Source organism: Marmota monax, unplaced genomic scaffold (assembly GCF_021218885.2).
Source record: "Marmota monax isolate L192 unplaced genomic scaffold, Marmota_monax_Labrador192_F-V1.1 WCK01_AAM20220418_F8-fsc00024, whole genome shotgun sequence".
Taxonomy (NCBI): Eukaryota; Metazoa; Chordata; class Mammalia; order Rodentia; family Sciuridae; genus Marmota; species Marmota monax.
In genome coordinates this window covers 33,130,073-33,248,202 of record NW_026695224.1, presented here as the reverse complement: position 1 = coordinate 33,248,202, position 118,130 = coordinate 33,130,073, and the positions used below count along the sequence as shown (strand labels likewise).

Below are 118,130 nucleotides of genomic sequence, written 5' to 3'. Positions count from 1 at the left end.
ACCTGGTCCTCTGTGGTCTCTCTTTCCATTCCCTTTTTCGTTTCTCATTTCCTTTGCTTTTCTTCCTCCTCTCAGATCAACACACTCATCTGACACTGGGAGGCATCTGTTGGGCTCGTCCCCGGAGCCAGAGTGGGCAGCAGTGAGCAGTCCTCCCCAGAGCTGCAGCCCTTGTTTGCAAACCCAAGGGGGAGGAGAATATGTCAGCAGGCACCCCTTGTCTCTCCCAAGACCCAGCCCCCGATACATGTGCCATTATTAGCAGCCCCACATTTTGGGGTCCCCTTCCTTTGAGACAGGGTCTCACTAAGTTGCCCAGGCTGGCTTTGAACTTGTGATCCTCCTGCCTCAGCCTCCTGAGTAGGTGGGATTACAAGTGTGTGCCACTGTGCCCAGCTCCCATTTTTCCAATAAAGAAACTGGGCACAGAGAATGCAAATCACTTTCCCAAAGTCACAGAGCTCCAAAGTGGAGACACTAGGATTTGAACCCCTGCGTTTGCCCACTCAGCTGCCAGTGCCTGTGGCCTGTAAGCCCGGTGTACAGGGGGTGAAATAAACTGCACCATTGCTCCAGGCTCCCACAACACGGGGCAGGGAAGTTACAAAGGATCAGATTTTTCATGGGAGACATTTGGGTGGGGGGCGGGGGTTAACAATGAAGTGTCCACTACTCTGCTCTGCCACCTCCACCTCCTGACAGACGCTTTTGAGGGAAAACTTGCTGACTCCTTGCTGGCCCAGGATGACCTGGGGACACCAGAGACACCGAGGGCAGAGTTGCCCGCAGGGAACGCTGTTCTCCAAGCCTGTCACCCCCTGGCCGAGCTGCCCCAGCTGCAGAATCTTCCAGACCTCCCTGCCTCCTTTCTGACTGAGGTCTTCTTGTCCTCCCTGCTGAGCCCCCAGGGCCTAGCCATGCCCACCACTGAGCACTGCCTGCCGGGCGCCAGGTGCCTGGGAAGTGCAGGAGTGTGGCTCTTCACTGGTCCGGCTGAGACCCCAGCTCAGGCAGTCGGGCGCCAGGCCCCAGGGTCTGGCCGGATGTCCCGTGTTGAGACCCACTGCCAATGGGAGGACAGTAGGTGGTGGTGCAGGAGGTGACGGGGTCTGTGGCTCTGAAACAGCATCGGTGTCCCTATGAAGAGAACCAGTGAGCTTCGGGACCCTCCCACCATGGGCGGCACAGAGAGCCTCAGCAGACACTGGCTCTGCCGGTGCCTAGACCTGGACTTCCAGCCTCCGACTGTGGGAAGCACGTTCCTGTGGTGTGGGTGCTTTATTTACAGCAGCCTGAGACTGTGACCTTGGGGGTGGGGGTGTGGGTCTGCTGCAGTACAGGGGACACATTGGATTTTCTGGGCTATTTCACTGTGTTAGTATAAAGTAGAAATGAATTTCTCGGATGTGACGTTATAGTTAGTATTGTTGTGTAACAAATTGTCCCAAAATGTAGGACTTTAAACAACTATTCTTTTTTGCCTGGGATTGAGTAGGTCAGGAATGTGCAACAGGTGCTCTACGTAGGGGCCCCTTGCGTGGGCCAGTCAGGCAACGGCCAGGGCTGTGGACACCTGAAGGCTCCCCTGTGTGGATGCCCAGGCTGGTTCCCCGACAGGGCTGGCATTTGATGGGGGACGGTGGCTGCAGGGCCCCCAGGCGGCCTTTCCTGCCTGGCAGGGTCCGGTGGGGTGACTGTGGTGAAGTGACTGGCTCCCCGGCAGGAGGTACCTGGTCTCCTGTGAACGAGGGTCTGGGTCTGTCCTACTCCACTGCCCGGACACAGAGCTCGCCCAGGATCAGGGGAGGGAGCACAGACCATATTTCTGTGCCCATGGAAATCAGAGGATCTGCCGACCTGTTTCACAACTTACAACACTCAATAAAACCACCTGTCCTCCTTAGGGAGCTCGGCGAGGGAGGGAGCTTGGCGAGGTCACCCAGCAGAACAAGGCGCCATCTTTGCATCTAGACAAGCAAGCTTGAATCCTGACTTCCGTTGCCCCTGCTGTGTGTGTTTGCTGAAATCACCTGACCTCTCTGAGCTACAGTTGTTTCCCAGGCTGACCACCCCAGGGGCTGACTGACTGAGTCCTTTCTTTGCTTGTTGGTGCCATGGTCAGGGACCAGTCAGGCTTGGTTCACATCCCGGCAAACTCCACTCCCAAGCTGTTGGCTTTGAGCAGACCACTTACCCTCTCTCTGTTCAGCACCCCATCTGCAGAATGCTGGTGGTAGCAGGGGCATTTCTCTTCTCTCCCTTAAAGCATTCAACGGGTAACAAACAGAGAAGAACTGGGACGCGGTCGACTCGGGGCGAGTCCTAGTCGATATCATTTTTAAATGGGCCAGCGGAGTAAGAGGAGGGAGGTTTCGCTTGATGAACTTTCCCATCATTTTGCAATCTCAGAGTGGACTTTCCGGAATTAAATGGCACATCCTGGGCAAATGCTCTCATCCCGGGACGTCCCTGGTGAGAAGGGACACGGTGCATCAGAGTGTCCTCCAGGCAGGAACGGGCCACAGATGTCCTTGGAAATCCCAGCAGGATCCCGTTCGCCACCCAGGCAAGCAGTGGGTCACAGAGAGGCTGAGACAAAGGGACGCTCCTTGGTCACAACGACATCAATGTGGAGCAGGTCACATGTGGTCCTGGGAGGGACCTCCCACCAGGGCCCAGCCCCAGCCACTCGCCCTCAGAGCCCTGCAGGCTGGTGGCAGGACCAGGCACATATGCAGAGCGGTGGCGGGGACAGCCGTCCTGGGCGCTGGCGTTCAGTGTGAGGACCGGGCCTCGCTGCTGCTCCCCGTGAGGTCCCCGTGAGGTCCCCGTGAGGTCCACGGCTCTGGGCCCCACACCAAGTTCTTATCCACCAGTCATTTATTTTTTTTTTAACATCTTTATTTTACTGACTTGTTCCTATGCGGAGCTGAGGCGCGAACCCAGGGCCTCGCTAGGCAAGTTATTTTTACTGGAGGCTCTTGAACTGGATGTCGAGAGCCAAGGCCAGGAGTTCCAGTGCTCATCTGTCCCTGCTGCACCCTTCCAAGGGTGGCAGAGGGTCACCAGGCCTCAAGTGGGCATCAACGACCGCTCATCATCCGAGTCAGAGAGAGAGACGTGGGGGTGCCGTTTGCAGTGGGTATGGCCTAGAAGAAGTCTCTGGGAAGACAGAAAAGACTGACGATTCCGCAGTGACAGGTGCCAATCATGTGGGCCCCTGGCTCTCATCACCTGCTGGAGGGCGCACCTGGCCTCCACAGCTCACAGTGGACAGGACTCTCTGGGGCAGTGCGGGCCCTGCCCGTGGGGGCGTCTGGAGCAAGGCTCTGACCAACCTGAAGTTGCAGGTGACAGGAGGTGCCAAGCCAGCTCCTGCAGGTCCTGGATCCTTGGGAACACGGCAGTCAGCACGAAGCCGAGCTGCCCTGGACAGGGGTCGGGGGCCCTGAAGCCCTGCTGTCTATCCTCCCTCTCCTGGTGGGGTCCCTTCCGTCTTTCTCAGCAGCCAGGCCTTGCCCCCTCCCTGTGGACATGGCCGTCCCACCAGCATGGGGTCCGCATGCCCTTGTCCGGGGGACAGCCCAGCCCAGCTCTGGTCTCCCAGAGAGAGGCTCCACCTGGGCCAGAGCAGGGGTCCATCCTGGAGCCATGAGGGAAGGGGCCCTGCTGTTGGGCAGCATGGACACAGTGGCAGGGCACCGCAGCCAGGGACACCCTCAGGAGGCTGAGTAGATAGGGAGGACCCACGGCAGAGTGTGTGCAGTGTGGACACAGCCCGAGAGCCCGAGGTCCATGGGCCACAGCTCAGGGTGGGTGACCTACGTCTAGGACGGAAGCAGCCAGTCCACATCCCTGTGCGTCCCTGCAGATCCCCACCACCTGCACCCACGCATGCACCCCTGACGTCCAGAACCCATGCTGCTTTTCCACTGGATGCTACCCCTAGGTGGCCAGGACCCACTCAGCCCGGAGGAGCCCCGGAGTCTGCAGCGAGGCCCACACTGAACACACTGGGGGCAGCAGTGTGTCTGAGAAGTGCCAGGAAATCTGCAGGCAGGTGGGTCGTTGTAGCGGGAAGAGGAGGAGGCAGGTGCACTGTGGGGGCCAGCCAGCTGCCACGCAGGAGGATTGCCGGTTGAAGACCAGCCTCAGCAGCTTAGTGAGGCCCTGAGCAACTCAGCGAGACCCTGTCTGTAAACAGACATAAAAAGGGCTGGGGTGTGGCTGGGTGGTGAAGCCCCTGGATTCAGTCCCCACACCCAACAAAACCCCGAAGGGTGGAGAAGATCCCCAGGAGCCCAGGAGAGGGATTGGCTTCAGGCAAGACTCCTCGGAGGATCTCCAACAGCCCCGGTCCTCCTCCCTCTCCTGTGTCCCCTCCCCGCGCCTGGCTCTGCCTGGCCACATTTCCTCCCAATGCTCCTCAAGGCTGAGGACGTGGCTGCTGCGGCTGCCATGCCAGCCCTTCCAGTCTGTGACCAGCGGGCTGGCACCTGCCACTCGCTGCAGATTGAGGGACAAAATCCCGGGGCAGGGCATCGATTGGCTGGCCCAGGTCACATGTGCACTCTGGCAGGAGCCGTCATGCCCCCACTTCTGCCCTCGCATTCTGACCTCCTGGCGCGTCCCTGCCCCTGGGGCTGCAGCGCCAGCCCCTCAGCTCTCCCTCAAGTGCTGCCCCCTCTTGCCCCAGGGGTCCCCAGCGGGGCACAGACCGCGGGAGCTGCTCCCCATGGCTTATCTTCTTCCTCACTCAGTGACAGTACCTAGTCGCTCAGCTATAGAAAGACCACACCCCAGCCCGCGGGGCGGCTTCTCCTCTCTGTGGAGCTAAGTGTGAGGCGAAGAGAGTGAGCGGCACAGCTGTGTATGACCTCCAGGAGAAGTCTCCCTAGAGAGCGGGGCATTCCCTCCTCATGGAATTTGGGTATTTGCAGCCCAGCAGCCATTTTGAACCACGAGGTGCCCTTGAGAACAGTGGACCCTGACTCCCTGACACCACAGGTTCTGTGCCTGTCCCTCTGCCCAGGTACACCACACTTTCTTCACGTAAGGGAGAATAAAAGTCTGACCCTATTTGGATGCAGAGGAAGGGCAGGATCTTTGTTGCTTGCTCTGGCTAATCCTGATACATCTTGAGTCTGAAAGCAAAAATAGTTCTAATGTTGAGCAGAGGATTTCTTGGTATTGTTTGAGTTTTCTGTCCTTTGAATCCTCCAGATGGCAGCTTGGAGGGAAACGGGCACAGAACAATCCTGTGAGACTCCTTGCTCATGCCACCCTGCGGGCAGGGGCGCAGGACGGGACAGCCCCGACACCTGGTGAGACACACCTGGATCACGATGCCCAGCACAGGAGTCGGCCAGGGCATCGACCGCCCGGGAGTGCAAATGCCTCAGTAAAACAGCCCCCGAGCCGACTGCTGCCTCCCCAGGGCAAGCCGGCTCCGTGGGGCCAGGCTGGGCAAGGCTGGACTTGCGGCCTCACGCCCAGGGCGTGGTGTTTCTGGAAGCCTCCAGCCCTTCCAGGCAGCGGGGGAAGCCAGCCTGTGACGCAGCCGTCCTGTGGCGCCATCCTCTGCCCCAGGCTGTGCTGGGTCCTCCCGGAGCCCTGCGCCCGGAGCAGAGAACAGAAACTCTTCCCTCGGGTCCCCCAAGGAGGCGGCCCCCGCGCAGTTCCAGGTCCCCTCAGGCCCTCCTGGCTTAAGATGGTGGACAAGTGCCTGGTCTTCTCACTACCTCGGTCTCCCCACCTGTGAACGGGACGGTCGTGAGACACACCCCAAGGCTGCTGCTCTGGGGGAGGGGACTGTGGAGAGCCCGGTCGTCAGCGTCCCTGCACCTCTGTCCTCCAAGGGGTCAGCGCCCTGGAATCCACTGCAGGCATCGCCTCCCGGACCACCCCACCCAGAAAAGGCCAAAGACAGATCTAGGGTCAGCGGCCTAAAGTGGGGGGCTCCTCCCTGCTGCGACCAGCCTGTGGGGGCTGGGGCTTCAGCAGCGCACCCCTGCTCTGGAGGCGGAAGTCTGGGCTCAGTGTTGGCCTCCAGCCTCTGCAGCTGCCCGGTCCTTGTTCCTGGGGCTGCGTCCTCCCGTCTCCGTGGCCACGCGGCTGTGTCTTCTGACCTGACAAGGCCCCCAGTCCCTGGGGCCTGCCTCAGTGCAGCAGGACCTCCCTTCACCTACCTCGTCACCTGCGTGAAGACCCCACTGATGACTAAGGCCGTCTGAGGTTCCGGGGGACATGAACTGGGGACAGGGGACCCTCCAGTCCAGTAGCAGGAGTGGACATGTGGAGCGCTCAGGCCCATCGTAACTACCCGTGACAGGATTTGAAGTTTGGCTTACCGACATCAATGACAACGGTGTCATTCCCGGGTGAGGGACTCAGCCTCCCCCTCCCTGGTGTGGACCTCGCGGGAGCCCACGCTGGCTGCACGGCAGGAGCAGGGACAGATGGAAGCCCGCCCGGGAAGACGAGGAGCGCCTGGTCTCTGCACCTGGAGGATGCGTCCCACGGCAGCAGACTCCAGCACTGGGCAGGGGGCCAGCTGCTGTGAGCCCCATTCCCCAGGGGCAGGGATGGAGCCAGGCCAGGGACACTCCCTGATTGGGGACATGAGAAGGGCAGGTGCACTCAGGTGGGCACCAAGGGGCCAGGCCTGGCCCAGGCCTCCCCGGCTTCCTCCTGTGACCGGCTCTGGAATGCAAGATGGTTCGGTCAGCTCCCCCAGCTGGGTCTTGGTACTTCCTTAGAGATGGCCCCAGGTGCTCTGACCTCCTGTCTCCTTCCCAACTCAACCACACGACCTGGCCCAGGGCAGGGGCGGACCGTGCCTGTTGGGGCCCAGAAGGCACTGGCAGCTCATGCCCCCCTCCTGGGACCAGCCCCACACAGAGAGGGGCCGAGCTCTGGAGCAGGAAGCCAGCAGCCAGCGCCAGGCTGCTGTCCCCAGTGCGCCACCCAGAAGGAGTCCTCTTGGCCAGCAGAGGCCGTGCCTGGCCACGCCTGCCCATCCTGCAGATGTGTCCATAGAACGGAGGACAATGCTTCTCCGAACTCTGGGTGGGGACAGGCCTGTCACGGGGCACCAGCAAGCACAGGGAAGAGCTGCCGGCCCTGGCTCTCCCTGCGCAGCCGGGCGCACAGTGGGTGGTCACTGAATGTCCGCTGCCTGGAGCAGTATATCTCCAACCCAGGAAGCCACACGACGTGGCTCAGACCAGCCCTCGTCCTGCACGGGGGCTTCCTGCTCCAGTTACACAGGCGACTCTGGCCCTCGATGGAGACAGCCCGGGCCCCGCGTGACCTCAGGGGCCACAGCTGCGCAAGGACCGCAGTGTGCCCTCCCTCCTGCTACTCCAGCCCTGGGTTGGATGACAGGCCCGCTGCTCAGGGTCTCGCTGAGGACGTCTCTTGGGCGTGGCCCGTCGTCCCAGTGACAGCTCAGTGAACCCCAGCTCCGCACCCTCGCCCCTCATCTCCGTGCACCCCATAAGGTGGGAGGGGGTGACGGAGCATCAGTGCTGAGCTCTCGCTCTCGGACCTGAGATGGTGACGCTGCCCACAGCCGCCCAGCCAGCATGGAGGGCTGCACCCACAGCCCCACCGACACACGGGAGCCACCTTGGCCCTGCAGACCCTTGGCCCTGTTCACTGTCCCTTGCATGAGGGTGCCCTGAAGGCCTAGCAGCAGGACGGCCAGAGCAGGAGGGGACGCAGCTTGGCCATCTGCATCTCTGCAGCCATGTGTTGTCAGGCGGCAGAGCCAACAGATCGTGTCAGGTCGCAACAGACCAGAGGAGGAATGTCCTCTCTGACGTTCCTCCCACTGTCCTCTGAGAACTCGGGACGCCGTGCCTGGGCCGTGGGCTGACCACATCCTCTCCCAAACGCCCGCTGACCCCAGCTCCTCAGCTGTGTGTGCCTTTCCAGAGATGGCGAGGGTGGGTCGGTCACACAGCTGAGCCCCACCAGCAGCACAGGTGTCCTCGTAGGAGAGAAGGTGGAGACCACGGGGAGACCCAGGAGGAGACGGCCACCTACCGCCCAGGAGCGAGGCCTCAGGGACCAACCCTACCCACGCCTCCGTCTCGGACTGTGAGGAAGTGACTTCCCTTGTCTAATCACCAAGTCGGGGGTGCTCAGTAACGGCAGCCCCCGCACACAGGGAGCTCCTGTGCAGCTCTGGCCATTCCGTGGGCTGGAGGCGGCTTCCTGCCTGGGCGGCTCCACACCTGGAGCTGGAGGTCTTCCCGGGCCGCAACCCACGGCCGCTTGTCGTCCTCTCCCAGGGGCGCCGGGCAGGCTTGGTGCCAGCACAGGAGCACCGGGGGGCTGCTCTACCCCTGGCACCGGAGAAGGCTGAGGCCTGAGGGTCACCCGGCCCCAGGGGACACAGCTGTGAGGCAGAGGCAGGGACTCAGGATGGCCTTGTGACAAGCCTTGTCTTGTGCGTTTCCAGGTGTCTGCACTTTGACACCTCTGCCACTCCTCCAGGGCGTACTGAGACCTGCAGGGTCCAGCAGAGCCACAGCCATCGGCCAAGCCGAGCCCGGCCATCGACACGGGCATCCTGGCTCTTCCTCCAGCATTGAGGTCAGCCGGATCCTCCTGGCTGCCAGGGACCTGGGGCCAGCTAAATAACGGCACCCAGACCAGCCCGCCTCCTGCTCCTGGACCCCAGGAGTCGGGGTCACTCAGGAGCTGTGACCCAGAACCACAGTGGGCTCGAGACAGCAGCACCGTCTTCTCTCAGGGTCCTGGAGGGGGAGCCTGGGGTCAAGTCCCCAAAGGGAAGGTCCCCTCCCAACCTTCTCCTTGGCTCCTGGTGGTGGCCAGCATCCTGGTGTTCCCTGCCTTGTGACTACGTCCATCCCTGCCAACATCACATGGCCTCCTGTGTCTTATAAACACATCATTGGATCGGGGCCATCCCAACTGAACATGGCCTCTTCTTAACCGGATCACAGCCTCAGAACCCTGATTCCAAATAAGGTCACATTCTGAGGTGCCAGCTGGACACCAACTGTTGGGAGACACCAGTAACCCCGCCCAAGGGCCTTTGCAGATGCAATTAAGTTAAAAACCTTGACATGTGGTGCATCCTGAAGTGTCCGGTGGGCCTGACAGAATCACAGCATTGCTCAAAGAGGGGCAAGAGGGGCAGAGGAGAAGGGGACGTGGTGACAGGAGCAGGGACTGTCAGGATGCACTTGAAGGATGAAGGATGGGGCTGCCAGCCAAGGGACGCAGATGCCTTTGGAGCTGGAACAGGCAGGACAAGGGTTCTACCTGACCTCGACCTGCTCTCAGCAGGACCCATCTCAGACTTCTGACATGGGACCATGACACAGTCAGCGCATCTATGCTGTTTTAAGCTACCGAGCTGTGGTCATTTGTTACAGCAGCGACAGGAAACTCATACAGCTTGACAGCCAGCTGCGTCTTTGAGAGGGCACCGGGGAGGCTGCAGACCCAGCCACGGGCTCCTGCGCCAAACTCCAAGGGAAACCGCCGTGAATCAACCCGCAGCGCCGCCAGCTGTTTCCAGGCAGAGCCGCGCGGCCAGAAGGCTCCAGACCACACACCACTCGGCACAGCCCTGAGTCATCTGGCTCCAGAGGGGCCTCCTTGGAGTCTCTTTACCAGAAATGCCCTGCATTTGCCCTGATTATTTTTCTAGCCATCAATTAACACATTCCAGATGCAAAAGTTGGCCCCCGGCCAGACTGAGACTCTGCAGGGTCCGGGATGCCTCGAATAAGGGACGCTGGCTTGGTCTTCAGCCCCAGAGGCCGTCACCGCCCCCACCAGGGAAGCCAGAGAGACCTGCACAAGCTCTGGCCGCCCTCACCCCACAAGCACACGCACACCATGCCTCAGCCTCACCACACCTCGTCCTGCTCCCCGCGCCCTCAGGGGCCGTTGGTGCCTCGAGGCCTTGGCACATGCTCTGCCTCGCCACTCGGACTTGAAAGTGTCTGAACGTGGCTGTGGACAGAGGCCTGGCGGGTGCTGCGGGTCCCCCTGAGCAGCCTCCTGCCACGTCCCGCCTTGCTGGGGCAGGGCAGCGACCTTCGCCCCAGGCCTAGGCAGGGCCGCGTGTGCAGATGGGGTGGGAGAGGGGGCCTGCTGGACAGGTAACCGTCCACACGTGGGTCACTCACAGCCACTCAGGGCTGCTCCCCTCCTTTTCCCAGAGGGGCGCCTGCTAAGGGAGAAGCTTGGGGGTCTCCGTGGCTTTGTGGGGAGGGGGAGCCGCCCCAGATCCTGTTACTCGGAAGGAGCCAAGGTTGGCTCCCTGGACTGCCCCGGCAGACCGCCAACACGGGGCTCGGAGCCGTGCAAATGTGTGCCACCCAGGCCTGGGCTGAGGGGTCTCACGTCTAGTGTGGCCGGGCCTCCCCAGGCTCTGGGGACTCTTTCTTCACCTCCTCCAGCTCCCGAGGCCCCAGGCGTCCTTGGCTTGGGTGGCGCCAGTCCCGTCTCTGTCTCCGTGAGCAGTGGCCGCCTGTTCTTCATCACTGCCTGAAGGGCTGGCCCTGGGGGTTCAGGGCCTCACCTCAAGACCCTCTGCCTGATGACATCTGCAAAGGCACCTTTTCCAAACAGATCACACTACAGGCTCTGGGGTCAGGCCTGGTCATGTCCTTTTAGTGGCCACTGTTCAACTCACGCAAGCCAGGTGTCCCCCCCTCTGCCACCATCTCCCATCAAGCCACACACCACAGCTGTTCCGCCACCTAGCCTCCCTCCATGCAGACTAGGGAGCCTCGCCCCTGGGCCTCCAGCCTCGCCCCATGAGCCTCCTCCCTGGGGTCTGGACCAGAGGTGGCAGCTCACCTTCCTCTCCTCTCACTCCATGGGGGCCGGGGAAGGACTCTGCCCCTCACATGAAGCCCTGGGGGCCACCTGCTCCTGGCTGATGAGTTTGAAGTTGGACTTGATGCAGACGTGGAAGCCGAGGAACCGGGAAACGCTTTCTCTTTTGAGGCCAGGTCTCACCGGGGGCTCTGAAGGCTGGACTCTACCTTCTCTTCCTGGCCCCGCTCCAGCCAGGCACCCCGAGATCTCTGGGACCGACAGGGCCCGAGCCTGGAAGGGAAAGGTCCTCTACCCACACACAAAACGGGGAGATGCCCCTCTGTGTTTTAGAAGAGTGAGCCCCTGAGGCTGGCGGCACAGACGCCAACCAGCCTCATCAGCAGGAGGCCTCAGAGGCCCTGCTGATGCCAACATCAGTGCTCCCACAAAATACCCCTCCTGAGTGGGAGCTGCAGAGTTCTAACCCACGTCTACACCCGTGTAACCACCACCTCCCGGGTGTGAGCTGGCGAGTTCTGACCAAGGTCTACACCTGCTGATCAAAACCCTCCATGTCCTTCCTGGCAGCTCCCTGGGCCCATCTCCCCCTACCCCCAACCCCAGGTGGCCGCCCTCGCCCCACAAGCGCACGCACACCATGCCTCAGCCTCACCACACCTCGTCCTGCTCCCTGCGCCCACAGGGGCCGTTGGTGCCTCAAGGCCTTGGCACATGCTCTGCCTCGCCACTCGGCACCTCGCCACCTCGTGTAGACCCAGCAGCCCTTCTATCTTCTCTAGCAGTGTTTGGTTCCCTTTTATCATGCAAATAACTTCACCCTGTTAAACGATGCTGGCCCCGATGCTGCCTGTCTACAAGGTGGAGACAGATCTCACTCCCCCTCATCTCCAGCATCAGCACAAAGCTGACCCCTGAAGGCAAGCACAGTGCACGTGGCCTCAGTGACACTGACATTTATATTAAACGTAAATGCTCTAAACACTGTAACTAGATGTAGAGGCTGTCAGACCACAGGACAAACCAAGGCCTGGACATACGCTGTCTACAAGAAGCAGCTTAAATACAAAGATCTGGACAGGATAAGAACCCAGAGGTGGAGAAACATGTACCGTGCAGCAAGCATGCCCACAGCACAAGCAAGCTGGCATGACGCCTGTACCCGCAGAGCCGACTTCAGGACAAGGACCGCTCCAGAGGTGAGAGGGGCTCACGGTCATGATGACAAGGCCACCCCCCCCCCCAGGAATATGGAAAGTTCCTAAATGCATATGTGCCCGATAACAGAGCTTTAAAACACATAAAGCAAAAGCTGACCAAACTGAAAGAAGAACTAGACAAATCCAGATTATAGTTGGAAAGTTTACGTTCTTCTCTCACTAATGGATGGAACACAGAGACAGGAAAGCAGTAGGGTTACCAAAACTTAAAAAGTGACTAACTGGCTTAACATTATAGAATACTCACCAATCAGCAGGATCTATATTCTTCTCAAATGCATTAAATATTCACTAAGCTGTTCTGAGGAGTCAGCCTGACGTGACCACAGCCATCCAGAGTCATGGCCACCAAGACTGCTCCAGAGCAGCCCTGCTGGGTTGTCCTGCAGTTTCTCAGCAAAGCATAGACAGATAAAGCCACAGAGTCACAGGTGGGGCTTCACCACCAGAGCCTGGCTCTAGGGATGCACCTGGCTCTTCAACATCACCTGAAGATAGACAAGGTCCTTTCCAGCCAGGACGAGCTCACTTCCCCTAACCCAGTGTATCATAAACTGGGTTTTGTGACCCAAACTTCAAGGATCCAAGTGGTCTTGCCACCTAAGACCACACTTCTGTCAGTGAGTCCCCAATAAACTGTCCTCTGTGCAATCCTGGATCTGCCTGCCTCTGGCTACACTGGGACTGGGTCATCACAAAAACCACAGGACATATCTGAGCCACATCTCAACAAATGAAAAATATTTAAATCTTATATGTTCTCTAACCATAGTAGAGATCAAATGAAAATATTAATAAAAGAAAAATATCTCCAAAATGTGCAAACACTTGGAAAATAACACACTCCTAAACAACTCATGGGCAAATGAAGAAATCACAAGGGAAAATCGAAAGTATTTTGACTGAATGAAAACAGAAACATGACCTATCAAAGTCTTTGGGGTGTGGGGCCGGGGCCGGGGCTCAGCGGCAGAGCACGGCCCAGCATGTGTGAGGCACTGAATTCCATCCTTAGCACCACATAAAAATGAAACACATAAAATGAAGACGTGTTGTCCATCCACAACTACAAAAAAAAAAAAAAAAAAAATCTGTGGGTGTAACTAAAGCAGCACTGGAAACTAATACTATCAAACGCTAATATCTGAAAAGAAGAAAAGTCTCAAATCAGTGACCCAAGTTTCTCCCTTGAGAAACAGAAAGAGCCAAGCATGGTGACACACGCCTGAAATCCCAGGCTCAGGAGACTGAGGCAGGAGGATTGCAAGTTCTAAGCCAGCCTCAGCAACTCAGCGAGACCCTGTCTCAAAAACAACACAAACAAAAACGGGCTGGGGATGTGGCACAGGGTTGAGCACCCCGAAGTCCATCCCAAAAGAAAAAAAAAAAAAGCAGAAAATATGTCCAGGCGTGGTGAATCCCTGGGGGCCCAGCTACTCAGGAAGCCGAGGCAGGAGGGTCCCTAGAGGCCAGGATCCCAGGTCAGCCTGGACAACTGAGTGAGATCTCTCTCCCAACAATAACAAAAGAGCGGAAAAGAAAGTTCCAATTGAATCTTGAATAAGAAAAGCAAGGAAATGATAAGGCCGACAGCAAAAATTCACGAAACTGAAATTATCAAAGAGAGAAAGTGAACAAAGCCAAAAGCTGCTGAGTATGGTCGTACCAGACTCCGGTCAAGACAAGAAGTGGCGAGAAAGACGGACATCGGACAGACAGAACCACTACAGACCCTATAAACAGCGAACAGCAACAGGAAACATGCTGAAGGGTTTTATGCCAGTGAATCTCCTCCCAGGAGTGAGTGGACTAATTCATTAAAGACCAACTCACCAAGTCATCGGAGAAGCAGCACCGACCGTCAACAGCCCCATGTCTATGAAAGCAGCGGGTCCGTGAGTCAGGGCCTGTGACATCTGACTCCAGCACCAGACAAGGATGTGACACAACACAGGACCACGCAGACCCCAAGAAAACCTGTCAAAATCCTCAGCAAGATCCCCGCAAGCTGGGGCCAGGGCTAAGCTCAGTGACAGAGCCTCTGCTCCGCCACACAGGCCCTGGCTTCAGTCCCCAGAGCAAACCCAACACAGAAAGGGGCCCCGCCAGCACCCACACCTGGGCTCCCCTCACGGCCATCTAACAAAGTCCCAGGGCCTCTTGGAGGAGCAGTCGGTCCTCCCACTGGGACTTGCCCCCTGCCCTCACAGGGCTCGGGGGGCCAGAGACATCAAAGAAAGAAAGAAAGAGAACCGGCAGCACATGTCCACAGGACACAGGGGCCACCCAAGAGGCCGGCACGGCAGGGGGCGATGTGACCATCACGGTAGTGCACCTCCAGGCACACTGAGTGCCCACGGGGCTCTGGGCTGTCTGCGCCTTTTCTGTGAAATCTCGGATTATTCTAACATTAAAAGTTTGTTAAAATCAATCAACATGATTCACAACACGAACACATTAAAGAAGAAAAACCATACGGTCCTCTCAGTGGAGTCAGCGTCATCCACTCCTGACTAAGAAGCAAGCCCCGACCACTAGAAAGGAGGGTCTCAGCCCATAAAGGGGGTTAATTAGAAAACAAACGACGGTGACTTCCCAATCAGTGGAGAGAACATGCTGCTTCCTGGGAGCCGGAGCAGGGCCAGGCCGCCCCGCCCCGCTCTGCCAGGGTGACAAGGCAAGAAAGGGGCCCCGAGGAGGGGAGTGGACCCTAAACCCTCTGTGCGGAGCACTCGCGGCGGCTGGACACGTGTGAGATGGGACAGGAAGGGAGATGAGAGGGGGAAGGAGGAGGCGGGTGGGCAGGTGGGACTGCTGGGGGGACTTTGAGAGCAGGGCAATCCATGGCCTTAGGGCAGATGGGGTGGCCCCTGTCACAAGTGCACACTGGCCACGTGGTACCCTGAGAAGTGACGGCAGATGGACGGGCCACCACCTGCTTGAGAGCTGAGACAGAACCAAGCCACCCCTGCATCTGCACGGGGCAGCTGGCGGGGACCAGGATGCCCACCTCCCGGGCAGCCACGTGGCCTGGTCGTGAGACGGCTCAGGACAGAGCGACAAGGAGCGGGGCTGCTGCTCCCCCAGTGCTTCCCTCGGGGCCGAGTCCGTCCTGGGGCAGGCAGGCTGGGGTCACTGCAGACGGCTGTAAAGTCCCGCAGGAACCTGATCCTGCTCCATCCTAGGGAGGGGCCAGCGTGTGAGGGGCGGAGAGTGGCAGCTCTCTACGCACAGGGACGCAGAGGGACGTCTCTGGCTTCCCAGAATTCTTAATCGAGGCGAGGCGGGGTGCAGGGACCCGCGGGGGAATCTGCGCTTCACAACTTTTCCCACCAACGAACTTCAGTCACCGCAGGGGAAGGGCACGACCCGTTGTTCCCTGTTCCTGAGGCCGCAGCGCGCTGCTGGCTGAGGCGGTGGCTGCTGCATGGTGGCCAGGAGGCAAGGGAACCTGTGCCCGGGTTGAGTCCTTGCGGTGCCCCTGAGAAGCTTGCTCGCCCTCCGGGCCTCACGCACGTCCCTCCCTGCAATGAGGACAGTGAACACCGCGGTCCTCACGGGGCTGCTGCGGAGATGGAAGGGCGGACAAGTCCGGGAGAGGGCCAGCTTGGGGCGCCCCGCCAGGCTCGTACTTACTGAAGGGCCACAGTGCTCCCCACCTCCCACCCGGGGCGCCCCCACCTCCCACCCGTCAGCGTCCCGAACAGCAGGCGCCGGGAGTGACCTCAGCCCTGCCACAGCCCTGCCTGCCACATGCTCCCTCTCTGCCTCGGTGGGTGTCTCTGTTGGTAACTGATGGCGTGGCCTCTCCAGGGACCCTGCCCTCCGTCCCTCACTTTGCCATGAAGGCCAGACCAAGTTCACCCAGAACACAGGACGGAAGCGTGGGCTCAGAACACAGGACGCCTGGGCTCAGCGACACCGGCCACTGCGCCCACAGTTACTGCTGTTCCTGGGAAACCGTGGGGTCTGGCTAGCCAGGGGGCGAGCCCTGGGCGGCTGGCCTGTCCCTCTCCTTGGAGGCAAAGCCCCGGGCAGGGTGCGGCAACGCCCTCTGGGGGGCTGAGGGCAGTCAGGGAACCCCCTCTTGTCTCCAGGCCTGGCTCAGAGCCCTAGAACCGCCCAGAAAAGGCGCCCTCAGGTCCACTGGCAAAACCTGCCAGATGCCTGGAGGAGAACCCTGTGGCCTCCCCAGTGAGATCAGAGAAAGGAGGGTCCTCGGGTTCATCTGGGAGTCCAGGGCTGCCCCCGAGCCAGCCCTGCAAGGCAGCAGGAGAGCATGTGGGCAGCATGCAGACAGGAGAGAGCTGAGACAGAACCAAGCCACCCCTGCATCTGCACGGGGGCAGCTGGCGGGGACAGGATGCCGACCTCCCGGGCAGCCATGTGGCCTGGTCGAGAGACGGCTCAGGACAGAGCGACAGGAGCGGGGCTGCTTGTCTCCCCACCAAACCGCAGCCACCGAATCCAGCAACATACACAATGCGATCCACCAGGACTGAGTGGGGCTTGTCCTAGGAGTGCAAGGCCAGTGGAATATTCCAAAAATCCGCAGTTTAACTCAACATGTTAACTAACCATGAAAAACCACATGATCACAGCAGCTGACGTAGAAGAAATGTTTGACAAAACTCAACTGCCATTGCTGACAAGGGCTCTTGGAGAACTGAGAAATGGAAGTTAAAGAGCCTTCTTTAACCCGACAAGGACACCCAGCCCCGGTCAGAGCACCCACCCTAAGGCCAAGGGCAGGCAAGACCCTCATCCGCCCAGTTCCAGCATTATCAGGAGGCCTGGCCTGGGAGATACCCAAGAAAAAGAAAACAAAGATATCAGCCTGAATAGGGATAGGGGAACAGGGAGAGAGGGACCCAGAGAGACAGGCAGGGACAGGGAGAGAGGAACAGAGAGGGACAGGCAGGGACAGGGAGAGAGGAACAGGGAGAGAGGGACAGGGAGGGACAGGGAGAGAGGGAGAGAGGAACAGAGAGGGACAGGGAGAGAGGGACAGGGAGGGACAGGGAGAGAGGGACAGGGAGGGACAGGGAGAGAGGAACAGAAAGGGAGAGGGAGGGAGGGACAGGCAGGGACAGGGAGAGAGGGAGAGAGGGACAGAGAGGGACAGGCAGGGACAGGGAGAGAGGAACAGGGAGGGACAGGGAGAGAGGGACAGAGAGGAACAGAGAGGGACAGGGGGACAGGGAGAGATGGAATTCTCCATGTCTGCCACACGACTCTCTGGAATACACTAAAAAACTATTAAACAGCTTATAAAACAATGGGTTTTTAGCAAGGTTCCAGAGTGCAAGTTCAACATATGAAAATCGATGATTTTCTATATACTATCATGAGATCTAAGTATTAAATCATGGTATTTAAAACAAAATTTATAACAGCTCTACAAAAATGAAATTATGAGATATAAATCCAACAAAGTTTGTACATCTGTATGTTTCATCCAAACGCCTTGGAAGAAATCGAGGAAGACCTAAACAAATAGAGGGGCACACCATGTCTATGGACTGGAAGACTTAACTCCATTCTCCCCAAGCTGATGCATGCTCACAGGAAAAGTCACTATTTCAGCATGAATTTCTGTAGATACCAAAAAGTCAGTGCGGAGAGGCAGCGAACATAGCTGAAGGCCCTGCTCGGCGGCCTTGGTCTGGGCTGGAGTGCTCTGCGTTAGCCCAGCTCCTGGTCTTGCTTTCTCCCCGGCTGCCAGCTCTTTAAGACAGGAGTGGTCAAAATCCTACCTTTCATTTTTGGTTGCAACTACAAGCAAAACCTGGCACATTTGGTGCTCAATAAATGTTTGATGAATGAATAAGTAAATACGCTTGAAACTGCCCCAGACCTGCTTCTGGTCCTAGCCGACAGCAGGCTGGGGTGAGCATCTGTGGAAACAGAAGGCCTGTGTGTGGTGGGGGAGGCTGCGGACAGACCGCTGGGGTCCGGGCCCAACCTGCATCACCAGAACCTCTCAGAACAGACCCCTCTTCAGGCTCTCACAGGAACAGTAATTGACTGAGAAATTATTAAGCGTCAATTAGGATTCAGGCTGGAACCGCGCAGGGTTTGGAAAGATGTTTTCAGATTACTTTCCAAGTGTTTGATGAAACCCCAAGACATTTTTCCCAGGCATATTTTCCCCTGAAGTTGGAAACCCAGGAATATTTAAAGGAGAACTTAATCCTTAGGTTTAGGATCTGTCTGTGCTGAACTCATCTGAACGGCACGGCGCTCGGCGCCCACGAAGCCTCCACTCCCCGTGCTTCCAACGTGGAATCGGATCCTTGCATCTCGGTGCTAATTCTCAAACCGGCACTTGAGCTCACGGGGGCGTACACTTGGCAAATCGCTCCTGGGTTATGGGAATCAAGATAAGTCCCGCAGGTTGTAACAGGGCCAAACCCCGGGCCTCAGAGAACCAGAACCCTGGTCTTCGGAACCCTTCATGGAGGCAGAGAGGGAGGTTGAAGCAGCCACCCTGGGCCCGCCACCCTCGGGCACGCAGCAGACAAGGTCACCAGACCTACAAGGAGAGAAACGCCCACCGCAGAAAACTGGGAACACACAGACAGATGGGAAGACAGAGCGCGTGCCCTTGGGGACGGCTGGCAGGCTCACTGCCTGCCTTCTCAGTCCTTCCCTCCTGCACTTTGGCCGTGGCTCCCAAGGTGGCAAGCAGGTGCGGAATCAGAGGTGCGGCTGCCGGAGCATCAGCCAAGGTCCTTCTGGTGAAGCTCAGGGAACCCTGAGAAGGAACGGGCACCTGGCCGTTCTGCAGGCCAGGAGCCGGCCCGAGCCAGCTGCACCCGCACTCCCACACCCCTCCAGAAACAGCCTCCAGTTCTGCTCCTAAAACAGTGATCGCAGAACCAGGGGAGAGGTGGCGTGCCTGGGGGACGAGGTACGGTGACTCTGAATGCCACCACCAGGCACGCATTTCCTCACTCATGCCTGGACTCATCCCACCCCGTCCCAAGATCCTGGTGAGCGTTGGGAAGAACTTAGGTGGACCGACTTTAGCTGTTCAGGGTGGTGCCTGACTGCAAGTGACAAAGGGTGTCGTACAGTTCAGAACTATGAGAGCGTGAGCTTTTGACAATAACTTATTAATGGGGAGACTGTTATCAAAACTGGCAGATGGGCTGGGGATGTGGCTCAAGCGGTAGCGCGCTCGCCTGGCATGCGTGCGGCCCGGGTTCAATCCTCAGCACCACATTACAAACCAAGATGTTGTGTCCGCCGAGAACTAAAATAAATAAATATTAAAAGAAAAAAAAAAACTGGCGGAGTCTAAGCTGGGTGTGGTGGCGTGCACCTGTGATCCTTGTGACTCAGGAGGCTGAGGCAGGAGGATTGCAAGTTCAAGGCCAGCTTCAGCAGCTTAGTGAGTCTCTGTCTCAAAATAAAAACAGAAGAAGAGCTGGAGATGTGGCTCCGTGACTACGGTGTCTCTGGGTTCAGTCCTCAGTATTAAAAAACAACTAAGCCCATCAGAGCCAGCATGTACTTATGTGAGTTCAAGTCCCTGAGAGTGACCTTCAATAAACAGGGCTCGGAGCACATCGACTCTGCACTGACCCTGCAGCACCTGTGGAATTGCCAGGGCTCAGGCTGGCTCCCTCCGTGGCTTGGTGGAGTGGACGCTGGCACCATGGTGTGACAGTGTCTGCTTGCGCTGAGCACATGCCTGTCCCAGTCCTTGCTGGTTCACTCCTGAGCATGCCCCTCAAGGACATGTCCAAGAACGTCCAGAACAGCCCTGGCTGGCAGCCGGACTACCGTCCACATGGAATGAACAGGCAGCAGTGCCCGTTCTTACAGGGGCATGCGGCTTGGCGCCAAGGAGGGAAAGACATGGTGTGAGTACACGTGACCATCGCGGATCTATGTCAGAGGCATGAGGCTGAAGAGGAGATGGGGTGCAGTGCAGGGTGCCATGGACGGAAGTGCAAACTGGACGTCACCTACGGCTGTTTCCCAACCAGGGTGGCTGCCCCCAGAGGATGTTTGGCAATGTCTGGAGACACTTTGAGTAGTCACACTGGATGGCAGGGGTGCTACTGGCATCCAGAGGGTGGCAGCCAGAGACACTGATGCCCGACAACAAGCAGACAGTCCCTGCCACAGAGGGGCCCTGTCCCCAAACGCCAAGAGTGCAGGGCCAGGAAGGCGGTACCCTGGCCTCTGCTCCATCCTCCTCCCGCCAGCCCTCACTTAAGTAGGACAGGACATTTGAGTCAGTGTATCACTTCTACTAAAGTGAAATGAGGGGTTTGGCTTTCGGGTGTCCCAAGGCAAATACCAACCACAGGAACACGCCGACTCATGGTGGCCACTTGGGTCTTTCACAATATTTTCCAAACCACACGTCGCAGTGCAGGCAGCAAAAGCACCCGGCACTCACAGGCTCCCCGGATCCCACCGCCCCGGCCCCCACCTCCTAGAGCTCTCACAGCTGTGAGAAGGGGGCCACACTCAGCCCCACACCCTCACCCCACCAGCCGCAAGCCTGCCTGGGGTGCTGGGGTGCCACAACTGGCCGGCACTCACAGTCCTGTGCTGAGAGGCAGCAGTCACGGCAAGGAGTGGCGGCCACTGCCTGTGCTTGGATCTGGCTTTATTTGGCCCAGCCCAGGGCACACACGGGGTGCAGCAGGGCCCCGGGAGCAGGTCCGCCTGGGCACGGCTCCGTGGGGAGCAGACTCAGGCTGCCCCCAGGGGCGGCAGGGCCTGGGTGTTGGTGGGGTTTGTTTTCTGCTAGGTTCACATGCTCTGGCCGTTAGAGTAACAAGATTAAGACACTGAAACGGGACTCAAAGGCACAGCGAAGGCATGTAAGCACCAACTGGAGTAGGCCAAGGCCCCAAGACAGAAGCAGGGCAGCCCACAGGCTGGCTGGCACCGAGGGGCCCACAGGCGACGGAGACACTTACACATCTCCGAGTGAATTTCCCAAACACACACGTGCTCTTGGTGCACTGAGACCTCCAGAATCCCAGAGTAAACTCTGTTTCAATGTAAATTTCAGGAGAGACATGACCAGTCTACTTTCCAGTGGAGGTCAGAGAGTCCAGGCGATTCCAGGGCCTTGTGATGGCCTGGGATGGCCCAGGGTTGTGGTGTGGTCACTGCTGCGGAGCCATCCTCGGCCTACAGCCTGCCCGGAGCCGAGCCTCCCATGCCTTGCGGGTCAGCACCTTCAGGACACTTGCTGCGCTACGGAAGGGCGTTTTTTCCTCGGTGTAAACCGGCAAGCTGAAGCTGTTTGATCCTTTGCCCCCAGATCCTAGGGTGGACGCTGCCTTTCCTGGTTTATTCCAGTGCACAGTGACTTTCAGTGTCCAAGGAGCCCCTCGTGTGGCTGTCAAGAAGTAACAGAGCACAGGGTGTGCTGCCACCTCCTGACCGTGCAGGGAACTGCAGGGAGTGAGGACACCCGGGAGTGAGCTGGCAGGGCTCCTTGGGGCAGCTCACCCCGGCGTCCTTAAGGGACTGACCCCCATGACCCTTGGGTTTGTTTCTGGTGGAGATTCGCCCAGGTGGTCCCTGACCAGAGGCTGACCCAAAGCTGAATGGCTGGGTGGAAGTATCCAGAGCGGACAGGAGGGGTTGGGAAGCAGGGTTCAAGATCAAAGGGAGCATGAGACCAAACTCCCCAAAGCCATTTGCTCCCAGCAGAGGCCCAGCCCCAGGCCCCCTGGTGCGCTTCCTTGAGGGGGGCCACAGCGCAACTGCTCTGGTGTGCTTCCCAAACCGCCAGAGGGCATCTATGGGCCAGGTGCTGAGGGTTCAAGTGCAGGTCCGCCTCAGACAGCCCCCGCACTCCAGCCCGGGCAGGAATGGTGAGGGCCGCCTGGTGACCTCGTGCAGTCTCAGCAGACAGCAGGAGCAGGGCCCGACAGCAACACAGGTGTCTCCGGGCCAGCCCTGCCACGAGCCTACAGGGAACAGGTCACATCTAGTGTCTCTCACTCCTCCTGCCGGCAGGCCCAGGTGGCAGTGCCACTCCTTGTCATTCACAGGCAGAGGGCTCAGTGACCAGCCCAGGGTCAGAGCCGGCTAGTGGCTGGGTAAGGGGCCTGCTGCTGAATGGCGTCTGCACGGGCCAGGCCTTACTCCACTTGCCTGCTCTGAATGCTGCAAGCGCCCAGTTCATCCCAACTCCTAAGTGTGCTCTGCTGTTCACCGTCCCCACTCACTCCCAAGTGCCAGTGGCCAGCCTCAGCAAGCAGGGCAGGTGGCAAGTCTGAAGGGGTGTGAAAGCCAGGTGCAGTGGCTGCAGTCCAGCTCAGGAGGCTGAGGTGCGAGGAGCTCCTGTCCTAGGTCAGTTTCGGCAGCACAGAGAGACACAGTGATTTCGAAGCACACTTGCCAGTGTTTCCAAACCGCCTAACAACAATCCATGTTCAGCCAATCGGTGCAACGGGTCCCCAATTAGGGCCACGTGGATAGGGGAGGTGACACCAAGTCTGGGAAGCAAAAAAGCAAGCACAGTTGACAAGTAAATTGGCATTGAAATCCCAACCCCCCACACTTGCTAATTAAGATAAGGCGACATTGCTTGCTGGGGTAGGGGATGATAAAAGGACAGATCAGAAAAAGGAGGCATCTGCTTACCCGTTTGTTGTCCAAAAGATGGAGAGCAGCCCAAAAACAATTCCCAGGAAGCAAGGGGGACAAAGCCGGTGCCCTTGATCATTGGTTGATTTTATAGAAAAAACATGACATTTGGCCGGTGAGACGAGGCATCCCCAGACGTGTTACTTAACACCAGCATCATTTTGTGTGTTTTTTAGGTTCACTGTTGCTTGGGAAATTGGGGTACAGGACACTGGGGACAGTTGACAAGGCAGTTGCTGGAACCAGAGAAGTAACAGAAACACCTGGACCTTCCATCTCTGCCACAGTCCGGCTGGGCAAAATAACCAGGAGGTGACAAGCAACTTGAAGGTTGAAGCGGGAGCTGCTTTATTGCAGGGAAACTCAGCGGGAACTCAAGGTAGTGGGCACCCAAGGTAGTAGGAGCCGCTTTATTGCGGGACAGCAGAGGTATGTATACCTAACTGATTACACACAGCTTGACTCAATTAGCATCATCTAGATACAGCAATCAGCCAAATAGGAATCCCCACCATCTAAATGGCTCGGTGGCCTTGCTTCACAAACCACTCCTCCTGGCAAACTGCCAGGCGCCATCTTGACTTGATTTGCGGTCCCCAACATCTCCTCCCTTCTTTTGTTTTATTGAACAACAAGTATGTGGCTTAGGGACCGTGCCTGTTTTAGGTTGTCCAATACTACAAATGGTCCTTACCCGTCATCAGATGGTCTGACCTCAAATCGTCAGCCTCCTGGCTTAGGTTGGTACCATTGTAATTGGATCTTACCCGTCTTTGACTACCAGCCCAACACACTTAGCCATACTTGTGGATAACGACCATAGTGGTTTTTACACAATCACCATAAACAACCTGCCACAAGCAGAAGGAGGAGGATACAAAATGCCACAATACCAAGCCATTGATGACTCCAAGAGAGAAACCCCTGGAAAAACTGTACCACCGATGACACCGTCAGCAAAGATACCCTGGTACTATCAAGAGTTACAATTTGTTGTCTCAATAGATTCATAATGCATAGAAGTGATACATGGTCCAGGTAAGTTCTGTAAGCAGCTTAAAGCAGAGGAATCCATTAATATGTCTATTCCTTCTTGAAGTATTGATGCAGCAGTTTGTACAGTTTGTGTGATAGCTATTGCAGAAGCTGCAGCAGTAGCAGCAGAAACAGCAACAGCAGTAATGATGGTAGCTGTAATTCCAAAGTCTCATTTGGTTTTCAGCAATACTGGAAATTCTTCTATTTTTGTCTAAAGGTAGGAATTCTGGCAATGATGGCTAAAGAAAATTGTGTAGCATTCCAGCAGGCACTAAGAAAACAATTTTCTGAACAATTTAGTACATTATCCTGAACAAAATTATTAAATATAATGAAAAGGAAAGATGAAAGTAAACAAACAGATCTGTTAACCTCCTTTTTTGTTCACTTTTAAAAACAATACCCAATTTAAATTAAACAGTTTAAATCACGTGAATAAAAAATATTTGGATCCATTTTTTCATGAGCACTCCTCATATATGATATATGGACATACGCACATACAGACATACAACACATAACACAAGTGTGCACACATAACATATAACACAAGTGTGCACACATTACACAATAGTAGAGGCCTTGTAGCTTTGCACGGGTGAAATCTCCATTGCAATGTTTAAAAACTCCATAGTTGATCAAAAATTAAAACTGATCAGAAAAACATTAACCTAGGTCCGTATGAGCTCAAAAAATAAAATAGAAAAAAGCATCCTGGCTACCACCTGGGCTTGACTCTTCTTTTGATATCCCATCCTTCTTCTTGTAACTGGCATATGGGTTTGAAGGTATTCCCACAAATAAGCCTCAAGGTTTTTTTACATCTGAAATAGGCCTTAATGGTGCTCATTATTCATTAGCCTCCAGGTGTGGGAGAATCACTGTCGCAGATGTAAGAATAGCCAAGCTGGAGCTCTGGATGTCAGCTGTTACGGATTTGAGAAAATCATCTTCTTTTTGATCTGTAGAAATCACTTTAGTTAGTCTCTCTGGAATCCAAATCGGCTGCTGTTCTCCCTGTGGAAACACACAAACAGACCCCCGACTCCAGACAATCACTGGGTCAGGACCTTTCCATTGTCCAATTAGAATATCCTTCCAAAGTACCTTTGGCTTATGTACATTTTTTGGACACATGTGCCTTTCCACAGCACTAAGCCCTGATGAATCCAAATTTAAAAAGTTTAAAGTAAATAGGGTTATGTTAAGTTTATCTTTGGGGGATATATACCCCTTCCCAATTCCTTCTTTTTGCTTTAATAAGTACACTTTAATAGTTTGATGGGCTCTTTCAACTATGCCTTGTCCCTGTGGATTATACGGGATGCCTGTTATATGAGTAATGCCAAATGATGAGCAAAATTGTTTAAAAGAAGCAGAAGTATAGCCAGGGCCATTATCTGTTTTTAACTGTTTTGGAATGCCCACAGTGGCAAAATTTTGTAAACAATGAGATATAATATCTTTAGTTTTTTTCTCCGGCATGAAGGGAGCCCATCAAATATCCGGAAGAAGTATCAACTGTAACATGCAAATATTTTAATTTTCCAAATTCTGGCAAATGTGTGACGTCCATTTGCCAGATATGATTAGATATCAGTCCTCTAGGATTAATTCCAAGATTAACTTGTGGTAAAAAGGTCACACAATTTTGACATTGTTTTATTATATGTCTAGCTTATTCCTTAGTTATTCTAAAACGCTTTTGTAAAGTATTAGCATTGACATGGAAGGATTTGTGAAAATTTGTAGCTTCTTCTAGTACAGAAAAAACATGTATGTCATGTGTAGTTTTATCTGCTAAATCATTACCCAAACTAAGGGCTCCAGGCAATCCTGTATGTGCTCTGGTATGTCCTATGAAGAATGGATCTTTTCTGTCCCAGATAAGACTTTGTATAGCAGAAAACAAAGAGAAAACAGTAGAGGAAGGGGAAATCCTACCAGCATCTTCAAGGGATACTATAGCATTAACTATATACTGACTATCAGAAAATAAATTAAATACAGAATCTTTAAACATCACAAAAACTTGTAATACTGCATTAAGCTCTACCTTTTGAGCTGATTGTTCGGGTATTAAAAATGTAAAAGCTTGATCAGGGGTAACTACTGCTGCGGTACCATTATTTGACCCATCAGTAAATATTATTGGAGCATTCATGATAGGTGTTTTTCTTGTCATTTTTGGAAAAACTACAGGATGCGAGGACCAAAAAGACAGCAAAGGATTAGATGGTAAATGGTTATCAAATGAACAAATAGATTTGCACATGATTATTGCCCAAGTATTTAACTCATTAGCTAACTCATCAATTTGATCCATAGTATATGGACTAATAATCTTATTGGGAGAAATTCCAAACACTCCCTTTGCTGCTTTTATTCCTTTGAGTATTAATTGTCCTACAGCCTCAGGATACCTAGTAAGAATAGTGTTAGGAGAATAAATGTATCCATAAAAATGGACCTTCTTGCCAAAATACTCCTGTAGGAATATTTTTAGTTGGTAATATAGTAAATAACAGAGGCAAACTTATATCAATTCTATCCAAATGCATATTTTCCATATATGTTTCAATGAGTTTTAATGTCTTTCTTGCTTCAGGCGTTAACATGCAGGGTAAATTTGGATCCGATGGACCTTTTAGGATATCAAATAAAGGTCCCAACTCTCCTATTGGTATGCCTAGATAAGGCCTTATCCAATTTATGTCTCCTAACAACTTTTGAAAGTCGTTAAGTGTTTTAAGTTGATCTACTCGTATTTGAAATTTTGGTGGGCGGATCATGGTCGAGCATAATAGAACTCCTAAATAATTAATTGGAAAATTTAATTGTACTTTATCTATTGCTATCTCTAGATTATAATTTTTTAATAAGTTTGTAAGTGTGGCATAACATTCTAGCAATGTATTTTTATCTTTGTGTGCTAATAATACATCATCCATATAGTGAAATATTTGTAGTTCAGGATTTTGATTTCTAAGTGGCTGGATTGCTTTGTTAACATAAATTTGACACATAGTTGGGCTGTTAGCCATCCCTTGAGGGAGTACTTTCCATTCATATCTCTGATCAGGACCTTCATGATTCAGCACAGGGATAGTAAATGCAAAATGTGGACTATCCTCAGGATGAATTGGAATGGAAAAAAAAATCTTTTAATATCTATAACTAAAACGTACCAGGTTTTTGGCAAAGCAGACAATTGAGGAATCCCCGATTGAGCAGGTCCCATGATAACCATCTCGTTATTAAAAGCTCTTAAATCCTGTGATAGTCTCCATTTGCCAGATTTCTTTTTGATAACAAAAATGGGAGTATTATGGGGAGATACAGAAGGTTGTATATGTCCCTCCGCTAATTGTTGATTGACCAGGTCATGGGCTGCTTGTATCTTTTCTTTAGTCAGGGGCCACTGAGGAACCCATACTGGCCTTTCTGATTTCCAAGTAATTTTTATTGTCTCAGTGCCCCCTCCCGAAAACCCAATCCATGTCTATCTGTTTTTTGATCTATTTGTATTGGTGCCGCTATACCTTGTCCTTGTTCTCCTAATCCTTTTCCTTTCCTAAAACCTTGTCCAGCCATAATAGTGGGCGCATTTGGATTGATATGTGGAATGTTATTAGTTAATGTTAATCCCAATTGACCTAGAACATCTCATCCCCATAAATTTATAGGAAGATGATCCAATACATATGGCTGTATAGTTCCTTCACATCCTTCAGGATCCTTCCATTTTAATACCATCGCACTTCTATGGGGATTAGTCGCCACCCCTAGGCCTCGAAGCGTTTGAGTGGCTTGTTGTAAAGGCCGATCTTTTGGCCATTCTTGACGAGAGATGATGCTAAGATCGGTACCTGTGTCTAGTAGTCAATTGAAATTTTTTCCTTGAATAGTTAAGTTTAACATAGGGCAAGAATCTAAATTTAAAAAAGCATAGCCCAATCTATACCTGTGGAGCCAAATCCTTTGGAACCTCTTTCTACATTATGACTAGCAAATTTGTCATGTGAGCTAGGGAGTATTAATAACTGTGCAATCCTATCTCCTTGGATACCCCTTGGAGAACTAGCTATAATTTTTATCTCACACTCATAATTGGGATCAATTACCCCAGGACTTATCATAAGTCCTTTTAGAGTAGAAGAACTGCGTCCTAATAATAAGCCTATTGTTCCTTGGGGAAGAGGTCCTTTTACCCCTGTGGGAATGATCTGAACTCCCATCTCTGGAGTTAGTACTGCTCTGGTGGAGGCGCAGATGTCCAATCCTGCGCTTCCTCTGTTTTATCTGATAAGGGAGTTAATGGATAATGTGTCCTGGGCACTACCCTGATGGTGTTGCTGGGTTCCTTCAATGCCCCGTATATTTGTGGTTGTGGGCCCCTCGTCCGTTTTTTGGCAACGGAGTACCCTCTACAGTACTCTGAGAACGGCATTCACAAGCCCAATGTTTTCCTCTACGACATCGTGGGCAAACACCTGGTATTTTTCTTTTTTGATCATACCCAGTTTTGTAACTTGTTTTAAACCCTCCTCCTATGGGGCAATTCCTTCTAAAATGTCCTGCTTGACCACAATTATAACATGTTTTTGGCCTGGCACCTAAAGCCTGTTGTACTCCCCGGGTTACTGCAGCTGCCAAGACTTGCCCCTGCATCACTGGTTCACCAATATCTCTACACAGTTTAATGTATGCATTTAAGTCTTTATATTTCCAAGGTCTAATAGCCTCCCTACACCATCTATTGGCTTGTTTGAGGGCTAGTTGCTTTATTAATGGCATCGCTTGTTCTACATCCCCAAAGACTCTGCTTGCTGTTTGTATAAGCCTATCCACAAACTCAGCATAAGGTTCATTAGCTCCTTGTATTACCTTAGATAATTGACCTTGTAAATCTCCTTGTCCTTGTAAAATCTTCCATGCCTTAACTGCGGCTGAAGCGATTTGTAAGTATATGGCAGAATCATATCTAGTTTGTTGCTGCTGATCCTCATAAGGTCCTTCTCCTAGCAACATATCTAGATTTCTCTGTGGATACCCGGCTGCTGCATTTTGCTTGGCAGTCTCCTTACACAATTCCTGATTAGCAACTTTCCATAACAGATATTGTCCTCCATTTAGCACAGCCTTGCACAGGCTAGCCCAATCTGCTGGTGTCAAGTTATAATTTGCAATGGACCCAACCATGCTTACGGTAAAAGGGGCTTGAGGACCATAGGCTGCTACAGCTTCTTTCAATTGCTTTACAGTTTTAAAATCCAAAACCTGGTGATATCGCTGCCCTCCCTCATCCTCAAGTACAGGGCATGCTAATCTTCGAGGTCCTGTCTTAGGATCCCATCTATCAACTATGGGGGTTGGGGGCCACCCAGCATATGTTATCTCCATAGGTGGAGCTGTTGGTTGAATACTTACACCCTCTGGTGATAGAAAGGTGTTAGTAGCAGCCTCCTGTTGTAACTCCTCCCCTGATAGCCCTTCCTCCTTTAAACTTTCTTCCCCTGTCTGACTAGCTCGAGAGACTTTCTCTTTTACTTGATCTAAGATGTCTTCTCCTTCCTCTACCATAGTCTGAACCGAAGGCTTTGGACTAAGCAAACGAGATCGTATCAACGTCCATAATGTTAATGTGCCAACTGACAGAGTTCCTGGGTTTTTCTTTTCTATCTTTTTAAAATATTCACCATGATGGTCCCATTGTGATATTAACAACTCCTCCTTAAAGAACCATGGGCTACATTTTTGTATCGTATCAACGTATGCCCTAATTATTCTTGGTTTTACTGAGGTGCCTCCTTCCTCTAGCAATTTACTTAACACCCTTTCGGTTTGATTTTTACTAACTTCTGATCCCATTTTTCCATAACAAAGATAACGCAATCCACTAAGATAACACAAAACAAAACCGAAACAAAACAGAACAAAAACACACTGTATCAATTTTTCTATTTTCTTGAAATGTGCATCCCTTCTCTCGCCCTATCTGTTCCTCGGGGGCGATCAGCTTTTCTCCTGTCCTATTTATTTCTAGGGACAGGCAGCTTAAAAATGAAAAGAAACAAAACGAAACAAGAACACACTGTTTCTTGAAATGGTCAGCCATTCTCTTGCCCTATCCTCAGGGGCGAGCAGCCTTACCTTGTCACTTACTCCCAAACATCCTGGAGCTCCCCGTACGGGCCACCATATGCCACAGTCCGGCTGGGCAAAATAACGGGGAGGTGACAAGCAATTTGAAGGTTGAAGTGGGAACTGCTTTATTGCGGGGAAACTCAGCGGGAACTGAGCGGGAACTCAAGGTAGCAGGAGCTGCTTTATTGCGGGACAGCAGAGGTATATATACCTAACTGATTACACACAGCTTGACTCAATTAGCACCATCTAGATACAGCAATCAGCCAAATAGGAATCCCCACCATCTAAATGGCTCGGTGGCCTTGCTTCACAAACCACTCCTCCTGGCAAACTGCCAGGCGCCATCTTGACTTGATTTGCGGTCCCCAACACGTCTTGCCTGTCTCTTTCCTGATGGACTAACAGAGGTCAGCTCCCCACCGACTGCCCCGTCCCCACTGGCTCACCTTGGTCGATTCAGAAGCAATTCATGGACTGCACTCAGCTTTCCTAGCATCACCTTGGGCCAGTACCAGAGCTGCTGACAGCGACATCCAGGTATGTCACTGAGGGAGGTGATGATGCCTTCTACGCAGTTCTTGCTTGTGTCACCCACAGCACACCTAACACAACTATGCTGAGAAATGACTGCAGAATGCCCCAGGAGACGCCCAGTGGCCAAACTATCATCACACCAACAGGGCAGAGAATGGCAACCACTTGGCTTAGGCAGCTTGTTGGCTGGTGGGACTTCATTAGGCTCCTCCCTGAGAACGTCACCCCGTGACATACTTGCTACAATCTTAGCATTCACTTTTGACTTACAAGCCACCTAGAGAACTGCCACATGTTAGTGAAGGAAAAATCACCAATTTTGTAGCTGCTAACACTGAAGTTAACAGGCAAACCTCTAAGTGTAAATGAAGGCCCAACGCCAGGTTGGCTGACGGTGCAAGACTTCAGAAAATGTTTGTTTTTGCTGGAATCATCCAACTCTCCAGCTATGGCCAGTTAATGCCAGGACCGAATGCTGGTCATTCCTAATTCTAGGCTGTCCTCTCCCTGGTATAGTCAGCTCCTCTGGGGTTTGCTCTCCTGCCTGCAGCTGGTGATGTGCTGACCTTGCTTGGACAATACAAAACCAAAAGTAACTATATCTACATCCTAAGTGCGACCTTAAGCACTTAAAGGGATGCTGTGCTGAAGATGATGCCCTGAAATGGTACCCAGAGGCAGGGCCCGAGGGTGTTGGGATTAGACGGAGGTGGGGGCCAGGGTGGGACGAGGGTCCTTGTGAGAGGAGACCAGAGCTCACCCTGCCGTAGGAGCACATAGCAAGAACACTGAGCTGCAGAAATTCGACCTTGAACTTCAGGCTCCATGAGAAACAGAGCTGTTGTCAGCTTTTTACACTTTGATGCTTGTTAAAGCAACCCAAATCCAGGCCAGGGACATGCAGTGCTAACACAGACACAGGAAGGTGACAGGAGACTCCTTTGCTGGCTACCAGGTGACGGTCACAAGAGACAGTGACCTTAGGAATAGATGCAGCATCCCAAGCTACAAGTGGACTAAGACACCTGGATGTCCCGATGGACATAATCCATAGCATCTTGAAAGAGACTCTCAATCCTCAAAGGGACTCCCTTTCCCATGCTTCACAACCCATCTTGGGCTTACAAGCAGACACTATCATGATAATTTTCAGATTGTCAGGAAGCCAAGAAAGATATTTCAGGGGAAATTTTCCTATCTGCGGACACAGGATGCATTTGCAGAACTGGGTACAGGTCTGGGTGCCCAACCCACTTCAAGCAGGCCTCTTCTTCCACTGCCTGAAAAGGCACTCCACCAGACCCCCCATGGAACACCCAGCAACAAGGCCACTTCTCTTGACCGACTTAGGACAGAGAGGGCCCTAGGCACAGGAGGAGTCTGTGAGCGGCTCAAGTAGCCCCATCTAGAACTTGACTCAATGCCATGGAGTCAGGCTCTGCTTCATCGTTGGCTAGGTCTTTGTGGGTGTGGATTGCTCCCCGCAATGCTAACTGGCTGCCAAACTCCATGTGTTCCGTAGGAATTGTACATTATTCTAACAAGAAGCTAATTAGATTGTAATTCAGCCAAGCAAATCAGAATGGGGTTATGACTGGGTAAACAGGCCAAGCGGGTGACGTCAGTACTGTAATTTTACAGGGTAAGCTCTTTTCCCTCAAAGAACAGCACCAAGCCATGGGAACACCAGGCAGTAAAGGAAGAGATAGAGAAGGGCTCAGCCACACGAGAACCACTTCTCTGTGGATCTGGCACATTTCTAAGAGTTGTCTTCACAGGGCATGGGGCAGGAGCCCTTGCCACCAGCCTCTCCCTGGCATGTGCTCTCTTCTCTTGCAGGCACCTGAGGGTGGTGCTGGGAGGTGCTGCTGAGCTGCTCAGCCTCCATTTAAACCACCATTTGGTGTACCTGGAAACTGCTGGGATACAGTACCAATGTGTATGTGTGTGTGTGTGTGTGTGGGTGGGGGGGCGTGTACCAGGACCTCCCTTTTCCAGCTAACTGGGATTCTAGGACCTCAGTGGCCCACATCCACAGCTCGGCTGGTGGCAGGGTTTCCTGTAGCCGGCAGGTGCAGCTGTGCCCCACGAACGCGTCACTGAAAAAGGTCTTTGCATTCAAAGAAACACAGGCAGCTTTAAACCAACTTTGTGATTTTTATTGATGGGCGAAACTTTATACTCCTAGGTGTCACTAAACTGTGTACAAGTGGGGACGCGGCGGTACAGAGGAGCGACAGCAGAGCCGACAGAGCAGACTCGGGACGCAGCCTTGTGTTTGCCCTTCTTCATCACGGGTACACAGAAGCATGAATGCAATTTGGAATCTTTTAATGGCAATAAGGTTACAATCACCCATCTATGCAGACTAGCATCTTAACTCCAAATGTTGATCGCAATGTGTACGTAAGCAGTTTCTCATCGCACAATTATTAAAATGTACTTTTCCTGTTAGGAACCAGCAACTTATTTTTTATGTTTATTTTTCTTCTGAAGTAAGAACTATTTTCTTCTCCAATAACTGGCTCATTTTTATCAAAAACTAAAGGGTGGGGGAGGAAAGTGTAATGGATTAAAAAATTTATTTTTTAAGGAAAGATAAAATTCATTTTTCACAAATTTACAAGGTTGCTGGTGCAGAATTTATTCTACTAAGCAATTAGACTGGGAATCAAATGAAAGTTTCCCTTTCTTAGGAATCAGCATTATTTCAGAAATATGGGTTTTTGTTATTCTTAAATCAAGCGACAGTCTGTTTCAACCAAATGATTTTGATTTGGAAGTTAGAAGTCAACATAAAACTACACTGCGCACAAACCCCAAGGCATCTCCTTTTCATTCGAGCCCATTTTCGCAAAAAGGAGAAAGTTTCTCTCTAAAGAGCCACTAAAGAGAGGCAGGAAGTTAGTGAGACTGGTGTTCTAAAAGCGGGCATCAGGCACACACACGCGCACAGAGGGTCACAGCAGGTCCACTCGGCGGTAATACAGGAGGTAGGCTGTGCGCTCAGCAGCTGGTTTCACCACCTGGTACTGGGTGACCACCTTGACCGTCTGGTCGTCGATGCGCAGCCAGCCATTCAGGCCAATCTGGAAGACGTCCGTAGTGTAATGGCCTCCGGTCGCGCTGCTGCCATGATGATAGACCACTGCAAGAGAGCAGCAGGCACTGTTAGAGGCAGCCCCTGTCCTGGGATGTCCATGGGAGAGGGGGAACTGAGAGCAGTGTTATAAAGCTCAAACAACGTGAATGATTTATAATACAAAGTTGCACATAGCTTCAAGGCAAGGGTAAGAGTAAGGCAAGACAGATCTCGTGTTGGGGCCTGTATCCACACGTAACCTGTCACTATGTGTGGATGATACCACATGTGTAAGACACCTGTCTTGCACACTATCACATTATACACACACATTTTAGTAGCATATTTAAAACACCTAACACCTCACAAAGACACCTCCCACAGAGCCTCAGCAGCCACACAACCCATCCCTAGGCCTGTATTTATGTTTTTAAAGAATCCTGTAGTTCAACCATGAAGTCTTAGTCAAAGGCCTAGACAAGCTGGGCGAGGTGACGCACACCTGTAATCCCAGCAGTTCGGGAGGCTGAGGCAGGATTGCAGGTTCAAAGCCAGCCGCAGCAACTCAGGGAGACCCTGTCTCTAAATAAAATATAAAAAACGGGCTGGGATGTGGCTCAGTGGTTAAGCGCCTCTGGGTTCAACCCCTGGAACAAAACAAACAAAAGAAGCCTAGACCAACGTAAATGTTGGGCAAGGTGGTGAGGACAGCGAAGACAGTCACAGGACATGGGCTCCCCCTCCTGTGAGGCAGGGCGGAGAATGCCCATTCAGCTGGAGACATCAGGCTGGGTGAAGGATGTCCTGCCAAATTCTGGACAGGAAGAGCAGTGTGGACTGCTAAGCTGTGTTCCCCCAACAGTGAGTGGTCCAAAGGCATAGCCACGGGCAGGCGCAGTGTCATTGGCAGGAAATGTCAGCACTGAACAACCCAAACATCTCGGGCTCCAGCGGCAGCTGTCACGTCTGGGTGCTGAATGAATGTAGAAGGCCCAGGTCCACTCTGGGCTAGGAACGGTTGCTGGGAGGACAATGCTTAGAGTTGGAGGACAGAGCTACTAAAGGGGTGGATTCTGTCACTGGCCAGACTCTTTGGCTCTGCAGTCAGAAACAGGTAAACAGCCAATGAAGGTCCCAGCTTATTCTTGTGCACAAGTCACAGGACACAAGCATGTCTCTTAGGCCCCAAATTCTCTTTGGAATTTTTGTCCTGAATTTTGACCTTGAAGACCAATAGTTTTGTTTTCAAAGTAACCAACTAAGTCAGTAGAATTTGAAGAACCTGAGGGTTTAATTAATCCATACTTCCCATAAGACACCTCCACTCTAAATAAAAGTTCAGGAGAATTGTACTCCATACATCCCAGCTTCTTAAGGTAGCAGTCCAGGTAACTAATGTGTAACACATCACTTAGCCCAGGAGAGCCCACTGTCAGAGGCAGAACAGAGACCCAGGTTTGTTTTTTTGTTTGTTTGTTTTTTTTTTTGAAAAGCTTTTACTTTTTGAGAGTTCACTTCTTGAGAATGCATACATATTCACATTGAGGCACCTGACCCAGAGACAAAGAATTCTCCACCCTGCCCCTGACTACCAACCTTCCCTTGCAAGGGTCTCAAGCGGGTAGATGCAGAGAAAAGGCAAAGACGGTCCACTAGGACCTCAGTGCAGGCTCCAAGGAGCCAGGCTGGCCATAGAGCCAGGCTGGTTGGCTGCAGAGCCGCAGAGTGCCCACCAGACCTCAGAACTTCCACTCGCAGGCAAGGGAAGGAGACTGCACACACCCATGAGAGAAGGCACCTACTGCCACTTTCACTAGGGCCCAACAGGTCAGGGAGGGGCTGTGATCAGATGTTTTGAGGAGGAGGGGAAAGCAAAACCAAACAAACAAAACCCAACACAACAACAAAGCACGGGAGACAGGGGAGACAAGGGAGACAGAGAGAGCGGGTACCTTCCAGTGTGGCCAGATCCTTGGCCCTGGATATGGCTCATCAAACCCTTAAAACCTCAGGAGTGACTGAGGCAGACAGATGGGAAACCCTGCTGAGCCCCTCCAGGGATGGGGTGTGCCATTCACCCTCTCGGACCTCACTGTGGGGAGGCTGGAAGCCCAGGAGCCGGGGAGGTACCATATACAGTACCATATACAGGAGGGTCCAGGGACGCCAGGGTGGGACACATCTCTTAACCCAGGAGAGTGACCAGCCGATACAGAGGCTCCACTGCCGGTCACCCCACCTCGCTGGCAGCTGAAGTTCACTCTGCCTTGAAGACAGAGGCATTCGCTTCAGGACCATCTCCCTAGGGCTCCCTGCCCACAGAGTAGAGCACACTCTGCAAGAGTGATGGCACACGGAAGGGAGCCTGGGGATAAAGGCTCCACCACTGCTCCAACAAGCAAGGGACAGCAAAACAGCACTTACCTGCAAAGAGCCTATAGGTTCTGTGGCATTTAAAATTCTTATTTTTAACTCCTGGAGAAAGCAGTTCTGAAAAACAAAACATCAACAGCTCCAATCCACAAAAGCACTTAGAGGTTCAGAGTAACAAAAGCCAAGGGCTAGGACAGTCTCTACCCAACAAGCCAGCAGCAGGGCGGAGAGCAGAGCTCTGCCCTTAGTGGACCAGGAGGGGAACCAGCGTGCAGGGCAGGGAGGAGTACAGGCCCAGCCCACCTGCGAGGTGCCCGAGCAAGCCCAGAACCACAAGGCTCAGGTTGGACGCCTCTTGCAAACAGATGCTCTAAAAAACTGCACAAGAAAAATGCTGTCCACTCAAAAGCAAGCTCACCAAAACAGTCCTGAGAAACCCAAGAATCAGAACATTTCATAAGTGAGTCACATCAAACTCTAACCATGTGAGGCCACTATGCTTCCCTGAGCCTGTGCCTTTCTTCAGGTTCAACTCCCAGGCAGGAGCACTCAGGGCCAGGAGGAGCCCATTCCAGGAGGCACTCTCGGCAGCCACTGTGCCTCCTCTCCTACCCCACCCCACCCCCACCCCAGCAAGATCCTCTGGCCCCCAGTGATGTCATTTCTCTTTCTACAAAGGATTTGAGGTGGGAGCAGATACAAAACCACATGTAATAAGCAAGGAGAGAGGTGCAATCAGCTTAATCAGGAATGCCCCCAGGGCACAGTGGTACGCGCCTGGAGTCCAGCAGCTTAGGAGGCTAAGGCAGAGCTCGGGAATTCGAGGCTGTCCTTGGCAACACAATGAGACCTCCAAGGAAGAGCAACAGAGAGGAAGACAGAAGCAGAAACACAGAAAGAAAGAGAAAGGAAGAAGAGCAAAAGAGACCCAGAGGAAGAAAAAGGAAAGAAACAGAAGGCAAGCCACCTGCTAGCACAGGCGGCTCCCGGGCAGGTGAAGGTCAAGGCGCCTCCTGTGCCGGGGCTGCCTCCCAGGTTCCTAGACAAGGCAGATTGGAAGGGGACCCATCATGCCTTGCTGGCATCTCTCCTCCCTCTGGTCTCCAGATCAGAAGCCACACTGCTGGAGAGGATGGAGGCAGCTGTGAAGCAGAGGGTGGAGGGACAGGGGACTGGCTGCAGCCCCACTCTGAGCCAGAATCCCTAACAGAAGGTGCCATGTTGTCCTTGGGCACCAAGGGCACGACTACACGTGGCACCTGGCTGTGAGGAGACTCCAGGTGTGTCAGGCAGGTGGGAAAGAGCATGAGCTTCCTCAGCCAATGCTGCTAAGGCACCCGCCTCTGCTTCCCAGACTTTGGGACATGCTGACTCCTCAGGGTACCATTCTAACTTTCAATGTTGTACAAGACATTTTCACAAATTCTGAAGCACCGACAAAAGCTTTCCCTCAAGGGGTGCACTCAGCTGTCCTGCCGAGGCTTTAATCCAGGGCTCTTCTAAGTGGCTTTCTGAATGTGCTGAGCCCTGTTACCTGGGGGACTCATGGTCAAGGAGTTCACAAAGCTAACACACGCATCACTGCAACCAGAGGGAGTCCCACTGCCATCCAACCTCGCTGCTCAACACAGCTGTGGGTACTTACTTTGATGGACAAAGGCTCCGTTTTTCTCATCTAGTTAACCATATGGCTTACTCATTTCTGCCTGTTTTTACTTTTATTCTGTAGCGGCACTGGGGTCTGAACCCAGGGTCTCACACATGCTAGGCAAACGCTCTACCAATGAGTTATATCCCCAGTCTTTGGCCTCTATTTTTAAAAAGCCATTTTTAAAAAATATATATATCTTAGTTGTAGATGGACACAATACCTTTATTTATTTTTCTTTATGTGGTGCTGAAAATTGAACCCAAGGCCTCACACATGCAAGGCAAGCTTTCTACCACTGAGCCATAACCCCAGCCCTTTTAAAAAGCCATTTTTGTGACAATTTTAATATTAAAATCAAGAGGGGCTGAGGATGTAGCTCCGTTGCAGAGCACTTGCCTAGAATGTCTAGAGGGCCTGAGTTCTATTCCCAGCACCATACACAACACGCAAAACGTATGTAATATGACATATGTGTATGTCAAGAAATTTGAAATTTAAAAAGCCAAAAAAGTGCCCTTCATCTTGACATAACCCCCTATCACAAAATGTGGTGCTGGCCGCTCTGGGAGCACCTCAGCATTACCTTTGCTGATCTCCAGGTCCACAGGATAGTCGATGTTTTTGATCAACTTCTGACACCCGCCAGTCTTCTCATAAACAAATCGTTTCAGATGCAAGACAAGGACAGGAGGGAGCTTTTCCAGAGTCACTCTCCGACTTATCTCAACCTGGGACACAGAACACACCAGGACACCCGTCCTGTCCGACTGGGGGCAGCACATGTCTTCACCAGCACCCAATAGCAGGGCTCCGCGCCCCTTCCTGCCCCAGCCCTGCAGCCCATCTGCGACTGCCAAGGGAAGTTCTGCACTGTGGCAGGCAGCCTGGATTCAGATGTGTTGACCTGGTTTTTCATAATTCTCAGTGTCATGATCTGGATTTGGAATGTCCCCTAAAGGCTCACAGGTCAGGGGCTTGGTCCCCAGTGCAGCAGTGTCCACACATGGGCTTCTGGGAAGTGCCTGGATCATGAGGCTCTGACCTGTCCGTGGACTAACACTCTTGATGATATTTCTGGGAGGGGGTGGACACTAGGAGGCAGGGCCTAGATACAGGCCGCAGCAGGTCCCTGAGGGTATGCCCTGGAAGCGTTTATCTTCTCTTCCGGCTCCTTCCCAGTCCACTCAATGCATGTGGTCTCAACAACACTGATGTCAGTTCTTTCAGTTCAATGTTTTCAAAAACCCTAAAGCCATTTATCCTAACCATCAATTTCATAATATTTTGGTTTTATCAATTAATATGCCCCTGACATATTTTTATAGATCCAAAGAATGCTCCTTTTAAATAAGCTAGATTTTTATTTTGGGTTTTTGGTGATGGGGATCGAACCCAAGGATGCTTTACCACAAAGCTAAACCCCCAGCCTGTTTTAATTCTGGGACAAGGTCTCATGAGGTGGCCACTTTGGGCTTGCAGTCCTCCTGCCTTGACCTCCCAAATTGCTGGGATCATAAGCAATGAGCCACAGAGCCCAGCATAAAGCTAAATTTTCTTTAACCAGTTGTGTTTTCACTTTACCATTCACTATACTTACAAACTCTTTAATATTTCCTATTATTTTCTTCGAGAATACTCTGACAAAATTTAAAAAAAAAAAAAAAAAAAGCATCCAAGAGGTAACAACATAGTAAGAAAAACAAACCTGTCAGAGGACTGTACACATGTCAGATGTGGAGGTGTCCTCTGAAAGCAAGCTCAAGAGCCATCGCTGGTTGGACTGAGTGACCTCCCAGGCTCCTCCTGCGTATGTTCCCCCTGGTAAGATTCCAGGTCGAGAAACTACCTCACACTTCCCCACATCGAACTGTGCCTGATAGTGAGCATCTCTGGGCCCAGCAATTACCTATGAGCCAACAAAGATGGGGCACTGCTGACAGTTCACCCTGGAGATCAGTTCTGTGAGGTTCCAGGTCCCCACCTGTGGATGGAAGGCCCAGATGACCTCTTAGGGTGCCCTTCAGTGCTTAGTGTCATTTGGAAGCTCTCAGTGACTCACTGAACACCTGAAATTCTTAATATGCATTTTGGGTTTCCAGACAAACTAAGGCACAATTTCCAACTAACCACATAGCCAGGCATTTTCTATATAGCGATTGTTTTTCAATGGATCTATACTTCCTATACTCTAACAGAGGAAGGAAAAAACCACCTTTCACCTAAAATCCAATAAAATTAAAATTGGGCTTTTATCTGCAGGATGTGTGTTTGTGCTGGGTTCAAGCCCAGGTCCTCGGTATGCCGGCTGCACGCTAGGCAGGGGCTCCAGCACAGAGCTACACCCTCAACACCAAATCTGATATATATATAAACATTTGTTAGTTGTCAATGGACCTTTATTTTATTTATGTATATGTGGTGCTGAGGATCGAACCTAGTGCCTCACATGCTAGACAAGCACTCTATCACTGAGCCCCAGCCCCAGCCCTAAATCTGGTATTTTTAAAAGGAAATTTTAAAACAGTCACATTCAAAAAAATGCATTCTTTGCTTTGTATACATATTTCCATACAAGTCATCCAAAAAGCCTCCCCTGCTCACATGCCTGCTCTTCTGGAAGCTCCTGACTGTGTGGGCAACACCACAGAGCCACAACAGGGTGCAGCACTCCTCTTCATCCTGAGGCTCCTCCCAATGACTGCTCTCCCAAAGTACCCCTGCCGCCCCCCCCCCCCCCCCCCCCAAGCAACAGGCTGACCACTGCTTGTCCCCAAGCCTGCACAGCCCTGGTCCTGATCAGTGTTCAACTGCAGCACAACAAGAGTAAAGAAGGCACATTACACAAAGATCTTTCCTGGGCTACCCAGGCAGAGGCTCAAGAACTCCCAGAAGGACCAGTGGCCCAACACAGCCATCACTGGCTCACAGAAGAGACTGAGGAAAGTGGCAAGAGCAGCCAGATACATGGTCCACCTCTGGAGTCACAGCTGCCATGGACTGGGCCAAGCTGATGAAGCCACCCACAGCCAGACACAAATACCCAGCCCGCTCTCTCTTCCATGGGCTCCTCCACTCTCAGCTTACCCAGGTATCTGTCTGGTGCCTAGCTCTTTTATTTTTAAAACGAAATTGCAGATCAGAAGCAAATCAGAAAACCTGAGAATGGGGCCTAACTTCTGCAGATCCCTTGACAATGTGGTTTAGCCAATCCAAAGGAGGAGTAAAGGTCTCCAAGGTCTCCTTTGCTCTTTTTTACTCAGCACACAGGTGCAGGAAAAGGACAATGAGGAGACAGGGGTCGACCTTACAGCTACCACACACTGCACACCCACACACGGTTTCACAGGAACATCCGGTGGCTTACTCCAACCCTTCAACAAAGCCGGCGTTCACCTCGACACATGTCTATGAACTCACTGCCACACTCTTTAAGAAACGGGGAAGGCCTTCTCTACTGTGGAGCAGAAAACAGGGAAAGAGAGAGAAGAACCAGGAAGCTCTGCCTTGCTCGACAGCTGACAGAAAGCACTGAGCAGTAAGCGGCTACTCCTAACTCACCAAGATGAAAAAGGTAAAAACTGTGCTGTGCACCATGAACATAAGGCAGCCCTGCGGGAGGCAGCACTGACCCTGTGACACCTGCTCAGACGGCCACACATGCAACACAGCGCTAGACCTAAGACCCAAAGGAGATTATCAGCTTGTGCCACACAATTTAGAGCCAAGAGGTGGCTAGGATCATCCGTTTCACCACTCCATCCTTCTTCTTCTTCTTCTTTTTGTACCAGGGATTGAATCCAGGGGCCACATCCCCAGCCCTTTTTTATAATGTATTTTTTTTAATAATATAAAAATATTATCTAGAGACCGGGTCTTGCTGAGTTGCCTAGGGCTTAGCTAAGGTGCTGAGACTGGCTGGCCTTGAACTCACGATCCTCCTGCTTTAGGCTAGCAAGCTGCTGGGGTTACAGGCATTTTTATTTACTTTTGATGCTGCAGATTAAAACCAGGAGCACTTAACCACTGAGCTATGTCCCTAGCCCTCCCCCACCCTGCTGCCTTTTTAAAAGTATTTATTTTTTAGTTGCATCGCTTCTCGGCCTTTTGGCTAAGATCAAGTGTAGTATTTTTTAGTTGCAGTTGGACAGAATACCTTCATTTATTTTTATGTGGTACTGAGGATTGAACCGAGGGCCCCACACGTGCAAGGCAAGCGCTCCACCGCGGAGCCACAACCCCAGGCCCCTAACCCTTTTTATTGTGAGACAGTGTCTCCCTAGGTTGCTGTGGCTGGCTTTGAACCTGCAACAGGCATGTGCCACCACAACCGCTCCATTCTTAAAAAGTGCAAATTTTCAATACAAAAAATTTAAGCAACTGATCTGAGAGGCAGAATTCAAATCCACTTCCCCTCATTCCTAATTCTGCATTCTTCTTCAACTACGAACATACCTCTTGTTTGGTTTTTGTAGTATAACCTTGGACAGACTCTCTGGCCACCAAGCTTTCCAGTGCATCCTGAACTGTGCGTATCTTGTCAGACTGGATATCCAACTGCAATGTGAAGAATGGCTGCAGAGTGGCAGATTCTTTTGAACTCTGCTGGTAGACCACAGACCTAATAATCGAAAGCAAAAAAAAAAAAAAAAGTAAGAGCCCACTCCTTGCCACTTTCCCTTAAGATTGACCACCAGGAAAGGAGAATAAGCACTGAAAATCAGATTACTCAGTTATCACTTTTAGGAGATTAGAGAGCACAGAAAAGCTAAAGGTACACTGAACTTATAAATGACTCAACACCCCATGCTAGGTGTCAGTACCCAAGCCTAGCCTTGCTCCAGCACTCAGGAAGGACACCCATCTCCTCTTCCAACTCTCCACCTCCATGCCACACTGCTACTCCAAGTGCCGCTCAGTAAGCGTGACCGACCATCTTGCCTGGCCTCAAACTGCAGACACTTTTCATTTTCTCAGAGCTGCTCTAATAGAGGAAATTCCAAGGTGAGCAATATTTTAATAGCATATTTCCCCTGAAAGATGACACACAGAAGGGGAGCAGGGTGTGGAAGATAAAACCAAGTTGCATTCCAAGAAGACAGACTTCCTCCCTTCCAAGAAAGGCTCCAATTCCATCTGGTTTTTCTTTGGTGGTTTTTCTAAGTTTTTCTGAGAAGAAATCGGACATTCAGCCCATCTCCCATTTAGGCTCAGCAATGAAACAGCCCAGGAGTCACCATAAGGGAGTCTCTTCTGCAGTCAGAGTGACTGGTTCATGAAGGGATGAACTGAGTTGGCAGTCTCCCTAGACTGCCCAGGAAGACCCACGGAGAGCAAGCTGAAGGCTGCTCCATCCAGGGTTTATCACACACTGCCACACTCTTCCAGAGCTGGGCTCAAGAAAAGAACAGTGGAGACACCAGTGAGGAGAGCTGGTAAAGCAGTCAAGAGGTGGCTGCCTTCTTGACACAAAGAGCCTGTATTTTGTGTCCCCCCCACCAAAAAATGGTGGGGGTGGGGGTGGGGCTTGGAAAAGGGCTGATCTTCCTGGGGAAGCTGAAAGCACGGGGAACAAGGCTGAATTTTAGAGGAGAATCTCTCTCTCAACTGGTCTGAAGAGAGAATCATGCTGAATGGTGGCTTAAGACTTCCTAAATTATAGGATTCTTTATCTTTACTTTATCATTTTTCTAAAAAGAAACAAAGACCGCACGCACCTAAGCTGGGGCTGGCAGCCAGGCCACCATTCAGCCACGCCAGCAGCTGCATCACGGTGGGTTCTGGCATGTCCAGTTATTATCCTTAGACACATTTGGGATCTCTGGGTATGGTGGCCTTCTATGGCCTTGCAATTTTGATACTCCACCTCTGCACCAAAAAGTGGAGGGATGGGGGCTCTTGTTGCCCCCCCTTGAGCTGTCCCCTTGTCTGTGTCCTTGAGAGAGCCATGCTGCTGGCTGGTGGAACAGAAGGCAGTCACCCTCCCTGAAGATTGCCATGCTGGATCTCTGTCCCCTCAACCTGTCAACACAGGACATCCCAGGACGTGTCTGCCAAGATGAATCGTGGCAGCAACAGTCAGTGTGCAGCGTTCCCCAGAACACACATGACCACACAGCTCCACAGACTCCAGAACACCCAAAGAGAAGGGCCTGCAGCTTCGCTTCAGTGCTGGACATGGCCACGTGACTGGCTCAAAGCCCAGTTCCAGACAGGACAGAGACCAGCTTCTGAGGGCATCGCTGCAGACGTTTTGAGGTTCTTTATTAACCTGTTGAAAGCTGCTAAACCCAGAGTAAAAGACTAGACCAACTCCTGACACCTTGAAAAGCTGCTGCTTTTTCTGATACTCAACATGGGGACAACACAGCCAAAGTCTCACTAAGTATACCCTGCAAGGCCTTCCGGAAGACCCTTACTGACAACAGGCCCTTAGAGCACTGCTGATGAGGGAATCTGCCTGGACACAGACATGTCAGGCCCACACAATGTGGCGGTGAAAGGCTCTAATGCAAGTAAACGAAAACCTTTCAGAAGGACGTCAAGAATGAACAGCAAGCTGGTTAAGGGAAATGGCACTGAGCTAGGGTCATGGATCCTCCTCTGTGTGACAGTATCTCCCTCCACTCCTTCACTTCCTAGCTCACATGGTCTGATGTCTAAACTCCTCCAACCCATTCACAACCAGCGCCAAGATAAAGAATCAACCTACATGCCCGTCCAAGGATGAATGGTTAAAAAACCGTGGTGTGCACACACAACAGAATATTACTCGGCCTTAAGAAAGGGGATCCTGTCTGGGACTGGGGCTCAGTGGTAGAGCTCTTGCCTGGCACATGTGAGGCACTAGGTTCGATCCCCAGCACCATATAAATAAATAAAGTGTTGTGTTCATCCACAACTAAAAATATTTTTTAAAAAGAGGGGAGGGGGGGTGGGGAGCTCCTGCTACCTGCCAAAACATGGATGGACCTGGAGAACATTATGCCAAGTAAAATAAGCTGAACACAGAAAGGAAAATACTGTATGCTCATACTATCTCTGGAATCTATTTTTTTAAAAAGGTCAAATATACAGAGACAGAGATTACCAGGGGCAGGGGCAGAAAAGGAGATGGGAGATGCAGCCAGGAAGTACAAACCAGTAGATCTGCAGGGTGAGCAAGACAAAGACCTGACAGGTCTTTAAGGGCTGCAGTGAATGGGGTGACTGTGTCCAGGAGCTTTGCTACATGAGTGGACTGCAGTTGTTCTTGCCACGACAACAAAGGATGAACTATGTGAGACAAGGGATATGTTAACTTACATGTCTATGGTAATCATTTTACTATCCATATTTTATAACAAATATATTTTTACATCAAATAATAAATAAATAAGTAGGTAAAGCACCTCCAATAAGGTACATGAATTTCTCTTAATGAAACAAATAGCTCAGTCAGTTTGCTCTTCTCTTACTATGTGGTAGTGAGCAGCTACACCTGATTGACAGACAGGCCAGCCCTCTGGGGACAGTGCCCTACAGAAGGGCCCAGTAAGCAGGAGGACAGCACTGGAGGCTGACAGGGAGGCACTCAAAAGGACAAGCAAAGAGCAGGCAGGAAGTATAAAAGCAAACCACGGATTGCAAAACGCGCCAGGACAGTTCTCACACCTCCCTGATAGCAAAAACAATGAAACCCTGAAATAGACAAACACTAAATTTTTCCAGAAAATCATAAACCTGATGTGTCCACCAAAAATGCCAGTGATTGGAGTCTGAACAAAATCCGCCTGGCGGGTGACAGAAGACTTGTTCCTGGGGCCCACTTGCTCCCATTCATCCTCGCTTCCTCCACCTCGCTCCTCCTGCTCCTCCTCATCTGCCAAGTGGCTTCTGGGCCCATTGGAGACTGTGAGTTCTGGAAAGGAGAGGGTTTGCTTAGGCTACGGGTTATAGCACCAGAAATAAAGAAAGGTTCTATGTGAAGCACCTGAACAGACCTGCCAATTGTAGTTTTAAAAATAAAATCAGGGTGTATCTACCTCAAGAGTCACAACAGCCAAACGCAACACGTGCAGCTTCATGGATTTACCATGTTGTGGACTGCAGTAACTACTGTGAAAGAGGTTCTTGGGACAACTGGAGAAATCTGCAGGCATGCTGGAAAGCAGATAGAATTTGTAATCGCCGTTGGTTTTTTCATGAGAGTAGGGGCTGTGGATATGTAGGAAAGACTCTTATCCTGGGATTGAGTGCTTCAGCACTGAGGAGCAAATTAAACTATTATTTGCCCCTTGACTTTAAATCATTCAGGAAAAACGTAAACAGTGTGTGCAAGCACACGCATGCTCATGCCGAGAAAGGTAAACAATGATATATTAATGACTGCAGACTCCAGCAGTCGTGCAGCTACTTATCAAGGTACTCTTTCTGATTTTCTGCATGCTTGATCATTTTCCTAATTAAAAGTATAGGACAGGGACTGGGATTGTGCCTCAGTGGTAAAGCCCTTGCCTAGCACGTGTGAGACACTAGGTTTAATCCCCAGCACCACATTAAAAAACCTAAATAAACAAAATTGAGGCATTGTGTCCATCTAAAACTAAAAATACATTTAAAAAAAAAGTCTAGGTCGGGGGCTGGGGTTATAGCTCAACAACAGAGTGCTTGCCTTGCACATGTGGGCACTGGGTTGGTCCTCAGCACCGCATAAAAACAAAAAGATATTATGTCTATCTTAAAAAAAAAAATCTTAAAAACAACAAAAAAGTATAGAACAATAGCAGAGGTTTGAGCTAAATTTTAATTTATCTAAATATAATTATCAATGGTATATAAAAGACAACATAAAATAACTAGTTATCTTTTGGGGGAATGGGTACCAGGGATTGAACTAAGGGGCACTTGACCACTGAGCCACATCTCCAGCCCTATTTTGTATTTTATTTAGAGACAGGGTCTCACTGAATTGCTTAGTGCCTTGCTATTACTGAGGCTGGCTTTGAACTCGTGATCCTCCTGCCTCAGCCTCCTGAGTCGCTGGGATTACAGGCGTGTACCACCACACCAAGCTTAACTAGCTATCTTAATAAGAAAAAAAAGTGATTTTTGGCAGGTCCATGGCTGTTAGGAGGGACGAGGCAGCTTAACCCTGGAGTATGCATAATTTGTTTAAAAATGCATCCTGGGGCTGGGCAGGTAGCTCAGAGGTAGAGTGTTTGCCAGCATGCATGGGGCCCTGGTTCAATTCCCAGCACAGTTCAAAAAAAAAAACAAATCAGGGTTGGGCTTGTGACTCAGTAGTGAGGCACTTGCCTCATGAGACACTGGGTTAGACTGTCAGCACAGCATATAAATAAATGAACTAAATAAAGGTCTATTAACAACTAAAAAATATTTTAAAACATTCTTAGGAAAATATCCTCACACATTTAGTAGGAGAAAGACCATGACCTACTTTCATCATTTGGTGAGAGAAGCTTCTTGAGGCTCAGCATTTCCTCATGGAGTCCATTCAGAATGAAGCCCAAGTATTCCTCGGCATCTTCCTGTCGACCCTGGAAGGGAAGAAGGAGCACATCACCCTCAGGTGGCTGCTGTTCAGGCCTACAGTGTCCAAAGACCTGCATATTCAAACTATGCCTCTGCTGACAACTTCAAGATTAAATATAAAAGGAGTTTCAAAAATTGACATGAGTTTTTCTTTGGGTAGCTGAGATCCCATGGGGCAGGATGGAAGGAAAACAGATTAAATACTTATCTCTAGAACTAACAGGAATTTTTATATTCTTATTTATGTTTTTCTCTATTTTTTTTACAGTAGATCATCTTATCATCTTATAGTAAAAAGAGGTTATTTTAAAGTTGCATTTTTGCTTAAATGAAATGTAAGACCAAAAATAAGGTGTCTAGGGCCATATCACTGGCTGAGCACATCATATTACTAGGGCCATATATATATAAGGTGTCTATCACTTACTCCAGACAGCCTACGCATCTGTTTCTTTCTGATGAGCAACTAACTCTGAGAAAGGACTCCAATCATACGCAAAAACTGGTACTGACTCAGAGAGAGAGTTGGCTATTGTATGCAGATACACACATCAGCAAGACACTTATGGGTGAGGCATACAATGTGGTCACACCTTAGTTTTACAATCCAATGCCGGCTTTGTGTGTTCTGTGATTTATCAGGATTGGTTCCCACTGCCTAGCCCATGGGTCTGCAAGCTCTTCTGCATCAAGTCTCTGGGAAGACTGTACTTGGGTTTGCCCACTCTCTCCAAACAGACCACAAGACCCAGGCAGCACTGCTGTGCCAGCACACTCTACTGTGTTCAACAAAGGGCAAAATGGGCACTGCCCAAGGGTCAGTAGCACAAACGGCTGGCTATGCTCCCTGGAGAGGCCTGTTTGCCAGGCTGGCCCCTGGATGATGTCTGGGAACTTCAGTTTCAGAAAGATTCCCACTATCCCAAGTCCCGAGAAGGAAAGGGCCTAGCTTCTGTGCAAGTAACATGGTTTATGCTGAGCAGCTGTTTTCCTTCTGACCCCAGCATGCGTCCCTGGGACAGTCCCATGTGTCATTACAGTTTGATGGCAGAGGAATTAAAAACATGCTGTGTAAAGGTTCTGGGCAAGAAGCTGGGGAATCCCTCCAGACCGTGTCCTTTTCCTTTCCTGACCTTGCTCAGAAGCCTTCGATGGCAAATAAAGCATAAACACAAGCATACCAGCTTCTGAGACTGAGTCCTGCCAGCAAGTCAGCAAACCTGAGCAAGGGTGGCCTTGGGGACCTTGACATATTCAGTATTAATGAAACTTCAAAATGATGTTTTTGTTCATTACCATTACTTCTAAGCACAATCCTAAAGGGATTCAGCTCAGGAAACCCTCCCTGAGTAACCCCCTCTACCTCTGCCTCCACCTAAGCTACCCCTCCCCTGCTTCCACAGCAGCTGTATGCCATCTCCTCTCTGTATTTACCTGTTTAGTTTGTTAGGAATCTGACTCCCACCCTGGACGGTGAGCTCTTTTAGGGCAGTGGGTATGCTTTATTGCATTTCTGCATCCCCAACAAACATTACGTACATTTTCATCACGGGGAAACAGAAATGCAAGCCAATACCAAAAGCTGTATTGCGGGTGTTTTTTAAAAAAATATCTTTATTTTATTTTTTATGTAGTGCTGAGGATAGAACCCAGTGCCTCAAGCATGCCAGGCGAGTGCTCTACCTCTGAGCCACAACCCCAGTCCTGTATTGGGGGTATTTTAAAAGCTTAAAATTCTGTGCTGCCTCCGGTGGTTTCCACTACCCTGCCCTGGACACTCACCCTTCTCCAAAGCAATGCAGCTTTAATTGGACTTGATTCAGTTTGGACAGCAATTTCTCATCTGTGCACAAGTTTTCCCAAGCATCATCTCAACCACACACATACTGATTCACCACCACAAACTTGGTCAGGGAAGAAGTGTTCCAGTTAACTGTGCTAAGGGTACCCCTGATTCACTCTCAATAGCTGTCAGCGCCATTGATAAGGCCTCTTTGTAAGACAAACGATAAAAAAATTTTAGGTTTATAGCTCAGTGGTGGAGCACCCGGCATAAATGAGGCCCTTGGTTAAATTCCTAGCACTGCAAAACCAAACAAAAAAATCCTTTTTTTTTTTTTTTAAAGGTAAAAGAGTCAGGGACCTCGACAGCTGCTGAAGCCTGAGTATGTTGAAGACAGACGCTCTCCTGCACACTGCCACCATCCAGGCCCAATACACTCTACTCTACCCAGAAGGCAGTCAGTGCAGTGGCTAAGCCAGCTGTCTTGAGAGCCCAGCTCAGCCATGCACAGCTGTTTGACCATGGACAGTGGCTTTAGCTCTGTCAGCTGCTAACAAGGAGATGATAACACTGCTTAACTCACAGAAAGCCAATGCAGTCAGTACTGGGAACAGCACTCGGTACACAGTGAAGGCCTCCTGACATGGGTGGTGGTCACTCTCTCAATGTAACACACAGCTGACTCCACCACAATGCAGACCTAGCCCTGATACCACCACATGACAGCACTGGGCATCAGATCTACAGGCCCCAGACCTTTTCAGACAGGCTCGACTTGATCACCGTCAGGAGTCTATAAATGTACGTGGGCTCAAAGGCAGCTCCAGGGCGAATGTCCCTCACGACTTTATCCCCAAGAGCTGCAATGGAAACAGGACACCAAGTTTCAAAACCAAAAGGATATCACAAATCCAAACCATCATAACTCCCCACCTCCCCACTGGCCACCTGCATTTACAAAGACATCTTCTTCTCAGCAAGACTGAATTTACCAAACGCCCCCAACAGGCAGCATCTCAGAAGTCCTGGCCTCTACTCACCTTGCCGGGGCTTTGGAGGTACTGGCATGTTAGTGAATTCATTCATCAGCCGAACACTAAATATGGAGAAAGGAGAAAGTGAAGCGATACATTTTTTTGCAAAAGACATACTTATGGTCCGAGGTTGAGGCTCAGTGGTAGAGCACTTGCCTAGCATGTGTGAGGCACTGGGTTCGATTCTCAGCACCACATAAAGTAAATAAATAAAATAAAATATCCATTAACAACTAAAAAAAAAAAAATATATATATATATATAAAGACATACTAAAGAGCCTTGATGGCTAAGGAGTATTAGGATAAATATTAGTACAACATTAATTAGGATAAATATAGCAGGCCTTAGGTAATCAATGTTAATGATGATAACAAATCTCCTCTTCATCTTTTCTATACACATGTTTTATAAATTTTAAGTGATATTTTAAACTGGTAAAACAAAAATGTTTTCTACTAAATCTTAAGAAAACATAATGTTCCATTCATAAGCAGATTAAAAAAACCAGAACTACAGGACTCATTTGTAGGAAATCAAGAACTCTGCTCGACTATTCAAATTCTAACAATGGAAGGGGGGAACACCCCACCCCTTAACTGTATTTTCCAACACCTTACTTACAAGCTGTCTATCATAGGCGTTGACGTACAAGGCCTTTGCACTTTTGAGTACAGAGGAAGGAACTTCATCAGGTGATACATCGGAGGGCAAGCGACCAACGCCTGCAGGGTCTAAACATTGGCAGTAAGGAAACGTAAAGGAAATGAACCGGCAAATTTCCTAAAAGCACATTAAACACGAGAGCATATAAAAATAAACCAAGGATATTGAGCTACTTACATAGGTCAACACAAAAAGGCACAGACCAAATAATACTGAGGAAAACTGTCTTGTGATCTTACAGAGTGACCTACCATGCAGTCAGGTTCACATTCAGAAACCTGATTCAACCAAGACCATCAGGTCAGTTAGAACAAAATTTGCTGTACTAAGTAGTCACTCTGCCTACTATTTGGGGCCATTACATGAGATTAACACTTGCCTGACTCTGTCATTCACAGGTCAACAAATTCTCTTTTTGGCAGCAGTGGAGAAGCTAGAGTCAGGAATAACCCTGAAAGCAAGGTAGGCAGACTAGCAATGAACCAAGTTTTCAGATTCAAAATTTGGTTTTCATGGAAGCTGCATTAAGTAAATGCACTTTAAGAAGAGACCACTGCAGGAAGTCCACCCCGGGGACAGTGTCCAAGAAGGATACAGCATTAATGTAGCACCAGTTTCCTTTATTGATCAGCCCACGGGGTTGCAATGACACTGGTTTATGTATCAGGGTTACATTCTCCAGTAACTCTGAAAGAGCGAGAAGCACATTTAAGAAATTAATGACACCTAGTGAATAACATTTAGATCTATTCATATGCTCTAGTCCATGGAAGTGTTGAAAATCCCTTCAACAGAACACATATCTGATGGAAACTCATATTGTGGGAACTTATACATCAAGTATAGTATTTAATGATTAAAACTAGCCTCAATATTCCCCCCAGTACTCATGGGAATGTAACCAGGAAGCACAAGAAATACCTTTTTTTAAATGAGAAACAGAAAAAAAATTAAATATACTACATCAGCATCAGAGGAAGATTTAGAAGCTACAGGCTTTTTTTTTTTTCCTTCAATGCTGACAGCCAGGCATGCATCATGAATAACAAGGTCCCTTGGACACTAGATACAAAGCATTTAGGTGTGGAATCCAAATCTCCGCCTCTGAAGCCCAGCACCTAGTGCCATGCACACTGCACCAAGGTGCCTGGTGGCAGCTTGGAGAGCCAGGGCGCTCCTGTCAGAAGAACCGTGCTCTGCCACCTACACTGTATTCTTCATCACGGGCCCACCTGCATGACTGCTGTGCATACTGCAATTCCTTACTCCATTTATAAGCAAGCTTCTGAGCCTCAGATTCCCCCTGATGCCATGCTTTTTCAGTCTTAAGAAAGTCATGAATGCCATCTTTATACAATAAGCCACAAAAAATGCTTTGAAACAAGACAAGGTCTCCCCATGTCCCATTACAACTCCTGTAACAGCAACGGCTGCAATTTATGGACACCTTTTAAGTCAGCATGCTCTTTTCAACTCACACATGCTGACAGGATGGACTTCACCCTTAGTGATCCCAGAGTGCCAGCACTATCCCTTTTTCACTATAAAGAAACTAATAACGCGAAGAAAATTTAAGTAACTTGCCTATGACCTCACAAGATCTAGGTAGTGTGCCCATGGCCTGGATTCCATGATCTGTGGCCACAGGGCACTGCCTCCTTTACTTTTAATTGCATGAAAGGAAAGAAAAATCAATGCACACAAATTGACATTAGCATTTATTTAAGGCAACACACAAAGAAAAATTGCTCAAAAAACAGCTGCACTGGCAGGTCCCAGAATTATGCATAAGTCAAATGCACATGCACAATTCAAACGTCAACACACACATCTCATTTCCTCCTTCCCTTTTCCTCTACCTGAGGAAGCACAGGGAACAAGTTTCAAGTAGCTCTCCCATAATAAAAGTAAAACATGCAGGTTCAAAAGAACCCAAGAGTGTCTTTTCAACTAGACTAAGCTTGTAAAGTTCTTCTCACCTCTCTTACTACAGGGTGACAGTCAGTTACAGAACTGAACCCCAAGACCACATGTGGTGACACCCAGCACAGATGGTACCTGTCATCTGGGGGACACCATGCTGGAAGCTTTATCTACATTATTTATAATCATCATAACAACACTGCCCTCGAGGCACCACTATAATCCCCACTTTACAGATGAAAAAACTAAGGTCATGTTACTGGACCAAGCTGTAAGACCTGGCTCTACCTGATTCAGTGGCCAATCTCTTTCTTCCTCTCCAATATGCACTGTGCTCCACTTAAAAATCCCTTTTACTTTGAGGTTTCAGACACTCTTCCTACGGCTTCAGATGTACTTAAGAGTAGATTTTTACACTGTTTTCATCAAATTACCACAGCAGGTAAGCATTTCTAGTGTGTGCCACAGCACAGCAATGAGTCAATAATTGCTTTGCCCAAACCTGTGCGTTTCCAGACACACATCGATACTCTAATGCAATGGCACAATGTCTTAAAGCAGCATCATATCCCAAAATCTTTGGCATAGTATTCCTACACCTAATAACAATTGCATAAGTTTTTATGTAACCATAGACTCAAGGTGAGCAGTCTTCCTACCACAGGAGCCTTCATTAAAAAACACCCTGCCTTTTGCTGATGACTAAGCGGACCCTGGCTGAGCCCCACCTGGCCCAGAAGACTGAGTGGCAGCCCTGTTCTAGGACAGCTCATAGTCTAGTGACAAAAGGGACTTGGACTCCCAGCTATAGTCCTACAGCAGGCTCAGCTGGTCAGGGCTGGGGGATGATGCTTTGTGCTGTATACGGACTGTAGAAGCACTGGGGAGGCCAGTCAGGGGCTGACGGCTGCACATGGAAGCTGTAGAGGAACAGAGACAGACACCAGCAGTCAGTCATTGGGGGTGGGGTGGGGGGGTGGTCCCATGTTCCCCAGGAGGACACAACAGGACAAGCAAGTTGTGTTCTGTTTGTGTGGTAAGGAGAGAGCAAGTTCAGTCCTAGAGGTGGACAGAAGGAACATCACCACCCGCAGTGCTTTACACACACAGCCTAGGGAGTCACCTATCTATACTCCCACAAACACACACTCAAGCCCCTAGGGTTCAGGGCAGGGAGTGTACATTCTGATGCAAGAGGAACAATGGCTCCCATGCCAAAGTGGAGAGAGTCAGTGGGAGCACTCGGCGGAGGCCTGGCTGGGCAGTGGCACTGGACCACAGGAAGGAATGAGGACGGGGCATACACTGGTGTTCTGAGAGGGAGATGAACCTTCTATTTTTCTGATGACATGAGAGGTAAAGGTGTAAGAGGAGGTGGGGAGGGCTTGAAGACACTCGCTCTTCTTCAGCAGACACTGATGGGAAACAGAAGGAACCAACCCAGACGAGGTACCCAGATCTGTCTGAAACTTCCCTCCCACATCAAACCTGATTACAAATGATTGAGAGTACTCTGAATTCAAGAGTTTCAGCTCAAAACAAGAAAACCCCACTAATGACAAAGCTAACTCTGCCTCCAAAGGGAGGCGAGGTGCCAACAGGTTGAGGAGTGGCTGCACTAAGCCCACCTGGGAACAGGCTGCTTTCAGGTTCTCAAGTGAGCTGTGGCCCACTCTACCTGAATGCTGGAGGCTGTGACCCTAGAGCCCAACAGGACCTCAGAACACACCCAGCCTGGAGCCAACTGCAGCTGACTGCTTGCCAGCATTGACTTGGGAAGCCATGTATACATGTCAGACAGAACCTGTTGGTTTCTATATCAACCCTTCCCTCAAATCAATGCCAATTTATGGTTTGCTTAATCTAAGGAGATAAAAGCCCCTTCCCTGGTTCTCTTCCATGGTATCAAGTTCAAGTCTTTTAGCATCACCTAGTGGTTTGTTCAAGAACTGCAACCAACAGAGCATTCCACAAGGACACATACCTGCAAAATCTAAAGAGCAAAGACTGAAACATGTTGTACAACCAAAAGGACATTCCGTACAGCTTCTTTCAAGTTTTTAACATCCTTTCAAAGAGTCCTCTGATACAATGGTTTGTTTGTTTGTTTGTTTTTGCATTTTTGGTACTGGGAATTGAACCCAGGAACACTTTACCACTGAGCTACATCTTCAGCCCTTTTTATTTTTTACTTTGAGACAGGATTTCACTAAGTTGTTTAGGGTCTCACCAAATTTCTGAAGCTGGCCTCAAACTTGCGATCCTCTAGTCTCGGCCTCCCAAGTCACTGGAATTATAAGGCGAGCACCATCCATGCCCAAAGTGCAGAACAAATCTTTACAGATGGAAAACGAGATATTGGCATTCTACATTTTCTTAATGCTTATTTTTACTCCTCCAAACTTTTTCTCTAGTGATAGATCTTTTATAAACTAAAATACGGTGTCAATCTGTTATTAGCATCTTCTAATGACCTTAAAATGTGATTCTCTAGATGTTGTGCCTGAAAACAGTCCCCACTGAAGGCCCGGAAGGCTGTCCACGTGGCTCTCCAAGCAACAGAGACAGCTCTCTGTCCTGAATTAGTGGCAGCTGGACACTGCTCCAGAACAAAACCTCACACTTACTGCTCAACAGGGTCTTCCCTGTCCAAGGTAACAGCGCCCAGTGGCTTTTGTGGTCCCCAGTCTCCAATCTGCTACTGCGACCCCTCCTGGTTGCAGAAGGCTGCCTTCCCTGTGCCCTTCCCGCCCAAGGTAGGTGATCACTCCCCCCCCACCCCTCTCATCTGTGCCTTGGGCTGCCCTCTAGGCAGGAAAATCACTGCCTGCTGGCCCAGACTGCCTGGCACACAGTGTGTTCCCGTGGGGCAGCAGTACAGGTGGATTAAACATCTGCAGATCTGGGTTGCTGGTGTCAACACAGGACTCCACTCCAACTTGCTAGAAAGGACTTGAGGGACTTTAAAGCTCACTTCACCTCACAGTTAAGAAAGCCCATGAGAGGCTCTGGGCAAGAGCCCAGGCACACAAACCAGAAGACCTGGGTTCCCACGAAGGCTCTGCCGCTCCATTCACTTTAAATCTAGAGCAGATCACTTAACTCCTCACCTGCAATGAACTGCAGGTGCAGAGCACCAAAAGGGCGTGAGGAAAGAAATGTACAGACAACACCTACATGGAGGTGCAGAATACAGGTGCAAAGAAAAGGGAATTCATGCACAGGTTTGAGAAAATAATTTCAGCATTCCAAGAGGAAATAGTTAAACTAAATTCCCTAAACTTATAGGTTTTGAACATGTTGAGAATATATATTAATAAAGTTCCATTTCAAAAAGGAATGATAGATTCTAAAAAATCTCAGACTAAATACCTTATTGTCTAGGATTTTCTCTTAAGATCCAAATATCCCCAAATCCTACAGTTCCAGTTTTGTAGCAACTGCACATCATGCCTTTTCCCCAAGTAACTTCAACAGCCATAAAGTGTGTGACACCAACACATCATGGAGGGGCTGGTGAGCTCCCCTCTGTGGCACAGTGAGAGAACTCAGAGCAAAGGCAATCCTGGTTTCTGCCAGCCAACACCCAGCTACCAAACCAAGTTCTGCCAAGATGGGGACTTGGGGACTAGTGAGGTGAGCACCACTTTCAACTTTCTAGCAGCACTCTTTGGTTAATTAAGTGCCTCCTTTAGCAACACCATCATTTCCATTTGCTATTTTATTCCTAGACTAAAACCAAGAGGCACTATAGTTATGGGAGTCAAAAGAACCAAAAGAAAGGAGGATGGCCAGGAAGCAGAAGGAGGGAGTGTCTCTGGAGTTTAAACTTTAAAATGGACCTGTGTTCCAAAACCATCGCTGCTGGTTTGATGGCTTGATCTGCTTCATCTCCCTTGAGGGCAACAACTCCAGATCGGCTCACAAGAGCAGACTGACCCCTTCCAGCAGCCTTGCTTCAATTCCCACCGCTAGAGCCATTGACCATGGAAATCCTGCAGAGCTGACTTCAGGGGCACACTCCCATACCCCACCCATCTTTTGGTAAGGGTTGGTGGGGCAGCCCAGGTCAATGTTCATCCACTGGCAAGAAATGCCAAAAGATGATAAGAGATACAAAGTTGAAACCCCTGTGTTCACTTCATTAAAAGGCTGAGTTAAAGTTCAACCATTTTATGAAATTTGACAACACTCAGAAAAAACAAATTGCTTAGCATCCCTTCTGTTTTCTCAAGACATACACAGCTCACCACGCGCTGTTACAAATGAGTCGCCTGAAATGATTTATGAACTCAATGACAATACTAGCATTATAAACCTTGATATCATCAAAGTTTGTTTCCCTAAAATTAGGATTTAGAGGTCACATTACCTATTAACATGCATGAAAAACCAAGGTGCAGACTGGTTCTCAAGGTCAATAACTGACCCCCAAATCCACATTCTGATGCTGACCTGCTATTCTGCTAACCTCCGTAACTCTCCAGAACATTCTTACAGTGCTTTTCTTCTCCTCATCATCATCACTTTGGAAGGACACAGGTATTTTAGTCATCTAATCAGGTGGAGAACAACAAAGTGACCAAAATGTCCCACTACCCATTGGCCACAGATCAACTCCAAGTCAAGGGTTTCAGGTCACTTGTACACAAGACAGACACAACAGATAAGCAAGGACACACACACATGGAGTCAGCCAGTGGCTGCCTCTCACCCATAGGGTGACATCCTGCCAACAGGGGCATAGCGTTTAACTACTTCAGAGTTTTCAGAAGGGTGCAAAGTATTTGAGATCATTTCCCACAGAAGGGGAAGGTATATAATATGATTTATAAACCATCAAAACAAAGAACAGTCTTAGGACATATTTTTACTTATACTTCATGCACATGTGAACATGGAAATCAACCCTTCTGAGCAGATCCAACTGGAAATGACTGCTGCTCTTCAGCAACAACTTTTAAGCATAAAACCACCATGCAACACCATGCAGAAACTGCCTGATCAGCAACACTGCAAGCCCCAGACTTTAGCAGCATATTTTTAGAGTTGACCTCATTTTACCTGATTCTCTTTCACTGGAATCTGATTAGAGAATACAGACTCATCTCTCTCATTGCCCAGCCTTTAAACAAACTATACTGATGCATGATTTTAAACACCCAAACCAAAATAGCTCTATTTGTACTGTAGAAGTTTTTAATCATAGTTTACTTTGGAATATGACTTGTGTCCCTGGGAGAGCCCAGAAGAAAGTTACTGTCTTTGAAGCAGGTGCTTAGCTGTGAGCTCCTGTGTGCAGTTACTCTGTGTAAGCAATGGAGGAGGCAGTAGCACAGACCACCCTCCCCTGGTGTACCCCTGTCACAATGCTTTCTGAACACAGCCTGAGTCACAGCCACTGTCAAACACAAGCTACCCAGATTTTCAAGTTCCTTTTGTTGCCTCCTGGCTCAGTTATTCCTAATGTTAAATGACAACGTTCTTAGAGCAACATAAACCAGCCCCGAGACAGACTCCTTCCCCTGTTCTGTTCAGATGCACACTTCGCTAGACTCAGAGAGTGGCATCCAGTGTTGAGTTAACCTGCTTCTCCCCGACATCTCCTCCTCTTAAACAGCCAGTGGAGCAAAATGTTGCAAAGTTACACAGAAAAGATGATAAAAGTCAAACCATTCAAGTGGATAAATGGTCTCTGGGTAATCAAATGGCTGTGTTTTACTTCAAAATGCCTCAAATGAGTGCATGTGGAGCTCAGGGCAGAGCACCTGCCCAGCGAGCTGGAGACGTGGGTCCCATCCCCAGCACCACTGTGCCTCCTATGATGCTTATTTTCCTTTACAACGGATTTGCCTTCCTGATCTGTATCTGACTTCTGGTTATACAAAAATCAGCTGGAATGACTAAGCAGATTTAATTAATGATAGAGGAGATGATCCAGGAAAGTAGGCATCAGAAATAATCTGGGATCAAAAACAGTGATTACTGAAATAATTCAAAAAAGAATAGATGGGGTATCTGAACTGTTTCATTCTCTCTCTTTCCCAAGGTATTATGATTAACTTTAATTAATAATGTAATAAATTAATAAAAATTAATTCATTTAATAAATATAATAGAATTTTATGATAAACATTAAAAAAAAAACTCAGTAGAACCAGCTAGATTCTAATACAAGTCATATTCTCATTTAGTTAGATGAGCATTTCATTCAACTAAATGCTACTTAAAATAAGTAAGCCTACACTGAAAAATATGCCCATTAAAGGAAATCTTTGGTAGTGCATCTGACTTTGTGTGTGTGTGTGTGTGTATTTTTTTAGTTGTAGATGGACTATAATCTGACCTATTTATCATTCTGATAAAGTAAATCCATAAGCAGGAGAAAATGGTAAAGGTTAAAAATTCCCAACAGTCCCACTTTACCTCAGCCCTCCATTCCCCAAGAGTGAGCATTGTCACTGAGTCATTTCACAGAAGGCAATGCTGACAACAAGAGCCAAAGAAAGGGACAGTTTAAAAGGAACTGTACTTCTGCTCAGAGAGTGAGTGAGCACATCTTCGTAACTAGCCTAATCAAAATAATATTAAGGACTGGGCACGGTAGCACACATCTGTCATCCCAGCAGCTAGGGAGGCTGAGGCAGGAGGATCCTGAGTTCAAAGCCAGCCTCAGCAAAATCGAGGAACCAAGAAACGCAGTCAGACCCTGTCTCTAAAAAAATACAAAATAGGGCTGGGGATGTGGCTCAGTGGTCAGGTGCCACATCCCGAGTTTCAATCCCTGGTACCCCAAAACAATAACATTAGAAAATAAATCTACTGGCCTCTCAGTGTCACCAGTTGCTGTGTGCACGTAGAGGACTGAGCTAGCTCGCAATAAACACCTCTTTGCTGCTTACACATGGAAAAAAAAAAAAAGAAAAAGAAAATAAATCTACTGGGGAAGAAGACATGATGCCTACTAAAAAATGACAACCTGAACTGTGCCCAGCAAGCTCTCTGCCACCACCCGAGAAACTGGCAGGCCCCTACCTGCAGTCTTTGGCAAAGCTGGTTTGCCATCAGACTCCAAAATACACAGAATGGAGCAAATATGTACTGAAGCACTTTTAAAGCACATGACTGAGCAGACTGATTTTTTGAATGGAACTTCTCTTTCTTATTTTAAATAGAGAATGAGAACATTTCCAGAGATGGAAGGTTCTCCTTTGTGAAGTAACTTACAGGAATAAAAGTATAATTACAATGCTTTTAAGACCCTGAACTTACAATGCACGGTTTTTAAAACATTCTGATGTACATTTTTGTTGTAGGTTTGAAAAAAACTTTTGACTTATTAATCTATGCAAAGGCTTACAATGCCTTATCCTGACTGTGACAGCAGGCCCTTGCAATGAATAGATTCTAAAAGAAATATATTAAATGTATTAAATAAACTACCCAAAATAATGATGGTTAATCTATATTTTTTTTTCATTTTAAGGAACCTCCAGAAAAGCAAGATGATTCAAAATAATAGTGGAAGAAATAAAATATTCTTTAAAAATAAAGCAAGAAAGACAGTAATCACTTGCTGTCATCCTACTGCCATCCGAGACGGTGCTCTCTTGTAGTAGAATCTGGCGTGCCTGTCTTGGCTCACTATACACTCTGGCACTGAATGCTGTCAGAGTGCTAAAGCAGAAGCACACAAGTCTAAACGAGTCTGCCTACAACTTGGCCAGTGGGGCAACGGCCTGAAAAGCTGGCTGCCAACCTTGACAGACTCACACCTAAAGCAGCAGCCTGTACTGCTGAGGCACAAAAAAACACACAGCTCCTTGGAAGCTCTGACTCCTACCTTCCCCTTAAACCCATCCTGTGAATTACACTGTTCACTTTACGGTACTAGGGATTGAGCCCAAGGGTGCTTCACCGATGCACTATATCTCCAGCCCTTTTTATATTTTATTTTGAGACAGGGCCTAAGTTGCTAAAACGGAACTAGAACTTGTGATCCTCCTCAACCTCAGCATCCCGAATAGCTGGGATCACAGGCATTTGACACCATGCCTGGCTACTTTACATTTTTACTGTGAGTAGAAATAAAATGTTAACTTTGGGCTGGACTCAATTTTTCATTTCTTGTCAACAGCTGGCTTAAGTGTGCTAAAACTCTGAATAAAATCCATCTACTCAATCAAAGTAGTCACTAAAAAAAGAAAAAACTGGGCTGGGATTGTGGCTCAGTGGTAGAGCGCTTGCCTAGTATGCATGAGGCACTGGGTTTGATCCCCTGCACCACATAAAAACAAATTTTAAAAAAAAGTATTGTGTCCATCTACAACTTAAAAAATATTTTTTAAAAAGGGAAAACCTTATGATATTCACAAAATGCCTCCTTACATCTTAAGAAATACAAAAAAGAAAGAAAGAGTACAAAGTGAGTACAAGTCAGGGGTCATCACACTGAAGCTGCAGAACGGCTGTCACAGGGAACAGGCTCCTTACACATTCAGCAGGGGAGCTGAATTACCAAACCAAAAGGCAAGAAATGGAACGGGAATCTACAACCAGAGGAAGGACTCATGACAGACAAGAACTGTTTGTCACTTAATGTGAAGGTCCGGCATCCCTCCCCGCGTGGTGTTCCTGTGTGGTTTACTATCAGACAATGTTTGTTTAAGACACAGGCACTCTTTCAAACTCCCCCCATCCACATCATCTATTGCGGCTCTCACCAGAGTGCAAAAGCAAGCCCCACTGTCTTCCACTGCTCCCCCCAGTCCACGAGATGTGCGCCCATCTTCACTCACCCTGCACCTGTTTAACTGTACCTGCAATCTTTATGGCTACAGGATCCTCTGAAACTGGAACAAGCCCTTCTTTGACTTCAACCTGCTTTTCAGAGACCAGGGGAGATGGGGTAGGAGGAGAACACTTGGTTTCCACATAGGCCACAGGTGAGGAGGAAGAGGGCTTAGAATCGTGGAAGAGGCTGGCCCAGGACTTGGCAGGCTGGCTAATGGGAATGGTGCCAGGCGCAGAGACCGTGCTGTCAGCAGGAGGTGACACGCTCTCGGGCTTCGCTGGGTCCAAGTCTATGCTTTCCACAGTGTGCAACTCCATCCCGTTGGCAGCTGTGCCCTCACCCGAGGATTCAAGTATTTGTCCATTTGCAACTCCAAGGTTTTCAGTAGTATCAGTACCAGAGTAGGGCGGAGCCACAGCTGTCCTTAGCAGGCTACCTGCAGGGAGGCAGGGCTGCTCAAAATCAGTCCCATGGCAGCCCTTAGGCTGCCCCGCAGTCCTGGCATCTCCGTCCAGTGCTCCAGGGAAAGGACCGTCAGGCACAGTGTCACTGATGAAGTCCACGGAGTTCTGAGGGCTGCCACAAGTCCTCGGCGTAACAGGTGGGAGCACATCACCCAGAAACCCTGTGTCCTCAGCACCCACGCTGGTGGGGCCTGCTGAAGCGGCGTGGCCGTTGACCAGGGCTGCTGTGGAAACACTCTCCTCGCCCCCATCTTTCAAGTAACTGTAATACCCAGGAGGCCGTTTTTTCTTCTTTTTACGCTCTCTTTGTCCAAGACCACCAGGGACACCATCATTTTCCAAAACTTCTGCCTCCACATTAGAACTGCTATGCAAAGTGAGGGCAGAGACTGGGCACTGGCAGTCAACAGTGCTGTAGTTCACCTCTTTATCGATGCCATCGGGGGTCTTTCTGGAAGTTGTACAACCAAGGATAAATTCAGGGGCCTGAGGATTCAATGTGCTTGAAATACTGTAGCTGGGGGTTCTCGGCAAAGTGTCATTGGGTTCAATTACTTCATTAACACCAAACTCAATTCTCTGATATTCTTGTCCTGTTTGGAGAGAAACTGATTAGTAAATAGCCACTTAGTTAAAACCATGGCTCTATAAACTATGAAAGTGCCAATAATGACTCATTTTATTTTTGAAAACTGAAACCTCAAATTGTTTTCCTAATTTAACAAATCTATAATATATTTTATTTCTAGCCAGGTGTGGTGGTGCACGCCTGTAATCCCAGCATCTTGGGAGGCTGAGATAGGAGGATCGGGAGTTCAAAGCCAGCCTCAACAATGTTGAGGTGCTTAGCAACTCAGTGAGTCCCTGTCTCTAATAAAATACAAAATAGGGTGGGGATGGCTCAGTGGTCAAGTGCCCCTGAGTTCAATCCTTGGTACCGCCCCAAAAAAGAAAAAATAAATATATGTGTGTGTTTGTGTTTCTCTGTGTATAATTTCTATGTTTAATAAATAATTTGCTGAAAATAAATAATATCTATAAAATTATATTCAATGGAGATATGAAAAATAAAAACCTATGCTTTTCTTCAATCTTTTGGGTAACTAAGGAAGACTTTTAGAAGACAAAAGTTAAAATAAATTTGTGGTTAAAAAAATGTTCTGTCGGGCTGGGATTGTGGCTCAGTGGTAGAGTACTCGCCTCGCATGTGCAAGACCCTGCGTTCGAATCTCAGCATCACATAAGAATAAATGAGTGAAATAAAGGTATTGTGTCCAACTACAACTAAAAAATAAACATTTAAAAAAAAATGTTTTGTCTTGGGCTGGGGTTGTGGCTCAGTGGTGGAGTGCTTGCCTCACATGTAAAGCACTGGGTTCGATTCTCAACATTGCATATAAACAAATGAATAAAGGTCCAGATGGGCGCAGTGACACATGTCTGTAATCCTAGTGGCTCAGGAGGCTGAGGCAGGAAGATCACAAGTTCAAAGCCAGCCTTAGCAACAGTGAGGTGCTAAGCAACTCAGTGAGACCCTGTTTCTAAATAAAATTCAAAATAGGGCTGTGGATGTGGCTCAGTGGTTGAGAGCCCCTGAGTTCAATCCCCAGTGCCCCCCAAAACATAAACAAATAAAAGTCTACCAATAACTAAATTTTTTTTAATTTTAACATTTAAAAAAATTTTTAAATTAAAACAAAAAGTTTTGTTTTTGTACATACCTCGGCTGGGAGGCGGATCAGTGGACAGCGCGTGCCTAGGTTCAATTCCCAGCACCACAAAACAACAACCAAACCTCAAAGGAAACTTGCTTACACCTTACTTTATGCTTATGGGAATATGTACTTTGGACAACTTACTTTGGGGGCTTGGGGGGGACATGGCGACCAAAACATTGTCACGTCAGCTTCTCTAATTAGTGTGACTCAAGAGCTCAGACACATGAGGTACACAAAGAATCCTGTCCAGAAGCATAAACTGTCTCTGGGCCTCCTCCACGGGCACCTCAATGGAAACATGGAAATGGCCTCCTAAGGTGGACTCCATCAACTCCATGAGTGGCAAAGACACTTCCAAACACTCCAACAGATAAATCTGGACTTCTAAATATCTCTTTGGAACTTTTTTATACTTCCTCCCTGTTAGCCACAATCTACGTATTCATTAATGACAAACTGTACATATCTTCATAGCTCATTTCTCTAAAATTAGGTTGAATATGAGAACTGTGTCTTTCAATAGACTTCAAGCATCAATGTTACTCTCTATTTGACTAAAAGGTTTTAAGTTTGAAGCTAAGAAAAGGACACATGACTTATAATTCATTTTTAATGCAAGAGTGAAGATGTCACTGAGTCTAGCATAAGGGGCCAATGTTTTTTCAAGGAACATATTTCAAGAAAAGTTATCACACTGCACCAAGAATGGTGTCCTACTAGAGAAAACTGAATATGTTTTACCTTGGCTCCAAAGTCTTTTTTTAGGAATAAAAAACACAGACCAGTTAGGCACAGTGGCGTACACCTGTAACAGCTTTGGAGGCTGAGGCAGGAGGATCACAAGTTCAAAGCCAGCCTCAGCAACTTAATGAGGCCCTAAGCAACTTAATGAAACCCTGTCTCAAAAAATAAAAACCGGCTGGGATGTGGCTCAGTGGTTGAGCGCCCCCGGTTTCAATCCCCAGCACCAAAAAGAAAAATACAGACCAACAGAAGCCAATGATGTGCTAGTCAATGGGAGGGAAGAAGTCAGGTGCCTAATGGCCGACTGAGCTGAGTCTTCCATTTGTTTTAGTATCATAACTGGGGCGGGCAAGGGATGCAATCCTGCCCACAACAACAGAAAGTTCTTTGGAAAGAACACTGATCATGATTACACCTATCAGCAAGTCTACACTTAAAGCTACCAATAGGACAGCCTGTGTCCTCTGATCCCTGGGTATTCATTTTTTGTTTCCTTCATTAAAAAGAGAATGGTTATTCTGTCTAGGGGCTGACTGTCCATTCTGCTTCCAGCATCACCTACTCATGATGTGTGAGGCTGCAAAGCTATGTGGACGGAGGTGAATGTGCCTGGGTGAAGGACACCCACCCAGGGAACCCGAGATGCTGGTGCGTGCTGTAAAACCTCATGGACTCAGCATGCTGCGCAGGTAAGGCTGTTTCCAGCAGAGCACTGCCTTCCCCACCTCGACTCTCAATCTCAGAGCGTTACATGAGCTGGGGGGAAGTAGCGTGGACACAGTTGCTACAACATGCCACCCATACCACCTAGACGTCCACCCAGTACTGTTTGGCTGGCATCACTGGAAGGCGAAAATCACAGCCAGGACAGTTCCTCTTCCCGAGGATGCTAACAGTGGACACAAGTGCACTGCACGGTGGAAAGCTCAGGCAGAGCCCAGTGTGTCGGGAGAGAGTGGAGGAGGCCTGCGGGCATGGTTCTCAACATGGGAAGACAGGAAAGCTACACTCAGGTGCTGCAGGCAGATTTGCTGAAGGAACCAGAAGCAGCTCAGATGAAATGACAACATCCCAGGGCAGCGATTCTCAAAGGGTGCATAGTACGTGCAGTACAGTGGCCCGAGGTGCAAGGTAGGGGGCGGAAGGCCAGAGGTGAGCAAGGCCAGGTCCCCATGCAGGAAGCTCACACTTACTAAGGAGACAGACAAGCCAACCGAGGAGGAGGATGCAGAGAGTGAGGTGAAGCTGTGACTGCTGCTAGGCACAGGACCAGGTCATTTCAATAAGAGCTACAGAGAGGTCTGTGGAACCTGGAGGACAACTAAATGGGGTGGGGGTTGAGGTGAGGCTATGAAGAGCTCTAGAAACTGTCTAAAAAGGCAGAGCTATAAAAAGTGATGCTACGAGGAAGTGCCTGCAGGTGGTCTGCTGCAGCTGGCTGTAGTGGGAGGCAGCAGCAGAAAGCATCTTAAATCATTCAGCCAACAAACACACCGAGGGCTTCAGCCTTCTGGATGGATATACACTGTGCAGCTGACAGGCATTCAGAAATTAATGTGTCCCTGCCACCCACAGCTGGGCATGCTGAAAGGGAGGCAGACCCATTGCCATCCAGGGGGGCAGGCCCATCAAGAGTAACCAAAGTAATGGAAACACAGAGCAAAGAGGCTTCAGAGACAGGGGCCTAGCACACAGGCAGGTGGCAATATTCCAGCTGTGTTTCCAGTAGAATAAAAGAAGGATTAAGGGAGCAGAGAATGGAGGAGGAGAGCCAAGAAGTACAAAAGCCTAAAGGGGGAGTGGATGAGAGGGTGTGGGACCAGGAAGAAAGCACAGGAGGGAGAACAGAGCATCTGTAAGCACAGAACATGCAGCAGCATATGCTCTCTGCGTGCTCGGCAGAGGCACAGGAGGAAGGACCCAGCCCCTAGCATGTGCAGTCAGATAGAAAAGTGGCCTAGAGGCTACAGCAGGCTTTTGGGTCCCCAGAACTTCATCTGTTTTATTAATCATCCTCAGCTAATATTAAATCTGCACTTTCCCCTATAGTCTCCTATATTACTATTTCTTATAAAATGGATAACTTTAGATACAATCACTTTCAATGTTACCATGTAGAATAAAAGGTTAACTTGGTAAATCTTTTTTCACAAGTCTTACCACACTAACTAAAAAGGGAATCAAAACTCCTGGCTCTCCAAGAAATAATATTCTTTCAGCTTCTCAGAGGCCAGCAAGGGCCTTTAGTGCGAACTGAAAATGATCTAGACAGGTTTCAGCCTGAGACAGCAGCCTGTGCTGATTGCAGAGCCTTCTAGCATTTCAACACTGGTGCTGAAACAAAAGGAAATGGTTGCATCTCAATAAGTGCCATCCCTGGCCATCAGCCCAGGGTCTGTGACCAAGTCCAAAAGAGGGGCACACCAAGAAATGAAGCCTTTCCCTGAATTCCCAAGAGGGCAACCACAGCCTGGGGCAAAGAACAACAGTTCCAGATGGCCCTTAGATGTCCAAAAACTACCCCCAAGACCACCCATCCCTGGGCCTGCTGCTCCCCCAGCAGCAAAACGAGGAAACTCTCTTGAAACCTAAGCGTGAGGCTATAAAGAATGGCACACGTGTGGCGCTGAGAACACTTAAGAAAAAAACTAAACAACCATTCCCTAGGCTGAATCCCGAGTCTTGGACTCTGAGGTCCAACACACCCCTTAGAGCCAGTTTGCCAGTCAGAGCAGCTCACTGATGAATTACACTGTGGTTCAACAACTTAACACTACAAAGAAATGTTGATTCAAAAAGCATGAACCAGAGGACAGCAATGTTTGCAGGTAGCAGCCCACCAAGGACACCTGGCCAGAACCGAGTCGGGAAATAGGAGAGAACCAGCTTACCATCAGGCAGTTCATCTGCAGCCTGTGTTCCACACAGAGCTGTTCCGCTGTACGGAGGGAGCTGCACAAGGAATCAGAAAACAAATTTTAATTCAACAGAAAGTTAAAACCCAATACTTTCTCCTGCACATTAAGGCAATATTTCATTAAAACCCTTTATCCATACAACTTCTCTTGACATTACTTTTACTAGAATAACATACATAGTGAGTCTCTAAAATCTAAGGAAAAAAAAACACTACAGAAATGCTTTCAAATATTTATCATTATGAAACATCCAAAAAATGAGGCCAAATTTTTAAATGAACTCTAACAGACATGGAAATTGGCTACAATAAATGCTTCTGACACAGACTTCTTTCCTTTTGTTGGGCTGTTGGTGGCTGACCACAGAGACCACAGACCCTCTGCTGTCCACTAGTGAAGATGACTCTTCCTGACCATCTGCACTCTTTTCATGACCACCACAGCACAGCAGCAGAGGTTAGGACCAGGTCTATTGTCAGAGAGCAGAGAACAATAGCCCACCAGAAAGACGGGCCTGAGATCATGGCTCCCTTTTAAACACAGTGCCCCACGCATAAAGGAATCGATGGCTAGACATCATGTTTCTTGTTTGAGAGAAAGCAAATGACACAATCAGACTTCCTTGTAAAAAGCAGGATCATACTGTGAACCTCTCCAGTACTTCTTCCTAGCTAGTCCATGTTGATCCAAGAGCTGGGAATGCTTCACATGACATGTGTGGAAAAAGAAAATTTAGGAGAAGGAATTAGGTAAGAAAGAACAAATATCTGCTACCTGGAAGCAAACAGAAACCAAAACACCATCACTCTGTGCAACCCTTCTCCACATCTGCTCACACATCCATGCAGCACAATGGCCTGCAAGTCCAGATGGGGCTGGGGCCCACTGGGGTGGGAGCTCTCTGGCGGCTCTCACCCACTGCTGTTGTGGAGCTGCTGCCTGAGTGGCTGATGAACTCTTAGCAAGACAATTCGGCAATCACAACAGATAACCCCTCACACCTACCCCTAAGCTCTTGCCCCTGAAAATAATGACAAACAGGAAAACAAGGGGGAAAAAAGGGGGTGACGAGAAGGGAAGCCAACACCTCAGGACCTGCAGCTGTACACAGTCCCCTGGTCAGGAGGCACCATACTCAGCACACAGACAAGTGCTGACATGGACACTGCACCTGGCCCCTGTAGAGCAGAGACCAGTCCACATGCCACACTTCAGGTGGACCACAGTCAGAGTAGAGGCATGCGTCTGTCCAAAGCAGTGGGCACACAGCTGTCAAGGATACCACGAAGCATGACTCTGCCCTGCTTCAGTCACAAGAAGCAGTGTGCAAACTCTCATCCTAACATCTGCTCCTTCTGCCACTGCCAATGACACACAGTGTCCCCTGGAGATGGAGATCTATTTATACTATTTTGAATTACTGCGCAAAAATGTCATCAAGAAGCCCAAAGGATGTCATAATCCCATATATCAGAAGAAAGTTCTCTTTACACCTATACTTTTTCTCCATGGGGGAGAAAAGACTGAAAAAATAATCTTCAGCCCTCAGAGGCAGTGAGCTGGGAATACTACCCACGGACATCAGAAGCACTCCCTGACAGGATGGCCCAGCAACACAAGGCAATGCTGTCCAAGTGCTCAGGATATGCTGGACACGTCTTCCTGCTGCTTTCAGGAAGGGGGTCTGTTTCCATGGAGTACCAAGCAGCAGCCAGGGCTGAGCGTCCCAGGGAAGTGAACAAATGCACCTCTAGGAATCGGTATAGGAGGGTCCAATCACAGACCACCATCCAGCTCAGGTGCATCGATGCCCAAAGGATGTCACGATCTCATGTATCAGAACAAAGTTCTGTATTTTAGCATTTGCTTTGATTCGGTAATGTGGGGATTACTCGATGTTGGATGAATTCCAGCATAACTAAAATGGTTTCCCCCCCTTTGGGCACATGGCACCTTTCATTCCACAAATCTCAACCACACATAAGATACCCCTTAGTCTCTGATAACTGGATAAAAAGATAACTTGATACAATAAATACACAGTAAAATAAAACTGGAAGAGTAGTTCAAAGTTCACTCTTTTTATTTATACAGCTACTTATAAGAATACAAAATTTGGGCTGGGGTTGTGGCTCAGTGGTAGAGCACTTGCCTAGCATGTGTGAGGTTCTGGTTCGATTCTCAGTAGCACATATAAACAAACAAACAAACAAATAAATAAATAAAGGTCCATCAATAACTAATACAATTTTTAAAAAAAATACAAAATTTTAAAAATCATAGCAGACATAAAATTCCCCACACAAATGCAAACTGAACAGTACAAAAAGCCAAAATCTAGTTATTTCAGATTTAATATCAAATCATCGTAAGTCTGAAAATACTGCTCTAGTCCTCGACAAAGGTCATGCTTCAGTCTCCTCCTGAGGTGGCCATGTTTTGCTCCCCACTGGAAGGACCCTTGAGAGGCAGGACTCCTCCCATGAAGCCCCATAAGGACACCAAATTCAGATCAGTCTTAACTGTGCATCACAACCTCCCCCCCAACACACACACACACACACACGTGCACCTATAGCTGCACTAGGTTACTGTGGGCTTGGTTCAGTGGTGGCCAAAGTGTATGTTGCCTCCAACACAGAGTCTAGATGGCTACAAGGAAAACAAGCATTTCCTCCCTATTTCAAGCACTAACAACATGATTATGAAGGGGGGGAAATGTGCTTATTAAATGAGTTGAAGGCATTTTCCCCACTGGGGAAATTTTTTAATCACCTTGGTTTATAAACTAGAGCAGAGCCCTAGAAAGTTACCAGTTACCTTTAAAGAATTAAAATAATATTTAGCATCACCCACATCCATTAAACTAATAGCCACCCTGTCTTACCAGGGGCAAGCTTTCCAACAAGCAAACCATAGACAACAGAGCTCTCACTGAGAGGAGTGTGGCTTGGGGAGGGTGGAATGCTGTCACATTATAGCAATCTACATTTTAATTTGGGGCTTTTCAGTTCTGGGCCTCATGCAAAGAAATGCACCTCATCAACTTCCTAACAGTTAAAAAAAACACGTATGACAATTAGGGCCAGATTCTAATTTGTGCTACAGCCCTGTGATAGAAAAGGTGCATGAATGAAGTGCAATTATTTTACTATAAGATAGAGATCAAAGGGTTGTGCAGGAAGTGAGGGGCCAGTACTCAGTCCTCACAAACCCCTCAAACAGTTACTACTTCATAATTATATGTCATTATAAAGCAGGTTCTTTAAATGTAATAATTATAATATTGAGAATAACTGAATCCGATTATGTTAATTATTCTAATTAATTAATTAATTAGGCCCTTTGGTGAATAAACAGCATTTGTCACACTCCCTCAAACTTTAATGCATGCTCAAAAAAAAAAAAGAGGAGGAAGAGGAAGAAGAAAAGGAAGAAGAAGAAAAAGTCCAAATAAATGCATAAAACACTGAGATTTCTAGAGCAAACCTGATTTTGATGAGAAACAGCCATTGCTTCTGCAAATGCAAAGTGTGGCCTGACCTGAACCTCTGCACCATTCCTATTTCATAATACATGCTGCATGTCGGGTATCAGACCAGACGTTAGCGAATTTTAAAACATTTCTGTAAAGTAAATGGGCATTCTCTATTTTATCAAATTAAAAACACAAGGAAAGAAAAAAAAAGGAAGCACGAGGAAATAAAGGAAGTGCCCAAGACAGCCTGGAGCCGGGGGAACAGAAGGTGGGCTTTATCATTTTTAAAATACTTCATCACAAAGAGAAGTTAAGTTGCAGTGTTCCTGGCAAGCGCTGCCAGGTCTTCCTATGATTCAAAGACAAATTATTTTAAATGGATCATTAGCAGAGTCTATAACGCTACAACTCAACACTAACATTAGGGAACATGAAACCTGATTACATTTTTCCTAATTAAATGTTTTTTATTGGAAAACACTAAATTTCAGAGCTTGTTCTACAAAATTCTAAAACACACAGATACATCTTACTGCCTCAGACAATGTAATATAACTTTCACTTTTTCCTGGCTCAGACTTCAGATTCCTTAACATAATGATATCAATGATCACAAGAGATGGGAATGACTTCGAATTGAATGTATTCAATTTCCAAAATGAAATCTGACATAAACTTTATTTTCTTTTTCCTAAAGTGAAACAGAAATAAACAAGCATAAATCTTTCTTACATCTATACAGCCTAAATACAATGTTTTCAATATATTCTTTTTTAGTCTTACCTCCACAACTTTAAAAAACAATTCTTAGAATTTAAGCAGCCAAGGTGAAGAGGAGTGAAAGACCTGCCAAGGTTAAATGCAAGTGCCCCTGACAGATCCCAGTCCTGGACTTCAGGACCCTACTCAAAGCAGTTAGCTCTCCCCACCCATTTTATCCAATGAAAGAACTCCATGCATGAATATTTAATGTACCTGCAAACATATGCTTGTGTGTACTTATCAGTGAAGGACCTAAGAGGCTAGTTAAACTTCATTAAAAGTTAAAGATTTGGGCTGGGGTTGTGACTCAGAGGTAGAGTGCTTGCCTAGTATGCGTGAGACACTAAGTTCGATCCTCAGCACCACATAAAAATAAAATAAAGATATTTATTGTGTCCACCTATAATTAAAAACTAAATATTTAGGGGGGAAAAGTTAAAGATTTGACTTCTTATATACTTCTCTCCCTTTCAATCCCATTTTCAACAGCTTCATATCTAAAATATAAATCTGAAAAGATGACAAAGACATGTTATTCTTAAACTAAAACAGATATCATTAAACACAGAGAGTAGACATATTAAAAGAGGACTGGAGCTAGGGATTTCACTCATTGGGAGAGCACTTGCCTAGCATGCATGGGACCTGGTTTTATTCCGTAATACAAAAAAAAGAATGAATGAGGGTTGTGGCTCAGTGGTAGAGTGCTTGTCTCTAACACTGGGTTTGATCCTCAGCATCACATAAAAATAAATAAATTAATTAAAGGTATTGTGTCCATCTACAGTTAAAAATATTTTTTAAAAAAAGGATGAATGGGCTGGGGCTCAGCGGTAGAGCCCTTGCCTAGCATGTGCGGGGCCCTGGGTTCAACCCTCAGCACCACATATAAATAAATAAATAAAGGTATTGTGTCCAACTACAACTAAAAAATAAATATTAAAAAAAAAGGAATGAATGAATACCTGAATGATTAAAATATAACAATATCATTTTCAGGAAAACTCATCATCATAAAGCTATTAATTATTTTATAAATTAATCCATAATTTTAATGAAATTTTGGTAAGATTCTCCATGGAGTTTGGCATGCTGATCACAAACATGCCATAACAAAGAATTAAGGGTGCAGGGCGGTCAAACACCTGTGAATTAGGTTGGGGTTCCCACTCTACCAGAAGCCTGAGACAACCAGAAGACTTCAGACAGGGCACGCAGAACCACACAGACAGGGCCATCAACACCTGAGGGCCGAGCTCTCAGCAGATGGTGCTGAGAGCACAACTGTGGTGGGCAAGGGCAAGTCAGAGCCCTGCTGCCACACAAATACACAAGTCAGGACTGTATTACACACTCAAGTGTAGAAATAAAAAGTTTAAAAACCTCAGACAAAAATGTCTTCATCCCTCTGGGAAGAGAAAGAAGTTTTTCTTCAAGATTGTTTTTTTTTTAAATTATAAATCCAGAAAACATGAAAACAAAATCAACACATTTGACTTTAAAGTTAAAAAACATACTCCCCTTTCCCAACAAAACACCCCAAAAAGTGTATGGCACATGATTAAAAGCCTCATGCTAGGAAGAGGTACCTGTAACATGTAAGACCAAAGATTATTTATCCTGCAAATCAAAAGAACAAAATAAGCCACATGATTTGAAAATACAGGTAAGATATAAAGACAAAGTAACTCAAGAAGAGAAAATCTACAGTCAAGGGGCGTGTGAAAATAATGAGTTAGCATCAATTATCTGTAATCTTGGAAATGTGAATTAAAACAATGAGAATCTGGGCTGGGGCTGGGGCTCAGTGGAACCTGCCTAGCATGTGTGAGGCAGTGGTGTTCCATCCACATAAAATAAAGGTGCTCTCGGCAAATGGTGCTGAGAGCACAACTGCAGTGGGCAAGGCAAAGTCAGAGCCCCTAAAAAAAATTTTTTTTTAAAGAGAATCCATTTATTAGAACTCAGAATATGCCAATACTGAGAATTTACATTGATTTTTTTTTTTAAATGTGAAGAAAAGCCAGGTGTGGTGGCACTGCCTGTAATCCTAAACAAAACAGAGTTGGGGGTGTGGCTCAAGTGTCCCTGACTGAGTTTAATCCCCAGTACCCATGCCCCCGCCCCCCCCAAAAAAAAAATGTGAAGAAGAAAACCTGCAGGCTGGGTGAAGGGAATGCAGACTGAAAAACCTCTCAGACAGCAAACTAGTAACCAATCACCAGGAAGACTACAAAAGTGCATTTCCCCCAGGGGTACAAATCTGGGCCACCCACCCCATATTCCGGAGAATGCATACAGAGGGACTCAAGGAGACAGGACAAGCTATGTCTATGTTTTTAACAGCTGAACCTAAGACCAAAATGGTCCTCAGGAGGACATGTAAATAAACTATTGCATTAGAGCCATGGTACTGAGCAATTAAAATCAAAGAACAAGAATAAATGTATAAGCACAGATAAGCTGAAGCATACAATAGTAGCTTAAAATAAACTACAAAGGATGAACACAATATATCATTCACATGACATTTTGAAGCCCACAGAACACTACAATTTACTCCCTGGAGACAATAGATGTGCATGTAGCCTAGGTGAACAACATAGTCAGGAACCGCATGTGACACCTGCCACAGAGCTCTTCCAGGGCACAGAGGGGAATGAGATGGAGGCAACAGGCTCCAACTGTATCTGTAATAGTTTTTTCATTTTTTGAAAATATAAGGCAAATACAGAAAAATGTTAATATTCATCAAATCTAGCTCGTGGGTTTAGGCATTTCTCATATTAGTCTGTACTTTTCTGTAGACTGGAATTCTTCATTCAAAAACAAATTAAAAATCAAGAAGCAAATACAACCATTAATTGTATTGATTTACATTTATTCACTAAAACAGCTTTGTCTTACCTCAACTGAAGAGCGAGGAGTCACAAAGAACTGATTGAATTCATCAGGACTAAAATCTCCAAAAATATACTGGGGGAAAAAAAAAGAGAGAATCAGCCATCACATAAAAAATATAAATCATTTATATTCTCCCAAAAATACTATGTGTATGGTAGCAATCCTATGCAATATTTGGGCCAGAATCCCCAAAATCCTTTTACAACTTAAACTGAGGACTGCAAACTGAAATTTTTCTATGTGTACTATTTACCAACTACTAAAAAGAAAAATCTTAAACTTTTCCATAAACTGTCAAAGAACACTACTCTAAAATTGACAAAGTTTCTTGTGAAACATGTCAACTGTGTACAGCAAGCGCAGTCCTGCTGATGGGAGAGATTTCTGATCCACCAGTATTTCCGGTTTGCCTTTGTACCTCCATTCACTTTTCTGCTGACTCATGTCACCACCTCCATTTCAATTTTCCCTAACATAGCAAAAAGCTGAAAATGAGTTTCAAGAGGGAAGAGAGGTAAATCCAAAACAGACAAGTGTTAATGATCCTGATAATGATCTCTAAGTATGTAATTTCTTTATTTTAAAAATGCACTTGAACATGATGCACAGACACATACAGCAGATAAACGCAGCATCTAGCTATGAGACTTGATTTCACAGATTTTTGGAAAAACACATGGCAAAAGCACAGATGAGCGCCAGCCAGTGCCCACCAGTGTATGCCTCCTGGAGTTGCAAGAAGTCAGTCACTGACAAGAACCATCATTGAGTGATTTCCACAGCAATTCCTTGATCTTTACTTGAAAACTACTAAGTGTGGGGGGCGGGAGGAACAGTCCTCTGCTCAGCTTAAAATCTATTAACTTATAGGGAAATTTATATATGTATGCCTCAAAAATAACCTGTAACTAGCCACGCGCAGTGGTGCACACCTGTAATCCCAGCAACTCGAGAGGCTAAGGCAGGAGGATCATAAAAGTTGGAGACCAGCCTCAGCAACTCAGAGAGGTCCCAGGCAACTTAGTGAGACCCTGTCTCAAAATAAAAATAAAAAAAGGGTTGGGGATGTGGCTCCATGGTTAAGCATCTCTTTGTTTAATCCCTGGTAATAAATAAATAAGTAAATAAATAACCTGTAACTAAATATTAGATAAATGGATAATACTCATTACTATAATAAATGCAGAAAAATGGTAACCAATTTTCACCTCTGCTGGTAGTTTGCCCTGCACAGGAAAGGACCGGCCCTTGAGGGAGGTCTCTTGGTCAGCCCCCAGCAAATAAATGTCTCCACATACTTGCAACAAGCCCATAACACCACTATGTGTTAACAGTAATAGTGAAAAGTAACAGTCTCAAAATGATTTAGGGGTGATCTCAGATCTTCTTATCTTCAGCAACAAGGGGGAAAGTTTAAATTTCACTCAGGCACATCCCAAGCAATGGAATGGTGAAAAGGAATTGGGGAAGCTATTAGAAAGTGTGGAAACTAGCCTACTAAATGTAAAGAGCTAAATTTAAAACTCAACAGGTTTTAACAGCAGAACAGCAAAGCTATAAAGCAATGGGACAAAATATTTGGGAAGTTCAAGAAGTTACTTTGTTCCTAGAATTCCACAGTACTTTTTTTTTTCCATAGAATTCCACCCTATTGTTAGATTATTACTCAAGTGCAAAAGAAAACTAACATTCTCTGGTGAGGGGTGGAGCACTGTGCTTAGCAGGCATGAGGCCTTGGTTGGGCAGGGAAGGTGGAGGGCAGAAGAAGAAAAGAAAGAAGGAAAAATAACATACCCATTTTTTGGAAGGGGGAGTGCTCCTTATAAATTCCAGAAAATGAATTCAAAAGGTACAAGAGTAGTAACCAAGGAACTGCTAAGATATTGCAAGTGTGAAGTTAAAACTTAAGATTCACTAAGAGCATGCTGCACTAAAAATCATCCATTGTATCTTCTCTTACCAGTGATACCAAAGGATCTATTTTAATTCAGAATGTGGAAAAGACATATAGAGATAAGAACTGGAATGTCCTATAGGATTGTTAGGTATTTTCTTTGGGCAGGTTTTCTTCTAGAAAACTGAAAATGAACGTGAAATATTGATTTACAATTACACTTCTCAACACACTTTACTGAGTTCTATGTAACCTCAAGTCTTTTAAAAAAAGATCTAAATGGGGGCATAATGTCATCCCAGCAATTCCCAAGGCTGAGGCAGGAGGAGTGCAAGTTCAAGGCCAGCCTAGGCAACTTAGCAAGACTCTGTCTCAAAATTTAACAAAGTGGAAAATGGAGATGAAGCTCAGAGGTAGAGTACTCTTGGGCTCAATCCTTAACAACGCTTCCAAAGGAACTATAAAAGAGGCCAAATATTTATTGAAGAGCGAATTCCATCCAGTGGACATAAATTACACTGCCTTGCCATCTTAATGGCAACTATTTAACTAAAATGATATCTGACTCAAGGCTGAAGCATGTTTTGTGACACCTAAGAGTTTACAAAGAAATTCAAACACAGGGATTGATGCCCAGCACTGGGGGGGAAAAATTATTTTTAGGGCTAGGAGAATGTGATTCGGGCAGTACATTGATTACCCAGCATTCAAGAGGCCCTGGGTTTGATCCCTAGCACCACCTCTCAAAAATAAAGATTTTTTTAGGTTTGGCAAAATGCAGAATGTTACCAAAGGCAAAGGGTGGGGACTGTGCAATTCAAAAAGATCACATCATGTTTCAGATCACAGAAAGCTAAAGAGGAACAAAAACTAAATGCAATACCTGCCCCCGGCTGGATCCGGAGTCACAGGTAGGCACCATGAGAGACAAGGATCTGGACCACAGCATGGAAGCCCACCCTGTATCCGTGTGAGCTTACATGGTGGGAGTCGCAGCCTGTGGTGACGTGGGAGAAAATCTCTCCTTAGGAAAGTCACTCAGGCATTTAGGAATAAAGGAGTTCTGGAAAAATTGTGTCTGATTAAGTGTGTCTGATTCTGAGTCTGTGGTCTGGATACCCTGTGTGTCTCTGAGGGGGAATTCAAGCACCCAAAATAATTCAACAAATGGAGTTAAGTCTTAAGTGGATCTGGGTAAAGGAGAATCTGAGCCCTCTTTGTACAATTTTTCTTCTGGCAACTTTTGTATAGTTGAAATTATTTCCAAATAATAAGCTTTAAAGAGAAAAATCTAAAGCTGAAAAACATATTTACTCCTCTCCTTATCTGAATGGGAATGTTTTCCTTTCTGTGGAGGATTAATAAATTTAAAGTCTGTTAAATAAAGGGAAAGATCTATACATCTTTGGATAAAATAAAGATGTGCCTGACTTCACAGGATTCATACTCTAGTGAGGAAGGAAATGCCACTGGTCACATGAATTAATTACAATTAATTTAGCAAGTGAGACTAAAAAGTAGGAACAAGTCCATGCTTTCCTTTGTTTCCAAAATCCAGTGCAGGACCTAGGACACACAAAGGGTTGCTATAAGGACAAAACAAAGCAGTACCTGAAGGCCCTGGTAAGCCACACGTGCTACAGAACATCTCCACTGCTGTCCCTAATTCTGACCTTCCAACCGGTCCACCAAGGCTGTAAGGTAAATGCTGGGAAGCTGCCTCAGTCTTGAGGACCCCCACCAAAGTTGGCAGTACATCAGAGTCAAAAAGCAGAACAAGAATGCAGCTTGTGAAGGGCCGGGGCTGTGGCACAGTGGTACAGCACTTGCCTAGCATGTGTGAGGCGCTGGGTTCAATTCTCAGCACTGCATATAAATAAATTAATAAAATAAAGATCCATCAATATCTTAAAAAATACATTAAAAAAAAAGAGAGAGAGAGACTTACTAAGCATTCCTCTTGCATGTGCTCTGGCGCCCAGAGTCCAGTTGACTGTGCAGTGAGGCATCAGCCACCCACATTCGTCTTTTGCAGAAGGACCATGCGTGTCCACCCCATCCCGGACTTTCAAAATTTATATTATTCACATGGATTTATTTTCTGCCCCTTCTAGAGAGGACATGAAAAAAATAAATACTTCAGGAAAGAGAGGGCAAGCCCACAACACAGATGGGAAGGAGACACAGATGGGATGGGACCTCACTGAAAAACAGGCCCTTGGCTTGGTCACTCTTGGTTTTGTCTTTGGAGTAAACTGGGGGCTACCTCAGCTATCAGAGGGCCCTGGGAAGGGGTTGGGCAAAGCTGGATATGCCAGTGTCTGTGCCATTGGAAAAACAAAGACATTAGGCTCAGAAATAAATTCCTCAACCTCAGCCCAAAGACGGGGAGAAGGAAACAGCACACCTATAGCTTTTCTACCCAGACTAAAGGGAGCCACAGGAAACCACTTTGAGGACAAAAACTGAGGGTGACTGCTAGAGCCCTACACTAGGGGGCACCAGAGCACAGCATTCTAAGTTCTTAAACTTCCAAATGCTTCACCTCTCTAGCAATTCAAAAGCAAGTATACGTAGGCTGCCCTTAAATTAATGTTCTTTGCCTTCAAAAAGGACGATGGCAATAGATCAGGCTTTCCAGGAGATAATCATAATTTCTTGTATTGGCACCATTCTTTTTTTTTTTTTTTAATATTTCTTTTTTTAGTTTTCGGCAGACACAACATCTTTGTATTTAGTGCTGAGGATCAAACCCGGGCCAGGCGAGCATGCTACAGCTTGAGCCACATCCCCAGCCAGCCCACTGGCACCATTCTTAACAGTTTCCAAGCTGGACGACCATCACAAAGGCTCCAGAAGAGTCTCCCATTTACAGATGCAAAGCTAAGCCAGGCAGGGTCCACCAGCATGACCAAGTCACACCAACACAGGAGAAACTGAGAAATGGGGCTTCTCCTTCCTCATTTCCTTATTTGAGTAAGTAAACATTAAGAAGAAACAACTTTTCTGAGTGATGAAAACCTGGATTTCACCTATGAAATGCTGGACTTCACGACCTTGCAGTTCTACAAGAATCTCCTGGATTTGACAAGGATTAAGGAACATGGATTTGGAAATGTCATCAGGCTAATACATGTGATGACCTGATGAACCCTGAAAACATAAAGCTGAGAGAAAGAAACCAGATACTAAAGGTCACAAATTGTAAGTCTCCATTCGTTTTAAGTGTCCAGAACAGACAAATCCAATAGAGACCAAGCTGACTTCGTACAAAGCTAAGGGATAGGGGCAACGAGCAATAAGCACAACAGATCGGAGGCTTCTTGTGGGGTAATAAAATAATCTAAAATTGACTGTGATGATATTGCATAACTTGAGAATATACTGAAAGCCACTAAAAGGCACACTGACTTAAATGGGTGAACAGCGGGGCATGTGAATATCTCAAAGCAGAAGAAAAAGCAGTCAATGTTTGCTTCAAAAGGAAAAATTATTGATCACAACAGTGCAGGATGGATGCTGACTGAAATCTATGAACAATCACATGGTACTTTCAACTTTGGAAAGTGATGTGGTTGGTTCTGGGGATGTCTGAAGACTGTCAATGCAAAGCAGCAACTTCACTAACAATATTTACTGAGCAGCAACTATCCACACTGACCTGTGTGGGATTGTGAGAGTAACAAGGGCTCAAGACACTGACAGTTTTGTTACAGGGCAAGTGAACCTCCAGTTGCAGTGAGTGTGACAGATGCAAAAACAGACAAAGGACAGGAAGGCAGAAAAAATCCTGTTCCTCCACTGAATGCACTACAGCTGCCTGGCTGCCACTGAATTTTGCTTTACTTTTCCCTAGGACACAGAGTCCTGAAAAGAAGGGAACAAAGCAGACAACCCATGTTACAAAGCCACTCTCAGAGACAGCATCTCTCCTTCTTAGGACTCAAAGTACAGCCATTTCGTGGCTAGTTTCATTTGTTTGTGCATTTTATTTTGACCACTAAAGTCCTATCACAAAGTAGTCCTCTCATAACAGGATGTCGTAGTGCATGCCTGTAATCCCTGTGACTCAGGAGGCTAAGGCAAGAGGATTACAAGTTTACAAGTTCAAAGCCAGCCTCAGCAACTTAGCAGGGCCCTCAGCAATTTAGGGAGACACTGTCTAAAAATAAAAAATAGAAAGGGCTGTAGATGTAGTTCAGTGGTTAAACGCCCCTGGGTTAAATCCCTAGTACCAAAACAAAGCAAACACACACACACACACACACACACAGTAGTCCTCTCACCTGACATAACATTCTCAAAATATGTACTTGGCTACATATTCTCTCAGTTCTTTCATGAAGACACTGAACTAAAATTTGTTTCCAAGTAGGATTCACTTAACAGAAATCCGCTTTTTAACAATTTTCCTGTCCTGTCTACAATAGAGCTAAATTGCCCAGTGGCAGTTAAATTTTAACTGTTTTGCTAGCACTAAACAGCAGGAAAATATAGAGTCCTCATTACGTAAGAATTTGGTATGCAGAATCTCCATCACAGACAGCAGATGATAAACTAGGAAGTCAATCAGTAAATACTACCTGGGAGAGAGCCCCAGTGGAAGTTTAAGATCCCTCAAGTTTCATATCCACTATAACCACCTTAGCGCCAGTCTTAAGAAGAAACAGAAATGGAAAAGACAGGACACAGAAGACCAACTAGAAAGAAACTGTAGCAGAAATAGTTCTGTCTTTGCTGGGGCCCATGCTAAAGGAGGGTAATAAGCTCACTAGCTGCCTGGACAGGGGTGGGGACTCACAGCAAGGAGGTAGGAAGGAACAGTTTTAGGCAATGGAAATATTCTTGATCTTGGCTGTGGTGGTGTGAAAATGGGTACATTTATTATATCAAATTATTCTTCAGTAAGGTTGATTCTCTTAAAAACTGCTGAACAGGAAAGATGGCTGAGGCAGCTGTCATAACTAGGAAAACGGCTCCTGAAGCACGGCACGGGGCAGGCTTTTCACTTATAAGATAGAATTCTCAAGAGCTACGTAAGCACTCACTCACCGGGACTGTAAGATTTCACATCCCTTGGTCCACAGACCCGCAGGCCAGCAGCCATCTAAAATGCGCTGCATGCGTTTTCATTCTATTGTTCCGAGGCAGCGGCCAGGCACCTTTCCTAAGCCTCTGTCCCAGCATCACCTGGTCACCTGAGATTCCTCCTGGCTGCTCAGGCTTTCCTACCACCAAAACTCTCCAACCATGTCCTCAATTCCTCACTACACGCACGGACAACTACTGCCAAAAACACTGAAGCAAAACTATCCTGTTTCACGCAACAAAGTGCTACACAGGCAGAAACTTGTAAGCGCCATCTGTGATACGGGGTTTTTCACTAAATGAAACATGCTGGAACCAAACCAATAAAAGCTTGGCTACTGAAGGCCGCCTGCCAGGAAAGAAGGCACACCACGAACTGACCCAGAGCTTCATTTTAGAGGAAGTCTGTGAAGAAAAAGGTGTGACCACAAACTCTTCTAATATGCTAGCTTTGGACAATGTCATCTGCCCAATGACAAGGGCCACTAGAAGGTGGGTCCTCGCCCTGCTTCTCCTTTCAATTTAGGAAAGAAGTCCACATAGAATTTGCCTTTTAATGAGTTGCTTCAGTTGTTAATGAGAAGCCAGTTTCATAAGACAGGCAGGTCAAAGAAATACAAAGCTGCAAAGTCACGATCTGCTGAGCATAAAGGGTTCTGAGAAAAAGGGTTCTGAGAGTGGAGACTAGCCCAGCTCCCAAGGAAGAAGTCCATTAGTGACTTCAACTCAACTTTCACCTCACAAGCTGTTAAAAAATGTCCTCCCAAGGTTTTAATTATGCAGATACAGTGTACTAGCCGAAATTATAATAGTTTACACTCCATTCTTTAATTATATATTTAAGTTTACTGTTAAGATTTAAAATCTTTTGGTAGAAAAATGTAACTTGAGACTTCAAAAAGTCTCCCTGAGGGCAAATATGTGGTACTCCGGATTTGAACACCTTGAAGAGAGGGATTTTCATCCAAGCAGCTCACCAAGTCCCAGAGGTGCTCACCTGGGAGGTTGAGGCAGGTGGTAAACCCACAGGACAAAGGCCAAACAACCGCCCTCAACCCTGAACCCAGGCTATACTGTAATCAGAACATCCACAGGCCACACCTGAGCAACTCTGGGGTCAGTGAATTGGGGTAGTGTCCTGGCCTCATTCCAGCATTTTAAATGCTCCCTGCTGATTCTGCCCAATGCCTCCAACTCTGATTTTAAGTTGGATGACCATTTATCATCCAAACCAGAGGTACATTTCAGAGTGAAAGGATCACTACTAGCTACACTAGGACAATGGGTATAAACCAGAACACATGGTTCTCCTGGTGGAAGAGTGTACACAGAGTCTTAACTAGCCTGGAGCAACAGCTGTCCTGCCTCCCATCCAGCCTCATCTCCCTGGGCACCTGAGACCCAGTTAGCCTACATTCACTCACTCACTGCCTTCGCACCTCACACAGGCGCTCTTGCCTCCTCGGCAGCTCTAATGAACTCCGACTTGCCCTTCAAACTCAACACAGGCACTAACTCCTCAGCATGCATTCCTGAGCTCTTTTATAAAAGCACTGTTCACATCTTGTGCTAACCATGATCTACCTCTGTGATCCCAAGTCTTCCAGTTCTGGATCTCGTACAAGGCCTTAAGCACAAGACTTAGAATCTAATAAAGATCTACTGACTGACTGATGATGAAAAAGACCTGAGGTTCAGAGAAACCAATTCTGCCCTAGGTCCTTCGAACAATGCAAAGGCCAGAATCAGAATCTGATGCTGCCCACAAGGCACAGACACATGAACAATTAAACCACAGCAAAATTCAAGGGACTGTAAGATACAGTAAGGTAGCATTATGCTTGGTACAGTTAAGAATTAAAAATGTGCCAGGCACAGTGGTGCACACCTGTAATCCCAGCGGCTCGGGAGGTTCACAAGTTCAAAGCCAGTCTTAGCAAAAGTGAGGCACTAAGCAACTCAGTGAGACCCTGTCTCGAAATAAAATACAAATAGGGCTGGGGATGTGGCTCAGTGGTTAAGTGCCCCTGATTTCGATCCCTGGTACCCCTCCCCCCCAAAAAAATACCGAAGGACTGGGGAAGTGGCTCAGTGACACAGTGCTTGCCTAGAGTGGACAAGGCTCTGGGTTCCAACCCAGCACTAATGAAGAAAGAAAGAGGGCTGGGATTGTGTCTCAGAGGTAGAACGCCTGCCTTGTACAGGCGGGACCCGGGTTCGATCCTCAGCACCACATAAAAATCAAGGCATTGTGTTTTGTCCATCTACACCTTAAAAATAAATATTAAAATAAACAAAAAAGAAAGAAAGAAAAAGAATACTGGAAGAAAACGGTCTAACGGAAGAATATTCACAATGCGAGAAGTAGAGGAAGACACTCCACTAAACCGTACATGGAGCACAGCCCACTGCTTCACAACAGGAAAGGCAGCACCAGCGCTCAGGGAAGGAAGCTGCCCACCCCTGCCATGGCCACTGGCAACCTGACCTACTCTGCCCTCACGCAGCCATCCCTTGCTCCTCAAAAGCATCTCTTATAAGAGTGCCTGCCTCTAGGCTCACCTGTCGCCTCTGAAATGCATGTGGCCACCACAGTGCTTTCTCAATAGGGATCCTGACTGGTCCAGGAAAAGCCCATGCAGAACCTTCCGGGTGAAAAGCAGCCCAGACGCCTTCCCAGACTCGCCTGCACCCTACATCCCGTGCCACTGTGCAGGGCCTTCTCTTGGGCCCCACTGGCCTGGCCAGCTCCTCACACTGCAGAATTCAATTCCAGAGGCTCGCATTCGTGAACTCTCTTCCCAAAAAACCTTCTGAGTGATGGTGTCCCCATAACTCTCCTGTGACAGCATTTCCTACTCTGGCTTGGAATAGCTGGTTATCTAAGCTCTTTTCCACTGGACTCTGCGCTTCCAAATCACCCACTGTGACATAGCTTTCATCAATTAATTTATACATAAATATCTACCAAAGCTGGGAGGTGGCTCGGGGCATATTTGCCTAGCATGTGTGAGGCGTATTTGATCTCCAGCACCACAGAAATCAGTCAGTCAATAGATGTCTAATGAGCACTTGTCATGTTCCAGCCCCTGGGCACATAACACTGAATAAAGGGACACAATCCCTGCCCTCCTTCAACTTGCCTTCTGGGAAGACAGAAAACTACAAGCTCCACTAGGATATAGAACCGCAGGGTACCAGACGGGCACCAGGTGCTCGGGAAGGAAAGCAGGGCAAGACAGCAGGCAGGAGGCCGGGGCTTCCAAGGTGCCATCAACGGGCCTCCCTGAGGAGATGGCATGGGAGCAGACTCCTGGGAACAGGAGCTGCGGCACTGCTGAGGAGCACAGCTACAAGCAGAGGTCTCCTGTGGCAGCGACCTGCTCTCTCTCACTACTGTCCTCACAGTCCTGATGTGAGGACAGCCGAGCTCAGCACAGAGCCAGGAATATGAGTGAAGCCATCAGCGGGGCTGTCCAAGGACAAGGTGTGGAAATAAAGAGAACCACCACCAACACAACCAGGCCTCTAACTGGGAAAAACAGCCTCTCGCGGGCCTCAGATCTGGGGCTGACTGCATTTGCTCTGACCAGGTCAGCAAAGTTCAGGGCCGTGTCACACTAACTGGAAGGGATGCTGTATTTGTATTAGTACCACTTCAGATCTCAGGGCTACACTTGCTGAGAAACAAGGGAAGAATTTCACAAAATAACTTATATGTAATACACATGTCAGCTAGTTGGATTCAAGACACTGCACAAGAGAAAGAGTAGCACTTAAAACCCTAAAGGGGGCTTAAGGACCACTCCCACATTCTCAGTGAAATGACCATCAATCTGAACACTTCAGAAGGCAGCCAACTTTTTTAATCCATTAAGTCCCAAGTTTCCAATTCTGTGAACATAAAAATTATTTCCAAGTTACCATAAGTGGTATACTGGTTACTTGATTTAAGTTTTTATAGGTGTTTTACATCTGGGACACTGGGTTAATCAGCTCTCATCATTACGAAGGACTTCCCCAGAGGGCCGGTGTGTCCCTTGTAGTTGTGCAAGCTACACTCATCTTCACTCCTAAAACTAGAACCACAAGACAAACCCATACACCATCCTCTTTGTTATTTCCTTCCACTGGTCTCTGTCGAATTGCTCAGTCTGGGCAAACAACTTGAGCGTCCAAGTTGCTGGGCAGTGGGAGCACACAGGAGCCAGATCACAGCAGACTCCAGAATGCTTCCCTGACCCCTGCCCAGATCTGTCAGGCAGGCAATGGCTCCCTTTGCTTGGTAGTGCTCACCTGGCATACAACATCACCTCCACCAGGCAAGACCGCCCTTCCACACACTCAGCAAGGGGGTCACAAAGGCCTCTGTAGGTGACCTGCCTCCCAGAGGAAAGGCAGCCCTGAGAGGATTGAAGTCCACAGGGCCCACAAAGACGGCTTTACACATAAAATACATGAGACATGTTTCCATTTTCGTAAGAAGTGATCAACTAATTAATACAACTCAAGTCTGTTTCCATTAGATAAAAAGCCACTGCAAAGAAAAAGAACAGCAATGTACTTTACTTTCTGTTCACCTTAAAAAGAAGAAAGCAGTTTGTCTGTTGTGGGATGGGAGGCCGACTCTTTCCAAACACAGCTCTGGCAAATAGGTGGAAGAGGAGTCATGGCCAGGATGATGCCACAGTGTATCAAGTCACATGCACTGAACTTCCAGTCCAAACTGGAGACTGCTTTTTCAAGAGTTTTCTTTTTCTTTCTTTTTTTTTGTTTTTTTAAAAAGTCAGCTCCTCCTCACTGACTAGAACTCTAGTCACAGATGAAAACGGAAGTTTATGTTCCTGGCACAAAGAGCAGAGATAGGAAGCAAACTAGTACCAAGAGCAATTACTTGAAAAGACTATAGAGACAAGAATGCCCTCAAAGGGGAACGAAGGGAAGGGTTGGCAATAGGAAAGACAGTGGAATGAACTGGACATTACTTTCCTGTGTTCACGTATGAATACCCGACCAGGGTAGCTCAACATCATGTATAACCACAAGAATGGGAAGTTATACTCCATGTATGTATAATATGTCAAAATGCATTCTACTGTCATGTATGATTAAAAAGAAAAAATTAAAAATTAAAAAAAATAATGTCCTTAGCTGACAAATCCTTGACCAGCAAAGAGAACGTCCGTGGAACCAGGCTAATCATAGCCAGGATTCAGCAAGAACTGGAAGGCAGCTGCAATGAGCAGGACAGGGGCCGGGGCACTACTTCAAGGCAGGGGTGGAGGCCCCAGTGAGAGCACCTCTATAGCTTTGGGGACACACCTGTACTTATACTGAAGAAAAACAAATATGCTTTGGTATCTAACCCTAACCCCCAACACAGGCCCAGGCAGCAAGCAGACGCTAGATAAATGTTTATTGAAAAGAAATCAGTCACTTAAGGAACTTCAAACAAAACAGAAATCTCACTGTGAAGACCCAACATGATGAATCATCAAAGGGGCAAAGTTCTGGGTTTCTCTGACTGGTTCTGCTTGGTTAATTCCTCTCAGTGCTGAAATTGGATAATACCACTCTCAGAGTGGGACAAGCTGGGATTTTTGTTGTTGTTCACACATAACCTAGACTGAGACAGCAAAATATTTGTCCAAAGTATGATTTATTTACTCCTATTCACAGGTGAAATGAAAAAAGCTGTACATACACCCATACCGGGGTCTGGGACAGCACCGGGATAGGGCCACCTGGGCAGGGGTTCGACACTGGTCTAGGGGCCGGTTCACAGGGATCAGCACTCAGGGTGCTCGGAGGGCAATTCTGTCAGCAGAGGGTGCCCAAGGATCACAAATTACATGCAACTATTTCAAAAATTTTTAATTTGCTTCCAAAAGTATTAAAAGTAACATTTAAAGATCTTAACAGAAATAATCTCAGGAGAATCATGGGATATTATGCGTGACACCTTTCTTAATACTTTATTTGTAGAGTAGATTTATAATCAGGAAAAGAAATGTTTTTAAAGGTGTCCCTACCCCCTCAAAAATAAAGGGAATGCTATGCTTAAGTCACCTTCCCTAACTATTCTTCCCATTATCATTAAGGACATTCAAGGGCTACTCACCTTGCATCAATCTGCCTCAGAAGTCCCCAAAAGAAATGTCCTACTTCCCCGTCAAAGTTATGGTAGTTAAAATGCTTGCAGAGTAGATTCCCAGATCTGGAGAGAGCCGAGGAATCCAGCCCTAGACACTCATGAAGGATCCCTATCAGACCCCCGCAGCTGTCCCACCTAGCAAGAGGATGACCATGCCAGGACCCTTGCTGCCACCTCAGACCTGTGGTTTTCTAGACACCCACCTGCTCCAAGAGAACACTCAGTCCTCACCTCTCCTCTCCACACCCATCTCACCACTTCATCCTATTCATCATTTTAGCCACAAATTGGTCTTTGTTTCCCAGAGATGCCACAGGCTTTGAGACTGTTCCTCTGAATAGTCTTCCCCCCATCCCCTTGTCCCCTGCTTCCTGCCTGAAAACTCTAGTTCAAATGTCACCCTGCTAGAAGAGACATCTCCCAGCTTCCTGATAGTCACACTCTCTTGCTTTTGCAATCCACCTTACCTTGACCTTCTCCTGGACCATGCCACTCCACCTCCACTGCACCCGTAGTCAAAAGTACAAGAACCTGGGCTGGGCTGGGCTGTGGCTCAGTGGTAGAGCCTTGCCTAGCACATGTGAGGCCCTGAGTTCGATCCTCAACACCCCATTAAAAAGTTAATTAATAATAAAGGTATTGTGTCCATCTACTACTAAAAAAAATTTTTTTTAAAGTTCAAGAACCCTTCTAACTGATCTCCTTATGGCCACTGAGACCCCATGACAGCCTTCTGTATAAGGCAGAGTGTGATTCCAAACTGCAACCTGATTATGAAATTCCATGGCCAAATGTCTCATCTCCTCTTCCACATTTTCCTCAGGATAACGACAGTAATGTCTAATAGTGGTTACAATCATGGACCTGCCAGCTCTGTACTGAGACACACAGGCTGAGCTCTCTGAAGCATTCCAACCTCCCTCCAGGCACAGGGCCACCACACACGGTGTCATACTGTCTCTGCTGTAAACCTTAATTTCCCTGAAAACCCTTCTCAACTTTCCTGAGCTACGCCAACAGAATTTGTTCCCTTCCTTTGGAACACATTTTTAAAAAATATTTTTTCCCCTTAGTTGTTGATAGATCTTTATTTTATTTATTTATACGTGGTGCTGAGAACTGAACCCAGCGCCTCACACATGCAAGGCAAGCGCTACTGTTGAGCCACAGTCCCAGCCCTTTGGGACACCTTTTTGAGGTTGGTATGATACATGTGTTGCTGTGATTACCTGATTAGCAACTGTCCTCCTCACTGGACCATAAGCTCCATGTGAGAGATGAGGAACTGGTTTTGCTCACTGGTAAAGCCTCAATGCCTGGTGCATGAGAACTATCCAGTAATTATTTTTTTTCTTTGTACTGGGGATCAAGCCCAGGAGCATTCTACTTCTGACCTACAGCCCCAGCCTTTTTTATTTTTTAATTTTGAAAGACTCACTAAAGTTGCCCAGGGTAGCCTCAAAATTGTGATCCTTCTGCTCTAGCCTCCCAAGTAGCTAAGCATGAGCCACCTGGCCAGTCTCACTACTATTCAATGGTTGAACAAAGCAACCGATAAGTGCATGTTCTTGATATGTGACACTGTTCACATATCTACATGAACAGTGTAGTAGTTACAAGAACTACTAACCTAAAAATGGATCCAGCACCATTAGCCTGTTTCTCTCCCCAATGCTCTGTGAGCTTCTGAAGTCTAAGGGAGCTACCTTTTTGACGCTACACTCACAACGTCCAGTCACCAAAAATCTTGAACAGAACAATCATAAAAGATATAAAGTTCTCTTTATGTGGTTCTGAATAGAAGTGTCTAACAGCCTACAAATTAATTCCAGACAAAACAGGATGCTACCCCTGGAAGACCTAATTTTCTACTCTACAGAAACAGTTCAGTGTGGTTGTCTCTGGAGACACAGACCTGAGTTTCTCTCTCTCTCTCTCTCTCTCTCTCTCTCTTTCCCTCTGTTGCAGTACTGCAACTCCACAAAGTGAGGAGAAAAGATGACTCTAGAGACAGTGAAGAAAAACTCAGGTGAATTACCTACTTCTATTCACAGACAGGTGACCCGCCAATCTCTCCATTCAAGGAAAGGATGGTACCCTGGGTACTCCATTGTGCAAAGGCAATGGGCCTACAAGAATCTGAATGAGAATCACCTCTTTTTAAATAAAAACCCAGAGAATGGCAGCTAAAATTAAGGGGCTGAATGTCTACCAAGAAAAAAACTTAAGTTGTTTGGACAACATTTTTATTCCTCAGAAATTTCCATAATCCTCTGTACATTGGATCTTGAAAAGCCACTTTAACCTCCAGAATATCTGCTTCCCTGGTAAAATCAGGTAAACAAGAAAAACCTCACTTGGGCAGGTGCCTTCAGTAATTATGAAAACAATGTCTGCTTCAAAAAGTTCAGTTCAGGGACTATCTGGGTAGAACAGAGGCATCATGGAACAACACAAATAACAACCACAAATGCCCCATCAGAAAAAAGTACATAAGAGAAACATCAAGCTGGGGGCTAATGAGCAGAGAGGAGGATGACTTATATTTTTCACTTTAATGCTCTGTATTGTTGGTGTGGTTTAAAAATAACATATCTGGGGCTGGGGTTGTGGCTCAGAGGTAGAGCATTCACCTAGCATGCATGAGGCACTGGGTTCGATCCTCGCACCACATAAAAATAAAATGAAGATATTGTGTCTACCTAAAACTAAAGTAAATAAATAAATATTTTTTAAAAAAATTTAAAAAATAAAAAAATAAAAATAACATCTTTATTTTGTAATTAAAAATAAAAGCAGTAAGGACTTTTATCATAATATACTCTACACAAAATTAGTAACATATTAAACTTTTAAACACTTAAGCATTTGCTTCTTCATTCTACACATTTTCATTAAGGAACTCCTATGGGGGAAGTCACAATGTGAAATACAGCGCTCTTTACAGTCTCTTTCAGATAAGCAATTGGCAAAGTAGAAAAAACACAGGATATTGAAGTCCAAAGACCTGCTTCTAAGTACCTGATAATTCACTTATCAGCCCCATGTGACCTCCAGTCACAACCTTTAGGTCTTCACTCATCTGTAAATGGTGATAATAATACAAATAGAGTTGCTATAAGGATTGCTTTAAACTAGACAGTTCATACTGCGCGGCATTCTTCAAATGCTGATACTGCAAACTTTGGTGTCTTATTTTAAATATGTTCTTCCTGTCCAAAGATCAGATCTACCTAAAAGGACTATTTCAGGTCTTAAATAAATATATATGGTCTTGACAGCCATCTAAAGAAAATTATTACCTAAAATATCAAGAGAAGCCATATATTAAAAATTTCTTCATCTTCTTCTCAATTCTGCTTTGAAAAAAAGTCCTTAAATTTTTTTTTTTAAAATGTATCAAGCAGGACAACTTCAAAGCCAGCCTCGGCAACTTAGCAAGGCCCTAAGTAACTCAGTGAGATCTGTCTCTAAATAAAATACAAAAAAGGGCTGGGGATGTGGCTCAGTGGTTAAGTGTCCCTGGGTTTTAATCCCTGGTACCAAAAAAAAAAAAAAAACACACACACACACACACACACAATCTTAAGAGATGGGCTGGGGGATTAGGCTCAGTGGTAGAGGGCTTTCCTAGAATGTGCAAGGTCCCGAGTTAAAAAAAAAAAAAAAGATATTTTATATATACACACACACACACACTCACTCACATACACACACACACACATACATATACACACACATACAAGGAAAAGTTTTTTTACAACACTGGTGGGAATCTTCAAAAACTCCAGAATTAAACTTTTATTTCCAAACTCTTTATTATTTACCCCAAAGCTTCAGCCTGACCTTGCAAAAGGGGAAAGATTGATACCTTCTGAAAGAACAGAAAGAGTATGTTTTTAATGATATAATGATATGTCTCTCCAGAGACACTGCTTCACTTTTCTTTTCAGTTACAAAATGTCTAACATAGGAAAAATGGGACGGGAAAGGGATGCTAGAAAGCTCTTGCAGTTATTAAAATAACCAATAAATTCACAAGTTAATGGTCCTGGCTAAATTTAAACAAATGTAATAAAATTAAAAAACATTGCTTATATCCATGGCAAAGGACACTATCATGTTTATGTGAGAATTAAACAATGCAGATTGTCAACTCCTGAGGTAAAGCATAACTTTCTGCATAGAATTATACATTAAATGCTCTTAAGTTCCACTTGACAAGGTCTGTGCTTGCAAAATGTAATTTAGACCAAAATTTGGCTTTATTCTATGTGTTGTGTTTTGTTTTGCAGTGCAGGGATTGAACCCAGAGCCTCACACACGCCAAGCAAGCACTCTACCACTAAGCTACATCCCCTAACCTATTCCATGCATTTTAAAACAAAAATGAGTATTTCGGACATGCACTCACAATGGAAAATTTCTATTTTGGTGGTTGCAAAGCTGCCCTTACCGCATCTCACCCAGCCAGCAAACCTCCTCTGAGGACCTAGTGGGATAAGCTACTTACAGGGCAGCTCCATTCCCACCCTATCCAAGGCACCCACAATATCAAGTCTAGAACGTGACACTCTATTTTGTACAGTTTTGTTTTCCTTTTTCTGTTTTGGGGGTTGAACCCAGGGCTCAGCACCCTACCCAAGCCCTCTACCACTAAGCTACATTCCTAACCTGCATTTTGTGCAGTTTTAATGCCATTTGGGGGGGGGGGGGGCAGGCAGCATTCAGTATCTTACAGCAGGGCATACCTGATACATCTAACAGTATTCAATTAACATTTACACAGTCCCAGTTTTTTTCCACAATAGCTCCAGTGAGACTGTAAGTTTAGAGCTGTCAATAAGTTTTTTTGACACTTTTTAAACCTTTGCCAGAAAACAAAAACAAAAACAAAAAAAAAAACACCAACATGTACCAATGTACCAATACAGAGATGAAAAGGAGCATTTCTTCATAAGGACAAAGAGAATACCAAACACTACCACCATCAGAGGAGAGAGAGAAAGAGGTGTGCACTGAGGCAGCCAGATACCACAGGCACAAGCACAGCACCTGCCTTCCTATGAGGAGATTCTTTCATTTAGTGCACTGATTGTGGGACTCTTGAATCATGGAATGTGGACTTCATGGCCCTTGAGCTGATATTAGAAAAATAAATGGAGAATTGATGTGAAGAATGACAATCAATAAGGCTGCTGACACAAGCCCAGAAGGTAGGGGCCTGAGGGTCTTAAGAACAGCCACTATTCTTGTGCAGGTGCTGCCTTTAAGGGGGAAAACTCCAGGAACACAGGCTTGAACCCTCCTGGACATTACCCTTCTCTCTCAGTCCTAACCCACACTCCTATCGCAACACCTCACCTGCCCTTTTCCCAGGAAGGAGCAACTGGGCCAGGAAAGGTACCAAGGCAAGGCCTAATGGAGAGGTAGCTTCTGGTTTCCCAGGTCTTCAATGAAAATGGATCACAGTCAAGGAGATTTCTAATAAGTCAGAAAATAACTAGGTCATGGAAGACTACATGAACTATACATTTTCTGGTCGTTGAAACAAATACTATGAACATACTCTAAAAGTTCCCTCTATGTTCTTACACTAGTTCTTAACCCAGCCTGGACTAACAGAAACAGTCATGGAAAAACCTTTTGGGAGATCACTTCAACAGACAGGAAAACTGCAGTCCAAGCACATGCAGCTCTTTAGAAATGGACTTCTACACTGCTGAAGTGGCACTAAGTGACAAATAACAGTAATCCAATGGCCCAAAGCCAGCACATTCCACTGCAAACAGATTTGTCTGTTTTGTGTGACAGTGATTCTTGCATGTGTGGCAGTAAGCAGCAATAACGGCCTGATTTCAAATTTGAAAGCAGGCTCTTCCTATTATTTTTCATTCTTTGCTGTGGTATCAAAGACAAGTGTCCTGAGTATCATCTTTAATGTGCCACTTGAAAACTCTGATCTATTAAAAGATGTACTTAAAAAAAAAAAAGAATAAAAATAATCTTATGTAACTAATTTGTGTGGAGATGATACAATGTTTCTCCATTATTTGAATACTCTAAGCACAGCAAAAAGTAAACATGCCACTTAGGTCTGGCATTAAATAACAAATCATCAAACTTTGAAATCCTTTTCTTCTTAAGCTTTCCTATGTGAAGCAATTTAAAATCATGTTAGTTCCACATAACAGAAACTGAAACTTCTGCTCTAGAGAAGTGTTTAGAACTCAGTGGGCCCATGGGCTGCAGAACATGAAGGTGAGGCCCTGGATATGATGCACCTGGCACAGCAAGAACTGCAGAAACCACTCAGGTAACCATCGACTTATAAACTTTTAACATCCTCTATAGTCTTTGGACACTTTTAAGTCCTGGGGGAATGGCTCAGTGGTAAAGTACTAGCTCAGATGCGCATGGCCCTGGGTTCAATACCCAGCACCTCAAAAAACAAAAAAGGACACATTTAAATATTCTGCTGTCACTGCTGTACAAAGGAAAACTATCTGCAACTATTCTTTCAGCATTTCAAAGAATTTTCACTGGCTTCAGTTGCTCATTATATGAGATTCCAATCAAAATGTATCTCTTCCAGAATTCCACTAATCCAGCTGTCAGTTATAAACAAATCTGGTGACATAGTAACAATAGGCCATATGCTTTATGTTGGATCCAAGAAATTCCAGCATGTAAATTGTGGGAGCCCCACCATCTTCAGGTAATAGAAAGAATGAAGTGAGTCTATGCACGCAGAGGACAGAAACTGAAGCGATACCCAAACTGGGTGAGGAAGCTTTATTGTGAAGACTTCACTATACATTACTTTGATGGCCACAACAATTTTTTCAAACACAAGACAGAACAAGTAGCTTTAAAATAATTAAATCATTTCATCAGTTCACTTGAGACAACAAATACAAATTAGAAATGTACTTACATTTCAAATGTCAAAGTTCATCACTTGTATTTGTTAAAATGATGAAAGATACTGGCATCTGAAATGCTTATGAGTTTCTCACCACTGTACTTCAATCTAGGGAACAAGGTTCAACCAATTCTTTACAATACTTCGGAAGAAGGCTATAATCTATATGAAAAGTTTAAATTCTAACCTAACAAGTCAATTTTCAAATGGGACCTTTACCTTTAGCTTCTGGATGTTACTTCCAACAGTAAATAAGTAGTCTGCATATAATGGCACTTAACACATGGAAAGCAACCAATATTCCTGAATTAATGAATTGACAACCATTAAGACTGAAATACCTTGAAGACAGCAGGTGACCAAATAAAACAAACTTCTTCAAATGTTCAGAACAACTCAAGCAGGATCCAATAATTAAGTCCTATCATATATGATTCTAATATTATTTCTATTACTATTATTTCAAAAATAAAATTGTGCAAAATCAAACTATTGCCTTTGCTCCCTTTTCCGTGAAAGACATTCAAAGAATTTAAGTCATGGTTTGAAAGAATAAATACAAAATGTTGCTAACATTCATATTTAGCTAATATTTGCCAATCCAATGTGTTAAAGATGTGTACAGGCAATATGGTCATATAAAAACTCAAATACTGAGACAATGAACACAAATGAAAATACAATTAGGCTTACATTTTACCACTATTAACTTAGATTTCAATTTTGCATTGTGATTGGTGCTTATTAAAGTGAATTATGCCTGAACACACTTTATGAACCTCAAAAATCAGAAAGAACATTAATTAGAGCATAAGGAAGTATTATACCTGTTCATACTAATCTTAATAATAAGCTATTTAATCAGTAGTTAAGCTGAGCAAAAGGCAAAAATCAAATTCTTAAGAAACTATTTGAATAACACAATTTGTAAAATTATTCAACTATTAAGCAGCTTTCTGGTGCAAGAAACTACACTAAGCACTTACAAAAGTAAATGTAAAAGTGTGCATAAGTTAAATGGGGGACATTCTGATGCAAACTAAGGTAACTAACACAAATTTAAAATCGCAGTTTCCTACAGTACCTATTTTAAAAGTAGATTTGCGAGTTTTTAATCCCACAATATGCATCAATCAGAAGTTATTAAAATCATTGTTTAAAAGAGGTCTAATCAGGTCTTCATCTGCCCAGAGACTACAAAAACCAATCAATTGCTTAAGAGTTATGATTTTACTCGCCGCCAGTTCTCCAAATAGCTACTTTATTTCCCAAATTTCATTTAAAAAGCACACCGAGATGACATAAAATGTGCAACAATTTCTAAGGATTAGACGTCAACAAATCAGGGGACTAAGGCAAGCCTGACAAGTAATGACCCAAGCTGACTTTTAGCCTGAATAACTGCAATTTGGGGGAAGGGAGAAAAACAGAGTGGGGAAGAGAGAGAACTCGACTCATGCACGCACATCTCCCCAACAGCAAGGCCCTTTTGACTCTCTCCCCGCTCCGGATTACACTCAACGGCCCCAGAGCTGGAGCTTCTGCTGACAGGGTGCGTTAGTGTCAGCCTGGCTGGGGTGCATCTGTGCAAAAGATGTCAGCCAGAGGCAAGTGCAAATGCGGTCCCCGCGACTTGAGTCGGCTTCTTTGCAGCAGAACCTCCGGATGCTGCGCAGCGGCTCAGGTCTGGAAGCCGGAGCAGGCACAGCCCGCGTGGCGGAGCCGCTGGAGGCTGGATGCGGGCTCTGGGCGCGGGGGGCCAGGGGCGCGGCGACCGGCGCGCACAAGCGGCCCCCGCCGCGGGCCGGCGCTTCATGCCCGCTCGGCCGCGGCCCGCAAGCATGCGGAGGCCCTCCCCGCCCGGCCCGCCGGCCCGCGGCGCCAGCGCCCGGCGCCAGTCCCGCGGCCCGGGGGCGGCCGGGCACAGAGGGGCGCGGCGCGGGGCCTAGGCCGGCAGCGTGCCCGCGCCGCTCCCACCGCGCCCGCCCGCCGCGGGGCTGTCCCCCCAACTGCCCGGGTCACGGCCTTCCGGCCGGGGGCGCAACCAAGCTACCTGTGGGTTGCGAAGGGCCATGGCGGCCCGTTTCAATGGGACTCGGCGCTGCTCCGGCGCCTCACGCCGCGTCCCCCGCCGCCGCCATCTTCTCGCCGCACGTCCACGCTCGCAGCGGCCGTCGCGCCTGCGCACTGCCGCGCCGGGGGCGGGGCGGGGCGGCGCGGTGCTCGGTGCGCCTGCGCGCCCCCGGGGGGCGTGTCCCGCTCTCTGCGCACCACCCGCGGAGCCCACCGCCTGCACCGGCCGTCGCCCGCCCTAGCCTGGAACCGGGCCCGGCCGCCTAGGGTCGCGTGGAGACTGGGGGCGAAGACGCGGCGGCCTGGGGTCGGGGGTCGCCTGCCGGACCCCGGGGCCGCGGAGTGGTCGCCGCAGGTGCCTGCCGCCCCCTGGCTCGTGGAGACCCCTTTCCTCCCCTTTATTCCCTCTCGTTCGAGCGCGCTGCAGCGCTGGGCCTGAGTGCAGCGCGTGGCGGTGGCCGCGGCCCCCGGGCTCCTCGCCCTGGGGAGCAGGCGCCCCGCGGGCGGCCGCAGCCAGCGCGGCGACCACCCGCCCTCTGGCTGTGTGATCCGGACTGGGCGCTGGGCTTTCCTCAGCCCTGGTGTCCTCTCCCGTGCTGCGGACGGATCAACGCCTTGCTCACGATGCCAGAGAGCCCAGCGGCCCAGCGAGCTCTCTGCATCACCACGAGGGCAGGTTTCCTGTCAGCCGGTGTCTGCAGATGCCAGCAAGCCCCAGCCCACGTTCCTGTAGCAGCGGGCCGGGAAGGGGATGCCAAAGTGGGAGGAAGGACTGTTCGGAAATAAAGCTGACAGCAACCAAATACAATGCATCGACCTCGATTGGCTCACGGTGTTTTTTAAGCTTGTTTCACTATATATTTTCTGCCAATTGGAGAACTTTGAACATGGATTGCGTATAGATGAATAGTGAATTATTGGTGATTTTCAGAGTGTAAAAATGATACTGTGCTCATGGAGAGAATTCCTCATTGTTAGAAGATGCATCCCGAAGAAGTTAGGGGTGAATATGAAGAAGTTAGGGGTGAATATTAAAGCCTGCAAACTTTTTTTTAATGGATCAACATAAAGAGTGGGAGGAGGCCGGTGGCACACAGCTGTAATCTCAGTGGCTTGGGAGGCTGAGGCAGGAGACTTCTAGTTCAAAGCCAGCCTCAGCAACTTAGTGAGGCCCTCAAAATTAAAAAAAATAAACTAAAATGATAAAAATTTAAAGGGCTGGGGGTGTGGTTTAGTGATTAGGCACCCATAGGTTCAATCCTCGGTACCAAAAAAAAAAAAAAAAAAAAAATCTGTATCATCCAGATGCATAGAGACAGAAAATGTGGCAAATGTTAATACTTGTCAAAACTGAGTTATGCTATTTTTCAACATTTCTGTGTTTGAAAATTTTGATAACAAAAAGATGGGGAAGACACCACATGAAACTTTCTTGCACATGGAGAGCGCTCCCGTGAGGGCTAGGAAACCCTACTGGTGATTTACAGTAGGCATGTAATTGTGTGATTTTTATCATAATGTTGCTTGAGCAAAAAATACAATTTTAAGAAGTGAGTCTCAGTCTTCACTTTCGAATAATTCACAGAGATGTTAACACATGGCTTTAAAACAAGGAGATAAATGGGAAAATGCTGTTGGCCCAGGTACTTGCCATGAGTATAGGGTCAGTGGAGGAACTTCAGAATTCCAACTGGCTGTGTGAACTATGGCAAGCTGCCTAACCTTTCTGTGAGGGTCTTGCCTGATGAGATGTGGTAGGCAGAATAAGACCCTCGAGACACCCCAAAGATATCCACATCCCAACCTTGGGAGCCTGGGACTTCGAGGCCTTCCATGGTAGAAGGGAGGCTACCAGGGTGATTACATTCAGAACCTTGAGATGAGAGCACACCCTGGATTATCCAGGGGTGTCCCCTGGCATCACGGAGGTTCTTACAGGGAAGCAGGAGAAAGGGGGCGGAAGACAAGGAGGTGTGCTGCAGAAGCAGCTGGAGAGAGGGAGGGGTTCAAGAGGCTGCTGAGGCTGACTCTGAGGTGGGAGAGGAAGGGAACCAAGGAGTGCAGGTGCCTCTAAAAGCTGGGAAGAGCAAGAAAAGTCCCTCCAGAGTTTGCCGAAGGAGCACAGGGCTCACTGCCTGCGCCTCTGTCTAGCCCAGTGAGTCTTCTAACCTGAAGAACTGTAAAGCAAGCCTTCAGTGTGATCATTTGTTACAGCAGCAACAAATGCAGGATAATTCCGCTGCCTCTTAGGCTCAGGCCAGGAGGAAATGAGAGAGGACCCCACACACAGGGCATGACCTTTCTACCTTCTATTGAGCAGTGCTCATGGCATTTTCATTATTGTCCCCTGGGATGGCAGGAGGCTTCCCCAAAGAGGTCACTTTGAGTTGGGTCTGCTGAGTGGGTGTTTTCCAGAGGGTCATGGGGATTGTGTTTCCCATTTATACCAGGGGAAACTGGTCTGTCACACAGCAGTTGGTTGTTGACCCCAGGGATCAGAGTTTTTCAATTTTCCTACCTGGGAAATATTTCTCTGGAATTCTGATAATACAGAAGTGTGTCATAGTTGTGTGACCCTGGGCAGGTTCCCAACCTCTCTGGACCTCAATTTCCTCATCTGTAAAATTCGGAGAAATAATACCTCCCAGGGATGTAGTGACAATAAATATAGTACCAAAGTAACATGTAAGTTGCGTAGCAAGATGTCTGACATAAATGGTGGAAACTGCCTGGGCCCAGTGGCACCTACCTCACCTCAGTAACTCAGGAGGCTGGGGCAAGAGGATCAAAAGTTCAAGGTCTGCCTGTGCAACTTAGTGAGAGCATGTCTCAAAACAAAATCATTTTTAAAAGATGGGGATGTAGCTCAGAGGTAGAGAGCTTGCCCAGCATATACAAAGCCTTGGGTTCCATCTCCAGTACTGGAAAAAAAAAAAAAGGTGAAATTATCATCATTATTTGCAGAAACATTAGAAAGAAAGGTGATGTCATCACAGGAGGGACTCAGTGACTTGACATTTGTTGCCAAAGACCGAATTCAAGCTTTCAAACAAAAATTAGAAACCCAGGTCCCCCACATGAGCTAGATGGCGTCCCAAGAAGTAAAGATATTCTGATGCGATTGGTGTGATAGTAAGAAATGTGATTTAAAAAATAACGAATAATGGAAAGTTTGAACATTTGGAAGATATGCATAACTGAGTGAGTCAGTTTTTTCCAAACGACCAGTTCAGGATGTCATAAAATCATGCACATGCGTGAGCTGGGGGTGGGGTGCAAGCCTGTGGTCCTGGCTACTTTGGCCGTGACAGGAGAATCACATGAGCCCAGGCTTGCAAAGCCAGGTTCTCAGCCCTTTGCTTGCTCAAAAAGGACTCCAGGAGCCCTCACCACAGTGGCTGTTCCTCTTCCTTCCTTCCCTTCATCCTGCTTTGCTTCTCTGCACTGATGAGTCCCTGGCTTCATCTGTGCTGTGCGTGCTTGACGTGTGCCGCCCCTCCACCTGGACCCAAGCTTCAGGGACTTGCCGCGTGGTCTTGTTCCCCAAATTTCTGCAACACCTAGACCAGGCACTCGAAGCTGCTCAAAAAATATGTGTTGAATGAATGAACAGATGACCTCATTTAATTCCCCCAAAACTCAATGCCAGGCTGGAGCTGGAGCTCAGTGGTAGAGCACTTACCTCGCATGCGTGAGGCACTGGGTTCAATCCTCAGCACCACATAAAAATAAATTAAGTGAAATAAAGATACTGTGTCCATCTACAACTAAAAAACATGTGTTAAAAAACAACAACAACGAGCATGCTACAGGGACACTGCTACATCGATGTTCATAGCAGCACAATTCACAATAGCAAGACTGTGGAACCAACCCAGATGCCCTTCAATGGATGAATGGATAAAAAAAATGTGGCATTTATACACAATGGAGTATTACTCTGCATTAAAAAATGACAAAATCATAGAATTTACAGGGAAATGGATGGCATTAGAGCAGATTATGCTAAGTGAAGCCAGCCAATCCCTAAAAAACAAATGCCAAATGTCTTCTTTGATATAAGGAGAGTAACTAAGAACAGAGTAGGGTCGAAGAGCATGAGAAGAAGATTAACATTAAACAGGGATGAGAGGTGGGAGGGAAAGGGAGAGAGAAGGGAAATTGCATGGAAATGGAAGGAGACCCTCAGAGTTATACAAAAGTACATACAAGAGGAAATGAGGGGAAGGGGGAAAATAATATAAGGGGGACAAACGAATGTCAGTAGAGGGGGCAGAGAGAGAAGAGGGGAGGGGAGGGGAGGGGAGGGGGGATAGTAGAGGATAGGAAAGGCAGCAGAACACAACAGACACGAGTATGGCAATATGTAAATCAATGGATGTGTAACTGATGTGATTCTGCAATCTGTATATGGGGTAAAAATGGGAGCTCATAACCCACTTGAATCAAAGTGTGAAATATGATATATCAAGAACTATGTAATGTTTTGAACAGCCAACAATAAAAAATTAAAAAATAAAAAATAAAACAAATTTAAAAGTTAAAACAACAACAACAACAAAAAAAAAAAAAAAAAAAAAAACCTCAATGGGGCAGCTACTCCTGGTGTCCGCACGGCAGGGCTGGGAATCTGAAGGAAGACTTGTCTAAACTGTGCTGCTCATACCTGATGCAGATCCAGAATAAAACATGCATTTGCCAAATACAGAGTTTATGTCTGATTTAAAAATTGAGTCAAACCAAGTGCCATAAAAAGATGTTTCCGAGACACCATGAGGGTGCTAGGCGCAGCCTTGAGGACCCCAGGAGCTGTTTACCAGGAAGCCACGCGGGCGATAACGCTGTTGTTTAGGTACGGAAACACGTGCTCTGGAAACCTAGACGGTGAAACGGCACCACGTGTGGGATCTGCTTTAAAATATTTGAGGACAAAACAGAAAGAGAAAAGGAGTGAGTAAAGGGAATATGGCAAGGTCTTGATAAGGGCAGAATTCCAGGTATGTGGGAGAGAAGCAGGAGCCTGGAGAGGCCAGAGGGGACAGGCCTGAGGGAGAAGAGACAGCTGGGAGGGCCCAGCACCAGGAGGCTTCCAAGGAGTCTCAGCAAGGCCATCCGGAGTCCTCGCGCCACCCTTGCCTATGAGAGGAGTCCCAGGCATCCAGGAAACACCCAGCCACCAGCTGCATTAGTCCCCCTCCAGCTGCTGTAACAAGTAACCACACATTAGATGCCTTAAAGCAACAAAGATTCATTTTCTCACAATCCTGGAGGCTCGAGGTCCAAAATCCAGGCAATGGCAGGGCCATGCCCCCTCTGTTAGCTCTGAGAGGGTCTTAGCCCATTTTTTGTTGTTATAACAAAATACATGAGACCAGATAAGCTATAAGAATAGAGGTTGATTTAGCTTGTCCTCCTGGAGGCTGGACGTCCAAGGCCACAGTCCCGGTGTCAGCAGAGGCCCTCTTACTACATCAGGATGCTGCAGAGGGCATCACCTGGCCACATAGCAAGCCAGCTGAGGTCTCTCTTCCTCTTCTTATAAGGCCACTAATGCCATCAAGGACCCCACCCTCATGACATCATCTAACCCTAACCCTCCCAAGGGCCTACCTCCTCATGCCATTAACAGGAATTTGGGGATTAGGTTTCCTGTGTATGAAATCTGGGGGACACAGTGAAACCAGAGCAGAGGGAGACTCTTCCCTGCCTCTCTCCCCGCTTCTAGTGTCACCAGCAATTCTTGGTGTCCCCTGGCTTATAGAATCACTGCTCCCATCTCTGTGTCCCTCATCTGTTGGCTTCTTGTTTGGCTCTGTCCCTGTGTCACTTAACAAAACCAACACAGATGGTTCTTCTTGCAGAGCCAAATTGTTAGGTAGGAGTTCAGGGACGCCAAGATGGTGGAGTACAAGGCGGGGAGACAAGTCCTGTCCTGTCCTGTCCCATTACCAGGACAACTCGGGCGACTGAGGACTTGTCACCATGACAACTCCCACCACAGGTTCAATATTTTGAACTGACCAGTGGGGGTAGGTGTTCTAAAGTAACGAAGGGGGAAATTTGGACGATATTCTGATCAAGTATCCTAATGGGAGCAAGTGGGGTAAGGTCCAGTCCACATGGAAGGGAACGCCCCTCAGAGCAGCGGATAAGACGTGACTTCCAGATGTGGGCCTGGAGCCTCTCTTGCTCAGCCCACCCCACTCTTCCTCGCAGAGTGCGGCTTCCGCCTTCACCCTCACCTCCAAAACCCCTGTACTGTGCCTGCTACTTGTGTGTGTCTTGCTCAATTCTCTCTTTGGGACACAGAGGACCTGAACCCCAACTGGACACACCCACAATAACAAAATCAGGTTTCAGGTTGTCTAAACGCGCCCTAAATCATGGCTTCCCTGCTGGGACATGTTATCTGAGATACGTTTATATCTAAACACGGGCATCCGCAGAGCAGCCTGCCCGGGAGGAAGTGGGGATGGGGAGGGAGCCCGGGTTCTGGTCAGCCTCATGCTCACTCCTTGATGGTGCCTTAGCTGGACCAGGTTGCCTGGTCGTTTCTCTCTCTCTCTCTGGTCTCTCTCTCTCTCCATGGCAGAATGCACGTAGCTGAAGTCGTTCTAGTACACTGTGCATATCGCACAGCTCCTCTCTGCTCACGGTGCTCACCTCCCTGTCTTGTCCCTCCCCAGGCAGCTGACCCCGGTCAGGCACCCCCACCTTACAGGAAGCCAGCCAGGGGAATACAAGATGTCGAATTGGTCCGGATTCCTTTTCTTTTTTTGCCCCAGGGATTGAACTCAGGGGCACTTGACCTCTGATCCACATCCCATACCTATTCCATATTTTTTTATTTAGAGACAGGGTCTCACTGAGTTGCTTAGCTCCTCGCTTTTGCTGAGGCTGCTTTTGAACTCGAGATCCTCCTGCCTCAGCCTCGTGAGCAGCTGGGATTACAGGCATGTGCCAGTGTACCTGGCTCCCAGGTTTTTAAGACAGCGACTAAGTTGCTGAGGCTGGCCGTGGCTTGTGATCCTCTTGCCTCAGCCTCCTGAGCCACTGGGATTACAGGTGTAAAAAAAAAAAATTTTTTTTTTTTTTAGTTCTTGATGGACTTTTATTTTATTTATTTTTATGTGGTGCTGAGAATAGAACCCAGTGTCTCACACATGCTAGGCAAGTGCTGAGCCACAATCTCAGCCCCATCCACCATTCTCAATTTAGCCCCCAACTCAGTGGAAGACGTTGGAGACAACTCTAATTTTTGTGACTCGGTCTTCCGTATAATGAGGGACCGGGTTACTTTGCCCACCTCATGTGTGGAGACTGAGATGAACCAGATGAGGAATGTGACAGCAACTTAAGTCATGAAAAGCCACCACTCAGGGCCACATGTTTGTGTTGTTAATGAGCTGAAATGGTGATGCTGCTCTTTAGAGCTCTCATTTCTCTTGATCCGTCACCCCTCCAAACCCTTTTCCCATGCATAAAAAATGTCTATTTTCCTTCAATTTCCACCTTGCATGGGATTTTCTTTTCTGTCAGACAGATGCCCCTGGGGGAAGTGTTCCTTCTACCTCTGTTATCCCACAAAAATACTTCTTTTTCTACTCCAAAGAAAGTGTAAGAAAAATCATGAAATTTTGAAGACAAACTAATCCATGACCCCAGCAAACCAGCACGTGATGGTGGCTTGGTTTCCTTTAAGCTGGTGGTGAACGCGGATGTGATGGGCATCTGGCATGGACCTTGAAGTCCAGGGGTCTGAACTTGTTCCTAGCCCTCGACCTAGCAGCAGGGACCCGTGAGCAAGTCCACTCTGGCAAGCCTCACTGTCCCCGTCTGTGATGGTGGGTGTGGGGAGGATTTTCTCACAGTTGGTTTCTGGATAGAAAGAGATTGTGACCATCCCCCATACTAGTGTAAACAGGAACATGGAGAGGGCCCAAGACCCCCAAGAAGCCAACACCAGCTGACCCTCCTGGGGTGGGGGCCTGAGTCCCAGCCTGGAGGTGCTTTGTGAACTCCTGGGCACAGGCATGCATGAAGTTGGAGAAGTCATAGCTGTCCCAAATAAGCCACCTGCATCAGGTGCTTCAGAGCAGCGGGGTCACAGGGAGGAGAATGGGAAGACACTGAGGGGCTAGCCTGTGGAAGGTGAGAGAGGGGACATGCCGCCCCGATGGCACATTTCTGACTTGTTGCCGGCAGTCCCTGAGGAGGTGCTGGACTCCACAGAGAGCCCCAGCTCCATTGCCCTTGGCCTGATGGCAGAGGAAGACACGGAGCAAAGAGCAAAGTCAGGCCCAGGAAAGGCTGCTCTTGGGGGGCACGCTGAGCGGACCTTGCCCTGCTCCACCTCAGTGGGCCTTGTGGACCGCACAGCCGCAGGGTCGGGCGCAGCAGCCCCGCTCTGGGATGGAGGCGCCTCCGCGAGGTTGTAGCTCTGCACCTCTACCAGCAACTTAATTTTCCAAGTCTTCTCATGTGCAATCTCGTGACTCCACAGAGCCCTGTTGGTGGTGAGGAATGAGTGTGGAGACGTCAGATGCACCCGCCTGTCACTGCGCCTGGGGCACATCCGCATGTCACTGTGCCTGGGGCGGCTGAGGGTTTAGTCAGGGCAGGGCTTACAGTGATAGCGCTGGGGCCACCAAACAGACACACATTCTTTGAGTAACAGGCTTGTGACGTGGGTTGTTTCTTTCCAATTTAAGATGCTTTATTTTACTGGAAGTTTTAAAAAATAAAAAGCGTAATTGCCATTCGGCAGATTATTGCTATGCTGTGCTCGCGCTGTGAGTAAATAAACTGATTTGCATATAAGATGCAGCTGCTGTGAGCGGCTGAGCCACTGGTTTCACAGTAACGTTGAACTTAACTTCCTGGACAGGTTCTGAGGTGGGGGTGGCCTCTGGGAGGGCAGGGGAGCACCCTGCCACCTGTCATTGGCTACCCCAGTTATTGCTACCATCCCTGACAAGCTGGAGGGAGGTCAGGCACAGGAGACCAAGGCTCATCCTACCTAGAAATCCAGCTTGCCTTAATTCTCTCTAAATATAAAAGGAAAACACGCTCAAGGCGGAAGGCGGGGAGACAAGACGGCTGACGTCCAGGGGAGACCAGCACTGCTGGCTGTGCGCGGGACAGCTCCAGGTCTCTCGTGGCACTCAACATAGCAGTGAGATTCTCTTCTAGTCCATGATGCATGGGAAATGCCCAAGACAGGGCCCGGCACACACCACACACACACACACACACACACACACATGCACACCACACACCACACCACAAACAACACAGCCACACCTCACACACAGGACACACACAGTGCGGTGCAGTGCAGGGCACTGACCAGGGCCAGCGCACACCAGGCAGGCACCGTGACTCCTGAGCACCCAGTCGTAGGCGGCCCTGCCGAGTCCTGCCCTGCGTGTTTGGGCACACGTTGTTCCTGACCTGTCCTCTTGGGCATGCCAGTGGACGTGTTTAGGTCCAGGTCTTCTCCATCCTCCCAGCAGCCCCAGTACAGAGTCGCCACAGACATACACCCAGGAGGAGAGGGGCGTGGGGAGATCTGCACGAGGAATGGCCGTGAGGGGACGGTGGGGCCAAGGGCTTCCATCTGTGGTGTTGCGGGGGGCGGCAGCTGGGGACCTGCGGTCCCAGGAGCCCACGCGGGGGAGTTCACTCGCCAGTTCCCTCCCAGCCACCACGGCTGCTCTGTTCAGCTGCCTGCAGTGCTGTTCGGGGGCACGGTGACAGGCTGGCCGACACCTAGACACAAGCCATTCTGTTTGCAGAGTACTGGGCACCTCTGGCGTGGGGGATGGTCTGCAGTGAATGTCCCCGTGGGCACCAGGCCTTCACACTCCCAGCCTGTCCTGGGGCCTCTTCTCCAGTCCTCCTGGCCCCCGTCTAACTTCCCCTTCCAGGTCTGACCAGCCAGTCAAGCCATCCGCCCGCCATTGCCCGCGTGTGCCTTTGCACCCGTGGGGCACGTTCCAAACCCACAGCAGGCGGCCAAGACCTCTGCCACACCAAGCCCCGCGTGCGTGCGTGCGTGCGCCCATTCCTGTGCATCCCTGCCTCTGATAAAGCCTGCTGGGTGGAGGCGGCTCAGTGGGAGGTCCACACCAATCCTGACTACACCTTGGGACAGTACACGGTGATAAATGTGGCCAGGACTCACAAACAACATCATCTAAGACTTACAACCCACTTTTTTCTAGAATCTCTCATTTGGGATTTTCAGGTTGTGGTTGACAGCGGGGAACTGAAGCACGGCTCAGGGGACTGCTGCCCTAGGACCTTGGCCCACTTCTTTTTCCTCACAAAATGGACAGCTGGGTGCAGAGGGCACGGCCCTGTCTTTTGGGGGACGTCCCCCTCCTGCCATCTTCCATGGTCCAGCTTGCGTGGCGTGGTTCCCAAGCTGGTTCTCCTGTGGACGCTGCAGCAGTTGGGGTCTCCAGAGAAGCCCAACCAGAAGGATGTGGATATAGTTTTTCTTTCTTTTGTTCTAGGGCTTGAGCCCAGGGGTGCGTTACCCGTGAGCCACATCCCCAGCCCTTTATTTTCAATTTTGAGACAGGGTCTCACTAAGTTGCTTAGGGTCTCATTAAGTTGCTGAGGCTGGCCTTGAACTTTCAAACCTCCTGTCTCAGCCTCCTGAGCTGTGTGCCATCACACCTGGCAGATGGGAATATAGTTTTGGTTTTCTTTTTCGTGCTGGAGATTGAGCTCGGGGCCTCACATGCTGAGCCACACCCCAGCCCTACAGTTTGGATCTTGAATATTCCCCAAAGCCCACGCGCTGAAGACTTTGTCCCCAGCCTGTGGCACTACAGGCTAGGGAGGTGGGGCCTAGTGGAAGGGAGAAAGGTCATGGGGCATGTCTTAGAAGGGGATGTCGGGACCCTGAGCTCCCCTCTTCTATTCCCTTCCCCTCCCAATTATGTGAGATGAACAGTGCTCCTCTGCATGTGCTCCCACTGTGATGTCCTGTGTCATTCAGGCCGAAGGCCACAGGACAACTGACCACAAACTGAAACCTAACAAACTGCAAGCCAAAAAACCAACCCTTCCTTTCTTCCTTCCAATTTTCTTTCTTTTTGGGTGCTGGAGATTGAACCCAGGGCCTTGTTCATGCAAACCTTTTCTTCTTATAAGTTGTTTATCTCAGGTGTTTTGTCACAGTGACCAAAAACTAACACAGATGTAGACATATGGAAAGAGGTACATTGATTGGAAGTAATTGGCTCCCAGGGTTATGAAGCTGCTGGCATGCCCAACATCTGCAGGGTAGATCGGCTGACTGGAGACCTAGGGAAGAGCTAATGTTGCAGTTCAAGTTCAAAGGCTGCCTGCTCACAAAATTCCCTTACCAAGGGAGGTGAGTCTTTGTTTTCATAAGGCCTTCAACTGACTGGATGAGACCCCACTCACAGCATGGAGGCCGATCTCCTCCAAGTCCACCAATTTAAATTTAATCACATCTAAAGTACTTTCCCAGAAATATTTAGAAAAATATCTGACCATTTAGCTGGCTGCTATGGTCCAGCCAAGCTGACACATATCATCAACCACCACAGCTGCATTGACCAAATAAAGATTCTAGACCTGCAAAATCAAAAGCCAGACTTGACACCTGGTGAACCTATCAAACCTCCATCCTCCAGGGGGAACATGTCCCCAGCAGTCAGCCAGCCATCCCCTTGCATATCTCCAGGACAGGACAGTCACTGAGTCTTGGAGCAGAGGAGTTGAGGGGGCATCAGAATCTCCTGCTTCCCATTTTCCAGAGTGCTGGGTACACGCACTATCTCTGTCCACAGAGAGACAGCGGGAGGGACCAGGGACAGCCAGCATGGGCCATTGGTGTCATCCCCTGGACTTTCAGAGGCTGCGTGTGTGACTGTGTGCCCCTTCTCCAAGGGGGGCTCTGCCTCCAGAGTTCCCCAAACATTCTGTGAGCACAGACTCCGCCTTTAGGCGGCTGCCGAGTGGGCAAGGGCTCCACAGGTCACTCTCTGAGGAACATTAGTCTCCATCTGTCTCAGACGCACAGAGATACGTGTCTTGCTCAGGGGCCTGCCACCTAGCCACTGAGAAAAGGGACCACCCCCGACTCACAGCCCCACGCTCTGACCATGACACAGATGTGATCAGCCCCCGTTGTAAAGGCCGGAGACACCAAGGAGGGCTTGGTGTGCCAGTGAGTGTCAGCGCTGCAGGGGGCCAGGTCCGCGGGGTTCAGCTTGGAACAGGAAGGCCCAGTGTTGGCGTTTAGAAATGGAGAGCTGCACTTAGGAAGACGTGAGGCCCAGGGCCTTGGGGTGAATCACTACTCCAGCATGCCTGTAAAGCTGGGTCTCTGGGACAGAGCCTGGGCCACGGGGACAGCAGATGGACGCTGGAGGCCTATTCAAAGGGCTGGTTACGCCCGCGCTTCCTGGGGCTGCCCTCAGGCAGGGGTGCCACAGGTGTGTGTCCCTGAAGAGGTGTGGCCAACCTTGGGCTATGTTTGGGCAAGGCTGTGCTCAGCTGGGGAGAAACCGTGGTTCAGGGTTGGGTCAGAGCAAACTGGGAACAGTGGTTGGCTCTTGGGCAGGGACTTAGCCGGAGGCCGGTGGATAGAGAAGGGAGGCAGGTACCTTGGAGAGCATGCATCAGAACACTCCCCTCTCCGTGCCCAGCCCTGAGCGCATGATTGCGAGGGCGGGCAGGCCTGAGGGTGCCTGCTAGCAAGTTCCTGGTGACAGTGCTGCAGCTGATCCCAGTACCAGGCCGGCAGCTCCAGAGCCCCCTCTGGAGGATGCCTGAGCTCTGCGCTCACCAGGTCTCACAGGAACACACCCTCCAGGCTCCCCATTTCAGCACCAGTTCTGGGTTCCAATTAGGGAGGTCTGCATCCTGGTGCACAACTTGCAGCTCTTGAGAGCCACAGACCTTGAGAGTGGGGTGAAACCCTGTCTTAATACTGTAGCCGTTTTATTGAGATATAAGTCACCCGCCAACTTCCTTTGCAAGTACATAACTGACTCTCCAGAGCCACAGAAATGCTCAAGCGTCCCCACAGGGGACCTGTGCCCTGCCGTCATTGTTCCCTCTCCCCTCCTCTGCCGCTCCATCCCTGTGGTCACTGCTCTGCTTCGTGTCCCTAGGGATCTGCGGACCCTGGGCACTTCCTATAAACAGACCCTTCCTGGCTTCTCCACTCAGTGCCCTGTGTTTGAGCCTCACCTGGTTGCAGCGGGGGCCAGAGCTCCTTCCTCTTGAAGGCTGAGTGATAGTCCACTGTCTCCCTGTGACCAGAAGGCCTGAGGAGAGCAGCACAGAGGGGAAAGACTCAGGTTGGCTCTCGGGTTCTGAGTTTTGGTCTCCCTAGCTCCGGGCCCAGGGCGTGGCAAAGGCAGCTGCTCAGGACTGGCCCCAGGAAGAGTGACAGCTCTGCTCGGCCCCTCAAAACATACACCCCAGAGGCACAGCCCAGGTGACCTCCTTCTCCAGCCACACCCTACCTCCTACAGTTACCACCCAGTCCATTCCTACCAGTGGACTAAGGTCTCAGAACACTGCCTTTTCCCCTCCAAACTTGGTGCATTGTCTCACACGTGAGCTTTTGGGGGACACCTCACATCTAAAACACAGCAGCCACTGAGGGGAGGGACCAGGCTTTGTTCGCCATCTATTCACCCACGGGCTTTCATGTTAGTAGTGAGTGGTTTTTTTGTTAAAATTCATGGATACCCAGGACACACTCACACACAAAATAAATTTTACTGTTAACTTTTTTGAAAGAACATAACAGCTTTGTGTTAGTCATCCTTCTGTTACTATAACAAATCCTTGAGATAAATACACTTAAAAAGAGGAAAGGTTTACTTTGGCTCAGTTCTGGAAGTATCAGTCCATGACTGACTAGTCCCATTTAGGCCTATAGTGAGGAACGTGTGGTAGACGAGTCCCATTTGCCTCATGATGGGGAGCAAAAGAGAAAAGTAAGAGACACTCCTCTTCCAGGGCCCACTCCCAGTTACCTGAGACCTCCCAACAGGCCCTGCCTCTCACAGGCTCCCCCACCTCCCAACAGCAGCACCCTGGGGCCAAGCCTCCACGCGGGCTTTCCCTGTGCCTGAGGAGCCCTTGCAATGGCCCTGGGGAGAGGAATGTAGGGACAGTCCTCGATTTCTCAGGCGAGGTGGCCTCCACTAATCACCCATCCCAAGCACAGCAGGCTTCTGCTCCCCGTCAAGGGGAACAGGTGAGAACACTCCGTCTACTCCGAGACAGCCCTGAGGAGAGTCCGGGTGTCCAGTCCCAGAGGCCTGCCTTGCCCCCGAGCAGAGCAGGGGGAGAGCCACACGAGGGAGCGAGCTCAGCTGCGTTCCCAGGAGGCGTGACCAAGTGGGTTTGGCTTTTAGCCCTTTTCCACATCTAGGGGCGACTGGCTTCACATTGCTGAAGGACTTTGTCACAGAAGTCCCTGGTCCAGCCACTGTGGCCACCACAGAGAGACTGCAGGGGCCTAAGGGTCACCTCCTCCATCGCCACACTCCTCTGAGCAGCAGGGGATGCTCTCCTGTGAAGACGTGGATCTGACCGTGTCCGCTCCAGCCTTGTCACCTGTGATCCCTCCTCCACCTCCCCAGGGCTTGTGGCTGCCCTGTCCTATGCATGCCCTCAGGTAAAGCTGATGGAGCTCCGCTGAGCTAGGATTCACATGCCTCCGTGCTCCACCCATGGCACCGTCCTGCAGGCCTGGTGCATTTGCCCTGCCTGACCTGGGTGTTGGTCAGTACCTCTCTGCCCGCTGGACCACAAACCCCGGGCAGGTGTCCTGGGTGTCTAGAACAGCGCTTGCCCTCAGGCCCCACAGAGGGGGTGGGTGGAGTTGGTCTCAATTTGAACCTTGGGCAGTCCTTGAGACAATGGGCTGGCCTCAGCCCACCACAGGTGGTGCCCATGTGTCCATGAAAAGCTCTAAAGAAATGGCTGGGAGCCCCCTGTCCCGTAACCACGGCTACTTGCTACTGCCTGTGGCTTAGGTGACAGCAATCTTGCTGATGATTGACTGAAAGACAGGGCTTCCCTGTTCACTTCCTGGTGTCCAGTGGAGGCTCTGGGGACACAAGACTGAGCCCTAGCAGTGACTTAGATGGTGGCTGTTTCAGGGCGTGAGAGCCTGTCTGGGTGGGCAGACCTGGGTTTCTATCTGGCTTGTGCCTTGTAGTAGGTGCCCCCAGAGTCCCCGCACAGGGCCCTGGCCCCTGATTCTAGCCACGAGATGGTCACACACTGCCTCTTAGGCGCTCCCAGGGCTGGGAGAGCCGGGGAAGTGGATGTGGGTCGAGCCTCAGGGCCGCCCTCCCCAGGGCAGAGGCCAGCAGGTACACAAGCAGGGCCCACAGCCAGCCCTTGATGCCCAGGGCAGTGGCCCCGGGACGTGTCTCTGCTGGGGTTTGCAGGCAGATCTGCCAAGTCACTGGCTCTCCCTCCAGCCAAGAGGTGCCATCTGTGCTTCCTCCCTGTGCCTGAGGAGCCCTTGCAATGGCCCTGGGGAGTGGAATACAGGGACAGTCCTCGACTTCTCAGGCTAGGTTGGAAAAGCCAGGTGGCCTCCACTAATCACGCTTGGGACATCTGCTCTGGGAGCCTCAGGCTGCCATGGAGAAGTCTGGGTGAGGCCAGCACTTGTGGAGACTAGAGGTGGGGAGAGGAGAGGGGCAGAGCAGCAGGAGCAGAGGGGAGGGCAGGGGAGAAGCAGCTTGGGTGTCCATGGTGCCCAGGTGACGCCCAGACTGCTCAGCAGGGGACGGGTTGCGGGGCCCCAGGCACAGCTGGGAAGGGAGCCGTGACTCAGCAGGAGATGAAGCACCTTCTCCTCAGCTGCTCCTCCTCCTGTGTCCCCAGCTCCGCCAAATACCTGACTGGAGTCCACTCCAAGGTGACCACTGCCTGGTGGCCAGCGACCCCAGCCTGGGCAAGGTCATTACCCTGAGCTTTGGAGTCGCCTGAACTTTCATCTGGAGCCTGGGGCAGAGGGGGAAGGGAGGAGCGCGGGGCCTGGGCCTGGGCTGGCCGCTGGCTGGCCACAAGGCCTGTCTGGGCAGCTCCTGGTTCAGGCGGATTCTGACCAGGTTTGGCAGGTGACGGGTGTGCAGGTGCCTCCTTCCCTCATCCCGGTTCTGAAGGGCCAGTGACCACGCAGGAAGGGGCTTCTCTGCGGGTGGAGAGCCAGCCTCCTCTCAGGCCCCAGAGGAAACGGCAGCCTCTAAAAATAACCCAGTGCTCATCACAGGCTGCGCGCGCTTCCTTGGTGTCTCGTCTTCTTTTCTAATCAAATTACCCCAACTGACACAATGAAGCAGATAGTGTCACTGCAGGTCACGAGGATGCAGTGCTGCAGTCAGAGACCTGAATGGAATTCCCGGGTGAACACAGCCATCAGAGGCTCAGTAAAGAAGGACGATGGAAGAGCCCAGCTCCCGATGCTGACAGGAAGCCGGGCTCCTCTCCAAGTCACACTCCTCGCGGATCGCGCAGGGGTTCGTTTTCATATGTGCAGAGAAAACAGGAAAAAAGGCCACTGAATAACCACACAAGCCTGGGAATGTGATCACAAAATCAACCGCACCTAGCAGGCAGATCATTTTAATGTGTTTCAGGAATTGAAATCTCTGTATGGAATTATCAACGAAGAAAAAGGAAGCAACCGAAAAAAATCAATTAAAAAGAGGTACGACAGGAAAACTTCGAATGTCATAAAATCACAATACAAAAGCAACACATGAGGAAACCCCACGATCACAGATTTCCGTGACATCAGCAGGCAGGACGCACCCAACGGACCACTTAATCGCGGAAGGGGACTGGCGTGTGACTCCTCACCTCCACCTGTCCAGGGACCCTGCCCCCCCTCCCTGCAGCTGCACCTGCAAGATGGCGTCCAGCCTCTTCCAGGACAGTTTCTTTTCTCCAAGAAAACTGACAGACTCCACTCACCCCTCTGTCCCTCCACCACCAAAATTAGTGCTTGTTTTCAATCCTTCTAGCTAAGGCAACCAGGGGACAATGTCCTGAGTCTTCCAACCCCTCAGAAGCCACCAAAGTCTAACAAAGTATAAAACCAAAAACCAAGAAATGATGTGAGGAGTCGAGGACATGTATAATGAGTGTCTTTAATCGTTTATTTATAGGGGGTACTAGGGATTGAACCCAGGGGTGTTTAACCACTGAGCCACATCCCCAGACCTTTTATCTTTTATTTTGAGACAGGTTCTCACTGAGTGGCATAGGGCCTGGCTAAGTCGCTGAGGCTGGCTTTGAACTTGCGATCCTGCCTCCTCCTCCCAAGTCGCTGAGTGGCTGGGATTACAGGTGTCACCACTGTGCTCAGCTGTCATTAGAGGTGAATGGAATGGACCAGGACCCCAGCCACACGTCTGATGGTGAGAAAGGTGACGTGGGGACCAGCCGAGGGGTCCCTCTGACACCACTGAGGTAGGAGCTCCAGAAGAGACAGAACCTTGTGAGGGAGTCAGGTGTCTTTGGGAAGATGGGTGCCCTCTGGCTCAGCTGGGACTTAGGACAGTCCTACTCGCAGGCCACGTGGAGCCGGAAAGGTTTAAGAGGAAGTCCCACGGGGCAAGTCCTGGCTACTGTTGTACAGACAAATCAAGGGGCCGCAGGTGGGGACACGATGAACAACCCTGGCAGGCATTCTACAAAATGGTTCAGCAAACTATGGAAAAGTATCAAAACAGTTCGAGAACTCGAAAGCCAGCTGGCTTGGAGAGGCAAGGGCTGGGGGCCGCTGGTGTCGGCGGAAGTGCCTTATGTCCAGAGGTTCTTCCTGGAGGCAGATGCCATCTGCTCCCCGCAGTTGCTCAGAACCCACAGAGACACCAGGAGGCCTGGACCACGGCTGCAGCTTCCCCTGCAGGTCCAGGCCCAAAGCTCTGAGAGTCCAAGAGCCCACGGGCTACTGCTTGGACTGTGGTCAGCCCAGCCGACATCATGGGGACCCGGATAAAGAACGAGGGACGGTGGCTCTATGGGGGTCACCAGGACAGAGGGCACTTTCACTTCCAGTACTAATGCACACACTGACAGGCCCTGCTTGCTTAGGGGTCAGATGCTTGGAAACAGCTGACGTACCGAAAACAGAGCAGGTTGTCTCCCACCCCAAAGTGAACACCCCTAGAGCTTCTGGAGTCCCTGCTAAGACTCCTGAGGTTGCCTTACCATTAAGGGGAGGTAGAGGGCATTCAGAATATAAATACACACCTGAGGTTCTGCCCGACAGAGGCCGCTGGGACCTGCCTGCAGACTTACTAAGATGGCAGAAGGTGAACATCGCGGGCTGAGGCCAAGTACAGTAACAGAGTTGAGCTTCTACTCTAGGCACCTTCTGCAAACTTCCTGCGTCAGCCTCCCGAGTAGCTGGGACTAGGGGCGACAGGGTGCCTGCAATCTGCACTGTCAGCAACAGAGCGACCACTGTGAACAGCCAGCATCCTCCAGCTCTTCACTGTCCTCTGCGGTCGCGACACGTGTCTTAAGCAAACAGGGTTAGGACCAAATACAACTCACACACAGTTAAAACCCCGACTGTTTAAAATGAGGAAGATCAAGACCTATTGAATAAGAGCCTACTACGATTATTTGGAAAGATCAAGATAAAAAGAAAGTATAGATGTTCTCAAAGCTCCAAACAGCCTGATGCCTGCACAGTGACCACAGAACGGCAGCTGTGCATGTCACCCACCTCAAGATTGGTTTGAGACCCACGCTATCCCCACTGCAGGTTAAAAGGCCACCTGCTTACACACAGTTCCAAGCTCTGTCCCCCAACTTAAAAACACAGGTGACAAAAACCTGGCCCTGTCCCAGCACCTGGCCGTGAGCCTTTTCTGTCGAGCACAAAAGCCCAGCACAGGGTAGCTGCCACCAACTCTGTAGTCAACCCAGGACGACATTTACCTGTCAGTCCTCCACCTGTGGAATGCTCTTGGCATCAGTAACGTCATCATCCACTCCATGAAAATGACAAACGACATCAACCACATCAAGAGGGACGGCACAGATGCAAAGTGCAGGACATGGTATGTAACCCATGGGGCACAAGAAAGCCAGGGCCAGCATGTCACCTTACCCTAGCATCAAAAACTTAAGAGCTAGCTTAGGCTGACCCTAGTGGCTCTCCCCTCCCCAAGGTCAAAGCCATCTGCTGCCAAACCACTCAGAACTTCCAGCACGCTGTCCCCAGCCTGACTCGATCCTCTAGAACCGCCTCCTCTTTGTTCATGACCTGGGTGGAGCTGGGGAGGAAGGAACTCTGGGCAATGAAACCCTTCCTGGGAGGCAGAGGTGAGTCTCAGTCACAGGTTAGTGGTTAATGCGGGACTTCTCAGGGCCTTTAGCACACTGCAGTACCAAGCTCCAGAGCGCAGCCTGCTGGTGTGCGGGGTTCCTGGCAGGACCTCCCCACAGCTGCAGGACTTCCACGAGTACCTAGCTCGCTCTGCGGCCTGCGTGCTACCAGCAGCGAGGCAGCGACAGCACTGGTTTGGCTTCCCAGGTTCATGTCCCCCCTCTCCTAGACCACAACAGGAACAGGGCGATGGGAACTACAGGAAACCCTGGGGGGGAGCAAGGAGTAGAAACAGAAGTGCACCGAGACGCTCCGCTCCCGCATCGGTGTCAACAGTGAGCTTCTGCATCCCGGCCTCAGATCCTGGCCTTCCTGGCTCAGGGTCAAAACCATCACACTCCTGGCCTCGAGTCGCGCTTTGTGTCACCTGCCGGCTGGGCCGCAGTCTGACAGCTCTCGGAGGGCACACCTCCAAGACTGTTCTAGAAACCACATCTAGGAGAAGCCAAGGGAACCAGCAGCCCACACAGACAGAGGTCCTCCCATCTCACCTGCCGGCTAAGGTTCGCGGGCACAGATGGAGATCTGCTAAAGGAGCTGCCCGGCAGGCAAAGCCACACAGTGGCAGGCACCCAGGGCCAGCACCGTGTCACCTGAGCTGAGGGGGGCACTCAACCACCCTGGGAACCCACGAGTTTGTGTGTTCTGCTCCCAACGGCTCCTCAGAGCTACAGCCATTGCAAACAACCGCAGGTCCTACAAAGTTCACTCTTCTTCCTGAGAAACGTAGATTTTCTTAAAGTTAGGGACGTTGAGGGTGAAAAGCCACAAATTACAGGATGACGCGTCTAAAGAGCTTTGTGCTGTTTTCCCTTTCTTTCTTGGTTACCTGTGACTTTCTAGAATGCAGAGAGATCACTAGCCAGGAAAAGCTGCGACAAAAAGCCCAGAAGAAAAGGTCCACAGCAGGAAGTCCCCACCCCCCGCCTGACTCTCGGGCACAGTGGTACCCTTGGCCGATCACTTGCCCTGGTGGGCCTGCGTTCTCAATGACGCACACATGCTTGACCTGGCCAGCGGCTGCCGGCCATGGCCGACGCTCACAATTCAAAGGCTGGTTACAATGGTCCTGGTAGTTCTGGAGTTGATAATTCTGAGGAAGGCCCTGGAATCTGTATTTTTAAAAGACGGGCCAGGTTTGCTTAGACTAGGTGGTCCCAAATACCCCCGTAAGGCCCGCGTCTCTCTACAAACATTTCTGTGTATTCTGTGTGCTGGTGCTCTCGGGGGAAGGTCAAGGGGACTCGTGGGGACCTCCCTGGGAAGAAGGCCTGCACAGATCCAAAGGATGGTCACTGCCTGGGCCCAGGTTTAATTACTCAGGCAAGATAATATGTCAAGTGATATACCATGTTTAATTGGTTATGATACCATAGAAATACCAAGAATCATAAAAGTAAAAAAGCTGCCAAGAGCACGTAACGTTTCCAGAGGGCTAAGGGGCGGCCACTGCCTACTGCTCCGGCCACGAGGCCAGGAGCGGGCGGCAGCGCTGGCCCTGCCCTACTGCCGCTTGCCCTTGCCCTTCTTCTTCCTGTCCTCCAGCTGCGGCTTCAGGGCGCAGACACAGGCCGACACGCCGGCGATGGCCTTGGGCAGGTCGGGGCCGCGGCTCCACTGGTTGGTGTCGCGGTCGTAGACCTGCACGGTCTTGGAGAAGGCCGTGTTCTCCCAGCTGTAGCCGCCCAGGATGTAGATGCGGCCCTCCCACACGGCCACCCCCGACTCGCTGTTGGCATGCAGCAGGGGCGCCACGCGGGTCCACTGGTTGCACTGCGGGCTGTAGGCCTCCACGCCCAGCACATCAAAGCGCTCCATGGACTCGACGTTGTCGTCGCTGCCCCCGATGGAGTAGATGCTGTCGCCCAGGCTGCACATGCTGTGCCAGCCACGCGCCGTGGTCATGGGCCGCCGCTCCTCCCACACATCCGTGCGGCGGTCGTAGCACAGCAGGTTCTTGCGGTAGGGGCCGATCTGGTAGTCGTGGCCCCCCGAGATGTACACAAAGTCCTTGTAGATGGTGCCCGCGTGGCCGTAGGTGAACCTGCAAGATGGAGCAGAGACGGTGCTCAGTGCTGCGCCAGCTTGCTCCACAGTGGCCTCGGCTACAGGCGCCCCGGGGCCTCTGCCCATCAGAAGTCGTAGGGTGGAAGGACGCACAGGGAACAGGCACCACCACACCCTCCTAGGTGCTGCTTTACTGAGAAAAGGACCCAACAGACCAGACCACAAAACAATGAAGCCCCAGTGCGGCCACCAAAACAAACAGCCAGAGGACAGGACGGTGAGACTCCAGACAGGGTGATGGCAGGAGCCTGACAGGCAGAGAGTGTCCGGC

At 48.5% G+C, this 118,130-nt stretch overlaps 2 protein-coding genes and 1 pseudogene across 3 annotated transcripts in view; 1 reads left to right on the top strand and 2 right to left on the bottom strand.

Moving 5' to 3' along the window:
* Window positions 1-32,538: 32,538 nt before the first annotated feature.
* Window positions 32,539-96,462, bottom strand: Usp10 (ubiquitin specific peptidase 10). Its single transcript, XM_046434604.1, has 14 exons — window positions 96,341-96,462; window positions 74,230-74,298; window positions 67,056-67,116; window positions 61,264-62,295; window positions 51,117-51,208; window positions 50,480-50,589; window positions 49,862-49,917; window positions 49,578-49,681; window positions 46,944-47,043; window positions 45,227-45,404; window positions 41,960-42,125; window positions 38,091-38,235; window positions 35,908-35,973; window positions 32,539-33,549 (listed from the first exon to the last, which is right to left on the bottom strand). Exons 1-14 carry the CDS (start codon window positions 96,359-96,361, stop codon window positions 33,362-33,364), a joined length of 2,388 nt encoding a protein of 795 aa, XP_046290560.1. The 5' UTR covers window positions 96,362-96,462; the 3' UTR covers window positions 32,539-33,361.
* On the top strand, window positions 41,596-41,695 carry LOC124086800 (U2 spliceosomal RNA; annotated as a pseudogene).
* A 20,666-nt stretch (window positions 96,463-117,128) lies between the features above and the next one.
* The window catches only part of Klhl36 (kelch like family member 36), an 11,591-nt gene continuing 10,589 nt past the window's right edge, over window positions 117,129-118,130 (bottom strand). For both annotated transcript variants that reach the window (XM_046434678.2, XM_046434677.1), the window contains exon 5: window positions 117,129-117,836. In XM_046434678.2, the coding sequence (XP_046290634.1) occupies window positions 117,296-117,836 (541 nt within the window). In that variant the 3' untranslated portion in view covers window positions 117,129-117,295. The remainder of the gene's footprint in view (window positions 117,837-118,130) is intronic.

What these genes read in the sequence shown, in the direction of transcription:
- Usp10 (XM_046434604.1), bottom strand. Translation starts at nt 96,361, where the DNA reads ATGGCCCTTCGCAACCCACAG. An exon ending in ATTTTTGGTGGACACATCAG is followed by an intron (nt 42,126 to 45,226) that starts GTTTATGATTTT and finishes TTCGATTATTAG; the next exon opens with GTCTGTGGTCTACCAGCAGA. An exon ending in GGACCTGGAGATCAGCAAAG is followed by an intron (nt 35,974 to 38,090) that starts GTAATGCTGAGG and finishes TTTGTTTTTCAG; the next exon opens with AACTGCTTTCTCCAGGAGTT.